Raw genomic sequence first — 144179 nt, 5'->3', positions numbered from 1 at the left:
TCGCGTTTTCCCTCCTGTAGAAAAACGTCATAGGAACAATGCTTAGTGGCTCAATGTATGACTACAGTGTTTTTAAGTCTAAACACTTTATTGATATAGTGTACAGCCAAGCACATGTGGTCAGAACACAAACGAGTCGCAGGTAAAGTATCAAGCGTTTCTCCCAAAGTAAAGTCTGTCTGCCAGGTCTAAGCAAAGTGCCAGCAGGTGTCTGTAGCTCCGCTCACTCTCCGCCTATTTGCCCTTGTTGGTATCCCGCCGTGGGCGAACAAAATGGCATCGGTTGGCCGCGCCTACTTGTAGCTTCTTTTTTTTTTTTTTTATTGCATAACCGTCAGGAACATCATACAACACAATACAAAAAAATGAAACAAAAAACTAATACAACAATGGTAAAAATAAGAAAGTACAAAAAAAAAAACCAAAATAAATAAAAAAAAAATTAAATTACACAAAGTATAGTGTACAGCACTTTTCAACAATTCCACAGTAGAGATAAAGTTAAACTCGATACAAAAAACTGTTAATGTGGGAGATGATTTAGCAAATTTCTGTTTGTGTATGTAAAACTTTTGCAAATAAAATAAAGAGATTAACAATATATTCAAGGCATATGTTGAATTTGTTTTCATAATAAAAATAATATCTTTTAATGTAAAATATAACTAAGTTTTGTCCTTTTAATGTAAATAATAACTAAGTTTTGTCCTTTTTAAAAATATATTTGGCTAGATTCTTCCAGAATTTCTTTACAATGTTGCATTCAAAAAACAAATGACAAAGGCTCTCTTTATCCACATTGCAGAAACCACAGATATCCTCTATTTCAATGTAGTTTAATAAAAATGATTTTTTTTGGGGTAAATTGTATGTAATATTTTAAAATGGATTTCCTTAATTTTATTATTAATAGTGTATTTGAAGGGAGTTAATCAGGCTCTTTTCCAATCAATATTTACTATAATAGAGTTCCAGAAAAAGTTGCCTCTAGGAGTAATTTTATTTTGCTTCTAAAAGTTATTATGAATATGTTTGCTAGTACATTTTTATCAGTCAACTCAACACCTTTTAAATGTAACTTTGGGTTTAAAACAGATAGAGAATTATAGTAAATAGATAGATAGATCCAAGATGGCGCAGATGACGATGGCAGCCTCCGTGTCGTACTCTACAGTAGTGTTTGTGTTTTTGTTAGTTTGTCCTGTCTCGAGTCATATTCCTACAATTAGATTTCACCAGAGACGAATTGTTGGACATTCGGGCACATACACCACCAAATATTTTTCCATACCTGGATTTATCTGATGTTCTGTTGGACATTGTAGTCTACTCAAACGCTTTCAAGCGCGTAGACGAGGGAAAGCGTGCAGGCGCGCTGGTGAAACTCAGACAGCGCGGATTTCGGACCGCGCTGCCTAGCATCCCATCTAGCAAATCTCCGCTCTCTCTACCCAACAAAATAGACGAACTCATTCTGCTCTCTCAGACAAACAGGGATTTTCTACATTCAGCTGCACTGTGTTTCACGGAAACCTGGCTGAAACGACACCATACTGGACCACGCACTTCACCTACCGGGCTTTCTAGCTGTTTCAGAGCGGATCGCGACGAAGAATCAACGCGGAAGAATCACGCGGTGGTGGGACGTGCTTTTACATCAATGAAAGTGGGTGTACAGATGTAACAGTTTTAAAGAAGATGTGCTGTCCAGATCTCGAAGCACTGTTATTAACTGTAAGCCTTTTTACTCCCCCGTGCGAGTTCTGCTCGTTCATCCTCGTCAGTGTTTACATTCCTCCGCTCGCGCACGCAAGCCTGGCGATACAGAAACTAGCTGATCAGATCACGGTGTTAGAGCAACAACACCCGGACTCTGTTTTAATCATTCTCGGGGATTTTAACAAAGCAAAACTGTCCCGTGAACTGCCAAAATATAGACAGCATGTTACATGTCCCACAAGAGACAGCAATATTCTGGATCACTGCTATACTACAATAAAGGATGCATACCGCTCCGTCCAACGAGCAGCTTTGGGACACTCTGACCATTGTTTGATTCATCTCATTTCAACCTACAGGCAGGAAAACTGAAACAGCCAAACCTGTATTAAGATCTGTGGAAAGATGGACTAACGAAACAGAGCGGATCTACAAGCCTGTTTCGACCTCACTGACTGGAGTGTTTTAGAAGCTGCTGCAAATGATCTGGATTAGCTTACGGAGACTGTAACATCTTATATCAGTTTCTGTGAAGACGTGTGCATTCCTACCAGGACTCAACTCACATACAACAATGACAAACCATGGTTCACTGTAAACTCAGACAGCTACGTCAGGCCAAGGAGGTGCTTACAGGAATGGGGATAGGGCCTTGTATAAGCAGGCCCAATACACAACTGGAAAAAGGAGATCAGAGTCGCAAAAAGGAACTATTCTGAGAAACTAAGGAGTCAGTTCTCTTCCAGCGACTCAGCATCTGTGTTGGAAAAGTCTGAAAAACATCACAAACTACAAGACACCATCCCCCAGCACTGTAGACAATGAACGACTTGCAAACGACCTGAATGAGTTTTACTGCCGGTTTGAGAAAACCCCCCACACCCACTCTGAACTGCTCTTCACGCCACCATTAACACCTCCCCCACCCCCCCACCTCCCTCATACCTGCCCTACAGTTTACCGAAGATGAGGTGCGCCAGGTCTTCCGGAAACAGAAGAGGAAAAAAACACCAGGCCCAGATTTTATAACACAGCCTGGTTTAAATCCTGTGCTGACCAACTGGCCCCCATCTTCACCCTGATCTTCAACAGATCACTGGAGCTGTGTGAAGTGCCCTCCTGCCTCAAACGCTCTACCATCATCCCCATCCCAAAGAAACCCAAACTTACAGGACTAAATGACTACAGACCCGGTGGCACTAACATCTGTGGTCATGAAGTCCTTTGAAAACTGATGCTGGCCCACCTGAAGGACATCACTGAACCCTCATGGACTCTCTTCAGTTTGCCTACAGAGCAAACAGGTCTGTGGATGATGCAGTAAATATGGGACTGCATTATGCTCTGCAACACCTAGACAGACCAGGGACCTATGTGAGGATCTTGTTTGTTGACTTCAGCTCGGCGTTTAACACTATCATCCCAAAACTTCTCCTGGCCAAATTAACTCAGCTCTCTGTGCCCACCTCTGTCTGTCAGTGGATCAACAGCTTTCCTAACGGACAGGCAGCAGCTGGTGAAACTGGGAAAATTCTCATCTAGCATCCGCACAATCAGCACTGGCGCCCCCCAGGGGTGTGTTCTCTCCCCACTGCTCTTCTCCCTGTACACGAATGACTGCACATCAAAAGACTCCTGTGAGAGCTCTTGAAGTTTGCAGACGACACCACACTTAGCGGCCTCATTCAGGGCGGGTGACGAGTCTGCTTACAGACAGGAGGTTAAGGAGTTGGCTGTCTGGTTGTAGCCACAACAACCTGGAGCTCAACACGCTCAAACACAGTGGAGATGATAGTGGACTTCAGGAGAAACCCCCCTGCTCTCCCCCCACTGAGCATCATGGACAGCATTGTGGCAGCAGTGGAGTCATTCAGGTTCCTGGGCACCACCATCTCTCAGGACCTGAAGTGGGACACTCACATTGACTCCATTGTCAAAAAAGCTCAACAGAGGCTGTACTTTTTCTTCGTCAGCTGAGGAAGTTTAACCTCCCAAAGAAGCTGCTGAAACAGTTCTACACCTCCATCATTGAATCAGTCATCTGCACATCAATAAACTGTCTGGTTTAGCTCAGCTACTAAATACGACCTCCAAAGACTACGTCGAATAGTTCGACTGCTGAGCGAATCACTGGTACAACCCATTCCTACTCCCCAAGAACTGTACTTATCCAGAGCGAGCAGAAGGGCTGCCAAAATCACTCTGGACCCCTCACACCCAGCACACTGCCTCTTTGAACTTTACCTTCTGGTCGACGCTACAGAGCACTGCGCACCAGAACAGCCCGACACAGAAAACAGTTTCTTCCCTCAAGGCAATCCATCTCATGAACACTTGATGATAATAATTGCGAAACCAACATCACTACTTGCTGCACACTTTTATACACACATACACTTGTTTAACAACACACTTTACATGCCAATTTGCACATAACAGCTGCACATATAACGTTGTATATAGTAATAATCATGTACATACACTTGCCAATCTGTATATTTGCACTCACTACTTACTTCTGTTTTTTAAAATATAATTTATTATCTGTTTTTTGTCCTGTCTCTGTGGTGCTGTTGCACTGTAGAAGCTCTGTCACGAAAAACAAAATTCCTAGTATGTGTAATATACCTGGCAATAAAGCTCTTTCTGATTCTGATTCTGATTCTAAATATGATTTTTAACAAGTTGAATTTTTACAGGGATAGAGTTAATAACTGAATTAAATTCTCTAAACAATATTGGGAAATTGTAAGTAGACATGAATTGTTCATAGGATAGAATATTCCCGGAACTGTCAAAAAGTTTTAAAAAATGATTAATGTCCCTATTAAACCAATTTACTAAGAATAAAGATTTATTTGAAGAGGTTATATTACCATTATTCCAAATAAAGGAGGTGTGAGGAGGAAAAAGTTGTGGCAGTAACAGATTTTCCAAGCTAGAAGAGCTTGTTGATGGAATATGGAGAGTTTAAAGGGGATTTTAGAAATATTAATCACATGTTAAAAAAAAATTTAAGCCACCTATTTGGTTTAAAAGATTATGAGGAATTTGGTTCCAAAAGGAATTGGGGGGTGGATAGACATCTCTTAATCCAATTGACTTAAAGAGTCTTATTGATATCTTCAAAATAAAGCATCCCTAGACCTCCTTCAGCTTTCTTATTAGTGAGAACTCTTTTGATACTTTGGGATTTGTTTTTCCAAATAAAGAAAAGTTATTGATATCTTGCAATTAGAATCTTTAACAAATAAAGACAAGGCGGGATAAACGAATCGAGATAAACCTTCAGCTTTACATAAGACACGTCACTAAATGGAAAGGTCACGCTGTAACCAGCATTTAAACACTACTTTAGTTTCTGTATTCTAGAAGAAAAATTTAAGTCTTGTCTATTAAGGATATTTGTTACAAAAAATTCCAAGGTATTTGACAAGAGGATTTTACTGGGATGTTCATTTATGTATTTATTCTTTAAACTGTGTAATGGGAGAATTTCACATTTAGAAAGATTTAAGTTAAACCGGAAGCCTTTGAAAAAGTATTGATAAAAGAAATAGCATTAGGCATAAAAGCGTTTTTTAAGAATAAGGTTGAGTCATCTGCTAATTGAGAAATCTTAAAAACTCTATCAAAGATTGAGACCTTGAATTTGCTCACTATTGACAATACAAATTGCCAATAATTCAACAACTAATAAAAACAAACATGGGGGAAATTGGGGCAACCTTGACGTACTCCATGATAAATCTTGTAGTTGTAGAAGTATTAATGATTACAGAACTATTAATATCGGTGTAAAACATTGATGACTTTTAAAAATTTATTCCCAAAACCAAAACACTCTATAGTTTTAAACAAATTGTGTTCAGAGTCAAATGCTATAAAGAAATCTAAAAAAAAAAAAAAAAAAAAAAAAAGGATAGCTTCATCATCTACATAATCAGCAAAATCTAAGTGTAACACGGGGAATGGCAGAGACAACTGAGGTTTAGGATCCACATGCAGGTTTATTCAAAGTCAGGCAAGCAAAAGTCAACAGGTGCAAACAGATGTATAAAGGCAATCCAGAATCGTGGTTAAATGTAACAGGCGAGAGGTCGGTAGACAGGTGGCAGACAAGGAGAAAGGGAAACCAGGCAAATATCAAAAACACGGAGGAACAAGACTAAGGGAAAAGCGTTGTAATGTCACTTTACAGATAACAAGACTCGGCAAGGGAAGTGAGTGTGTGTGCTGCTTAAGTAGTGTGTGTAATCAGTCTGACAATCCTCAGGTGGTGCAAGTGTAATCAGTAGAGACTTGGAGCAGGTGTGAGTGTGTGTGGCATGACTGAATATGTAGTCCATTTACAAGCAGATTTGTAGTCCTTATGTGCAAACCAGTGATCTAGGGAGTTATGATCGCTGGTGACCGTGACACTAAGAGATCAAGCACTAGTCTAATATTATTAGTTATGTGGCGACCTTTTAGAAACCTGTTTGACATTCACTAATAATGCTATTTAAAACTTTATGTAATCTATTAGCAAATACCAAAGTTATAAGTTTATAATCAATTGTTAGAAGTGAGATCGGTCTCCAGTTTTCTATAAATTGTGAATCTTGTCAGGTTTAGCAATTAACGAGATGACTCCCTGTTTCATGGAGGTAGACATTTCACCACTATTAATACATTCAATATACATGTTATATAGAGGATTTTCAATGTGTTCCCAAAAATGTAAATAAAATTCTAGTCAACCCATCTACAGTATATCAGGTGCTTTACATTTTTTCATTTTAAGTAGTGCATCTTTCAATTCAAGAGTGGTTATATTTGAATTACATAAATCATTAAAGTCTTTATCTATAATAGGAATATTTTGATTAATTATTTTAATAAAGTTATCACAATTATTATCATCAAAATTGGAGGTATATACATTTTTGTAAAAAGAAAAAACATAATCGGAAATTGCTTTAGGATCCATACAAAGGCTTCCATTAATATTCAATGCAGTTAACGAATTTCTTTTAAGGTTTCTTTTTTCTAGAGCAAAGAAATAACTTGTGTTTTTTTCTCCCTCTTCGAGCCATTTGGCTCTAGAACGAAGGAAAGCACCTTTAGCGAGATCCAGGTACATTAGATCAAGTTTAGATTGAATTTTAGTCAACTCTTCCTCATCTTCTTTAGTACGAATTTCCTTCTGTTCCAGAATATGTAAATTATCCAGTAATTCCATTTCCTTTTGTTTGTTGATTTTTTAAATTCTTTACTACGTTTTATGGCAATTTTCCTTACATTATATTTAAAAAGTTCCGTTACTTTTGAATTTATCTTTTAATCCTCCAAAAGTATCGGTTGCAATATTTTAACACAGGTATTAAAGTAATTATCATTAAGAAGATTATTATTAAATTTCCAATATCCTCTAAGACTAGAATTTTCTTTTGAACCTTTAAGAGATAAATAAATAAGTTTATGATCTGTTAATGGAGCATGTCTATGATCAATTTCTTTAACATAACGTAAAGCTGTGTTAGAGATCAGAAATAAGTCAATTCTAGATTGTGAAGATTTGTTTTTGTTAGACCATGTGTACTCTAATTTCACAGGGTTATAAAAACGCCAAGTATCTGTAAGTAATAAAGAGGCACAAAGAGATGCCAGATTGGATTGACCAGCATGTTGGAGGGTACGAGAGGGATATCTATCAATCAAACCATCTATACAGTCGTTAAAATTGGCCTGAGCATATAATATATGAAGCATGAAAATTGTTTTTTTTTTTGTGATTAGTTAAATCAGAAATTTTGGCAAAAAAAAGTCTTATTCAACGAATTAGAATTATAACCATAAACATTACAAATTACAATCATTGTGTTGTCCAGCCTAATAGTTAGAATCAACCATCTTCCATTTTCATCTGCAACAAAGTCAAGTACATCTCCTTTAAATTGATGCATCAAAACCATTACACCTGCTGATTGTGAAGTTCCATGACTAAAATAAGTAGAGTTTCCCCATTGTGATTTCCAAAATTTTACATCCAAGTCCGTGGAATGAGTCTCTTGACAAAAAGCAAAGTCGGCATCAGTTCGTTTCAAGTAAAGAAATAAAGCTTTCCTTTTCGTGTCATCTCGAATACCCCTTACATTCAAGGATGCTATACTTAAAGAACAGAACTCAAATACCATACACTAACAACTATAGTCCAAACGGACGAAAAATGATAATAAACTAAATAAATAAAGGAAAAAAAAAACAGGATTCACTTTACAACCTACCAAACTGCAAGACCTAGTCTATAGTCTTAAGGATGCCTCTTGTATATATTATACAGTCAAGTAACGTCAATTCTTTTCCCTTCAACAAATGCACACTGACCACGGAATACAGCCCTTTTACCTTCCTCTCTTGCCTTTTTTACAATCGGCCATAGTTTTTCTCTTGCTGCTTTATCTTCAGGTGACAGAAATTCAGAGATGCGAAAGTTGTTATCCAGTAGAAACTTAGAATTTCTGGCAGCCTTCCAGACTTCATCACGGAAAACGTGCATGGAAAAAAGATGACAATGCCCCTCTTAGGATTCGCGTTTGATGGCAATTTCAGAAATAAGTCAATTCTAGATTGAGACGATGAACCACATCCACCACACGATCCAGCTGGTCTTGAATTTTCGGGACAACATTTCCAAGAGCATTAACGGTCATTTGACTAACGTCTTCCCCATCTGCTTCTTTTAAGCCGTGTAATTTAAGTGCCCATCGCCGGCTGTAACGTTTGCGCATCAGATATTTTAGCCTTCAGCGATGCATTTTCATCTTTTAAAGCACGTAGTTCTGCATCCATGTGGGAAAGTCGGACATTGTGAGCTTTAACATCAGCGACGAGATGTTGCACAGAAGTTGCTAAACTATCCACCTTGGCCGATGTAAGTTCCGTTGTTTTCTCAATCGATGATACCTTTGTAAGAGTATGATCAAGCTTCACACTGAGCGCCTGGATAGCTTCAAGAACATCAGAGGAATATTCCAAACTTGTAGTGACTTTGTTTCTTTTTTTGAGGGGAGAGTCATTTTTATCTGGCAGATTTGGGAATTCAGCAAGATCGCAGAGATCCATCTCATCAGTTTCAAAGTTTACCAGAGGCGTTGTTTTCTATTTCTTCTCTTGCCCATTCACCGTCTGTATAATTATTCTGGTTAAGATATGAGAGGCATCTTATATTTAACTAGTACATGTTGGCTGCAAACTCCCGATTTATTTTAACAGCGTGACAGAAGTCTACCTACGTTGATGCCATCTTGGCCACCCTTACTACTAATAAGTCTCACTTGTAGCTTCTTTTGCAGGGTTCAGAAACCTATGGGTAACGTCACGGATGCTACATTCATATATTTTACAGTCTATGGTTGTGACAAAATGCAGCACATTTCTTCAGCTGTTTGTGTTGTGACAAACTGCAGCACATTTCTTCAGCTGTTTGTGTTGTGACAAAATGCAGCACGTTTCTTCAGTTGTTTGTGTTGTGACAAAATGTAGCACGTTTCTTTAGTTGTTTGTGTTGTTACAAAATGTGGCGCGTTTCTTCAGTTGATTGTGTTGTTACAAAATGCAGCGCAGTTCTTTAGTTGTTTGCGTTGTGACAAAATATAGCACATTTCTTCAGTTGTTTGCGTTGTTACAAAATACAGCGCGGTTCTTTAGTTGTTTGCATTGTGACAAAATGCGGCGCGGTTTTTCAGTTGTTTGCGTTGTGACAAAATGCAGCACGTTTCTTCAGTTGTTTGCGTTGTGACAAAATGCAGCGCGTTTCTTCACTTGTTTGTGTTGTTACAAAATGCAGTGCGGTTCTTTAGTTGTTTGCGTTGTGACAAAATGCAGCGCGTTTCTTCAGTTGTTTGTGTTGTGACAAAATGAAGCACATTTCTTCAGCTGTTTGTGTTGTGACAAAATGCAGCGCGTTTCTTCAGTTGTTTGCGTTGTGACAAAATGCAGCACATTTCTTCAGTTGTTTGCGTTGTGACAAAATGCAGCACGTTTCTTTAGTTGTTTGCGTTGTGACAAAATGCAGCGCGTTTCTTCAGTTGTTTGCGTTGTGACAAAATGCAGCGCGTTTCTTCAGTTGTTTGTGTTGTTACAAAATGCAGCGCGGTTCTTTAGTTGTTTGCGTTGACAAAATGCAGCGCGTTTCTTCAGTTGTTTGTGTTGTGACAAAATGCAGCGTGTTTCTTCAGTTGTTTGTGTTGTGACAAAATGAAGCACATTTCTTCAGCTGTTTGTGTTATGACAAAATGCAGCGCGTTTCTTCAGTTGTTTGCGTTGTGACAAAATGCAGCACATTTCTTCAGTTGTTTGCGTTGTGACAAAATGCAGCACGTTTCTTTAGTTGTTTGCGTTGTGACAAAATGCAGCGCGTTTCTTCAGTTGTTTGCGTTGTGACAAAATGCAGCGCGTTTCTTCAGTTGTTTGTGTTGTTACAAAATGCAGCGCGGTTCTTTAGTTGTTTGCGTTGACAAAATGCAGCGCGTTTCTTCAGTTGTTTGTGTTGTGACAAAATGCAGCGCATTTCTTCAGTTGCTTGCGTTGTGACAAAATGCAGCGCATTTCTTCAGTTGTTTGCGTTGTGACAAAATGCAGCACGTTTCTTCAGTTGTTTGCTTTGTGACAAAATGCAGCGCATTTCTTCAGTTGTTTGTGTTGTGACAAAATGCAGCGTGTTTCTTCAGTTGTTTGCGTTGTGACAAAATGTAGCATGTTTCTTCAGTTGTTTGTGTTGTTACAAAATGCAGCGCGTTTCTTCAGTTGTTTGCGTTGTGCCAAAATGTGGAGCATTTCTTCAGTTGTTTGTGTTGTTACAAAATGCAGCGGTTCTTTAGTTGCTTGCTTTGTGACAAAATGTAGCGCGTTTCTTCAGTTGTTGGTGTTATTACAAAATGCAGCGCAGTTCTTTAGTTGTTTGCGTTGTGACAAAATGCAGCATGTTTCTTCAGTTGTTTGTGTTGTGACAAAATGCAGCGCATTTCTTCAGTTGCTTGCATTGTGACAAAATGCAGCACATTTCTTCAGTTGTTTGCGTTGTGACAAAATGCAGCACGTTTCTTCAGTTGTTTGCGTTGTGACAAAATGCAGCGCGTTTCTTCAGTTGTTTGCGTTGTGACAAAATGTAGCGCGCTTCTTCAATTGTTTGTGTTGATACAAAATGCAGCTCGTTTCTCCAGTTGTTTGCGTTGTGACAAAATGCAGCGAATTTCTTCAGTTGTTTGCGTTGTGCCAAAATGCGGAGCATTTCTTCAGTTGTTTGTGTTGTGACAAAATGCAGCGCAGTTCTTTAGTTGTTTGCGTTGTGACAAAATGCAGCGCGGTTCTTCAGTTGTTTGCGTTGTGACAAAATGCAGCGCGTTTCTTCAGTTGTTTGTGTTGTGACAAAATGCAGCACATTTCTTCAGTTGCTTGCGTTGTGACAAAATGCAGCGCATTTCTTCAGTTGTTTGCGTTGTGACAAAATGCAGCACGTTTCTTCAGTTGTTTGCGTTGTGACAAAATGCAGCGCGTTTCTTCAGTTGTTTGCGTTGTGACAAAATGTAGCACGTTTCTTCAGTTGTTTGCGTTGTGACAAAATGCAGCGCATTTCTTCAGTTGTTTGTGTTGTGACAAATGCAGCACATTTCTTCAGTTGTTTGTGTTGTGACAAAATGGAGCGCATTTCTTCAGTTGCTTGCGTTGTGACAAAATGCAGCGCATTTCTTCAGTTGCTTGCGTTGTGACAAAATGCAGCGCATTTCTTCAGTTGTTTGCGTTGTGACAAAATGCAGCACGTTTCTTCAGTTGTTTGCGTTGTGACAAAATGCAGCGCGTTTCTTCAGTTGTTTGTGTTGTTACAAAATGCAGCGCGTTTCTTCAGTTGTTTGCGTTGTGCCAAAATGCGGAGCATTTCTTCAGTTGTTTGTGTTGTTACAAAATGCAGCGCGGTTCTTTAGTTGCTTGCGTTGTGACAAAATGTAGCGTGTTTCTTCAGTTGTTTGTGTTAATACAAAATGCAGCGCAGTTCTTTAGTTGTTTGCGTTGTGACAAAATGCAGCGCGGTTCTTCAGTTGTTTGCGTTGTGACAAAATGCAGCGCGGTTCTTTAGTTGTTTGCGTTGTGACAAAATATAGCGCATTTCTTCAGTTGTTTGCGTTGTTACAAAATACAGCGCGGTTCTTTAGTTGTTTGCATTGTGACAAAATGCAGCGCGGTTCTTCAGTTGTTTGCGTTGTGAGAAAATGCAGCGCGTTTCTTCAGTTGTTTGTGTTGTTACAAAATGCAGCGCATTTCTTCAGTTGTTTGCGTTGTGACAAAATGCAGCACGTTTCTTCAGTTGTTTGCTTTGTGACAAAATGCAGCGCATTTCTTCAGTTGTTTGCGTTGTGACAAAATGTAGCGTGTTTTCTTCAGTTGTTTGTGTTGTTACAAAATGCAGCGCGTTTCTTCAGTTGTTTGCGTTGTGCCAAAATGTGGAGCATTTCTTCAGTTGTTTGTGTTGTTACAAAATGCAGCGGTTCTTTAGTTGCTTGCGTTGTGACAAAATGTAGCGCGTTTCTTCAGTTGTTGGTGTTATTACAAAATGCAGCGCGGTTCTTTAGTTGTTTGCGTTGTGACAAAATGCAGCGCGTTTCTTCAGTTGTTTGCTTTGTGACAAAATGCAGCGCATTTCTTCAGTTGTTTGCGTTGTGACAAAATGCAGCGTGTTTCTTCAGTTGTTTGCGTTGTGACAAAATGTAGCGTGTTTCTTCAGTTGTTTGTGTTGTTACAAAATGCAGCGCGTTTCTTCAGTTGTTTGCGTTGTGCCAAAATGTGGAGCATTTCTTCAGTTGTTTGTGTTGTTACAAAATGCAGCGGTTCTTTAGTTGCTTGCGTTGTGACAAAATGTAGCGCGTTTCTTCAGTTGTTGGTGTTATTACAAAATGCAGCGCAGTTCTTTAGTTGTTTGCGTTGTGACAAAATGCAGCGTGTTTCTTCAGTTGTTTGTGTTGTGACAAAATGCAGCGCGGTTCTTTAGTTGTTTGCGTTGTGACAAAATATAGCGCATTTCTTCAGTTGTTTCCGTTGTTACAAAATACAGCGCGGTTCTTTAGTTGTTTGCATTGTGACAAAATGCAGCGCGGTTCTTCAGTTGTTTGCGTTGTGAGAAAATGCAGCACGTTTCTTCAGTTGTTTGCGTTGTGACAAAATGCAGCGCGTTTCTTCACTTGTTTGTGTTGTTACAAAATGCAGTGCGGTTCTTTAGTTGTTTGCGTTGTGACAAAATGCAGCGTGTTTCTTCAGTTGTTTGTGTTGTGACAAAATGAAGCACATTTCTTCAGCTGTTTGTGTTGTGACAAAATGCAGCGCGTTTCTTCAGTTGTTTGCGTTGTGACAAAATGCAGCACATTTCTTCAGTTGTTTGCGTTGTGACAAAATGCAGCACGTTTCTTTAGTTGTTTGCGTTGTGACAAAATGCAGCGCGTTTCTTCAGTTGTTTGCATTGTGACAAAATGCAGCGCGTTTCTTCAGTTGTTTGTGTTGTTACAAAATGCAGCGCGGTTCTTTAGTTGTTTGCGTTGACAAAATGCAGCGCGTTTCTTCAGTTGTTTGTGTTGTGACAAAATGCAGCGCGTTTCTTCAGTTGTTTGTGTTGTTACAAAATGCAGCGTGGTTCTTCAGTTGTTTGTGTTGTGACAAAATGCAGCGCATTTCTTCAGTTGCTTGCGTTGTGACAAAATGCAGCGCATTTCTTCAGTTGTTTGCATTGTGACAAAATGCAGCACGTTTCTTCAGTTGTTTGCTTTGTGACAAAATGCAGCGCATTTCTTCAGTTGTTTGCGTTGTGACAAAATGCAGCGTGTTTCTTCAGTTGTTTGCGTTGTGACAAAATGTAGCGTGTTTCTTCAGTTGTTTGTGTTGTGACAAAATGCAGCGCGTTTCTTCAGTTGTTTGCGTTGTGCCAAAATGTGGAGCATTTCTTCAGTTGTTTGTGTTGTTACAAAATGCAGCGGTTCTTTAGTTGCTTGCGTTGTGACAAAATGTAGCGCGTTTCTTCAGTTGTTGGTGTTATTACAAAATGCAGCGCAGTTCTTTAGTTGTTTGCGTTGTGACAAAATGCAGCGTGTTTCTTCAGTTGTTTGTGTTGTGACAAAATGCAGCACATTTCTTCAGTTGTTTGTGTTGTGACAAAATGCAGCGCATTTCTTCAGTTGCTTGCGTTGTGACAAAATGCAGCACATTTCTTCAGTTGTTTGCGTTGTGACAAAATGCAGCACGTTTCTTCAGTTGTTTGCGTTGTGACAAAATGCAGCGCGTTTCTTCAGTTGTTTGCGTTGTGACAAAATGTAGCGCGCTTCTTCAGTTGTTTGTGTTGTTACAAAATGCAGCGCGTTTCTTCAGTTGTTTGCGTTGTGCCAAAATGCAGCGCATTTCTTCAGTTGTTTGCGTTGTGACAAAATGCAGCACGTTTCTTCAGTTGTTTGCGTTGGGACAAAATGCAGCGCGTTTCTTCAGTTGTTTGCGTTGTGACAAAATGTAGCACGTTTCTTCAGTTGTTTGCGTTGTGACAAAATGCAGCGCATTTCTTCAGTTGTTTGTGTTGTGACAAAATGCAGCACGTTTCTTTAGTTGTTTGCGTTGTGACAAAATGCAGCGCATTTCTTCAGTTGCTTGCGTTGTGACAAAATGCAGTGCATTTCTTCAGTTGTTTGCGTTGTGACAAAATGCAGCACGTTTCTTCAGTTGTTTGCGTTGTGACAAAATGCAGCGCGTTTCTTCAGTTGTTTGTGTTGTTACAAAATGCAGCGCGTTTCTTCAGTTGTTTGCGTTGTGACAAAATGCAGCACATTTCTTCAGTTGTTTGCGTTGTGACAAAATGCAGCACGTTTCTTTAGTTGTTTGCGTTGTGACAAAATGCAGCGCGTTTCTTCAGTTGTTTGCGTTGTGACAAAATGCAGCGCGTTTCTTCAGTTGTTTGTGTTGTTACAAAATGCAGCGCGGTTCTTTAGTTGTTTGCGTTGACAAAATGCAGCGCGTTTCTTCAGTTGTTTGTGTTGTGACAAAATGCAGCGCGTTTCTTCAGTTGTTTGTGTTGTTACAAAATGCAGCGTGGTTCTTCAGTTGTTTGTGTTGTGACAAAATGCAGCGCATTTCTTCAGTTGCTTGCGTTGTGACAAAATGCAGCGCATTTCTTCAGTTGTTTGCATTGTGACAAAATGCAGCACGTTTCTTCAGTTGTTTGCTTTGTGACAAAATGCAGCGCATTTCTTCAGTTGTTTGCGTTGTGACAAAATGCAGCGTGTTTCTTCAGTTGTTTGCGTTGTGACAAAATGTAGCGTGTTTCTTCAGTTGTTTGTGTTGTTACAAAATGCAGCGCGTTTCTTCAGTTGTTTGCGTTGTGCCAAAATGCAGCGCGTTTCTTCAGTTGTTTGTGTTGTTACAAAATGCAGCGTGGTTCTTCAGTTGTTTGTGTTGTGACAAAATGCAGCGCTTTCTTCAGTTGCTTGCGTTGTGACAAAATGCAGCGCATTTCTTCAGTTGTTTGCATTGTGACAAAATGCAGCACGTTTCTTCAGTTGTTTGCTTTGTGACAAAATGCAGCGCATTTCTTCAGTTGTTTGCGTTTGTGACAAAATGCAGCGTGTTTCTTCAGTTGTTTGCGTTGTGACAAAATGTAGCGTGTTTCTTCAGTTGTTTGTGTTGTTACAAAATGCAGCGCGTTTCTTCAGTTGTTTGCGTTGTGCCAAAATGTGGAGCATTTCTTCAGTTGTTTGTGTTGTTACAAAATGCAGCGGTTCTTTAGTTGCTTGCGTTGTGACAAAATGTAGCGCGTTTCTTCAGTTGTTGGTGTTATTACAAAATGCAGCGCAGTTCTTTAGTTGTTTGCGTTGTGACAAAATGCAGCGTGTTTCTTCAGTTGTTTGTGTTGTGACAAAATGCAGCACATTTCTTCAGTTGTTTGTGTTGTGACAAAATGCAGCGCATTTCTTCAGTTGCTTGCGTTGTGACAAAATGCAGCACATTTCTTCAGTTGTTTGCGTTGTGACAAAATGCAGCACGTTTCTTCAGTTGTTTGCGTTGTGACAAAATGCAGCGCGTTTCTTCAGTTGTTTACGTTGTGACAAAATGTAGCGCGCTTCTTCAGTTGTTTGTGTTGTTACAAAATGCAGCGCGTTTCTTCAGTTGTTTGCGTTGTGCCACCATGCAGCGCATTTCTTCAGTTGTTTTGCGTTGTGACAAAATGCAGCACGTTTCTTCAGTTGTTTGCGTTGGGACAAAATGCAGCGCGTTTCTTCAGTTGTTTGCGTTGTGACAAAATGTAGCACGTTTCTTCAGTTGTTTGCGTTGTGACAAAATGCAGCGCATTTCTTCAGTTGCTTGCGTTGTGACAAAATGCAGCGCATTTCTTCAGTTGCTTGCGTTGTGACAAAATGCAGCGCATTTCTTCAGTTGTTTGCGTTGTGACAAAATGCAGCACGTTTCTTCAGTTGTTTGCGTTGTGACAAAATGCAGCGCGTTTCTTCAGTTGTTTGCGTTGTGACAAAATGTAGCGCGTTTCTTCAGTTGTTTGTGTTGTGACAAAATGTAGCGCGTTTCTTCAGTTGTTCGTGTTATTACAAAATGCAGCGCGGTTCTTTAGTTGTTTGCGTTGTGACAAAATGCAGCGCGGTTCTTCAGTTGTTTGTGTTATTACAAAATGCAGCGCAGTTCTTTAGTTGTTTGCGTTGTGACAAAATGCAGCGCAGTTCTTTACTTGTTTGCATTGTGACAAAATGCAGCGCGTTTCTTCAGTTGTTTGTGTTGTTACAAAACGCAGCGTGGTTCTTTAGTTGTTTGCGTTGTGACAAAATGTAGCGTGTTTCTTCAGTTGTTTGTGTTGTGACAAAATGCAGCGCGGTTCTTCAGTTGTTTGTGTTGTGACAAAATGCAGCGCGTTTCTTCAGTTGTTTGTGTTGTGACAAAATGCAGCGCGGTTCTTCAGTTGTTTGTGTTGTGACAAAATGCAGCGCATTTCTTCAGTTGTTTGTGTTTTCTTAAATTGCAGCACGTTAAGCTCTCTTGGCCACCGTATAACAGTATCTCCAGCAGAAAAGATATCCAAAAATGCTGTTTTAAATTGTAAAGATTTTGTTTTTGAAACTAATGAAGACAGCAGAAGTCAATGGTTGATTTATATTATTTAACCTGACATGTTTACTGCTACAAAATATTTTAAATGTTTCTCAAAATAAAATATATTGCGTTCATAGGGGAAAAATATTTTTGTTTTTTAACCAGACATTTAAAAAAAACGTATTTTAGAGCAGTAACCACAATACTGTGAAATCGTGATATTTTTATCCAAGGTTATCATACCGTCAGAACCGGCCCATGCCTAGACCCTGCATTATGTGGCCATGAATCTGTTCTCTTTACAGCTAACAGCAAAAACATTATTACCAACAATGTGGATTAAATATATTCACACACAGATACACAAATTACATGGGTTTAACTACAAATCAGGCATTGCTATCTCAAAAATAATTAAAGTCAAAAATATGACTTTATTAGCTGAAATGTAGTTTTCAGGTCTAATACCTGCTGTGTCAGTCACAGGACTCTTTTTTTTCATATGTGGTATAAGGACTAATATGAGCATGTGTAAAGTGAATCAACTGATTTGTAACTAGTTGTAGAGATTGGAAGTGTTACAACTATGCCCGGTCTCCCCCTTGAAATTTAAACACAACTTGTATTTTAAATATATGATTCACAACTACATATTCAAATTAGAGATTAGATCTGCTTACAGCGCGTCATTTACAGTATGTGTGTCAGAAAAGAGAGAGATTATAAATACACTGTTTGATCAATTCATATGTGATTTATCAATTCATACGCTTCCATGATTTAGTGGAATTGAGATCTTAAGTAAACCATAGAGTTTGCGTAAACTGTGCACCCGTCCAGCGTTTTCAGGCAGACTCGGGTAAGGTTTTTTACAAAACAAATGGCTTTAGGCTATATAACGAAAACATGTATTATTTTATACCACTACGGAAACGTTAACACATTTGGTACAATTATTTTAACAATGGTGCAGCATGGGGAAATTCCTGAGTTTGCAGTAACTGAAATGCCAACAGGACTGGTCTGCGAAAGCACTTTTATAGCGCATATCTGCTCGAGAGCTCCACAGTTTTTCAGATTCTTAGCATCTAATGACGTGAAGCACTAAACATACTAATTACAACAGTGTGATCATAACAGTACATAGAACAGCCAATGCTGATCACATCGGTGTGATCGAACGCGTCAAAGGGTAAAAGAGTGTTCATATATTTTTAATTATTATTCAGTGATTCCTCTGCGTACCACTAGAAGGAAGCCAGTGTACCACACTTTGAGAACCACTGTTATAGATAGATAGCTAGGGCTTGTTTGTGTCAGGTTTTTTCTTTTCAGTTAATAGAGAGCAGGCAGAAGAGAGAGACTCACAAGCAAATCGGTGGACATTTATCTAAAACTGTTGTAGAACAGCAGGGAGGGTTTTGTTGGGGCTGTCTTTGTTTTTTTTTTTTTTGTTTTTTTTTTTTGCAGATTGGAGTGGAGTAAAAGAAAGGGACTCACAAGGGGAACAGTGGAGATATACTTGAGGACCTGGAGCTCAGGAAGCAAGTAGAACTGCTTGAACAGACTGAACAACAGAGTTAGTTTCCAAAGAAATGTATTAAGATTAATTAAAGACTTGATATCTTACTCTTGGGCAGATTGGCATGGAACATGTGGAGAAACAGGAAAACACACCTCAGTAATGAAAACACCTCAGTAAATTAGGGACTGCCTTAAAATTTTAAGTTGAATCAAATGAACTTTATAAAACATTTAAAATTATATACTTTAATTTTTACAGAGTGTCACAGAAGGGATGGGATTTAGGTAAACAATATAAACAATGTTTATGTACAGGATAGCAGGTGAGTATATTGATGCAGATGATTATTGTCCATGAACATAAACTGGATATTTGACTGTGCAGGCTTGGAGACAGATGCCACAGACAGCAAACTGGATGAAGACTAGACAAGTAACCAGGAGACACCACTCTAGATGAGACATGGAAGGCACAGGAGACGCAAGTAAACTGATATCTAAGAATCAACACTGATGGTGTATAGGGACTTCAGTCCTTTCTTTACTAGCAAAGAGTCTGAACACAAAGTGAATGTGAGGGGAGTCTTTGTAGTGCTGTGATTATGATGGTGGTGATTTTCAGGTGTGTGTCTAATTAGACTCAGGTGAGGGTGCTCGGGGTGCTTCAGTGGGTGGAGAAGCTGGTGTTACTGTGACAGTAAGTGGTGGTCAGGTTTTTCCTTCAGACAGACAGAGATAGATACAGTATTTTTGTTTGTTTGTATGCTTCATTTGTATATTGCTGTCTAATTTAACATCTGCAGATTGTTATTTGTTATATCGTCAAATAAATTGATCTGTTATAATGTATTTGTATGCTGTCAGCTTTAACACATATTGAATATTGCTGCACGTCTATTGTCAGATAGATTGTCTGGATGTATTATTTATTTGTCATTTGTGCTGTCAGCTTGTTCAACATTTGCAGATTTTAATAGTTATTTGTTTTATTGACAGTTTTACTAATTATTGCAACACATTTATCTATTCTAAGTTTATAGATTGTCATCTAGTAGAATATTTACTTATAGCTGTGAAATAGTATTTGTTAGTGTTACAACAGAACCAGACTGGAGACAATGGTAGATGAAACTTACAAAGAATTGTATTAAGAGTAATTAATGACTTGATATCTTTGTATTGTGTTTTACACATCGAAATGGACCACATGGAGAAAAAAAGGAATTACACACCTCAGCAATGACTGGATGGTCAGGAATTTACTTTTTAAAAATAAGATGGACGGGTGAATCGGTGGACATCCTTCCAAGATGGAGTGGTGGTTGGTATAGATGGTTAATTAGGCCTTGTTTGTGTCAGGTTTTTCTTTTTTAGGTAATGGAGAGAGAGCAGGCAGAAGAGGGAGACTCACAAGAGCATCAGTGGACATTTATCTAAAAAATGCTGGAGAACAGCAGGTAGAGCTCTGTCAGTGCTGTCTATAGCTGCGTCCCAAATCACATACTTATACACTATTCTACGCCATTTTGTAGTATAAATAGTGTAAGTAGTGCTTTCACACTGGAATATTCTACTTATTGTAAAAAGATTAAGTGCACTTTAAATTCCGGGATGCTGCACTAATTTAACCATTAAAAGAAGTGTGGACTGTTGGACACTTCACACACTCAACAGCCGCAGTTTTGATCACGTAGCGGAAGGGGCGGAGCTATCAGGATCTTAAGTTTGATTACTTTATTTTGGATTATGAAAGCCAAATTCTCCTACAAGAGTGATTATGCTGCTTCCTGATGGTGAATGCGGTTATACTCATGGCAGGTTTTATTTGATAGTTTGGTCATTTGTTTCACTAATTTGGCAACCGTCGAACATCATCTGGGAAATGGTTTGAAGTTGCAGTTAGTAAATAACCCTTAATGTTCTATTTGGAATGACACTACATTCATATACTATGGTGTTGAGTGTGTAAGTGCATAGTGTGCCATTTGGGATGCAGCTTCTGTCTTTTGCAGGTTGAAGTGGAGCAGAAGGAGGAGACTCATAAAGGGAACGATGGAGATATACTTGAGGACCTGGAGCTCAGGAAGCAGGTAGAATGACTTGAACAGACTGAGCAATGGAGTTAATTTCTAAAGAAATGTATTGAGATTCATTTAAGATTTGATGTCTTTCTTTTTTCGCAGATTGGCATGGAGCATGTGGAGAAACAGAGAAACACACCTCAGTAATAACAAGTAGATTGTAATAAATTAGGTACTGCCTTAACATTTTTATGTTGAATCAAATGAACTTTATAAAACATTTAAAATGATATATTTTAATTTTTACAGAGTGTCACAGAAGAGATGGGATTTTGGTGAACAATATAAACAATGTTTATGTACAGGATGGCAGGTGAGTATAAGCAGGTGAGTATATTGATGCAGATGATAATGGTCCATGAACATAAACTGGATATTTGACTGTGCAGGCTTGGAGACGGATACCACAGAAGGCATAGGATAAAGACCAGACAAGGAACCAGGAGACACCACGCTAGGAGATACATGGAAGGCACAGGAGACGCAAGTAAACTGATATCTAAGAATCAACACTGATGGTGTATAGGGACTTTAGTCCTTTCTTTACTAGCAAAGAGTCTGAACACAGAGTGAATGTGAGGGGAGTCTTTGTAGTGCTGTGATGATGATGATGGTGGTGATTATCAGGTGTGTGTCTAATTAGACTCAGGTAAGGGTGCTCGGGGTGCTTCAGTGGGTGGAGAAGCTGGTGTTACTGTGACAGTAAGTGGTGGTCAGGTATTTCCTTCAGACAGACAGAGATAGATACAGTATTTTTGTTTGTTTGTATGCTTCATTTGTATATTGCTGTCTAATTTAACATCTGCAGATTGTTATTTGTTATATAGTCAGATAAATTGATCTGTTATAATATATTTGTATGCTGTCAGCTTTAACACATATTGAATATTGTTGCACGTCTATTGTCAGATAGATTGTCTGGCTGTTGTAGTATTTATTTGTCATTTGTGCTGTCGGCCTGTTCACCATTTGCAGATTTTTATAGTTATTTGTTTTATTGACAGTTTTACTAATTATTGTAACACATTTATCTATTCTAAGTTTATAGATTGTCATCTTGTAGAGTATTTACTTATAGCTGTGAAATATTATCTGTGAGTGTTACAACAGAACCAGACTGGAGACAATGGTAGATGAAACTTCCAAAGAATGGTATTAAGATTAATTAATGACTTCACATCTTTCAATTGTTTTTTGCAGATTGGAATGGACCACAAAAAAAGGGAATTACACACCTCAGGAGAGACATGGAAGACACAGGAGACGTAAGTAAACTGAAATCTAAGAATCAACACTGACAGTGTATAGGGACTTCAGTCCTTTCTTTATTAGCAAAGTCTGAACAATAAGTCTGAACAATAGTATACAGTCATATACTATGGTGTTGAGTGTGTAAGTTCATAAGTACATAGTGTAGAAGTTCATAGTGTGCCATTTGGGATGCAGCTTTTGTCTTTTGCAGGTTGGAGTGGAGCAGAAGAAGGAAACTCACAAGGGGAATGGTGGAGATATACTTTAACACCTGGAGCTCAGGAAGCAGGTAGAATGGCTTGAACAGACTAAACAATGGAGTTAGTTTCCAAAGAAATGTATTGAGATTAATTTAAGACTTGATATCTTTCTCTTTGGCAGATTGGCATGAAGCATGTGGAGGAACAGGGAAGCACACATCAGTAATGACAAGTTCATCGTGATAAATTTAATTTGCCTTAATTTTTTAAGTTGAATCAAATCAACTTCATTAAACATTTAAAATTGTATACTTTAATTTTTACAAACTAAGTAATGGTCAGGTATGTTCTTCAGATAGATTGATATTATTAAACAAGCTGGTAGAGTAATATTGATGTTGTCTTTGTCTTTTACAGAGTAGAGTGGACAAACTAGAGGATCACACCTCAGCATATGATAAGAAACTGATGGTCAGGTATCACTTATTGATGACAGATGTCCTTCCAAAAGGAAGGGGGTGGAGGTGGGCTTAGATAGATAGATGTCTTGTCTGCGGCAGGTGTTTCTCTTTCAGGTAATGGACACACAACAGTCAGAAGAAGGAAACTCACAAGAGCATCGGTGGAGATTTATGCGAAAAAAACTGGAGAACATTTTGTGCATTTCTGGAGCTCAGCAAGCATGTAGAGCTCTGTTAGTCGTGTCTTTGTCTTTTACAGACTGGAGTGCAGCATGTGGAGAAAAATAGGAATCACACACCTCAGCAATGACTGGAAACTGATGGTCAGGAATATCCTTCAAAAACAGATGGATGGGTGCATGGATTTGATGTCCTTCCAAGAAGAAGGGGGTGGTGATGGGCATAGATTCTTAGATAGATGTCTTGTCTGTGGCTGTTATTTACATTGTAGATAATGGAACCACATCAGGCAGAAGAGGGAGACTCACAATCGGAATGGTGAATATTTATCTGAAGAATACTGGACAACATTTGGTTTATTTGAGTCTTATTTTTGTCTTTTGCAGATTAGACTGGGGCATGTGGAGAAATGGGAATCACACCTCAACATGACTGGAAGCTGATGGTCTGGTTAGGTATTTTTTGGAGTGATGGATACATGGATAGATGGATGGATGACTGGTCGGATGGTGAATAGATGTCCTTCTAAAAAGAAAGGGGTGGAGGTGGGCACAGATTGTTAGACAGATGTCTTCTTTGTGGCAGTTATTTAAATTGTAGTTAATGAACACACAATAGGCAGAAAAAGGAGACTCACAAGAGGTGCAGGAGACTCACCAGTGGTGTCACTAGATATCACATACGGACCCCGAACATGCGTCAATAGCGCCGCCACATTTGTACAGTGCTTCCTGGACAAGCGTCATTTAACCACATTAGTCAAGACAGTGTGACAATGTGAAGATACTGGACTTTAGCGCTGTGTCTGGCTGTAGTAACGAGCAAACAAAGAAAACAAAGCACAAAGGCAGAACATTTCATGGGTAAGATTTAGTTTTTTACGTTTTTATATGTTATGAACTTTTGTGCAAAACAAGTAGCGTTATTGAGGATAATACAGTGACTTACTGCATTCACCATAAGGCAAAGTAGCTCCAACTTGCAGTAAATACTAAGCTTATGGTAGTTTTAATGAATAAAATAAGCAAACAATGTAAATGAAATATGACAATGAGATGCTGCAGTTCCAGAAACTTGTGTTATTGTCGGCTCGATGAACGAGTCGTTCATAACGAAGATTCATTCACAAACGAATTGATCCCTCTGTTAGATTGAGAAAAGACCTGAAGCTCAGCAAACAGGTAAAACTGCTTGAATTGACTGAACTATGGAGTTTCCAAAGAAAATGTATTGAGATTAATTAAAAACTTGATATCTTTCTTTTTGGCAGATTGGCATGGAGCATGTGGAGGAACAGGGAAACACATGTTAGTAATGACAAGTGCATCATAATAAATTAGGTACTGCCTTAAATTATATAATTGAATCAAATTAACTTTATAAAACATTTAAAATTATATACTTTAATTTTTACAGATTTAGTGATGGTAAGGTATCTCCTTCAGATAGACAGACACACAGATAGATAGATAGATAGATAGATAGATAGATAGATAGATAGATAGATAGATAGATAGATAGATAGATAGATAGATAGATAGATAGATAGATAGATAGATAGATAGATAGATAGATAGATAGATAGATAGATAGATAGATAGATAGATAGATATTACTAAACAAGCAGGAAGTGTAATATTGATGTTGTCTTTGTCTTTTACAGAGTAGAGTGGAGAAACTAGAGGATTACACCTCAGCGATGATAAGAAACTGATGGTCAGGTATCACCTATTGATGACAGATGTCCTTCCAAGAGGAAGAAGGTTATGGTGGGCTTGAGCTGAGGTTTGCTGAACGGATGAATAAATGATTGAATGAAATGTTCTTCCAAAAGGAAAGGGGTGGAGGTGGGCATAGATTGTTAGATGTCTTTTCTGTGGCAGTTATTTAAATTGTACACTGTTAACCCTTGTTGTAGATTATGCAGGAAATAACCCTAAAATAGCCAGTGTTTTGCTGTAATAAATGAGTAGGATATGTATGAAATTGTGTAGTGCAAATAATAAATTACAGTATCTTACTTTGGCTCCAGGGTGAGGCCTGGGGTTGGGGCCAGGTATGCGAGCGCCTGGTAGCCAAGTTTTTTCCCACGGAACCCGGCCGGGCTTAGCCCGAAGGAGCGACGTAGGACCATCCTCCCGCAGGTCCACCACTTGCAGGGGGAGCCATAAGGGGCCGGTGCACTGTGGAACGGGTGGTGGTCGAAGGTTAGGACCATGACAACCTGATCGTCAGGCACAGAAACTGGCTCTTGGGACATAGAATGTCACCTCACTGGGAGGGAAGGAGCCCGAGCTTGTGCGGGAGGTAGAACTGTACCAACTAGAGATCCACGCACACCTCCACGCACAGCTGGGGCTCTGGAACTCAACTTCTTGAGAAGGACTGGACTTTCTTCTACTCTGTAGTTGCTCACGGTGAGAGGCGGCGGGCTGGTGTGGGTTTGCTTATAGCTCCCTAACTTAGCCGCAATGTGTTGGAGTTTTCCCCGGTAAACGAGAGGGTCGCCTCCCTGCGCCTTCGGGTCGGGGATAGGTCTCTCACTGTGGTTTGTGCCTACGGGCCAAACACCAGTGCAGAGTACCTGGCCTTCTTGGAGTCCTTGGGAGGGGTGCTGGAAGGTGCCCAGACTGAGGACTCCATTGTTCTACTGGGGGACTTCAGTGCCCACGTGGGTAATGACAGTGATACCTGGGGAGGCGTGATTGGGAGGAACGGCCTCCCTGATCTGAACCCGAGTGGTGTTTTGTTATTGGACTTCTAGGCTAATCACAGTTTGTCCATAACTAACACCATGTTCAAGCATAAGGGTGTTCATCAGTGCACATGGCCCCAGGACACCCTAGGGCGGAGGTCAATGATCAACTTTGTGGTTGTGTCATCTGATCTCCTACCGAATGTCTTGGACACTAGGGTAAAGAGAGGGGCAGAGCTGTCAACTGATTACCACCTGGTAGTGAGTTGGATCCGCTGGCATGGGGGAAAGCTAGACAGACCTGGTAGGCCCAAACGTATTGTGAGGGTCCTCTGAGAACGTCTTGCTGAACCTCAAGTCAGAGGGATTTTCAACTCTCACCTCCGGAATAGCTTTGACCAGATCCCAAGGGAGGCTGAAGACATGGAGACTGAGTGGTCCATGTTTTCCGACTCCATTGTTATTGTGGCCGTGAGGAGCTGTGGCCGTAAGGTCTGTGGTGCCTGTCGGGGCGGCGATCCACGAACCCGGTGGTGGAAGTAAGGGATGCCTTCAAGCTGAAGAAGGAGTCCTACAGGGCTTGGTTGGTTGCAGCCCGGGCGGTTGCGGAAGCAAAAACTCGAGCCTGGGAAGCGTTCGGGGAGACCATAGAGGAAGACTATCAGTCGGCCCCAAAGAGATTCTGGCAAACTGTCCGGCGCCTCAGGAGGGGAAAGCAGCTCCACATCGACGCTGTTTACAGCGGAAGTTAGGGAGCTGTTGACCTCGACTGGGGATGTGGTCCGGCGGTGGAAGGAATACTTTGAGGATCTCCTTAACCCCACCGACATGTCTTTCATTAAGGAAGCAGAGACGGGGGAGGCAGAGGTGGACTCACCTATCACCTAAGTTGAGGTCACAGAGGTAGTTTGCAAGCTCCGCAGTGGCAAAGCAGCGGGGGTGGATTAGATTCACCCTGTGTATCTTAGGTCTCCGGATGTTGTGGGGCTGTTGTGGCTGACACGTCTTTGCAACATTGCATGGAGGTTGGGGACAGTACCTCTCGACTGGACAACTGGGGTGGTGGTTCCCATTTTTAAGAGTATAGGGGGATCACACTCCTCAGCCTTCTGGGGAAAGTCTATGCCAGGCTACTGGAGAGGAAGATCCGGCCAATGGTTAAACCTAGGATCCAGGAGGAACAATGTGGTTTACGTCCAGGCAGTGGTACACTGGACCATCTCTATACCCTCAACAGGGTGCTCGAGGGTTCATGGGAGTATGCCCAACCAGTGCACATGTGTATTGTGGACTTGGAGAAGGCATTCGATTGTGTTCCTCGTGGCATTCTGTGGAGGGTGCTCGGGGAGTATGGGGTCAGAGACGATCTGTTGAGTGCCGTCTCATCCCTGTATGAACAGAGTAGGAGTCTGGTTTGCATTGCCGGCAATAAGTCAGATTTGTTTCCAGTGCATGTTGGACTCTGGCAGGGCTGCCCCTTGTCACCAATTCTATTCATAATTTTTATGGACGGAATTTCAAGGCGTAACCTTGGGCTGGAGAGGGTCCAGTTCGGGAACCACAGGATTTCATCTGTTTTTCGCAGACGATGTTGTTCAGTTCATCGAACATAGACCTTCAGCATGCACTGGGGCGGTTTGTTGCCGAGTGTGACACGGCTGGGATGAGAATCAGCACCTCCAAGTCCGAGGCCATAATGCTCCACCGGAAACAGGTGGTTTGCCATCTCAAGGTTGGAGGAAAGTCCTTACCCCAGGTAGAGGAGTTTAAGTATCTCAGGGTTTTGTTCACGAGTGAGGGAAGGATGGAACGTGAGATTGACAGGCAGATTGGTGCAGCGGCAGCAGAAATGCGATCAATGTATCGATCCGCTATGGTGAAGGAGGAGCTGAGCCGAAAGGCAAAGCTCTCGATTTACTAGGCAATCCATGTTCCTACTCTCACCTATGGTCATGACTGAAAGGACAAGATCTCAGATGCAATCGGCTGAAATGAGTTTCCTTCAAAGAGTGGCAGGGCACACTCTTATGGATAGGGTGAGGAGCTCTGACACCCGGGAGGAGCTCGGAGTAGAGTCGCTGCTCCTCCACATCGAGAGAAGTCAGTTGAGGTGGCTTGGGCATCTGTTTCGAATGCCTCCTGGATGCCTACCTAGGGAGGTGTTCCAGGCATATCCCACCAGGAGGAGGCCTCGGGGAAGACCCAGGACACGCTGGAGGGACTATGTCTCTCGGCTGGCCTGGGAACACTTCGGGATCCCCCCGGAGGAGCTGGAGGAAGTGTCTGGGGAGAGGAAAGTTTGGGGTTCTCTCCTAAGACTGCTGCCCCCACCACCCGGCCCCGGAAAAGCGGCAGAAAATGAATGAATGAATGAATGAGTATCTTACTTTATGTAGCCATTATAGGTAGTAACTGTAATATTAAATGGTAAATTACTGTTCAAAAATTACTGTCCAGTCTACTCTGATGCTTTTTGTTGCTATTTATAGAGAAGTGCATTTACCTCAAGGCAGAAAACAGTGGTTTAGGCATTAACACACACAAACACAGGCTGTTATGTCTTATTCTAAACACAAATGTGTTGCCCCTTGAAGGGAGCCAGGTGTTTGATTTGTTTACTTCTGAGTGTGTCTATCAGTTCAGATGCAGAGTATCTGATATGTTTTAAGCCTTAAATAAAAATCTAAAATGAGTGTGTAAATGAGTAAACGTGTTCAAATATTTTTGAGAGTTTCTAAAATAATGTTTGTATATTAAATCAAATCGTTTTGATCTTGAACTGTGTACTTGAAAGCTACATTGTTAGCGACTCCTCACAACTTCTTACATTACTTTCATTTATGCTTTTTAATGCGCTCACCTAACCCCACCCCTAACCCTACCCGTCACAGTGATCTCACTCACTCCATTGAGTGCATTGTGTCTGACATAGCATCGCTGAGTGATGAAATCTGCATCCAGATACTATTGAGCCTCTTCACTCCTTACCCTTGTGTATTGCTTCGCCCACTTTCAGCCACAAGCAATGGACACTACAGGTTTGACAAATATTGCTGCTGTTGGGCTACATAATGTTCTTTTGAGGCTTTTTTCAGTCGAGAATGTAGTTGTTTAGATTGCAATGCAGTATATATTTGTAAGGATAGTGCCTATTTTAAAATATTTGTAATTTCTGAGAGACAGCACATTAGCAGCCAATAGCCTGTCATTGAGCAAAGTAAAGTTTAACAATGTTCATCCACAAGATGGCGACAGAGACAGCATAAGTCCTTAGAAGAGAAAAACAGCATAATTTCTAGCTACAGTTGATCAAATCGTTATTAAACTGGCAAGTGATATTCTAAGTCGATCTCTCTCTTGTATGTTGTAATGCTGTATTTATTACATTAGAGAATCATTCAAATACTAGCTCTAAAGTGTTGTATCGTACTCGTAGCAGTGCGATATGGCTGTATATAATTACTAGTGGGACAACGCATGCCTCCTACCAGTGCCGATATACAGCCAACTGCTACTAGTGTGATATTGCTCGTATATCAAGTCAACCAATGCCACACTAGAGCTTAATCAAAAGTTTTATATATGGACGATATACATTTGAAGGCAAAATTATTCATCCTCCTTAAAAATTTTTTTATTCTTTTTCAAAATATATCTCAAGTTATGTTTAACGGCAAGGAAATTGTCACAGTATTCCTTACAACGTTACTTTTCTTATAATTAACCTGACCTGCCTTTAACCTACTTAAGCCTTTAAATTGCACTTTAAGCTGAATATAAATACACAGGCGATCAAAATTAGAGAACAATTTATAAATAATTAAACAATTCTGAAATAATTTTATCTTCATTGCTCAACAGTTAAAGGAGTTTTTGTCCCATCTATACCATGCTACCAGAACACCTTTTCCACAAAATAACTAAGGCATTTCAACAAAAAACATTATTTTGCAGAAAACGCACTGATCAAAATTAGAGAACACTTTCAGATACCTCAGTTATTGGTGTTAATCTGGCACCTGGTGCTAATTTCCTTGATTATCTATCAACCCCTATTTACCTGGCAGCCTAACTTCCAGTTTCACTGACTCTGCAAGATGGTGGGCCGTTCTAAAGTGACTGAAAGCCTCCGGCAGCAGGTTGTCCAGATGAAAGCCAAAGGGATGACAATATCAGCCATAGCAACACAAGTTGGATGTTCCAAATCTGTGATTTCAAGAATATTGAATCTTTACAACATCACAAGCTCATTCAAGTCCCCCAAGAAGGCTGGTCGTTCACGGAAGACAAATACAAGAAAGGACGGGATACTGCGGAGGATCTCAATGGGCGATCGTTTCCACACTGCAGCTGGAATTGCTCACCAGTTCAGCGCTGAACAGGGTAAAGATCTGTCTCGTCATACAGTGTCTCGACGTTTAAGAGAATTTGGACTGAAAGCCCACTCTGCAGTGACCAAACCTCTCATTAGCAGGATAAATCAAAAGGCTAGGCCAAGCTTTGCTGAGGAGCATGTTGTGTGGACAGAGGAGAACTGGTCCAAAGTTCACTGCAGTGATGAAGGCAAGTTTAATTTATTTGGGTCCGATGGGAAACATTGTCCGATGGGGAAAAACTGGAGAAAGACTGAACCCAAAGTGTGTAAAGAAGTCGGTGAAAAGTGGAGGATGAAGTGTCATGGTTTGGGGTATGTTTTCTGCAGCAGGAGTTGGGCCTCTTATACAGCTACATGGCAGAGTGAATGCAAATGTTTATCAGAACCTTCTTCAACAACATATGGTTCCTTCCCTGCGTTCATCACCCAATCAGCCCGCAGTATTCATGCAGGACAATGCTCCATGTCACACAGCAAAATGGGTAAAGCAATTCCTTGAAACTAAAACATTGAAATAATGACATGGCCTGCCCAGAGTCCTGATCTCAACCAAATAGAGAACCTCTAGAAAATCCTTGGCGGTAATGTTATGGCCAAGAAACCCACTACAGTCACCGAAGTGGACCAAAATCACACCAGAGCAGTGTGAGAGACTAGTGCTGTCCTGTGGCCGCAGATGTGCTGAAGTCATTCAGAGCAGAGGCCTGTACACTTCCTACTAATTGCTGACTGTTGTCACCTTCATAAAATTTTGCTGTAATCTTTTTCCATGCTACAGTCATTGTTCTCTAATTTTGATCAGTGTGTTTTCTGCAAAATAATGTTTTTTGTTGAAATGCCTTAGTTATTTTGTGGAAAAGGTGTTCTGGTAGCATGGTATAGACGGGACAAAAACTCCTTTAACTGTTGAGCAGTGAAGACGACATTATTTCAGAATTGTTCAATTATTTATAAATTGTTCTCTAATTTTGATCGCCAGTGTATTTAGATATGTGCATATTCGTTGTAACAGTTACACTATATCTGCTACAATGTATGCCCATGGAACTTTTTTTTTAATCCGTATTTGAAATTTAGTGTCATAAAAGTTTCATTCATTCATTTATTTTCATTTGGCTCAGTCCCTTTATTCATCAGGGGTCACCACAGCAGAATGAACCGCCAACTTATCGAGCATATATGTTTTACACAGAGGAGGCCCTTCCAGCTGCAACCTAGTTTTGGTAAACATCCATACACACTTATCCACACATGCACTACAGCCAATTTAGTTTATTCAATTCACCTATACCGCATGTCTTTGGACTGTGGAGAAAACTGACGATCCAATGCCAACACAGGGAGAACATGCAAACTCCACACAGAAATGCCAACTTATCCAGCCAGGACTCGAACCAGCGACCATCGTGCTGTGAGACAACCATGCTAACCACTGAGCCACCATGTCATAAAATAATAATTTTCATGTATTTTGACATTTCTACTATTTTTGGATAAAATAGTCTGATCAAATGCTGCCATGTTTTCAGATTCATTCATTCATTTTCTTTTCGGCTTAGTCCCTTTATTAATCTGGGGTCGCCACAGCGGAGTGAACCGCCAACTTTCAGCATATGTTTTAAACAGTGGATGCCCATTCAGCTGCAACCCATCCCTGGGAAACATCCATACACACTGATTTGGACAATTTAGCTTACCCAATTCACCTGTACCACATGTCTTTGGACTAAGGGGGAATCCGGAGCACCCAGAGGAAACCCACGCGAACGCAGGGAGAACATGCAAACTCCACACAGAAACGCCAACTGACCCAGCCAAGGCTCGAACCAGCGACCTTTTTGCTGTGAGGCAACAGCACTACATACTGCGCCACTGCGCTGCCACGTTTTCAAATGTTTTTATTAATTTTTAGACAACACAATAACAAAGTTATAACTTCAGAAATGTTAATAAATCATTCTGAAGAAAAACCCTTATTTTTAGCCACAACAAATGAAAACATTTGTTATTCTGACAAACTAGCATTTTCAAAATGCTCCAAATTTTAAATTTAAATTTGGAAGAAACGTTATAAGATTTAATGATTATATAATTAAGCGTAATTTATTTTTCCATAGTTATAGGTGGTGTATTAATATAAGTAACTGTGATGTTTTATTTTCTTTCTTTTTACATTTACATAAACCGTTCTAATAAAAGTCTTCATAAAAGGGTCTGGGTTAAGGTGGAAAACCAACATATGTGTTGCTTAAAAAAAAAAAAAAAGACAAGGTTTATTCGTGGTTTTCAATACATCAGTGATTTCATACAACTGCTCTCTTTTCTACACATTAAAGGCAGACATCCTCATTTACAACAGCATTCAAAATATCAGATGGTACAAAATCCTTCACCTATAAAAATATGAGTTTTTCTTATTATTTTTGCATATTATTAAACATAACTGTTATTGCTTCTATATTGCATTGATCATTCAACTAAATTCTCCAAGTGCTGTAAACTTTAATGTTTTATTTCATAATAAAGATCAGACTCCAAAAAAATAAACAGCAAGATCATTACGAAACTATAGTAGCGAAGTGCTTGATCATCCCTGAAGAATTATAATGAGTTCCAGTAACAGAAAAACGGAAGATTGTCCATTGTGTGTCCAGTCAATCCTTCAGCCAGACACTTCAGTCTATAGGCAGCACTAGTTTCTTGGTCAGCGTGTAGCGTGGTTCTGGCATCTGCTTGTGGCCCTTTAAAATCCTTTTGCTCACTTCAAAGTTCACCTTTGTCAGGATGGACAACATGTCCTCTTTCCTATCAGAAAAAAGACAAAATGTTTACTCTATGACAGGGGTTCCCAAACTTTTCAGCCCACAACCCCCAGAATAACAATGACAGTGACTCGCAACACCCAATATCCTATAAGGTGGATCTATAGATACAAACCTTGCACACAACTGCGCGCACACACCAATAGGCTAAGTCTACTCTTCATTTAATTTTGGAGAACAGCACTCGGATGTTCAGTTGTGGCCTGTATTTATTTTTAATGCCCGTGAGTGCCATAAAATCAATCTGCTGCATCTGATGCTTTTGCTGTACCTTTAATATAACATAATCGCCCCATAATTTTAGAAATCATCAAGTGACCCACCCTCATTATGCTGCGATCCCCTGAGGGGTCCCGAGCACCACTTTGAGAACCACTGCTCTCTGGATCCACCAAAGTCAATTCATAATCAAAAGTATTCAACAGGAGCATTATTCTCAGAGGACACAGGATCTCTTTTCCCTCTTCATTTGCTTACATTAATGAAATCATGAAGTACACTCACCGGCCACTTTATTAGGTACACCTGTCCAACTGCTCGTTAACGCAAATTTCTAATCAGCCAATCAAATGGCATGTAGACATGGTCAAGATGATCTGCTGCAGTTCAAACCGAGCATCAGAATGTGGAAGAAAGGGGATTTAAGTGACTCTGAACGTGGCATGTTTGTTGGTGCTAGACGGGCTGGTCTGAGTATTTCAGAAACAGCTGATCTACTGGGATTTTCACGCAGAACCACCTCTAGAGTTTACAGAGAATGCTCGAAAAAGAGAAACAATCTAGTGAGCAGCAGCTCTGTGGGTACAAATGCCTTGTTGATGCCAGAGGTCAGAGGAGAATGGCCAGACTGGTTACAGCTAATAGAAAGGCAACAGTAACTCAAATAACCACTCGTTACAACAGAGGTATGCAGAAAAGTATTTCTGAACGCACAATACGTCCAACCTTGAGGCAGATGGGCTACAGCAGCAGAAGACCACACCAGGTGCCACTCCAGTCAGCTAAGAACAGGAAACTGAGGCTACAATTCACACAGGCTCACCAAAATTGCACAACAGAAGATTGGAAAAACGTTGTGTGGTCTGATGAGTCTTGATTTCTGCTGCGATATTCGGATGGTAGGGTCAGGATTTTGTGTCAACATGAAGCATGGTGGTGGTGTAATGGTGAGGGAGATATTTTCATGGCACACTTTGGGTCTATTATTACCAATTGAGCATTGTGTCAACGCCACAGCCTACCTGAGTATTGTTGCTGACCATGTCCATACCTTTATGACCACAATGTAGCCTTCTTCTGTTGGCTAGTTCCAGCAGAATAATGCACCATGTCATAAAGCCAAATGATCTCAGACTGGTTTCTTGAACATGACAATGAGTTCACTGTACTCAAATGGCCACCACACTTACCAGAGCTCAATCCAATAGACAACCTTAGGGATGTGGTGGAACGGGAGATTCGCATCATGGATGTGCAGCCGACAAACCTGCAGCAACTGCATGATGCTATCATGTGAATATTTCCAGTACCTTGTTAAATCTATGTCACGAAGGATTAAAGCAGTTCTGAGGGCAATGGGGGGTCCAACCCGGTACTAGTAAGGTGTACCTAATAAAATGGCCGGTGAGTTTATATTTAACTGATTTCCACTGCTTTAACATTTAAGATCCACACACAGAGTTTATTTTCGACTACAAAAAAATTATCTTTTTATCTTCTTTCATCAATAAATTTTCTGAAAAAGAATGGTCTATGGGCCGGTGTATACAAGCTTTTTCAAATTTTTCCACAGAATTGTTAAATTTACATTGCACAATTTACATAGCCCTTTACATTTAACTTTATAGATGCTTATTAGTCAGAGAGTTAAAGTATCAAATATAAAGAGCCAGTAAGACATCAGTTGTTCTAATCCATCAGAAGAAAGCATCACTAATTCACATTTTCTTTCTCTCTGAATAAATTATAAATTCTTACATCAGACTATCCCTTTAAGTATCAGTTTTTGAATCTGCACTTATGAGCTAAATAATTGAGAACTAAAGACTAACTGCAAGGTAATCTCTCTTATCTGTATCACATCACATTTGTTCACACATGTAATCAATGTGGAACAGGAATATTAAGTTATACAAATCATCAGGGGCAAATTTAGCATGACCAAGTTCTTGTTTAGCATGAACATTTGAACTTACTTGGGGCACAATTCCTCCATCTTTCGACAAAGCTCCTGGATAAAGATAGAGCCCTGTTTAGTGTGTCGGTAGGAGAGGTAGTGCTCTACTGTGGCCATTCCGATCAGGAAATCAGCTTCAATTGGAATTTTACGGAACACTATCACTCCTGCATCCTCTTCATATTTTTCGTCTTCTTCAGGAGCATCCTCGTGTCCATCCGACGTCCAAACACCAGCCTGGGCCTCATCTCCTTGGCAGGCTTGAATAAAGAAAAGCTTGGGCTTGGTTGCTAGTGTTCTGCATCCAGCAAAAGGCAGAGTGACTTCTCTGATTTCAACTGGTTTACCATCTGTGCCCAAAACTGTGCCCTTCTCTCCGTGTGAGAGAATACAGCAAACAAAAGCACCCATTGAAACATGATTCCTATTTGCAAACTGCTTTATCTCATCTTTTATAGCCGAGGCTTCCAGATCATTCCGTACCTCAACCTGGAAATGCATTCTGCTAAACAATTTGACAAGTCTATCTGCAGAGAGAGAGAGAAATTTACAAATTTTAATAAATACATACGCTGTAAAAAAATGCAGGGTTGCACACAATTCATTCATGTTGTCCCGATTCAAATTAATTAAATCAGTTTTTACAAATTTAGGTGGATTGTACATAAAACATTTAAGGTGTCCCCACCAAAAAAAAAAAATCTAGTTGTTTTAGCTTATTTTAAATATTATTTAAACAAACAGCAATAAGTAATTAAATAAATAAATAAACAGACAAATAAATATACACAGCGGGGAAAATAAGTATTGAACACGTCACCATTTTTCTCAGAAAACATATTCCTAAAGGTGCTGTTGACTTTTGAAAATTTGGATGTTGGTAACAACCAAAGAAATCCATATATGCAAAGAAAACCAATCTAATTAGTTTACTAAGTTATGTTTAATAAAATGAATGACACAGAGAAAAAGTATTGAACACACGAAAAAAGGGAGGTGTAGAAAGGCAGTGAAAGCCCAGACAGCAGCTGAAATCTCTCAGTAGTTACTCAGGAACCCTCTGCCCTTCATCATGGTAAATTAATATTTGCTGCTTCACTCCACTACAGTACCAGGATGAAGAAAATGAAACCAGAGAACATTGAACATTTCAGCAAGATAATGACCCAAAACACAGACAAGGAAACTTTCAAATGTTTTCAGAGAAAGAAAATGAAGCTTTTTTTTTACACTCCGTTAAAGAAAAAAAAACTCACACCTGAACAATTCATGTGACTTCATTCTCCATATGAGAGGCGTCTTTAAGCTGCCATCACCAAAAAGCCTTTTTATAAAGTATACGTTTCAGTAGTTCAGTACTTTCTCCTTGTGTCATTCCATTGTTATTACACAAATCACTTTTCAGATTGTGAAATGACATGTTCATTACTTATTTTACTTATATGATAACATAAAGAGAGAGAGAGAAAGAGTAGAAGACCCTGGACCACAAAACCAGTTACAAGCATCTTTTTTTATTGAGATTTAGACGTCACCTGAGAGCAACATAAATATGCTTTCAAAATCTGCAATCTTAGGGATCAGAAAATCAAAATATTGCCTTTTAAGTTGTATAAATGAAGTGCTTCACAATGTAAATTACTAATCAAAAATTGAGTTTTAAAATACTTACTGTACAGTAAGAAATGTACAAAACATCTTAATGAAACATAACATTTACTTAATACTTTATTTACTTTTTATTTTGTCATAAAATTATATTTTGATAATTTAGACTGGTCTTGTGGTCCAGGGTCATATCAATATATATATACATATATATATGAGCTCAACACTTTAGCCAGAAATACCTTTGTCCATATCAGTGCCTGTTCGTTTGAGCAGGTTAGTACTTTTCAAGAAGTTGCAGTTGTTGATGATTAGACAGTATCCAAGAGGCCGCTGGGTCAGTACGTAATATTCGTCTGGCTACATGAACCCAAATCAAATCACAATAAATTAGCAAATTTTCAATACCCTTTAGGAAACAATAAATACAGCTTTTAACTCATCTTACTTGTTTGTGTTTAACAATAACAAACGTTTATCAGCTGCAGGAGCTCAAAATTTGGCTCATACAAGTAATGTCATATTCTGAAATTGATATTCATCACAATATAGCACACAGTTCATATATACTGACAACATGGAACATTTTGGAAGAACTGACCCCTTTTTTACATCTACATGTATTCAGTCACATGAATTTTTTTCTCTCACTTTATTTAGAATGTCAGGGCAAATGTATGATTAAGAATGTAGAAATATTAAATAAATATTAATGAAATATAAGACATTTTTTTCAAAACTAATGATTACAGGCCCAAAATAAAATATTGCTAAAAAAACCAAAATGCATGTTCGGCGTTTGTTTGTTAGAAACGTTTGTAAATTATTTAATAATTTTTAAAAATTATAATTAAAATGTAATAAATAAAACAATTTTTACATTTAATGGAGGTTCTGCGTCTGTAGTAATTGTGCCAGCCGAAGAGTTTCTCCTCCCTAAGGAAAAGCACACTATGTAAATGGTAGAAATGGATACCAAAAACATTATGTTAGACAATGATTTGAGAGTAGGTATGAGAGTATAACTTACTTTCTCTCTCCATTGTCTGTGTTAAAACCAAAATGTGGAAGGAAGCAACAACATGAATTAACGCACAGTACACTCAAAAATAAAAGACCCACCCCTCACTGACAAAGGTCCAGAATTTGTCCCATACATGAGCTTATTTGTCCTATTTTGACTACTATGCCACCATTAATAGTGAAAAAGGCTTTAAGACCAAGCGGAATCCTGATGTGAATTCAGTTAATCAGTTTTAGCCAATGCAAGCACTTCTTTTTCAAGAGTCCAGCATCCAGTTGTGAAAGAATATATCTGACATAAGCGAAGTCATCTTTCGCTACTGTATTGTTTTTAAATAGAGAAAACATTTGACAAGTAACTTTTATTCTATAAATCTTATTCTTGAAAGAAAACATGACAAATAAACAGAGTGAAGCACTTTTACAAAAGAGGCAAAAAAAATAGTGAAGCTCAAAATTATTATTATGTTTCAACTTTTTATTATTCAAATGGCCAAATTCTGACTGAGGAAAACTGAATGTGCTGGCCAGTTTGTTATGTGCTCAATAAATTACAATAGGCTACTTTTTAATTTAAAACTTTTTTTTTCTAATGACATATTATTTGATATAATACATTTATATTTTAAAAAAACATTTATTTGTCATATTTCTTTATTCTAAATATTTTTGGTACATCAAAAAGTGTGGTTGTAAAGGCCATCCAAATCTCATCATTAAACAGAAAATGGGGCAAATGACTGCAAAAAGGTCCACTTTTTGAATAAAAAAAAAAAAAAGGAAAAAACAGCCCTTTCACCAGGCTGGCTATGGGCCAGTTTGTATGTGTGTATGAATGTATAAATAAATAAATAAATATATATATATATACATACATATATATACATATATATATATATATATATATATATATATATATATATATATATATATATATATATATATATATATATATATACATATATATACATACACATATACATATATATATACATATATATATACACTATATATATATATATATATATATATATATATATATATATATATATATATATATATATATATATATATATATATATACATACATATACACATATACATATACACATATACATATACACATATACATATATATAGAGAAAGAAAGAGAGAGAGAGAGAGAGAGAGAGAGAGAGAGAGAGAGAAAGAGAGAGAGAGAGAGAGAGAGAAGTAGAAGCACTACTATAGGAAAGAATTAGTAAACTTACTTCAGATACAGGGTTGTTGATAAACACTTCTTCTAGAGGAAGTCTTCCTCCTACTGGAAAACATAAAAAAAATAAGCTGTTGTACATATTTAAACTAATTAGAAAAGTAGATATAGATTAGGGCTATCAATAATATCGAAATTAATGAAATATTGAAAATGTGCATACCACTATATACATATTGTAATCGTTAGCAATAAATGAGTAATTTAATATAGAATTAACTTAACAGATGCTGCAAGCAACCAAGCTGAATTAAAGGGATAGTTCACCCAAAAACAAAAAAGTAAAAAAAAATCCTCACCATTACTGTCACTCAAAAGGTCTAAATTTTAAACAGAAAAGAAGCTATTCTGAGAAATGTTGGGAAAAAAGCAGCAATTGGCCAGTTGGAACAAAAAATACTATACAAGTAAACGATGGCAATAAGGGCATGTCCGAATCCACTTTTGCTATTTTAAGGATGGAAAAATCTGCTTTGCTCCACAGCGCATGGTCTAACAAGGTTGAGTTTTTTCTCTTAATGAGTTATAGCTGGTGTGTTTTGAGAATAAACCATTCAGAGTCTCATCTCCCATTCCCTTTAAGAGTCAGTTGCGTTGTCGCGCCATGGCACATTTGCTATTTACATGACAGACTTTGTAAGTGATAAAAACAGAGCGCTTCACTTGCGAGAAAATAGTTAAACAGAGCATTTGCAGAGCGAGAATAAGCCTTTATTCTTTACTTTCACTTTCACTCTCTTTCATGGATAAGGAAACGTGTTGTACGCACAGACATCCATTACCCTACGTAAATAATTTTGTTTGTTAAGTGCAAAGATTTGTTTCAAAACTATTTCTAAATTCAGTTCTAATTTCCAGAAAATGAATAAATGAACAATAATAACGAAGTGTGCTCAAAAAACTGAGTTATATCCAAATACACATGCTATGCCCCATATGGTCCAAAACCTGACAGGTGGACAAATCTAAGCTTGTTTTTAATGAAACAAATATAAATATGCATATAATAAATAATACTGCTTATAATAATATTATACTACCGCAAATTTTCATGAACTGAAAAAGCCTCCCGAGATGAAGGCATGAAGGCAGTGGTTTTAATATTTATGTAGAAAATAATAATTTATTTTAAAATAATTTTTTAAAGAGCCCATATTATGGGTTTTTGAAAACGCCCTTCCATGTAGTGTGTAACACAGCTCTAAGTGAAGTGAAATATCCAGCTAAGGCTTAAATCTGTAAGTGTACAGTGTTTAAAATTATTGATTCATCTATAAAAGAGTCGACTCATAGTGCTTCAAACGAGTCGTCTTGATAACGAGTCATTAGGTGTTTCGCGATGACACAGCCACGAAACACAAGCCTCGCCAGTAGTTATGCGCGCAAACCCGGGAGATTTGAAACCTGCGGCCCCGCCCACTTACACAGAAAAAACACTAGACACACACACACAGACGCCGGCGGTCGAATGAAGTCACGCTGTGCTCAGATGGATAATATTGACAGTCTCTACCCAAAGATGAAACTGTGAAGAGTCAGTGGTTGAGGTTTATTCACTAGTGTAAGTAAGTGCGATTAAAATTGTTGCCTCGTTTACTCTAGCTTGCAAATTAATGTATTTATTGTGTTTTGTTACTTGTTAACCTGGTACAGTACACGCGGTTGCTCTTTATATTCTCTTATCGCATGTAAGCCACGTTGAAAACGCGACGCGTGCCGCTTCGTTTACGGATTTAAAGTTAAATGCTTTTGTGAGCTCGTGTTCCACTTCCGTTTGTCGTTGCTATGGCGATCGTAAGCTAGGAGACAGGAGACTCGTGTCGATCTCCCTAGTTCTGAGGAGGAGCGTGATGTGTTTGTGTGTGTGTGTTTGTGTGTGTGTGTGAAAGAAAAAGAGCAGGTCGAGTGAGTGAGCGACGGCTAGGAGACCGGAGACTCGCGTCGCTCTCCCTAGTTCTTCTGAGGAGCGTGATGTGTTTGTGTGTGAGAGAGAAAAAGAGCAGGTCGAGTGAGTGAGCGACGGCTAGGAGACCGGAGACTCGCGTCGCTCTCCCTAGTTCTTCTAAGGAGCGTGATGTGTTTGTGTGTGAGAGAGAAAAAGAGCAGGTCGACTGTGTGACAGCTAGGAGACTTGCGTCGATCTCTCCAGTTCTTCTGAGGAGGGTTGTGTGTGTGTGTGAAAAAAGCCTTACACTATGAAGCGTGTATGCACTGTGACTACTTTTATATTGTTGATTATCTGCTGGGCATTTCACTCTGTCTCGCGCTGAAGCCTGTCACTGTCGACCAATCGCAGCAGGCTGTCATCGGTCCAATGAGCGCAAATTAGCTTCGCGCTGAGGAGGGGGTTGGGAACAAATGAATCGCTGAACGATTCATATGGGAGTCGCTGGGATAATTAGGTAAAAATAAATGCAGATTATAAGACCATGACAGTGTTTTTTGACCTTGCATGCATATTAGACTGTTGTTGGAGACCCTTACAACCTAAATATGACCCTATTTCATGTATAATATGGGCTCTTTAATAATTTTCCCTTAATTATTTTTCGTTTGTAAAGATATTTGTGTGTTGCTGTACATCCTGTGGGTATTAAGCAATGTGTAAGGCAGGCGCGCAACTAACGCACTCTGTGCTGCTCTCAGCTGGTCTATTGTGCAGTCTATTTTAGTTCCTCAAAATAGCAACGCACCAACAATGCGCCTTAACACGCCTCTTATCTACAGCAGAACACCAATGAGTCCACAAAGTGGCACAAATGGATTTGCTATTTAAACAACGTGGCAGAAAACGGGGAAATTAGTGTTGCACTGGTTTGAAAACAGCAACACGTCGAAGAAACATGTCTTGCACCTTATTGCGCCGGGTGTACGATAGGGCCCATGGGTTCCATTAAAATGCTTTTTCTTTTACATATCGAATATTACATTATATAGCATGCTTCCATTGCATTTGTCTTAAATATTAAACAGCCATAATATAGATAATTTATGTGATGTAATCCTTAACCTTGTTCCTGGTCTCTGTGACTCTGATTCCTGAACCTCTCGATCATGTTAGCCAGCTGTTTGTCACATTTTTCTAAAATTCTGTAAAGTTCATCCAGATTATCTGCCCCAAGCCTCTGTTGTTTTTCCATCTCAACCAAAGCATCTAGAAATGACTGTATAAGAAAAAAGAAAACATTAAATAAGTGTGACTGGGTAAATGCAAACCATTATTACTGTATCTAACTGATATATATATAATTCTTCATTAAATAAAATGCCAAAAAAGTAGCTCTTCATCAACATTTATAAATTTAACAATTTCTTAATGAAGTATTATGTATGTGCAATCTGATCATAATAAATATAGGGTTTTAACTCACAGTAGATCTTCCTAGCCTTGCCCTTGGAAGATCCAAAAGAAACTTTGCTGCACGAAAGTTTTCTTCTGTCATGTCCTCAGATATCTTCAATAGCATCTTTCTGTGATGAAAAGAAAGTAAAAAGAAGTCACTAACATTGTATGAGGAGCCATTTCCAGGAAAACCATACAACTACCACTTCGCTTATCTCTATCAGACTACCAGTTTAACAGCGGACTTTCCAGTGTCATAACCTACTGTTCAATAAAAAAATGTTTTCATACCTATAGGCTGAGACACCTTTACGAGAACCATCACATTGTAGCAGATTTCTTTCCACTTCCTCTTTGGATTTTTTCAGAATCTCAAGCAAGTCAATGCGGCCAATTGTAATCAGAAGTTCAGGGAAGAGCAGCTCATCCTCAAGCAATCCTTGCTCATCCATTCGCAGAATCAGGTCTTTAGCATCAGTCACTGACTCCAAACGCCTTTTGGGAATGAAATCTAGGCACAGAAACTTCAGCTGGTCCACATCACCGCTTGTCAGGTTCTCATCAATCTCGTGAAAGATCTGAGGATCCATATTCTACAGCATAATGTAGAAAAACACATTCACCAAACAAAGGAAAACCCTTACTTTGTGAACAGTCTGATAGTCATAAGCTCAACGGGACATGTTAAGGCTTGCCCTAACCTTCTACTTATATTGAACACATGCTGTAAGAAACTTCAAGGTTTAGTTAATATATGCTTATTTATAATATATAGCTCATATATTATAACATATATAGTTAAATAATACAACATATGAGGATATTTTAGTTCCAGATATCGGAATTTTAGTACCAAAACATAAAAGTACTGTCATTTAACAAGTTTTGAATCGTTTTAACGCAGCGTACACAATTTATTTTAAAAACAGTTATTATATAATTGGTTATATTTATATAGTATTTATGGTCACAGCTAGTCACTGTATATATTGGTTTTGTTAATTTAACTTCAGTTTAATCACTCTTGAAATGTTTACAACTAACGTTACACAGCGTATATTCAATAAAGTGTAACTTGTCAATACTTAAAATTTCGTGTCAAGCTAGTTAATTTTTACTCAGCAAGTGACGGGCTACAGTGTACCAAACTAACTTTGGCAAACAGTCATTAAGCCTAACGCCAAACATGTCCTAAAATACAAACACAGCTCTTCTTACCTTGATGTTTACAACACCAAAGCGAAATAAAAATCGAAGTGATCCCTCGTATAAGAATTAAAGTCAGGCTAGCCGGACTGACATGCTATTGCTACTGTTTTTCCGATAGACGAGTTGCTTTCAGTTTCTTACCAAATACATTTTCGACTTAACCAGGAAGTGACATATGGGTACTTTCAAAAAAAAAAAAAAAAAAAAAAAAAAACGGTGGGCGTTACCATTGAGTCACGTAATTCTGAAGAAATTAATTTACAGTAACTCTGAGACGGAAAAAAACGATTGTAAGCATATTTAATGTGTAGCATATCTGTATAATGCTGTTTAGATTTTTTTCCTAAACCAATTTTTTTTAAATATAACAACAATTATGGAAAAAATATGGCGTAAAGTTCAAATATTTACTTTATACACTAAACTGTTTGATGTCTTTTTTTTTTTTTTTGATGTATTTTTGATGTATTTTTAAATAAGCTAAATTTCAATACTGTATCTGACATAAGTTATTAGTGTGCTCACAAAAAGAGTCATACCAAGGCGCCATTAGTGGAAACCCTTTATTTTCTTTCTAGGCTAACATCAGACAAATCATGGTTAGCATTTAAAATCCCGACAGAAAGTTTCAAAACTCCTCGGATTTTGCAGGACTTTGAGAGCCAAAGGGTGCAAAAAAGTCACGTGCAAAAGAGAAGACATCTTGAGGTTTTCTCAACAGCAGAAACTGCAGGAAGTCCGCCAGTAAAGCCTTCAGCTCAGGATGTTGTCTGATGTATGACGAGTAATCTGCTTTGAGCTCTTCCTGTGTTGTGAAAGTGTAAAATGAGTCAGCTAAACAAACTTCAAATGTCTAAAACGTAAAAAAAAAAAAGTACACCAAACTTTTTTAAACACAACACAAAAGAAGATATTTTGAAGAATGTTGAAAACCTGTATAGCCTTTGACTTCCATAGAAGTTTTTTTTAATACAGTGGGTGTCAATAGCTGCCGGTTTTCACCATTCTTCAAAATATCTTCTTGTGTGTTAACCCAAAAATCACTAATTACATAAGTAAATGTTCATTTTTAGATGAACTATCCTTTTAATCTGTTTCAGGTTGAACATTTCAACAATAGATTTGATTTTGGTACCCCGCAATATTGTTTTAATAACTGTGTAGAGGTAACTTTATGAAGAGTTATCGCACAAAACTTTACAATCACATATATCTGTGATACCTTTCTGTCAAGAAACTTTGAATAAAGCTCCATATCTTCCTCCCATATGAGTGGCTTCTTCTCAAACACTGGAATCTTGTCCTTCTCCACTGGAAAAAAAATGTTTTAATCACTTTTTACTTTTTTTTTTCTGTAAAGATTAATTATGATCACAAAAAAAGCAGAATGTGAGGTGATTAAAGTCTTGTTACCTCCATCCTGCAAGAAAGGCAAGTGCAGTAACTTCATCACTGCGGGTGAGCCCAACTGCACTCTGCTTGCTAGATGCCTATGAAAATATTTTAGTTAAAGATCCTTTTCAAACATATATCTAAACTGAAACATCAAGAATATATGGAAGCAACTGAATTTGATTGAAAAATGCTTATCAACAGCTACCACCAGGGATCTTACGCCTCTTGCAAAGTCAAATTTAAGCACTTTTCAAGCATTTTCCAGGTGCATTTTAAAACTTTTCTAGCACTCTTTCAGCAAGTGTGGCATATTTACATACATATAAAAACTTCATAAAATTATATCAGATGCTATTTGTTATTTTTTCTATAGTAGTCTAAGCAACAGTTTTGATGACATATTTACCAAGTCCAACATTGAATTACTGTTATTTACTCTCTTAAATGTTATTTATTTGCAATTTAAACGTGTCATTCATTCATTCATTTTCTTTTCGGCTTAGTCCTTTTATTAATCAGGGGTCGCCACAGTGGAATGAACCACCAACTCATCCAGCATATGTTTTACGCAGCGGATGCCCTTTCAGCTGCAACCCACAACTGGGAAACCCTCATACACACTCATTCACACACATACAATTAGCTTACCTAATTCCCCTATACCACATGTCTTTGGACTTGTGGGGGAAACCGGAGCACCTGGAGGAAACCCATGTGAACACGGGGAGACCATGCAAACTCCACACAGAAATTCCAGCTGAGGCTTTAACCAGTGACCTTCCTGCTGTGAGGCGATTGTGCTACCCTCAGTGCCACCGCGTCGCCATCTTAAATTTATATTTATTTTCATTTCAAATGGCGCAGCTTTTAAAATTAAGATTTAATCTTATGTAGAAAAATGTTTTTTTATTTAGCTAGTTAATAATTATTACTTGTTGAGTAAGATACGTTTTTACAAAAGCAACACAATTACATTTTCAAATATATCCAAAATCTAAGCACTTTTCAAACCTTGAAAACAGTAGATTAAAACTAAAGAATTTCCAGCACCTGTACAAAACCTGTACCATCCATTCTTATGAGTAACACACTACATGCTTTTCTTTCTATTCAAATACAAAAAGAGTATTCTACCCATCAGGCATGAAGTAGCAATGCCAGGTTGCTGAGTAGTGATTTGCAGAGGAGATTGTCCTTTCAATCCCAAAGATATCGATTAAATCTTCTCCAAACATCTGCTTTTGCCACCCAAGTGCTTTCTGAAGCAAACAAGTGTATCAGTCTCATTTAAGAACGACACTGGTAACAAATACCAGCTATGTGTGAAATGTAACTAGTAATCTCCCTTGACTTACATAAACTGACTTAGAAAGCATGGAATCTGCATCTAATGACAGGAATGTCATGTTTTCTGGAACAATCTTCTGTCGAGCCATTATGCGCAGGAGGAGGAAGTTGGATGCCTCAGACACAAAGCCATTTAGAGAGCTCAATGGGAATTTGTGGGTTTGTGCTTTTACTTCCTGAAAATGAGATAAAGGGATGTTTTTATTATTGATTTTTTTAAAGTGTGATTAATCTACATTAAATATATTTTAAAAACATAACCTATAATAAATATTAAATATTTTGAAGAAGGATGGTTACTGGCACCCATAGATTTCCATAGTATGAATAAAAAAAGTACTATGGAAGTCAATGGGTGCTAGTTATCAGCATTTTTCAAAATATTTACTCAAAAACTCAAATAGTTTTTGTACAAATGAAGGGTGAGGAAAATATGGCAGAATATTCATTTTTAGGTAAACTATTACTATAATATTTCAATGACATTATTGAAATCAACACAAACGCTGGCAGGTTTAGGTTGTCAAACGTGCGTTTCTTTTTTAAAGTAAATGTATTCAAAATATCGTTCATTCGTTCATTTTTTTTTTCGGCTTAGTCCCTTTATTAATCTGGGGTCGCCACAGCGAAATGAACCACCAACTTATCCAGCACATGTTTTACGCAGCAGATTCCGTCCAGCTGCAACCCATCACTGGGAAACATCCATACACATTCACACACATACACTTCGGCCAATTTAGTTTATTCAATTCACCTAGAGCGAATGTCTTGCAGTAGGAGAAACCGGAGCACCCGGAAGAAACCCACGCGAACACGGGAAGAATATGCAAACTCAACACAGAAACGCCAACTGACCCAGCGACATTCTTGCTGTGAGGCGATCGTGCTACCCACTGCACCACCGTGACGCCCATATTCAAAATATGTTGAGCAGAATGTTTATTTACCTCTCTCTCTGAGATGACTCGGTCAACCACTAGTTGATCATCTTGTCTAACAATATGAATCTTCCGGTCCACCGTTTTCTTTTCCAGCTGGAATATTTACAGTAGCTCAGATTTGATTGATGTGTAGGATTACATTAGATATTTCTTTTCAATTAATTTAAACATGTTGGTTAGCACATACTGATGTAAATGCTTTTTGTAAACTTTGGTTTTATATCAATGAAAAAGATACCTTTACATATTCATGATGATTCTCTTCCAGTATCTCGAGCTTTCTGGATATGTAGGCTGTTAACAACAGAAACAAAACCAACATATTTTTTGTTTATTTTGGGTTTAAAGTCACCATAAAGTATATTTAAAAATGGAATACTGTATAATGGATGATTACATATTCATCAGTGGCCATATGTTTTATTAACAGGACATTGTAATCTTATCTCTAAATCTGTAAATCTTTTTTTTTTCCCATTTATCGCCATGAAGGACAACTTGACAATAAATCCTGAAATCCACCAGCAGCAAAAAAAAAAATGGGTCCAGTTTTCCTATGGACAAAATCAAGCATTGCCTTTCATATTTTCTTGTTTAAGAAGTCATATCACTTAGCAATATGTCACAAAAGGGAAAAGACAAAGCCACAAAGGCATCTTTTACAGTCTATGCACACAACTTTACAGTCAGCATGAAATGAATGTTAATTTGGTTTGTTTTGTAAAATGTATCACACACAAACACCTTCTGTAATGAAAAAACGTTAAGTTCTGCCAAAATATCTATTATGATTTAATTGTGACTAAGAACAGACTGAGAAAATAAATAAAATAAGTTTGTTCTCACTACCAAATAATAAACTTAAGTCATTATACAAAGCTTACCTACTATGGATGTGCCACAAGGGACGTCATCAATAGTTCCGTGACTGTTGGCATGGAGCAGATAGCAAAGCTCCTCATTGTAGCTCGCTTTAGTAACACTTACAGAGAAATCTCCCAGTTCTCTGCCTGAATCAGACACGGTCACAAGTGAATCTGCAAACAAACACTGCTCCAGATCCCTTTGTGCTGCAAATGACAGCATAAGTGAGTTACAAAAAGAAATCCAAATGCAAACACGTATTTCAAATCTTTCAATCATGTAAAATCAAAGTAGTTGTTGTTACTTGATGTTAAAGTACTGGCAAGTTAAAATGGAAATTAATCTTCTCGAATAACACATACATTTACTTAATAATAATTAAAATAAACAAAACATTAAACACTAAAAAAATAAACCTTAGTCTTTCTATTTAAACCACGATAACCTTGAAACACCCATGGTGTTAGTACACTAAACAACGTTTAATGCTGACCATGGTGTTTATAGTAAAACTGTGGTTACAAATGGTAATCAATAAACCAAAAACAATGTTTACATACTATACTTTTTCTATAATAAAGCCATGGAGGACACGGATGCCATCAGCAGATGGTCTCTGGCCCTAAAATAGCATTTCTGACAGGCATAACATTACTGAACAGAAAAACTTTTAAATTGACGTCACTTACTGAATTATAGTCCTGTTTAAATTACTTACCAATGTTGTGAATAAACTCCCTTGCATTGACCGAAGCTTTCAGCTCTTCCGTTTCATTCTGGGATGATTCATTTTCCTCCATGTGTCTTAAAAACTCCTGGACAATCAAGAAATCGTTATAACAAAATATAATGCTTTATATGATATCGCGCTATAGCATATTAAGTGTTATTTGAGCGTTAACTTACCTAGATCGTCTTGATTTTAACAGCTCAATCCTTCAACAGGCTTCAAAACGGTAATTTGCTTCGCTAATGCTAATAAAAACAAAATATTATGAAACTACAGCTTCAAAAATGCCTTACAGAAATTAGTACAAAAACGAACAGCGTCAAAATTAGTCCATATAAACGTCTTTATTTATCGTTTGAGTGTTTTTTCGTTCACGCCTCAAACTTATTAGCATCTTTGGTTTCCTTAGTAACGATTTTGTCAACATCTACCGTAAACCTTATTGTAATCGCGCCACTTTCTAACATTTCAAAACAGAAAAGGCAGACTCTTATTAACTACTAATTCATGGGTTTATTATCACAACACGTTGATAAATAAAAATCACTGCTTGTGGTACCATAGGTTTTCAAAACTCTGTTCATGGGTGGTTTACTAAAACATTAAACATTAATAACAAGATAAGAAAAAACAAGTGCTTCATTATTAGAGGAAAACATGCCTAATTCAGACAATGGCTTTCAGTCAATCAAAAACAGTTCAAAGAAATCTGTTTCTATGCAAAAAAATGCCCAAGTCAAGTTTACTCAAATCTGCAATTGGAGCACTGTTTCCCAAACTTGTTCCTGGAGGTACACCAGCACTGCTGTAAAGCAACAAATTACAAATAGGCCTACTTAACTTACTGTAATTGGGTAGTTTTTCCTCAGGAATTGTACTTTACAAGGTAGTTTAAAAAATAGGTACTATTACTTTTACTTGAGTACATTATAAGGGCTGTAATATGGTACCTTTACTACAACACTTTCACTTGCAGTCACTACTTTTGTATGTTTATTTTATCTTGTCTGTGGTTACTGTCTAATTGGAATAATCAGTCCTGTGATTCCTATCAAATCGCATCAGACACGATCAAAGACATGGATGCTTTAGAAATACAGCAAACATGTAGAGCATGGAAGAGTGAAAGTTCCAATGAAATTAAAATAACGTTTTTAAGATGTTAGAAGGATATATCTTAAAGGATATGTATAAGCTTGCGTGGTACAAAACAGTGACATAATTCGCATTTAGAAGATATAAAACTGATATAAACATGTGAAGCTTGTAGTTGATCACTTCTGCCTAAATGGATCAACTTTTTTTTCACATCACTTCATACTTCAGTCATCAAATCTTAACCAATCAAATGCTCTCTAGTATCTGACGTGCCCCATTCCCTTCTCAATTGCTTTTCATTCAATGTGCGTGAGCTCAACCACTGTCACTGGAAGAGCTGTGATAAAACAAAACACTATTGGCTGATTTTTTTTAAAGGGGAGGAGCTAGTCTATGTCCCACCCTTTCTTCGTTTTACAGTTGAGATTACTTCAAACATTGAATAAAAAAGGCACATTTCAAAGCACATCATATGACCTTTAAAAGTGTCCAAGACACAAATTTTATTATGAGTTTTTATGATTAAATTTTAAACTCTATGATGACTGAAATCGCCAAATGGCTCTAAAAAAACTAAATGCACTACAGAATGTTACGTTTTCAAAAATATGCACAAATTGTATGTCTTCTATCAGCGCTGAACAAGCTTGGTTTGTGGTGGCAATTGCTGGACACTTGTAGCTTGTTAGTCAGGGTTCAATGGGCAGATTCAGATTTTGTTGGCTTATTATATGTGCGTATACAAATGTAATGTGTTCTTACATTAAATTAATCTCACATTTGAAATGTATAGTCCACAAATGGCAAATAATCTAACTTACACTTAGAAAAATTCTTAAAAGAAAATGACCTTGGTGTAAGCCACATTTTTAATTTGCCATGTATGTAAAGTGGAATAAAATTCACAGCATAATTCTCACTGCCCTTGATGACTTTTTATAAGGGCTATGTTTTACTCATACTTTGAGTAGCATTAAGAACATATATTTTTACTCAACTTCCACTAAATTGTTTGGCAAGTAATGGTACTTTTACCAGAGTATGATTTTTTCAGTACTCTTTCCACCACTGCACACCAACAGCACATTTAGCACATTTATTTTCAGGTTTTGGAGCCTCTTCTAATGTTCTGATGAGTTGATTCAGATGTGTTTGATTGAGAAGAATTTAAAAACATGCAGTGCTGAAACATTTTTAAACTCTTCCCAATGACACTGTTGGTGTGCCTCCAGGAACAGAGCTGTGAATCACTGTTCCTGGAAATACTAGGAAACACCGTTCCTGGGTTGGGAAACACTGCTTTAGGTCACCATTTAAGATTCACATTAGTGTTTTAAATCCAGCACACTTAATATAGAGTGCCCTCCACTAATATTAGCACCCTTGTAAATATCAGAAAAGAGGGCTGTAAAAACTTTCTTTATTATTTAATCTTTTGATCAAAATATTAACCAAAAGAAAAAATAAAGATTTTTGTGATGAAAGTAGTGGCTTTTTAACCCTTTCGAGCTATTTTGTCTAGATAGTAGAGGTTAATTTGTTTACTCTTTGCTCGTATTTACCAAGGCTGCCAATATTATTAGATGGCACAGTGTATAGGGAGCAATACATTTGGGTTGGAATGGTTTCATTGGTTAAATCCTTCAAATTTTAGGGGATAAACATCTTATCGGTCCTTGTAAATGTCTTTCCGCCTTCGCAGCTCCTCTAAAACTCGGGCGCGATATGATGTCCAGTCCTCATCCTGCTTCTGCTGCAGGCCCAGAGCCTGATGGAGATCCTGGGAATGACTCCGCAGGAACGGATTGTACTGCTTCTCCTCTAGAAGAGTGGATGGACACTATGAAAGAGAGAGAACTTCATGTCAAGCCTGGTTTGTGGGAATATTTAAAAGATTTAAAATACCATGCCACATCACCTCAATCAACAGTTTTTGTCTAAAAAAACATATGTTTCTTTTTCTGGTTAGGGAAATACATTAATTCAGAAAAAACATACATATTAAAAAATAATGTAAATTTATCCACTGTTTTGTAGATGGGGTCACAATTTCACTCAAGATTTTGAGAAAAATAAATTAATTAAAAGATTTGCAGGTTTTCAGTAAAAATTACTGACAGCAATACAAGTTAGGGTTAATGGTGATATTTCAAAAATTGAATTTTTTTGTGTTTACCGCCATTGTTTACATGCTTGCAACTGAAGTAGTATTAATGATATCCTAAAATTGTTTAAGATTTTGGTTCTTAACAAACTTAATTTCAGTATTTGTAAGGTTCTATAATGTGGTTACATTTCATTTGGACAGCGCACATATTCAGTTCTCAGAAACAAAATATAGACCACAATGCATACAGCTAATACTTTCTTCCTTTAAAGAGGAATGTATGAACAAATAATGTTGAACGTATTTGGTTTGATTATTTTCCTCAAATAGAACAACTGGACAGACAGCATACTTTCCGAGAGCCAAATTTTGGTTGATCTGATTCTGAAGGACACTTGATATTATTCTCTTCTTCCTTACTGTACACAGTCTCTGGCTCCTCTGTTGCAGCACCCACTGCAGCTTCTGCTCCCGAACAACATTGCCAGGCTCCACGTCAGCAGCAAACAGCAGGTTATCCTCAGCATACTCATGTCCTTAAAAAAGCAAAGCAGAGTTACACTGAAAGCATCACTTACAATAATAAACCATTTCTAATAAATGCAGCTAATAAATTCTAATATCTGCAGCCAGGGACGCAACTGCACATTTACTGAGGGGTATGCTATGCGGGTTCAAGTTTTTCAAGTCTTTAAAAAAGACTGTAAAATGTTTATTGTAAAGAATAAACTGACTGAAATGTTCTATTTTACTAAAATGTTATGGGGCAAAGTTTTTGTAACTAAATTAAAAAAGTTTTGAGCAAAACAACTTACCAAAAGACCTGATGTATCAATATGATTTTGAAAAATGTATTATTAAATTATGAAAATTTACAAAAACATGTATATAGCATAAAAAAAACGGATCTTGATAGAAAGATTAATAAACATTTCAGGGTTAAGAATCATTATAATCACGTGTATATAGGTACATTTTTACATCCAAATATTATTTTCTATTTTATCTGAAATATATTCAGGTCTGTACTTACACAAATATACATTTGTGTGATCCATCTTATTTTGGCTAAATAATTAATTAATAATAAATAAAGAAAAATGTTTTCATATTATTTTTATAACTTTTTTAATCTCTTATTATCCAATTTGTCATGGCAGTTTTCATTTTAAGGCATTTTTTTGTACTTTGTTCGTTTTCTATTTTACACTCCACATCTCTTCATTCTTCTCTCCATTTTGAACATGTTACTGTAACCGAGCAATGGATCAATCAAATGGTTCCGGAGGGGGAGGGGTGGTATAATTTTTTATTTAATGAAATGCAATATTATACTCACATAAAATGCAAAATAAACATTTAACAAAACATATTTATTTATTTTTATTATTTAAAACTTTAAGGATAATTTCAAATATAGTTTTGGAACAAAAATGTGTGGCACCCCATGCGCCGCATTTACTGCATACCCTCTTTTTGCGCCCCCGTCTGCAGCATTCCATTACAAAGAAGAACTGTATATTTTAATTCCATGATTACTTAGAACAGACTTTCAACAAAGTGTTAAGCAATAAGCATCAAAATGAATGAAAAGTGTTTTATGCATTATGATTTACTCTTAACTTTTATCTCTTCATTTATATTTCACTCATTTATTCTTAAATGTGCCATATACTGCATTGATTCATAGGTTAAATTATTCTGTGACATATACATAGTAGGTATATGGCTTAGCTAAGTAAAAAAAAACTCCAGAAACGAAGTTTGAAATATCTCAAGTATCAGAAGCTCCATATTGACCTTATTTGGATAGGTCGTAAAAATGTATGGATATTTTTATAATTCTTTTTTCACATATTGTGCCTTTAAATGACAATTACATTCCAAGTATGTAATTATTTTCGTAAAAAACAATAAAAACATTTACTTGAGTGTAATCTCCTTTCTATTGACCTGTAGATCACATTTTTTAAATGGCAGAGCTCATCTTTCAACCTGACATGTTGTGTAGCTGCAAAAACATGAGAAGCACTTCTGAATAGTAGTTTGAGCAAATGCAAGCAGGTTGATTCTGTGGTTATTATCAACCCTTGACTACTCAGGATTTAAAGTGGAAGTCAAGCAGTCAGTCAAGTTTACAATATTTTGTACATTACTTTCCACTTTCATGAAAATATATTAAACAAGCATGATTAATGTAATAATTTTGAAAGAAATTAGCATATTTTAATCAAGCGGCAACCTCCCACTCTTCCTCGAGAAGCAAATACGGAAGTAACTTAAACTGCAATTCATCGAAATTCTGCCAGTCCTAGCTCCATAATACAGCACATTTCTATTGACCCCACTGTTAAAATGGCCAACTTTACATCAGGAAAAAAAAGGTGTTTACAGTCTGGTACAAAGAACGATTTTGGTTCATATAGCTAATATTATCCTTCATGACAACTGTGAGGGCGGTGAATTTTTTATAACTCATTCGTTTAATTTATATTAAGCTATATTCAGTCTGCATAATTAAGGGCGTGGCCACTTGAGTGACAGCTAGGTCTCGTTTGTCGCAGTCCCTTTACGTCAGCTGATTCCGGCTGATTAGCCGCTGAACTCGGCATATACATAGTATTTTTGTGCTGTTTTATGTGGCTTTAGACATTCAGTTGCCTTTTGGAATAATTTTCTTACAATCATCAGATAATATAGCATGCTGTGTGCACTTAATTGTGCTCACAAACCATTCACGTGGCCTCCATTTCCCAGGTGAGTAAAATTATATACTTATATACCATATCTATAAATGTATTTGTTTTATTTAAGATATTTTATCATTTATAATTTTCTTTGTAACTGTAATGCACTCCAGAATCTGACCGATTGATTAGCTGTAGACTATAGAAAAGTCATCTGAAACATTGTCATACAGTGTTATGCCTGGATTTTATAAATAGCCTTGCATTTACTAACACAGACTATATTTATAGTGTTTGGAAGTAATTTGCGTTTTCCTCCTGTAAAAAAACGCAGGGGAAATTAATTTACCAAATAATGTAAACTTGACTGCTTCACTTCCACTTTAATACTAATCTCCAGGACAAGTATAGAAAATAGTGCCAACCAATACACAAATAAAAGATGATTCTGACTGTTTAACAGCTTCAAATAATGAAAAAAAAAACTTTGCATTTCATTACCAGGCCAAAGTAAAGTATCATCGTTCAGTGATCCCACGGTATCCAGAGAGGACAGCATAGTCGAGGCATTACCCTCAAACATTCTCCCTACAAGGATTGGAAATGAGTCAGAGCTATAAACAGAGCTGGATTGAAGAATGCCGAATTCCTATTTGCAGTTCTAAAATGCTTCTGCTGTGGATCAATACTGGGTAAATAGTCATAGTAATTGCAAAGTATAAACACAATGTCAAACAAAGCAGTCAGGTAACAATAACACTACAAATATTGTAAACAAATTGATAAAATGATTTTTTAAAACACACACAGAGATAGCACAATGATTAATGTCTCGCTCACCGCATCCAGAGAGGAATACCAGATCCCCTGAAAACAGGCTGCTGGGACCCCCGATCGCACGGCCATCAAGCAAGTAGATCATGTGACCCACTGTGTGTCCTGGTGTATAGAAGGCCCTAAAGTGAAGTTGAGTTTCCAAAATCTATTGTGTCTTTGTCTAAAAGGGGGCTAAAAATAGAGAAAACATCAATGTAAGTGGTCTCATAAGTAATATCCAAAGTTTTCTGCAATTACTACATCATATATACAGTAAAATAGTTTAAGATGTATTAGAAAACACAGAGTGGGATGTAATTTTTCAAATAAACACATCTTTATTAACCAAATAAACTTATTCAGACACATTTTTTACATTTTGGATGCATTTAAAAGGATCGTTCACCCCAAAATTTTAATTAGGTCATAATAAAATAATCACTTGCCGAAAGCATTTTTGAGTTTCTCAAGATATACAAAAGATATTTTAAACAACAACTGGTAGCCATTAGCAAATTTTTCCTACTAAGGAAGTTAACAGCTACAACTTGCAAGCCTTCTTTATGACATCTTCTATTGTGATCCACACCAGAAAGGTTTGGAACAACTTGAGGTTGAGTAAATCTTTTTATTTTGTTTAAATATCCCTTTAAAGTGGTCATGCCTATTTTATATTTTGTTTTTGTATTGTTCATTGTGGTCCACTTAGAATGATATTGACATACATATATAAATAAGAGAAATTGAAAGTAATTGGCTATTTTTCATCCTGCTTTGACTCCTCCTATCATTGGAAAACACCCTTTAAAATCAGTCTGGTGGATTGTAAACTCAGAAATGAATGTCCACTTATATGATCGGCTAACAGTTTGCAATTTTACCTATTTTTGAAAGCTGAAAAGGCATTACAGTGGTGCAGTGGGTAGCACAATTGCCTCACAGCAAGAAGGTTGCTGGTTCGAGCCCCAGCTGGGTCAGTTGGCATTTCTGTGTGGAGTTTGCATGTGTTCGCATGGGTTTCTTCCGGGTGCTCTGGTTTTCCCCACAGGTCCAAAGACATGCGTTATAGGTGAATTGGGTAAGCTAAAAAAGTGTGTGTATAGGTGAATTGAGTAAGCTAAAAAAGTGTGTGTATGTTTCCCAGTGATGGGTTGGAGCTGGAAGGACATCGGCTGCATAAAAACAAATTCTGGATAAGTTGGTGGTTCATTCCACTGTGGAGGGACTGAGCCGAAAAGAAAATGAATGAATGAATGAATGAATAAAAGACAGATTTGTAAACTTCTGCATGTATGTTTGACAGCCTACATCCGTCATAGATTGATGCTGCATTGATTTATGGTTTAAAAAAAAGCATAAATACTCATGCTCATGTCAAATTATCTGTGAAAAGCAACAGTAAATGTAATAAAATAGTTTTGTGGTGCAACATTACTGATGGGCTCAATACAATCAGCATAGAATTGTCTTTCTGAAAATCAAGCAATGAATTGTGCCTTGTTTGTAAAATGTCTGTAATAAAATTAAGTAAACAAAGGACCAAGTTCTTACCGAGTAGGTCTAGAACAGTGGTGTCCAAACCCGGTCCTGGAAGGCCGGTGTCCTGGAGAGTTTAGCTCCTACCCTAATCAAACACAGCTGAACCAGCTAATCAAGCTTTTACTAGATATACTAGAAACATCTTGGCAGGTGTGTTGAAGCAAGTTGGAGCTAAACTCAGCAGGACACAGGCCCTCCAGGACAGAGTTTGGACACCCCTGGCCTAGAACTTTATTAAAATAAAGTATTTTATTAAAATAAAGTATTTTATATCTATTTTGTATCTTTATAGTCTGGCTCCTGCATTGACCTGTATTTGCCTCTCATTCCTTACCTAGTAAGTTCAGAAGTTGGTAGGTGTAGCTAAACAGGCAATGATGAAGATTTTCTACTGTGGAGGTGGAGTTTAAACACAGTATTGTATTACAATAGTGGCACATTAGGCAGATAAGCTTTAATATAAGCTGTTTTTTTTTTAACTTACAGGATGTTTTTTTATATAATAATGACCTTTTTTATGGTTAAAGATCAAGGGAATTTCGATTTCTCAGTTTGTGAGCCCTTTGAAAGAATATTTTTCAATTACTTACCTTCATGTCCTTCTAAACTTGTGCATTTATTCATTAATTTATTTTCTTTTCAGCTTAGTCCCTTTATTAATCTGGGGTCACCACAGCGGAATGAACCGCCAACTTATGCAGCATATGTTTTACGCAGTGGATGCCCTTCCAGCTGCAACCCAGTACTGAGAAACATCCATACACTCTCATTTACACACATAGACGATGGACAATTCAGCTTACTCAATTCACTTATAGGGCATGTCTTTGGACTGTGGGGGAAGCCGGAGCACCTGGAGGAAACCTACGCAAACACAGGGAGAACATGCCAACTCCACACAGAACTGACCCAGCCAAGCGACCTTCTTACTGTGAGGTGATCGTGCTACCCACTGCGCCACTATGACGCCCCCTGTGCATTTACTATTTAATAAAATATATTTTTTGAAGAATGTTTTTGTCCATAGAATTGCTTTGGGACATTAGATACATTCAAATTTTCTTTTAAATATTTATTTTGTGAGTGCAGAATATGGAATGGCATCTAAACAATGTAAAATATTTACTTAAACAGTTCAAATGATACATGATGGAACGTCAGAACAGCAGATACTGACTGTGTGAGGCCTGGAATGTTGTCCATTGCGTTCCCATACACTCGACAGGAACTGTAGCGTCTCTTTAAGCCCTGTTTCCTCCGCTGTGGTCCCTGGTTGGGAAAAAATTGAATTATAAAACATGCTTTGATTCAATCAATCACTCCAAGCATACAAGACGTTTGGTCATCTTTACAACGAGATCATGTCTCATTCTCTCTTTTAAAAGAATGCACATTTTGATTTTAACAAATTACGTGATCTTAAAGCTTCTTCATACTTGCAGTATATCACACCTATCCTAGAATTCTCAAACAACCCTATGAATGTACTCTCCACCAGCAGTAAACATAACTGCATATTTTTTAATCATAGTCATTCTGCCATAGTTGCTTGCTAAAATAATTTATTCAGCAAGTAGACATTTTTGGCATTTTTTAAATGTGGTCTTACCAGTGCTTATGTGTGCAGAGAACAGCTTGTAAAGCCACCCCCTCTGCCTCTAGGCATGCCTGTGTGGGAGTAAGGACAGACTATGAGAAATGAGATGAAATAGTTGCAGCTCTGGCTAATTTCACACTCAATATGACTTCAAGTAGATGAAGAGCCCTACATATTTTGATTGCAACAAAACGTTCCTTACCTTAAAGTGATACACAAATTTATGTTTACACAAACATTTTGATTCGTTGTTAATATCTTCAACGGGGTTTCTGCAGGTCTCACTAAGTTAAATTTGAGACTAAGACATTTTAAGACCATTATGAATGAAATTTTAGACTTGTACAGGGCTAAATGTTAAGGATTTTTTCGAATATCCCAGTTGGAAAAGATTTTCACTTGCCCTATCAAAAAAATCATTATAATATAATACATTTAATAATACAATAATAATAAATTATTAATAAAAAGTAATATAGGTCAGGTCAAAAAAATCTGTAAAAAAATTGAAAACTTTTAAACAAATATTTTTCTAAGGAAAGTAATTAAATGCTATTCATTCATTTATTCATTTTCTTTTCGGCTTAGTCCCTTTATTTATCTGGGGTCGCCACAGCGAAATGAACCGCTAACTTATCCAGCATATGTTTTATGTAGCGGATGCCCTTCCATCTGCAACCCATCACTGGGAAACACTCATACACACTCATTCACACAAATACACTACGGACAACTCAGCCTATACCCAATTCACCTATACCACATATTTTTGGATTGTGGGGGAAACCGGAGCACCCGGAGGAAACCCACGCAAACACAGGAGGAACATGCAAACTCCACACAAAAATGCCAACTGACCCAGCCGGGGCTTGAATCAGCGACCTTCTTGCTGTGAGGTGATTGTGGTACCCACTGTGCCACCATGCTGCCAATTAAATGCTAATTGTAATTAAAAGGTTAAGTTGTATTGAGATGAAATATTGGAGATTGAATGGGTGTTATTGGCCAGATTGGGTAGCTATATGTGAACAAAGGAAAAATAAGACCTAATAAAAAAGGATTTAAAACCTACAACACATTATTTCAGTAAATTTAAGACGTTTTAAGGCTTAAATGTTTGCTTTTGAAATTTACAAATTTTAAGACTTTTTAAGACCCTGCGTATACCCTGTTCAAGCATCCAAAATGATCAGCATTTTTCTTCTTCAGCAAAACATTTGAGATTTTCTGCCTAAAATCATTAATTAATTAATAGCAAGTCAATGGCCACTGCACAGTAAAAAATGCTGTAAAATTTACAGTTACTTAAAATGTACAAGTGCACTGTATATTAACAATTACAACTATGCTGTAGTTTTACGGCACAGTTGCAATTGTTAATTTTCAGATCGCTTATAAATTTTGCCAGTAATACTGTAAACGATGCCAGTAATACTGTAAAATTTACAAGTAGATTGTAAATTAATAATTACAAAACTACAGCACAATTGTAATTGTTCATTTACAGCGCGCTCGTAAATTTTACAGTATTACTGACAACCAAAATTGCCAGTAATACTGTACAGAAATTTTTACAAATCTGGTTCTTTCTTTCAGAGTCTACGTTTTTATTTATTTTTGGCTCCTTATGATACATTGAACAATCTGAGGCAGAACAATGGGTCTAAACATTATTTGCCAGCTTATGACCTTTAAACCAAAACTTCAGCAAATGATCCTCAGTGCTTTCATTAAATTATTGAGCATGAGCTTCCGGAAACTTGGTTTCAAAATAAGCTGGTGGTAGTAATAAATAACAGCTGTTCTATTTTAATGAACAATAGAACACACATGTCGTCTTTCCTTTCATAAACCATTCATGTCATCTTTCCTAATGAATGTCAGCTTACATGTGAGTTTGTGATTATGCAAACCATCACATCATATACAGTTGAAGTCAGAATTATTAGCCACCTTTTGAATTTTGTTTTCTTTTTAAAATATTTCCCAAATGTTGTATAACAGAGCAAGGAAATTGTCACAGTATCTCCCATAATATTTAGTTCTTCTGGAGAAGTCTTATTTGTTTTATTTCATTTAGAATAAAAGCAGTTTAAAAAATTTTAAAAAGCCATTTTAAGGTCAATATTATTAGCCCCCTTAAGCCATATTCTTTTTTTGATAGTGAACAGAACAAACCATCGTTGTACAATAGCTTGCCTAATTACCCTTACCTGCCTAGACAACCTAACTTAACTTAGTAAAGCCTTTAAATTGCCCTTAAGCTGAATAACAGTGTTATGAAAAATATCTAGTAAAATATTCTGTACTGTCATCAGGGCAAAGATAAAATAAATCAGTTATTAGAAATGAGTTATTAAAACTATTATGTTTAGAAATATGTTGGAAAAATCTTCTCTCCGTTAAACAGAAATTGGGGAATCAAAATAAACAGGGAGCTAATAATTCTCACTTCAACTGTATATCATGACTGGAAAACTTTTTTCAGCACTGTAACCTGAGATTAAAGTTGATAACATAGTAAATGTGCAAACTAATCGTTTCACTTCATAAGACCTGAATGCATCATCAGGAGTCATAAGTATTAATTCTGTTTTGCCTGTGTATACATCACACTTTAAATAAGGTTTCATTTGTTTATGTTAGTACACGCATTTATAAATGTCATGCTTGTTAACATTACTTACAAGACGTACTGCGAGTTAACATGAACTAAAAATGAACTACTTTATTTCCATTAACAAAGATGAATCAATACTGTAATAAATGTATTGTTCATTGTTTGGTCATGTTAGTAATAACATAAATTAACATTAACTAATACAACCTTATTGTAAAGTTTTACACATTAATTTAAATATACTCAGATACATAACATAACAAGTGTCAGTAGCCTTTGACTTGCATTTCTGAATCATCAAGAACCATATTTACAGCTAAAAAAGGTCAGTGTTTACAACAGAAAATAAGTTGGACAGACTGAGAGTGATTAAATTAATAGCAAATGTTCATTTTTGGGTGAACTATCCCTTTTCTTTTAAATTTAACTGGTGTCAATATCACTCATAGTCATTCATTAAAAGCATTTAATCTCTACATTTGAAGTTAAGAAAGAAAAAAAAACTGGAATCCTTCCATTACAATGACAGATTTCCAATAAAAATAACTTTTAAAAAATTATCCCATCTTAAACATTTCTGGTAAACCAGTGAGGAAAAGGAAATACTTTCCACCAACCACATGGGTTTGGCAATTTCTTACTACAGTAAGACACGCAATCCAACAAACTACTTGTAAAACCACTGCAAAGATGGTTTATGTCCAACCTGAACAGGCTGAGGGTCAGCGGGATCGACCACAACAGCCGTATTTGACGCAGTGTCGATAACCACATAGCTGTAGTTGTCTAATAAGATGGGAACCGGTATGATCTTGATCCCTGTTGAAAGTAATAGAGTGTGACATTAGAGATAATCAGCTGCTGAGTGCATGACGGAAAAGGTCTTTCTGCTCACCATTTATTATAGTCGGCTGAGCTCTGGAGTGGCCAGTGGGATACCGTTCCCGTGCTTTTTTCATCTGCCTCTTGTGAAATATGTACCCGAGTTTGGTCCGTGTATACAGAGAGTACCTGGTAGTAAAAAAGGACAACTATGTTGGTTCTCTATGTAACTGGACAGAAATGCTGTAGACGTTTTTATTATAGCTAGCTAATTGAGGTAAAGTTGGTTTTATGCTCACACATTTTGACTTTCTCCTTAATATTATATTTTCAGAAAAGTATTCATTGCAAATGCTTAATAAGGAAAATCATATTAGCAGCCAAAGACCATCAAAGTACAGCATTGTTCACAGTCAAATAAATAGTGCTAATGTTGTTTTGAAATATTACTTGTATGCTATTTCTGACTGAATATATTCAAAGTAGCAAGGTAAACAATATAGGGACTGTCTACAGAAAGCCAGTTTGACATTTAATCTATAACCTTTACTAGTATCTATTTTCATGTTACAAGTGCTATTTTTTTAGATACTACTATCTTTTCCATTAAGTACTGGTATTTATTTATTAGATATTATTGCTTATTCATTAGATGCTAGTTCCTATTCTTTAGATACTAGTGCTTATTAAAAATATACTAGTGCTTACTCATTAGACACTGGTTCTTTTTATTAGATACTAGTACTCATTTATTAGATGCTAGTACCTATTAAATAGATACTAATACTTATTCATTACGTACTAGTACTTATTAAATAGATGCTAGCTCTTATTTATTAGATACTAGCACTTATTTTAAAAATGACTAGCAACTATTCTGTTGTTATTAGTAACAAATTACATTTTTTTCCATTGATTTCTTTGGAATCTGTCATTGAAATATTAACTATTCAGTTTTGACTAGGATGTATTACAGCTGGGACTAGTACATAATTTTTTGTACTAGTAGATAATCATTAGGTACTAGTACTTGTTAATTAGATACTAGTACCTAATTAATAGATGCTAGTACTTATGTATTAGATACTAGTACTTATTCATTAGCTACTAGTACTTATTCAATAGAGATACTAGTGTCTATTTAACAAATATAGTGCTTATTAATCAGATATGAGTACTTATTAAACAGATATTACAACTTGTATACTAATATAAGTAATATACTAATAATATTACAACAAATATACTAGTACACATTTTTAAATTCTAGTACTTGTTTAAAATGTTACTAGTAATTTTTTTTTATTTTACTAGTAAATTTTGTAATCGAACTCCACTTTCATTTGGACAAGTCATAACATAAGACGAGTAAAAAAGCAAATCTGACTAGTAAAAGAAGAATTGTAACTGGTAATAGTTATAAAAGATACTAGTGCCTAATAAATACTAGCACTCATAAATAACTACTAGTATCTATTTAATAGTTACTCGTATCTAATGAATTGGAACCAGTATCTATTTAATAAGTACTAGTATCTAATACATAAGTACTGGTATCTATTAATTAGGTACTAGTATCTAATGATTAACTACTAGTACATAAAATTATGTACTAGTCCCAGCTAGAATAGATACTAGTCAAAACTGAATAGTTGATTTATCAATGACAGATCCCTTAGAAATCAATGGAAAAAAATGTCATTTGTTACTAGTAACAACAGAATAGTTACTAGTCCCTATTAAAATAAGTACTAGTATCTAATAAATAAGAGCTGGTATCTATTTAATAAGTACTAGTATCTAATGTATATGTACCAGTACCTATTAAATAGATATTTTCTAGTGAATACGTACTAATATCTAACACATCCGTACTAGTATCTATTTAATAGGTACTAGTATCTAATAAATGAGTACTAGTATCTAATAAAAATAACTAGTGTCTAATGAGTAAGCACTAGTATATTTTTAAAAAGCACTAGTATCTAAAGAATAGGCACTAGTATCTAATGAATAAGCAATAGGATCTATTGAATAAGTACTAGTACTTAATAGAAAAGATACTAGTGTCTAAAAAATTTGTACTAGTAACATGAAAATAGATACTAGTACGGGTTATAGATTAAATGTCAAAACGGCTTGTCAAAGACTGTCACAAGTTGTCAATGAATAAATGTGTGAATATAAAACCAACTTTACATCAATAACTAGCTATTGTATTTATTTTACCGTTTTTTTAACAAGTACGCTAGTTAATTTATTTAAACTACCAATTCGTAGATCTAAACATGGTACTATGTAGACTATGTGTTGAATTGTATACTGATATGTATGTAGGCTATAGTATGTAATATATTAATATGCATATATTACAAAAACAAACAAAGATAAAATGACAAATCAGTGTCATTCACTGAATTAACGATTTAATGCATTTATTTATGAATCTCAATTCTAATTCAATACCAAACGCAAAACGGTATGGATGAAAACAGCAGTAACGTTAGACTTATGTAAACAACAACAAAATCAACAACAAAAATTCGCAGTGTGACCAAAAAGCAACTTACGCAATCCAAAAAAGCGGTTTCTCTGAGCGAGCCATCAGCTTAGCGATCTGACTGTTTTTCCACGCACTTTTCCTGGCGCATTTAACAACTCGACAAATATAAAATCCGCCACATACTGAAGCAATACAAAGTAAATACACGGTCCACTCCGGAAACGCCATTACAGTAGGCGGGTCGACGATGACGCGAGTAAGGAAACAATTACGATTGGCCAGAAGTGACAATCACCGTAAAGACTCGTATTTTTTTCACGCATTTATTTTTCATTATGTTGGTATATTGTTGATTTTGGCACACATCATATTGCATCTATCCATTCTTGCAATTTTTTGCATCACACTTCATTAACTATTGCTCTTGTTTGGTATAAGCAGTGCTGGCTAGTGAGTGATTTTATATAATAATATTTTCGTAATCAGGTTACACATGTCATGTTTGTAGGGAAATTTGCGCGCGTGTGTGTGTGATGTAAATTCTGTAAATGATGTCAATTATTTGGCAATCCATCATTTTGATCAAACAACTTTTAAACAAAGAATTATTAAACAATATATTAAACTGATGACAAAAAAGTAGGCCTACCTATTTTTTAATCATATGTATACAGTTTCACAACACACACCATGGTTAAACTATGACGGTAAACTATGACGGTACATTTTGGGTCTCATAGAGATCAACATTCTATTATTTTTCAAAAACAAAAATTTGAATAAATCAATTTTAATAAATAAGAACACAAATGATATATTCACATCTAAAAATATATGTTTATTTAGGGATGGGGCAGCATGGTGGCTCAGTGGTTAGCGCTGTTACTTGACAGCAAGAAGGTCGCTGTCTCAGCTGGGCCAGTTGGCGTTTCTGTGTGGAGTTTGCATGTTCTTCCTGTGTTCGCATGGGTTTCCCCATATAGAACACAGGAAATATATAGAATATATATTTTCTGTATTATTTGTAACTTCAATAATAAAAATATATAAATTGTGTCTGTCCTACAATCTGGTCAACTCTGTTACATAAAAAGGCAAAACCATCTGTAAAGCAGAGACATGTCATCATTCTTCTCCCATTAATTATTTTACAGATTCTTTAAATGTATTGTTCATTTAATGGGCAATCCTTTGGTATTTAGCTCATTTGAATAACAAAAACCCAAACAATTTTCACATAATTTTTGTTTATAATCTGACATTCTAACAATACAATTTGACCTTTTTTTTACAATAAAACTCTCGTATTAAACTTGTCTCAAATATAGGGAAAAAGTAGGATCTGCAATTTGGCACCACCTGGTGCAGGAAAAAAAAGCGACCAATCGAGCACACACACACGCACACAGACACGTGCCAGTTTGTTCTCAGAATACAAATATTCAGCTTGGGTGTGTCTGCCAGTTCACCACACCTCGAGACCTGGCTGAGCTCTCTCAAAGTGTTTTCAGTGAAGTGCTACATAATAATAAGCAGATAAGCGTGATTTATTCTAGTTTTCCATTGAATAGTAACGAAAAACATCATTTATTGGTAAACTAATCTAGTCGATTTAGCAAAACGCCATGTTCAGCTGCTGTTGTATTGACTCCACCTGCTGGTTTGTAAGCATCTTGAGTCACCGAACGTCATCCATCGCCTGACTGCTGCATTCACATTAGTGCAGTTGACTGAAGAAGGTGGACTAGGGTGTCAACTGTTTTATTTAATCAGACTCTCAAGGGATCTAACTATTGATATTTCTTTTTTCGAGTTTCGACATCGATCGTATAACGTTACTTTTTTTGTTTTTGGATTACAAGACAGCGCGTGGTAAGTATTGTCACATTTTTGTTGTAAACAACGAGGTATCCTTCTGTTTGAAAAGTTTTTACATAGATTTTTTTAATCGTTTTGTATTTAAAAATGATAAAATAGCCGTACCAGCTGTTAGTTTGGGGCAAAATGTGGTTACCATGGTAAATATTTGTAAGGGGAAGTGAAGCCAACATGTTCACATGTTCAGGATGGCGTCCAAGAGCTGTAGAGTAGTAACTTTTAGCATGTTTTCATAACTATATAATTGACATGTAGTCTGTTTTTAAGATTGGATTAGACCAAAATATCCCCCTGACCCCTATGAATTTAATATCTTTACAATATGAGGCTTGTTTTTAAAACTCTGAACTCCTAAGCTAACCAATAGCTCTTTTAGGCAACATCCACATTTAACACAGCCGTGATCCCACAAAACTAGGTAGTATGCACTAAGTAGGCTCACTAGGTAAAGACGTTGCCTATTAAGATTTATTTTTGTTTCAACTGCATTAACAATACTTTCTGTTCAATACTTATTATTTATAACCAACGTTCTACTGTGTTTTGGTCAATTTTGTTTGACAAAAAAAGCTAATGTTTTAACTGTGTATAGTTATACACGGTGTTTAGTTGAACATGGATGATTGCATAACATTTTGGCTAATCTTATTCATCAGGGAGGTGGACCAGCAAGGAAAGTAAAAAAAGTGTCATTTATTTTCCACTTTAAATGTGAAAGAGTGCTTAGCAGAGCCCACAATGATGTAACAGAGTGTGTGTGGTAGGTTTGCGTGAGTCACCCTGGCTGTGTTGAACTGATACAAGAAGAATGGAGACATTCTTTTCCGGTCTGGCTTAAATTACAGATCATGTTATTGTAAACATTTAGAAAAAACCTACATGCCTTTTAAAATGACTCCTTAAAACACTTTAATATGCTTGGTTTTAAAAGTAAAAATCACTTTACGCTTTGTTTTATGTTGTTCCTCAAGTTATGTCACGTGTCCTGAAACATTTATTTTCATTTAGCAACTACCTGTGACCTAGTTCCAGTCTTGTCTAAGGTGGATCTGACAGTCACTTCTTGCAGAACATGAAATGTAGAAACACCTTCTCCCAGGATACTTTCAGTAACTGATCCCTGGTTAAACGTTGAATAAGATTTTCCTCAGCAGATGTGAGTCACATGTTTATACTGACCTCACTGTGTGTGCTTCTGAGACCTGCTTTACATTTGTTTGATAAAAGGAAGCACTGATCCTGGCACATGCAGTAAATGCTGTTAACATGTACTCTCTCCCTATAAACAGAGCATAGTAAAACAGCATTTGAGGGCAAACTAGCCATATTCATGCTTCTCACTGTAAAGCTTTTCATGGGCTGAGCCTTGACGGTTATTTCCAGGAAGACTGTTTAGAGTGTGGTCAGTGATGCTTTTTTTGCTGTCACGACTGTGAGAGTGAAAATGGCTACACTGCATTTGTAGCTTTTGTATTTCATCAGAGCGCACCAATGTTACATGACTATAATGCTTCTGTGAGCTAATCAAATCACAAGGAGGAAACTGTATTCCTAGATCATTTATTTTCATATCTTCCTGCACAAGATTTTAGATAGGTTGTGGTGACTGGTTCCAGGTTAGCATCTTGAGATAAAGCACAAAATGGTGGAAAAATGTCAACTCTGTTATTGTCAGTACTCTTAGTGGTTTAAAAATGTGTTTAAGCTGTTTCACAGATTCAAATGTTCCCTATCTCATTTAAGCATTTTGCTTTGTTACGTGTTTGTGATGTTTAAAAGGGATGCTGTAACATTTAGATGACAGATGTAATGTGTGTGACAGATCAAGTATGAGGCAGGAATCAATTCTGAATTTACTCAATGGTTTAAACAAAAGATGTAACGATAATAAAAGAAATAAAAAACATTTACAATATTCTTTTCAAAGAGTTGGAGCGTCATTAGAGCTACAAATGCCTGCTAGCATTTTGCTTAGACAGGCTTTTCTTTGGGAGAAACGCTTAATACTTCATTACCTGCGACTCGTTTGTGTTCTGACCACATGTGCTTGGTTGTACACTATATCAATAAAGTGTTTAGTCTTTTAAAACACTGTGTAATGCATTGAGCCACTAAACATTGTTCTTATGATGTTTATCTAGAGGAGGAAAATGCTAATTACTTCCAAACACTTCAAATATAGTCTGCGTTAGTAAATGCAAGGCTAATCATGAAATCCAGGAAAAAAACTGTATGACAACATTTCAAATGGCTGTTCCATAGTCTACAGCTAATCAATCGGTCAGATTCTGGAGTGTATTACAGGTCTAAACAAAATTATAAATGAGACATATTCTAAAGTAAAACAAATACATTTATAAAGATGGTTTAAGTATATCATTTCACTCACCTGGGAAATGGAGGCAACTTTAATGTTTTGTGAGCACAGTTAAGTGCACACAGCATGACATATCATGATAATTGTAGCAAATACTTCCAAAAGGCAACTGACTGTGTAAAGCCACATAAAACAAAACAAAAATACGATGTATATGGTCAGTTCAGCGGCTAATCAGCCGGAATCAGCTGAGGTGACGAGACAGCGAGCAGCAAGACTTAGCTGTCACTCAAGTGGCCACGCCTTTAATTATGCAAACTTAATAAAAACAAAATGGATGAGTTATAAAAAAAATTCACCCCCTCACAGTTGTCATGAAGGGTAATATTAGAACCATTGTAATAATTATAAAACCATTGTTTGTACCAGGCTGTAAACATGTTTTTATCAGCTGACATAAGCTCAGATCTTTGCACTTTTACAATGTCCCCTGCTTATGACAAAACTTTCACTGGGGACTTAGATGGCTGGTGTGGAGAGGAAAGCCTTTCCTAAACCAGAGAGCAGTGTGTGCAGAGGTGGTCAATAGCTCCAGGGGGCTGGCCACTGGCATAAAATACTGATTATAATATATGATATAATAAGCAAATTAAAAGATGCAGAAACTAAATTGAAAACGAGAGTAAAAAAGAAACAATCTAATACCTGGTTCTGTAGCAGTACAGCTTCCCTTTTCAGTCTGAAAAACATCTTTACACTTTCGCTATGAAAACACTGGTGCACCATCTTCATAGCACTCAACATCTCCATTCATTCAACATTTGAATCGTCACATATTTGAATCGATTTTAAACTGGCTCACGGTGAGTTGTTATTTTCCTACTGATGACACATTGAGGTCTTGTGAATCAAGCGATGGCTCCATGTAAGAACGTGAACATTATTTTTAATATTAGCTTTAATCCACAGCCTGATCAAATCAACAGGCCCGAGTGTGACTAGTCTGATTGCTTTTGATGAAAATGGCAAAAATGACGAAAGCAGGTGACGCAATCAACGATATCTTTCAACAATTAGGGTAACCTGAGTTCCCATCCAAGTGCCCTTTTGTCATCGAAAGCGATCAGACTACAATCGGACTACAGTCACTAGGCCTGTCACAATAATCAATATATAGACTAAAGCTGCGGTCACACTGGACTTTTCTCCCTATAGATTTCCATTCATACGCACGATAATGCATCAGACCAGAAACGCAAGCTTGTGTGAAAAGTTTCGCAGTTCACTGCGTTGCAAAGTTCAAGCTTGATGAATTCTGACCTGCGAAATAGCATCACTTGACTGCGTGAGACCAGTCGAGGATCAAAACATGACCTCTAGAAATTTAAAATGTGGACCAATCGATCGCTTTTTTAAAATATCTAATCATTTAGTTTAATCCTGCCCCTTTTCGCAACGCCAAACTACAGAATTTCACAAGCTCAAACTCTAGTGTGACCGCAGCTTTATTGTGCAATATTTGTACAAGACCTCAATCATTTTTGGTGTTGCAGTATTTATTTACAAAATACACAAATAATGTTAAATCCATTTTACAGGGACATTTACCTCACGATGTCAGAGTTAATAATTGGGCATTTACTTGATAGTACATTTATTGGATTTATAATAGGACATTGACATCATTTTGACATAAAAATACAGAATTTAAATTACCTTAAGAATGAAAAAGCTTAATCCCTTGAAAGTGGCTAAAAAAATCTCAAAATTACAATAAAATTGCTTGTTAGGCCTGCATGATATTGGAAAAATCTGACATTGTGATATTTTAGTTTTTCTGTATAATTTTATATATAATTTTAACAGATAAAGTTTATATACACAATTTCATAAGATGGCTTGAAAACTGCTATTTTGAAATTATTTATTCCTTTTTTATTGATGCCTTGTTTATTGATTGGAATGATTCTGTATGGAATTGAGTCATTCATTAAAATGCTGAAAACTAATTGAAACCAAAGATTAGTGAAATAAACAATTCAATTCACCTTTATTTGTATAGCGCTTTTACAATGTAGATTGTGTCAAAGCAGCTTCACATAAAAGGTCATAGTAAATTGGAACAGTGTAGTTCAGTTTTCAGTGTTTAAGTTCAGTTTAGCTCAGTTCAGTGATTTTTAAAAATAGCTACTGAGAGGCCAAACACTGAAGAGCAAATCCAACGATGCGCAGCTCTACAGATCCCAAACTATGCAAGCTAGAGGCAACAGCAGAGAGGGAAAAAACTTAACTAATTGGCAAAAGTGAAGAAAAAAAAACTTGAGAGAAACCAGACTCAGTTGGGCACGACCATTTTAATTTTTCCGCTGGCCAAACATCTTGTGCAGAGCTGCAGTCTCAGCGGCGGAGGCTGGAAGCTGGCCTCAGCGAAGACTCTGGTTGTCCCTGGAGCGTCACAGGAATCAGTCTCATGTTCTCCACTCCTCCATGACCACCACAGTAGCTGCTCAGGATACGGCCTTGAGATTATCTCGTCGTTGGTCTTGGATCGAATCAGTGACTCTGCATAGTCTGAGGGCCTCGGGAAGAGTATCACCAGGTGGAAATGGAGAATAAAGAGAATAATTAGCATAGCTGCTGTTCATAGTGTATATAAACAAGATGCAGAAACCTGTGTGGAAATCCGCTAAGTGGTGCACTGAGTGTATGCTTTACTTAAAAGATAGGTCTTTAATCTTATTTTGAATTGGGAGAGTGTGTCTGAGCCTCGGACGTTATCAGGAAAGCTATTCCAGAGTTTAGGAGCTATAAATGAGAAGGCTCGACCTCCTTAACTCGACTTTGCTATTCTAGGTACTACCAGAAGCCCTGAGTTTTTAGATCTTAAAGAGCGAGTTGGATTGTAGCGAGACAGAAGGTTGGTTAGATAAACAGGAGCTAGATTATTTAAAGCTTTATAGGTAATAAGCAATATTTTCAATTCAATACGAAACTTAACAGGCAGCCAGTGTAAGGAGGATAAAATTGGGGTGATGTGATCAAATTTTCTAGACCTGGTAAGAACTCTGGCAGCTGCATTTTGTACTAATTGAAGTTTGTTAGTGTTTTATAGTTTTCGGGCAGTCAAATTTGAAATGCAGAATTTAAATTATTAAATGTAAAATACCACTGCAAAAGTATTGTATAAATAAAAAAAAAAAACTTTATTAAAGCTACAAATGGCAACATTTCTTGTGCCTGATTACTTTGAACGCTGTCAGACCTTAAAACACGTGCAAATGAAAAGCTGTTACTCCATTTTGGTTAAACTCTGCAATAACTACACAATTGATGTGTCCTAAACTGTTTCTCCTGGTCAACTGTAATTATAACTTAACATAATCTGCTTTTCTAGCAAAAAAGCTCGCGTATTGCCTTGCCGTCTACTAACATCTTCCCAATTCTGCTTGTCACTGCTGCTTTTTTTGCAGTCACGGTTGTAAAAGTGAAAATGGCTACACCACGTTTATAGCTTTTGTATTTGATCAGAGTGCACCCACATAACATGTCTATAATAATACTAATGCTTCTGTGAGCTAATCAAATCACAAGAAGGCGTCTGTACTCTTAGATCATTTATTTTTGTGTCTTTTCTGCATGTCATATTAAAATGGAATTCTTCAAAAACGACTTTCAGCATAGCAGAGTGGATTTATGTCCACTTTATCTGTTGTTTACATCTCAGTCTCTCGAACACTATACACAGCCACATCACTGCTGTTTAGCAGAGACGTTTTTCTTGGTGGGAGAAGGTCTTGAACTTGAGGCAGGAAGGATATTCAAATCTAACTTTAGAGCTCTGTCAGAAACATTGTGCTAAAGGACTGGTATCTTTCAACATTTCCATCTGAATAGTTTTCAAAAAATTAAATAAACCCACTTGTATGGCATGCTATATAAATGATTTTATCTTCACTGTTAACAATTTTTGTAAATTACACAGTGTTTAACTGTAAAATGAGCTGTGTTTTACAGCAGGAGATTTATGCAGTATGTTACTATATTTTAAAGTTGCACTGTGAGAATTACTGTATATTTTACAGTACAGATATACATGCAGTTTTCTAAATGCATATACAGCAATATAAATGGTGCTGTAAATGTAAATACAGTGTTTCTCCTGTAATTGATTTACAGTAAGTTACTGGTGAACTATTGCCAGTAAGTTACTGTAAATTCTACAGGAAATTGTTAATAGTGTGCATTCTTACTTCATTAAAGGGATAGTTCACCCAATAAAACAAAATTAATTATGTATGAATAATGTGTATATATATATATATATATATATATATATATATATGTGTATATATATATATATATATATATATATATATATATATATATATATATATATATATATATATATATATATATATATATATATATATATATATATAATGAGGACCATAATGAACAGATTTTTTTTTGTTTAAAACAAGCAAATAATATAAATTACATTATAATCAACAGTAAAATGGTTAAAATATGTAAATAAAAAAAGTTAAATAAATACATACAATAGTATAATCAGTTGAACAGTATATAATGTGTATATAATTTTATAATGTGTTATGCTACAAATTAAACATTTTCCAAATAATATTTTAGACCAATTTGTAATATTCATTTTTAAACAGTATTACTTCTTAATATATTTTTCTTTCCTTTTGAGCAGTAAAATGTTTCTCATCCATAATTTAGTGCACTGTAAAAAGTAATACCTAGATCTAACTATATATATATATATATATATATATATATATATATATATATATATATATATATATATATATATATATATATATATATATATATATATATATATATATATATATATATATATATATATATATAGTGAGGCAAGCGGCTGCATTGGATGTTTTAGGTTGGGTCAACTTCCAGCTTTTTTTATTTATTTATTTTTTTTAAGTATACAGTGTTGCCAACTATTTCCATTGAAAAGTAGCTAAAGCCTGTCCGAAAAGTAGCTAAATGTTGCCAGATGACTTGACACACTAATATCAGTGACATCATCAAGGACAGTATCTGACGAGCTTAACACCATCATGTTTCTAGTCTCTGAGGTGGCATGAATTATATTATATTTAAACATTACATCCAGATGCACAATAAATAAGTTCTTATTAACATATTACTTTGCGTGATGACGTCATTGCGTAATTGCAACTCAAAACTACTTTATGTAGTATACTAAATAATTAATGTTTTCTCAAATTGACTGTCCATCTCAGCAAAAACATTATTTAAAATATGTTTATTTAGATTTGTATGAAAATATAGTTATAGCACTATTGGAATTTATTGCTACCTAAATTACCAACAATTATACATGTTAACAAATATCAGTAAATGAACAGTTATGAAAAACAATCTGAGCTAGCGAATTAATCTACTGAGTGCAGCCTGTACTTTTGAGTCACTTTTTAAAAATTGCTAAAAGTAGCCAAATGACTGTTAAAAATTGCTAAATTTGTTGCAAGGTGCTGTTTGAAAAAAAAGTTATGGTAGTATGAAAAGTTACTAAATCTAGCAACAAAATTGCTAAGTTGGCAACACTGTAAGTATAATAAACTCTGTAACCTTGTTTAAAACAAGTGCAGCAAAATTAAGTTGAGCTAATAGTTCTAAAATTACTCAAGTCAGATAAACCTACTTTTCTTGTTACAGGTACCTTATTTACATATTTCTATATGTAACCGGTATTTATTTTGTTTAGGTTTTAAGAACTTTTATGTTTCTCAGTACTGGGTTGCAGCTGAAAGGGCATCCGCTGTGTAAAACATATGCTGGATAAGTTGGCGGTTTATTCCGCTGTGGCGACCTGATGAATAAAGAGACTAAGCCGAAGGAAAATGAATGAATGAATGAATTAATTAATGAATTAATTAATTAACTTTTATGTTCATAACCTAATAATATGTCAATAAAATTAAATAAATTGACTTCTGGCTGTAACACTTTTCCACATTACACCTAAAATAGTTTTCAAATGCAAATGATTCTTTACAGGAATTGTTTACAATGGTGTTCAAATGTTTGCCTGAAATGAGAAACGGCGTCTCTGCAGTTGTACAGTGACTCATTAGTGAACTTATAGTGACTCATTAATGGCCACAGAGTGAACTCTTTCTGCTTTTGTCTGTACTGAAAAGTGATGAGAGTATTTATCACCCCGAGACATAGGAAAACCATTCTTGCCTATATGCATCTTTATTGGACTTGGATAACGAATATGGTTTTCCTGCTTTGAAATTATTATAATAGTAAAGGGAAAGATCATGTCAAGCTCAGTTATACTCAGAGTTTCAATAATTTACAGATCATGAGGTGAATTGATCAAAGTATAAACCTCTGATTGTTTAGATTTAGAAGTGGTCTCTGTTAGCATTTCCTCATTTAGGCTATATGCATTCTTAAAGAAAAACAAAAAGTTAAATTAATATATTTTAGATATTTAATATGCAGCTGGATTTTGACCCCATTACATTGATTTTGGATATATCTAATGGACACATTTTTTCATCAGCTAATAAGAAATTGTATAACATCTTGAACTTTGCCGCCAGAAATGTTTTTTTTACTTAATTGGATTAGTATTAAATCTCCATCACTTAAAGGTTGGCTCAAGATATTTTGAGTTAATTGCCCTGGAACGTCCTACCCATGTATTCCACAAAAAAACAGTGTTTTTCACATCGATCTCCATATGTAACTTATGTTTTTACTGTAATATGTTCATTTTTAAATGTTGCAAATGATACTGCATTAGTAATGCACAGAAAAATATAATAATAATATAATAGTCAAAGAGAATTCCTTGGATTTACTACATTTTTTTTATGCTAGTTAAATGATAGTAATCTATTTATTTGGGCTAAATTTAAAAAAACAAATTAAGTTGAACATTACCAAATCTAATGTGTTTGTTTAAATCCAACCCATATAAATAGTTTGCAACAATTCTGCAGAAGTCATTTTTTTCAGTGTATGAGTTAAAGCAACCTTTTCTAGTAATTTTTAAATATTACTGAATTAATTAGGAAATAACCCATGGTAAATTTAATATATACAAGTTTGGTATATATATTTGGCCCACAGCCCTCAATCATAATTGCTTTTTGGCCCTTTATAGGAAAAAAGTTTGGGCACCCCTGATCTGGAAAATAAGCAATGTTTTCTCCTTTTTAAAATCTGTTTTATTTGTGGTAGTCCTGGTTTTTATGTAATCAGAGCTTCTTTATTCCCCCTTTTCTCTTTTTCCCCTTTTTTTCTCCCTTGTTTTGTTTTTAGGTTTTTCTTTATGTGCATTTTGAAGATGTATTGCTATGTCTTTAATTAAAATTTAAGTTAGGACACACAGTTTTTGCTGTAAATCTGATTTAATTTTGTTGCAGAATTGAGGCCTGTACCACAATAGTAGTTTACCAAACTCAGGATTACAGGATTTCGAGTTGACAAACTCAAACCAGTTTTAATCAGGCTTTGTTGGTACCATGATGCTGAGTTTGTGAGTGTGTGCACATGAAGGCAGGACATCCGTTGGCTAGCAAACAACCAATCACATGCCTCACACATAAAGACACTTTGATTGACATCTCACAAGAGTCATTGCAATTCACAAAGATATAATGTTTAAAAAAATACAAATCATTTCAAAAGCTTTATACAGCAGGATGAAAAGTGCTGTCCATAAAAGGGGATAACTAAAATAATAATTTGCTTTATTAGCAAGAAAGTGAAGTTAGTTCATATGTTATCTTTTTGTAAATTCTTCTCATTTAAAAAAAATATATATATAAATTGAAATTGTTAATGTGTATATATAATTATACTTGTTGGTTAATATTAAACTACAATGGCTTATGCCTAACAGATTAGGTTAAATTTAAAATAAGTGTAATAATAAATTCAGATGTTTTTATCTTTAAATGTGTTTTACTAAATAGTTGCCTTTAATTTGGAGCAAGAGAAATGGGAAAATGGCTTTATTGCATCAGAGATGTCACTTTGCTCACAGTTGATTGGTTGATTCTCGTTTTGTGAATTCTAATATAGAACATAAGCTGTCCTGTAGGCTAGCCTTGCATTAACGTTGAGTTAACTTCATGGTCCATAAAACCGCTGTGTTGCAAGATCAGGGTTTTAAAACTGTTAAAATTTTCTGTAATACTGTGGTATATACTATGGTATATGTAAGTATTTTTTATATAGCTATTTAGAACAGTATCTCCAGCAGAAAAGGACCCTCCACATCAAAAGCTACTTGTCAGCGCACAATTCAGGAAACATTTGAAAAACAAATTGCTTATGCACCAACATCCAAGCATGCTATAGACCTGAACAGTGCAGTGGCTTACTTTAAAGCATGGGTCTCAAACTCGATTCCTGGAGGGCCGCAGCTCTGCACAGTTTTGCTCCAACCCTAATCAAACGCAGCTGATCCAACTCATCAAGGTGTTCAAGACTACTAGACTTTTAAGCAGGTGTGAGTTGGAGGTAGTTGAAGCTAAACTGTGCAGAGCTGTGGCCCTTCAGGAATTGAGTTTGAGACCACTGCTTTAAAGCAAAGATATCCAAAGGTGGCTTTTTCAAGTTGTAAAGGAATCTGTGTTTTTTAAACAAATGAGAATAGCTGAAGTCAATGATTTATTTTAATTATTTAGCCTGACATGTTTACTGCTCCAAAATATTTTAGAAGTTTCTTCAAATAAAATATATTCTGTTAATTGGGGAAAAAGTAGTTGTTTTTTGCCCAGACTTTTAAAAAGAACATATTTTAGAGCAGTTATCACAAAACCGGGATATTTCTATCCAAGGTCATCATACCATCAAGATCTTATATTGGCCTGTGCCTACCTAAAACCCAGAATTGGTGCAAACTGAAACTTAACTGGCTTAATCATGCACCGGCCCCTGTGTTTTTTACACGTTGGTTACATAAATACATGATGCTATTTCATCTATCCAACAGGCGTTGAAGCAGGATGTCTAGATCAGATTTCCCTCCTTCTTATGATGATTCCCGACTGCTGTCAAACCCTCAGCCGGGGCCAGGTTACCCTCCCTCTGCTCCCCCATATGGATTTAACCCACACGAGGGACAACCGGGATACCCACAGCCTAATGACCCATACAGAGGACAGCCCAATGATCCATACCGAGGACACCCCAATGATCCATACCGAGGACAGCCGGCCGGATACCCCCCTCCAGCTATGCCAGTCATCCCCGTCATGCCTCCTCCTGGGATAGGTAAGACCATTATTTCCAGCATAGAAAAAAAAACACTTTTATAGGCTCCTGAAATTTTTGAGAACAGTTATTTTGTAGCTTTTAGGTCAGTTTAATTATGTAGCAAAGATAGTTCATGTCTACAAACATGTTTAGGAAGATTACTTATTATAAGCCTTTTCAGGAAATGTAATTATAGCAGATCATATGCAGGCCGTTGAATTGGATTTTAACTGAGGTAATCATTATTTATAGTGTAGTCTCTGTGTCTTAATAGATTTAACTAGATTATTGTTGTTGGGAAGAGATTTGTTCATGGGCTTTCTGGAATAATTGATTCTGGTTGGTCCATCACTGCTGTTTTTCTGTGGTAAAATATTTTTGGCTAATATAGTGTATATTTTGTCAGATATTTTTTAATACTTGTTTGTCAGTTTTGTTTTTTAGTTTTATCTTTCCTAGTCAACCTGCCCTGTGTTTTTAGTTTAGTAGTTGATTAAATGAACGCACTTAAAGAATAAGTCTGTAAAGCTTTGCCAGAAAACCTTTTAGAACTTTTAATATGATATAAATAACTTGTGTTTGTTTGATTGTATTTATTATATTTGTTTTATTCTGAATAGTTTATGTAATGAAGATACCTTTAAACAAGATATGATACGCTAGATGACTAAATATCTGGGGTTTTTTGTTTTAGTCGATGATCAATTTTTAGTCATAGTTGGGTAATGCCACCTAATGTTTTAACTGATATCATCCCTATTATTTTGCTTTAAATTATATTTACAGATGCTCATCATTGATTGTTGTGATTTGAGAAATTCAGTCAGATTTAATGTTTTCACTTAAGCACAAATCATTAGAATGTCAATTAATAGAATATAAATCAATAAACAAACATGCTGCATTCAAAGGCCAATTGCTTCATTGCTGGGTTTCGAAAATACTTACAGTTGAAGTCAGAACTATTAGCCCCTTTTTGAATTCTTTTTTCCTTTTTAAATATTTCCCAAATTATGTTTAACAGAGCAAGGATATTTTCACAGTATGTCTGATAATATTTTTTCTTCTGGAAAAAGTCTTAATTGTTTTATTTCGGCTAGAATAAAAGCAGTTTTTAATTAAAAAAAACATTTTAAGGTCAAAATTATTAGCCCCTTTAAGCTAAATTTATTTGATAGTCTACAGAGCAAACCATCATTATACAATGACTTGCCTAATTACCCTAATCTGCTTAATTAACCTAGTTAAGCCTTTAAATGTCACTTTAAAATATTATTTACTGTTATCATGGCAAAGATAAAACATTAGTTATTAAAACTATTATGTTTAGGAAGGTGTTGAAAAAAATCTTTTCTCCGTTAAACAGAAATTGGGTGAAATATAAACTGGGAGGCTAATAATTCTGACTTCAACTGTATATTTCAAAATTTCTTTAAAATGATAATTAAAAAGAGAACTATCATCATTTACTCACCCTTGACTTCCTCCAAACCTGTTTGAGGTTTTTGTTCTGTTGAACACAGAAGAAGATATTTTATAGAATGTTGAAAACCAGTAACCGTTGACTTCCATTGTAGGAAAAACATGGAAGCCAATGGTTCATTTTTGGGTGAACTATATCTTTCAACTGCATCCATCTTGTTTTCTTGAAGTACTGTTTTTGCTTGCCATCTAATGATATAAAACAATACAATTCAGTTAAAATAAAATGTAAATATCTGCGCAGGTTAGTTTCTCATCTTTCTCCCGCTACTGCAAACTGAAAACCTTTTTTTACAGATTAGTTTAAAATATCCAAACAAGAAGAGGAGGCCACAGACTGACTGTGGTTTCAGTATGGAACATTTCTTCAAACATCTCTGGCCACAAAGGCTGTATGCTCTCTCTCTCAAAAGATGCACATATGCACGAATTGCTAAGAATTTTTTTCCCCCCAAAACTCTAGTTTATACGTGACCACTGCAGAAAGTGTTGTCCACTTCAAGTGCAGATCAAGCTTGTTCACTTTAAATTCAAGTCCAGATACAATGTTGTCAATGTGATCCTCCAAGAACCCCTGTTAAAAGCTAGAATCAGTGAAATTTTAATAGTTAATTCCAGTAATTTCAAAGCATGTACTTTCTCTTGTAGCACAGAGTTTGCATAAGGGCATTGATTTTGCAATTATAATCACAAACAATACAGTCCAGATCAACATTGAGATTTATCAGAGTTCACCACTGGGAAAGTGATTGCAGATTAATGCGTCCATCACGTGTTCTTGAAAATCTCCTGCTTCCCACTTAAGAAGCTGTGATTATGAGCTTGTTGATATCAAGTGCTGTCATGTTGTCAAAAGCAATAATTGCAGCATTTTTAATCAGAAAATGGAACAAATTGATTTTTTGTTTGTTAAAATATGATATAATGGATCACTCATCCATAACATTCAATTCACCTTTATTTCTATAGCGCTTTTACTGTGTAGATTGTGTCAAAGCAGCTTCACATAGAAGATCAAAGTGAATTGAAACAGTGTCAGTCCAGTTTTCAGTGTTGCAGTTCAGTGTGGTTAATAATCACTACTGAAAGTCCAAAGACTGAAGAGCAAATCCATCAATGCGCAGCTCTACAGATCCCGATCTTTGCAAGTCAGTGGCAACAGCGGCGAGGAAAAAACTTCACTAATTGGCGAAAGTGAAGAATTAAAAAACCTCGAGAGAAACCAGGCTCAGTTGAGCACGATCATTTCTCATATGGCCAAACGTCTTGTGCAGAGCTGCAGTCTAGGCGCCAGAGGCTGGAAAATGCTGGACCTCAGCGAAGACTTGTCTGTCACTGGAGCGTCACAGGAATCAATGTCATGCTCTCCACTCCTCCATGACCACCACAGCAGCTGCTCAGGATACGGCCTTGTCCAGGATTATGGAAACCTTGTACATAAAACACATGTACATAGTTTTGTTTTTGAGTTAATTTTTTTAAAAATTATTTTTGTTGCTGATTTTCTTTTTTCTTTTACACAAGACACAAGTTTCCCCAAAGTGTTAATATTGCAACAGAAACCAAAGTGTTAAACGTGCTTTTGGAATGCACTAATTTTAATGTTATCAGACAACAATTTGTATCTAGAGAGACTTTAAAGGAAATATTTTAAAATGTGAATCCTTCAAAAATGTTAATTTTTATAAAAAGTAAACCTTAAAAACATTTTTAGATTTTTATCTTATGTATTATTATATTGTTGTTGATGTCTTTTTATTGATATAACTTTACTATTATAGAAAATTATATTTACAAAATGTTTTTAAATTAGATCTGGTTTTGCCATGAAATAGCCAGAGAAACTGACATGACAATAAATTCAAACCTCTCTTTCTTTTCTTATGCATTCAACACACACTCACTGGCCACTTTATTAGGTACACCTTACTAGTACCGGGTTGGACCCCCTTTTGCCTTCACATTCATGATGCGAATCTCCCGTTCAACCACATCCCAAAGGTGCTTTATTGGATTGAGATCTGGTGACTGTGAAACCCATTTGAGAACAGTGAACTCATTGTTATATTCAAGAAACCAGTCTGAGATGATTTGCGCTTTATGACATGGCGGATTATCCTGCTGGAAGTAGCCATCAGAAGATGGGTACACTGTGGTCATAAAGGGATGTACATGGTTGGCAACAATACTCAGGTAGGCTGTGGCGTTGACATGATGCTCAATTGGTACTAATGGGCCCAAAGTGTGCCAAGGAAATATCTCTCACACCATTACACCACCACCACCAGCCTGAACCGTTGATACAAGGCAGGATGGATCCATGATTTAATGTTGTTGACAGCAAATTCTGACCCTACCATCCGAATATCGCAGCAGAAATCGAGACTCATCAGACCAGGCACTGTTTTTCCAATCATTTATTGTGCAATTTTGGTGAGCCTGTGCAAATTGTAGCCTCAGTTTCCGGTTCTTAGCTGACTGGAGTGGCACGTGGTGTGGTCTTCTGCTGCTGTAGCCCATCCGCCTCAAGGTTGGACGTGTGGTGCATTCAGAGATGCTCTTCTGCATATCTCAGTTGTAACAAGTGGCTATTTGAGTTACTGTTGCCGTACTATCAGCCCTGTGTCTCACTGGATATTTTCTCTTTTTCTGACCATTCTCTGTAAACCCTAGAGATGGTTGTGTGTGAAATTCCCAGTAGATCAGCAGTTTCTGAAATACTCAGACCAGCTCGTCTGACACCAACAACAATGCCACGTTCACATTCTGATGCTCAGTTTGAACTGCAGCAGATCATCTTGACCATGTCTACATGCCTAAATGCACTGAGTAGCTGCCATGTGATTGGCTGATTATAAATTTGCATTAACGAGCAGTTGGACAGGTGTACCTAATAAAGTGACAGGTGAGTGTATGTCTGCATGCACACAGATAGGAATGTATATGTTACTAAAAAAAGAATGTGGATAAGTTTGTGCTTATACATTAGAGTGTGTATGGTCTCTGACATGTATCTGATGAAATTTCTATACTGTTTGAGAAATAAAGATATTTAGAAAAATCTCATTGAGACTTGTTTAAAAAATTCTGAATAATTATCTTTTTCCATGACGGATTTTGTCTAGAGATTAATATTGTCAAGGTGTTGTGTTATGAGATAACATTATTGTTACAGGTGACAATGAGGGATTTACCACAGCTGGAGGTTTCGAAAGCACTGATGTCCGGCACAGTTTTATACGCAAAGTAAGGGAACCATTCATCTATCATTAAATAATACACAGTACTCTGCACATAATGAATACTAATTTATTTCTGAATGGATATCTTACAGGTTTATCTGATCCTTGCTGCTCAGCTTCTTGTCACTGCTGCCGTCGTGGCTATTTTCACGTTTGTGTGAGTCTCTTCGGGGTTGTGGTTCGGTCATGTACTTTGTGTTCACCCAAAATAAAGGATAAATCTTATCACTGCTTGATCAAGGCAGACTTTGCTGTTAAACTCAGATTGATGTGTTTATCCATACAGGGAGCCAGTAGGATTGTTTGTGAGGAAGAACCCTGCCATCTACTGGGTTTCCTAGTAAGACTGAAATCTTTAATTGTTCATTATGAATATATTGCCTGGCATGTGCAACATTAAAGGGGTTATGTGTTAAATGTTTTTGCATCAGTTGCAGGATCAGCTAGTTCCTCTGAGAAATAACATACTAAAACATATCTATAACGCACACCATAAATTGCTGTTAACCGGTATAAAGAGCTTTCCTTTTTATTAAAGGGTTAGTTCACTCAGAAATTATTAATCACTATTATTAATTACCCTAATATCGTTCCAATCACACAACTTAAGAGATTTTAGATGAAATCTAAGAGCTTCCTCATCCTCCATAGGCAGCAATGATCCTGAGATGTTTGAAATGTCTAGAAAAGGAACCAAAGATACTTTTATGCCGCAAATAAAATCTGTAAATATGACACTGTCAGGTGGTATCTTCTCTCTGGGGTGCAAGTTTAGGACCCTAATCATGGATGGACAAAGTTTTATGGGTGTTTTGAGCTTAGTTAAACCACTGGGAATGTTTTGATGATATTTTTGGTTTCTTTACTGGACTTTGATCCAGTTAAGTTGTTTTAACAGTTTTTTTTTTTGGCTCACAAAAGTGTTTTTGGAGCTTACAGTTGAACCACCGGGAATGTTTTGGTGATATTTTTGGTTCTTTTACTGGACTTTGAATGTCTCTGGACCTTTGCTGTCTGGAGGATGAGAGCGCTCTCAGATTTCATCCCAAAATACCTTAATTTGTGATTGAAATGACAAGAGGCCAAGTAATTATTAACACAATTTTCATATTTTAGGGTGAACTAATGTTTTAATGCTTTTGATTATAATAATGGCTAGCCCAGTGTCTGCAGTATATATAAACCTACCAATCATTAAATGCTTTGAATGACTTAACATATAATAACATCAGTTAATGGAAACACTGACATTTTACAAAATTTGGCGCAGATCTGTATTTTAAACCCGACTTTTATATGTAAGGAATCACAAGGATGTAACGTTTTGTCCATTTTGTGACACAAAATTAAGTGCTTATAATACATATTCTGAAAAAGGAAAGTTTCTCACTGCCGTTCATTTAACAGCAAATGGTGTTGCTGATAACAAGGTGTTTTGAATTCTACATGTACCTCCTTTAAATACAAATATTATAGTAAGGTTGAACGACGTGAATGATAACTGAATTAATTTTATATATATTTTTTTCAGTGCAGTCTATTTTGTCACACATATGGTACTGGTTTGCTGTCAGGGACCCAGGTGAGGTGATCGCTTACTTTTCTGAATGAACCTATAATAAAAGGAATAGTGTTGGTAAAGTTATCTACAAGTAAAATGTCACTTTGAAGCTATTTACACCTTGTCACTTCATGAGTTTGATCGGATTGTGAATATGGCAGTAAATATCCTCCAAATCACACTGGAGACAAACATAAATCTGATCGCCAGTCTAAACTGAACTGTTCTAAATCCATCTGGTTGTTGAAACCACATATGTACATTTCTCCTCCTAAATGTGTGAAAATAAAAATAAACGTGAGGGTGTGTTATAAGCCAGTGTTTCCCAACCCTGTTCCTGAAGGCACAACAACAGAACACATTTTCAACCTCTCCCTAATCAAACACACCTGAATTAACTCAGCAGAACATTAGAAAAGACCCCAAAACCTGACACGAATGGGTCAGGTAAGGGAGACATACAAAATATGTTCTGTTAGTGTGCCTCCAGGAACAGGGTTGGGAAACACTGTTATAAGCTATATGATAAGTATATATGAAAGTTTTTAAGGTTTCATTTTGTAGTGTTTTTTTTTACCAGTAATTAACCATCAAATGTTAAATTACAATGTTAAATTCACATCAAATGGCAGCTTTAATAACAGAGATGCATCACACATCTGTAGTAGCCCATCATTGTTCATTTGAAAATGGGGTTTAACCCAAATTAATGTAAATATTTTACAGTTTTAAATGATATCTTGTACATATCTGTACAACAAAAATAGATTTTATATATCCTTTCCTATTATAACAGTGCACGTGTGATGTTTTACAGGTACACATTTAGTCATTTATCATATAAGAGGTTTTACTGGAACACGAGTGAAGTACAGTACAAAGCCTGTAGGAAACATGTAAAATCATTTGTATGTAGAAGAAGAAATACGGCTTGCGTTTATGTAAAAAAAAAAAATACATATATAAAATATGGTGTATTTGATGCTTAAGTCGAAATTTGCATAATGCTTGCAATTTGGAGATCAGAATTATATGTTATATATATTATAAATGGAACCGTTCACAAATTCACAAATCACAAATTCAAAAGCTATTTGATGAAGTGAACAAGTATAAAAGTGTAAACAAAACATAATTTACTCATATATACATAATTTAAGACTAAAGCCTTCATTAAAGCCACTACAAACATAGGTTGGACCAATTGATTTAACATTTGGCTTTCATGTTTTTAGGAGGCGCTTTCCATGGAACCTGATCCTGTTGGCCATTTTTGTGAGTTTTAATAATTAATAGTCTGAGTCACTGTAATACCTGTAATGAACAATGTTGTTTACGTGTAATGCTGAAGACACAGAATGTATTTGAATAGCCTTGCCTTTTTTTTTCTTTTAGACACTGGCCTTATCTTTCATGACTGGAAATATAGCAAGGTGAGACATGTCTCATTAAATATACATCGCATTGTTGTGATACATTGGGAGGGGAATGAGAAAATAACATGGCTCTAGCTTGAGGACTGTTGACATTGGGTTTCAATGGATGCACTGTAAATCTTCTGTTAAAACATCTTTGTCCGTTTAGTTTGCAGTGATACAATGGTTTTATTTTCATCCCCTTAGATTATTTGGTGTCTCTGATGTATTTTGAGTTGACTCTAAATAACACATGCCTGTATTTGATATGGGTCAAAGCTGGGATGTCAGATTTTACACTCAAAAAAATGACTTTTGCTGCTTGATTTTAAATATGTTCTATCCACTTAAATTTTACAAAAACAATTAAGTTAACAATCGATTTGTGTTGGGAAATGATAGAATTGTGTAGAACCCAGCATTTTTTGTGTAGTGCCTACATCAATTTTATTTGTTCATTAAAAAATATATACTTTATTTCATTTGTGAAAATCAAATGTCCAAATAGGGGTGTAATGACCATGAAATATATAAAATATACACATATGTTTGTGTATGGTCGGAGGGCTCCAGTTTCGCTGCATGTAACAGTGTTGTGACAAATAAGGGCTCATCATCATCAAATCTTTAAAGCCTAGTAGTTTGATGGATAGCTGCAATATATAAAGATGTAAATGTCAAATAATTTGCATTTTGGTGCTGAACTGTAAGCTGTTTAATATTTTGTCAAATGATTTTCAGTATCCTCGATCTATTTATTTATTCTTATATAAACTATTTCACAGATTAAACAATTGAATTAATTTGAGAGTTATACCATTATTATATACCAGTTTGCTCTTAAAAAAGACAATCTAATGTATGGAAAAAAACAACACATTTTTAAGTTGTATTATATTTTAATATTTTGATGCTTGAAAGCCCCTTTTCATCACTGACCCATAAATACATTGATGTTTGCAACAGAAAAAAATAAGCAAAGTTTCTTGAGAACAGCTCAGGACAAATAGTACTATCAGGATCTTGTGTTCCAAGTCTGATATGTATTATTTATCATTTTAAAGATGTAGTGTGTTTTTTATGGTTTGTGTATATGTGAGCCTTACTGAAGACCAATTTCTGTCACTGGTTGATAGAATTATTTGAATTCTGAAGGATCAAGTTACACCAAAAGTTGAAATAATGGTTACTGACAATTCATCTTTACCATCAAAGTATTGATTATATCTTATACAGGGTTTCCACTGGGTCTTAAATAGCCTTAATGTCTTAAATTTTTAAAACTAAATTTTAGGCCTTTAAAAAGTCTTCAATTCATTGGAACATTATCTTGTAGGTCTTAAAGCATTTTAACGCATTTTAATTTTCCTATGTCCATGTAAAGCTACCCAGTCGAACAGACAGACACCAATCCAATCACCAGCAATCCATCTCAATAAATCTTATATCGAAACTCTGTTTATAACTCTATTTATCAATATGGTTCGATTATCTGCCTTTCAATAACATTAGTTTAGAAGTTCTTCCTGTATTTACCATACGTGGTGAGGACACTGACCTGGACAGACTGTTGTGCATACATTTAGATTATTATAGTTTTAAAAAGTTTTTTTTTTTGTTGTTTTTTGAAGAAAGTTATGTTAAAAAAATTTACATGTATGCAACTAGGGTGTGCTTGTTCTGACACCGTGTTTAGAAATTTGAAATCCTTAGTGTTTAGCCCTGTATAAGTCTGAAATTTCATTCATAATGGCCTTAAAAATGTCTTAAAGTCTTAAATTGGACTTTGTGAAACCTGCAGAAACCATGTTATAATGCATTAAATGCAAATCAGCAACTTTTAAATTATAATAATATTTGACAAGATTGCAGTTTTCACTGTATTTGTAATCAAATAAATGTAGTCTTGGTGAGCATGTTGAAACTTCTTTTAAATTTTTTTTAATGCTATAACAACAACACGTACTGGTCAATATAATAATGTAATTTGTGTTTGTAGTTATTACAGCACTAGAGCGGTGTTCCTGGCACTGGCCATCACTGTTGTCGTGTGTGTTGCAGTGACCGTGTTCTGCTTTCAGACAAAGGTGGGCTACACTTTTTATATATATATATTTTATATATATATAATATTTACATTTGAATTATATATTTCCCATCATGCAATTATTTTTCCCATCCATCATGTGATAAGTGTGTAAACGTGTTTTCTATTCCGTAATAGGTGGACTTTACCAAATGTTCTGGCTTTTTCTGTGTACTCGGAATTGTAGTGTTTGTGACCGGCATCATCACTGCTATTGTCCTGTCATTCAAATATGTAAGCATGATATTCAGTTCAACTTTAATTGTATAGTGCTTTTCACAATAATTATTGTTTCAAAGAAGCTTTACAAAAGGTGCACAATATTGCATTACAATTAAATTCAGAAAAGTTATTGGTTATTCATTCATTCATTTTTCTTCGGCTTAGTCTCTTATTATTCAGAGGTCTCCACAGCGGAATGAATCGCCAACTTATCCAGCCTATATTTTACGCAGCAGATGCCCTTCCAGCCGCAACCCAGTTCTGGGAAGCACCCATACACTCTGACATTCACACACTACAGCCAATTTTGTTTTACCCAATTAACCTATAGCGCATATCTTTGGACTGTGGAGCACCCAGAGGAAACCCACGCGAACACTGGGAGAACATGCAAACTTGACTAAGAAATGCCAACTGACCTGGCCAGGACTCAAACCAGGTCTTGGTGTGAGGCAGCAGTGCTAACCACTGAGCCACTGTGCCGCCCGGTTATTAGTTGCCATAGCTTTATTAATTACTAATAACTTTAACTAGTAGCTTTTAACAGTTAAAGTTATTATATATAAACGCAGTTATGCTGCAGTTATATAGCTTATAACTTATGTAGCATAAAATTGTTAAGGGATAGTTCACCCAAAAATTTACCCCAAGAGTCGAAACAGTTTGAGTTTCTTTTTTTCCTCTTCTAAACACAAAAGCAGATATTTTGAAGAATGTTGGAAACCGGTAGTCATCGACCACAATAGTAGAGGGAAAAAAAACACCATGAAAGTCAATGGCTACCGGTTTTCTACATTCTTAAAAACAGGAGGGTGAGTAACTAATATCAGAATCTTCTTTTTTATGTCAACTAGCGCATTAATCGATAATTTGTTTGTCATTTTCTCCATTTGTTTTTTTAGGTCCCATGGCTGCACATGCTTTATGCAGCTATAGGAGCCATTGCATTCACTTTGGTAAGTCTGTTAACTATCAAATTCAGCATTAGTTCTATATTTAAAACATTGCTCACTAATTTCATCCAAAAATCCCTTTTATTTATTTTTTCCATTTGTGTTTTAATTGTTTAGTTTCTGGCCTATCACACTCAGCTGCTCATCGGGAACCGGAAGCTCTCCATCAGTCCAGAAGAGTATGTGTTCGCTGCTCTCTCCCTTTATGTTGACATTGTGCAGATCTTCATCTTCCTCCTGCAAATCATCGGTTACGCCGAGAGATAGATAGATTGATGGATCAGAAGGTGATTGATGTACCTTTACAGTACTGTCATAACGGCTTTATTGTTTATGCACCATGCAGTGCCTGCTCAGTCTGATCTTAACTATAACATATACTCAAATATTACTGAACTTGTAAAATATAGCTGACGTTATACTGATCAAGCAGCCGGAGTATAATTTCCACAGTTAATTATTGAAGGTTTCCATGATGAAACAAACATATGCATACAATCTGGTGAAAAATGATGGATGTGTTTTAAGTCTGTGTTTCCCAGCACTGTTCCCAAAGGCACACTAACAGTACACATTTTCAACCTTTTCTTAATCAAATAGACCAGAATCAACCAATCAGAACATTAGAAGAGACTCCAAAACCTGAAGTTAATAGGTCAGATTAGGGAGACATCCAAAATATGTACTGTTGGTAAAGCCAGTGATTCCCAACACTGTTCCCGCAGGCACACCAACAGTACACATTTTTAACCTCTTCTTAATCAAATAGACCAGAATCAACCCATCAGAACATTAAAAAAGACTCCAAAACCTGAAGTTAATAGGTCAGATAAGGGAGACATCCAAAATATATACTGTTGGTGAAGCCATTGATTCCCAACACTGTTCCTGAAGGCACACCAACAGTACACATTTCCAGCCTTTTTCTAATCAAACACACCTGAATCACCTCATCAGAACATTAGAACATTAGAAGAGACTCTAAAACCTGAAGTTAATGGGACAGATAAGGGAGACATCCAAATACGTACTGTTGGTGAAGCCAGTGTTTCCCAACACTGTACCTGAAGGCACACCAACAGTACACATTTTCAACCTATTCGTAATCAAACACACCTGAATCACCTCATCAGAAGAGACTCTAAAACCTAAAGTTAATGTGACAGATAAGGGAGACATTAAAATATGTACCGTTGGTGTAGCCAGTGTTTCCCAAATCTCCAAACAGGCACACCAACAGTACTCATTTTCAACATCATCTTAATCAAACACACCTGAATCACATTATAAGAAGAGACTTCAAAACCTGAAATGAATTGGTCAGATAAGGGAGACATCCAAATATGTACTGTTGGTGAAGCCAGTGTTTCCCAACACTGTTCCTAAAGTCACATCAACAGTACACATTTTTAACCTCTTCCTAATCAAACACACCTGAATCACCTCATCAGAAGAGACTCCAAAACCTAAAGTTAATGTGACAGATAAGGGAGACATTAAAATATATACTGTTGGTGAAGCCAGTGTTTCCCAACCCTGTTCCTATAGGCACACCAACAGTAGACATTTTCAACTTCATCCTAAACAAACACACCTGAACTCATGGGAACATTAGAAGAGACTCCAAAACCTGAAAAGGCTTAATGGAGATAAACCTATTATGATACCAGATAATGGAGACATCCAAAATATGTACTGTTGGTGTGCCTGCAGGAACACACTTGGGAAACACTGTTTTAAGCCTTATGTTATATTAATCATAGTTTCTATTGTATAGAAGCCTGCTACCATGGAATAAAAAAAGGTTATTGTGCCAATTCTGACTTGGATCTCACAGTTTGGACATTTCTTCTAGAATTGCGAGTGTATGTGTTGGAAATGTACTAACTCTAAATTGTGTGTTTGTAGCTTAAAATCCTGAGTAAAAGGAGTTTGGGAGAAAACCTGTGAAATCTGAATAAATAATTCTGAGGAAAAAGTCCAAAATTCTGAGAAACAAAGTCTGAATTGTGAAAAATAAAGACAAAATTACATGAAAGCCGATAAACTTTACGAAGAGAAAACAACTGAATAAAAAACAGACTTTCTTTTAATTAATTGAGTTTATTTTGCATCATAAAATCATAATCACCTTTTTTTTATTTATTCTGTGGTGGAAACAGTGGAAGGGGTCTGTATTATTCCGATTTCTACTGTATAGACTTGGATGTGCTGTATTTACTGTTGATATTACATGTTTGTGTGTGTATGGTCAAGGGTTTAGCTTTTCTGCTGTGTATATATAGTCGCATTGTATTTTATTTTACGAGATTCAAATACAGACATCTTTATATACAATATAAAGTCTGTTATATATATATATTTTTTCGCTTCAGATTTGGGAAAAGTTTTTAGTTGAAGAATTTTATACTTCATTCACAGGTTATGTGATGTACAGCAGTGCCTTTCTACTTTCGTTTAGCTCCAAAGATACACTATTACATGTTGTAAAAACTACATCGAAAAGTTCATGTTCTCATGCTCCAGTTTGATATGCTGTCATTATTTTAGGATGGTCAATAAAAGGAACACTTCAGTATTGTTCACTTATTTAATAGATTTTAATTCAGTTTTTCTGTATTTCTCCTATTGCAGTTGCTTCAAAATGTTTACACAATGTCTAACAGGGCAACACTGAAATTCCTAATTCATTTTGATGCTTAATTTACACTTCCTTTATTTGTCACAGCCACCAAAACCAAAGTCTTCAGCTCCACATTCATTAGATCAACAGGTCCACTGCTATAAATGCTTGCTTTCTAGAATGTCTTTATATACGCAGTTCACTGTTTCCATGGCAACCCAATCGTAAGTGCCCAATGAAGCCATTTGTCTTTCACAGAAATTAAGCTTTACTCCATCCCAGTGGCTGCTTTATATCGGTTTGTTTCATAATCTCCCTCGTTGGCTCTCTTCATCCTCTGTCGGATTTTCAGCTGTTTCAGTCGGTTCTTGTCCACTTGTCTCTTTGCCAGAATAAAGCCGATGATCCCAGAAGGCAGGCCAATCATCCTAAGAGAAAAACATCTGTCAGTTGCTACCAAAGTCAGATACCATCCCTTTATCGGGTACCCCTTCGGACAAACCCTGGAGCTTTACTGGAGGTTATTACAAGACTTTTGTGACTTAAAATATAAATAAACTATTATAATCAATGTCAGTGAAGTGACCATGTATGGTTCTGTGCCCGTTAAAAGGACAGTTCACCATCTACTGAATCCAAATATTTTGAAGAACATAGGGAACCAGTTTGTTGTTGGTCCTCCCTGACTGAGTGTTTTTATTTATTTGCTACTATGGAAGGGAACACTAAACTTTAATGTTCAATATTTAATGTAACTTGTGTTCAGCATTAATTTAAACAACTTAAGGGTAAGTAAACATTGACTAGGAGTTTTTTTTTGTTTTCGTTCTGTTGAACACAAAAGAAGATATTTTGAAGAATGTTGGAAATTGGTAAGCAGTAACATCCATAGTAGGAAAAAATACTATCAAAGTTAATTGTTACAGGTTTCCATTTATTCATTTTCCTTTGGCTTCCTTCTCTTTATTCATCAGGGGTCACCACCAACTTATCCAGCATATGTTTTACACAGCGGATGCCCTTCCAGCTGCAACCCAGTTCTGGGAAACATCCATACACACTCATTCACACATACACTACGGCCAATTTAGTTTATTCAATTCACCTATAGTGCATGTCCTTGGACTGTGGGGTAAACCAGAGCACCCGGAGGAAACCCACGTGAACACGAGGAGAACATGCAAACTCCACACAGAAACGCAACTGACCCAGTGACCTTCTTGCTGTGAGGTGACAGTGCTAACCACTGAGCCACAATGTCACTTTTTACAGGGTTCCAACATTTTTCAAAATATCTTTTGTGTTCAACGGAACAGAAAAGAGCACTGTGCTGTGATTTTTATGTTGCTAGGTAACCACTGTGCCAATGGACCTGGTGCTGGAGCGCATGTCCTTGGGCGATTTTTCCACACAGAGTTGACTTGTTTTAACTGCTGGCACAGAGCGCTCCATTAAAAACACGAGGCGCAACAGGTGGTTAGAATGCGAGGGACACGGGGGTCCTTGACAGCACGCAAAACATTCACTGCCAATAGAAAACTATTTTAAAAAGGTGCCTCACTGCAGAAAAAAAATAGTTCAGTGTGATTAGGGCCTAAATTATGACCAAATTGAAATTTTTGGATGAACTATGCCTTTAAGGCAGGGGTAGGGAACCTATGGCTCGGGAGCCACATGTGGCTCTTTGAGCAAAAATAAGTGGCTCTCCAGCTGTTTTTCTTCAATAATATTTCAGATTTTTTAAAAATAGAACTGTTACCAGAAATCAGTTTCCTATTGAAAATATAATTACAATTCCCTTTATATTGTATTTTTCACAGCAAAATAAAGAAATTTGTTTACAATAAAAGGTTTCAACCAATGCGCATATGTGGTGCGGTGGTTTAACTTGAATCGTGACAACAATAAAGGGCAAGTTTTTTTTTTAAGGTAATTTACATTTTTATAGTAACCTCACACACGTAAATTCAAACATTTTAAGCAATGGCAAAAAAAACTAAATTGTCCTTTCTTTATACATTTTGATGAGTCATATTTGTTTATTTTTGAGTTGTGCATGGACATAAATAATGGTTTCATTTATAAATAAATAAAGGTTCTGTTAAATACACACACCCCATATGGCTCTTTAAGAAACGTATTTAATAAATAAAAAAAATAGGAAATAGCTCTTTGCTGAAAAAAAGGTTCCTGACCCCTGCTTTAAGGGCTTGTGGAAAACATGAAACAATTCTCGATTAATGTGGAGTAAAAATGCATGAACTTCTGCAGTAGCCAATCAGAGGCATTTAGCTGAAAATGCTGGAGATTTGTTGAGTGTGAGTGCTCACAAGTCTGGTTTCTATTACAGATTTATGCTCAAATTTTTCACACTTATTTTTAAATGTGAATTAAAAAAAAATACTGCAGAATGACTTTAATCAATGTAATGCAACTACATTGGAATGTTTTCCTCCTATAACCTCTCCCAAGTTATATAATATGCAAATAATGAGAAACAGTAAATTCAAAATTTCCGAAGAAACAACTGAATCTTTCTTGAGTTGTGCAATTTAACAGGGCCTTGTGTTGCTCCTGATGCATCATGCTCTAAACTAATTACCACACACACAAATAAATATCTTCCACATATAAAAATATTTTACATGTATCATTATTATCAACATTAACAATCATCATTAATTTCATCAGGAATAATAATGTTTTGTCCTAATAATGCAGCCCTACACTATAATGACTTTCTTTTAAAAATGTTTGTTATTAAGTTTACATTATTGTAATTTTAGTAATTATGTTGTTTTTTAGTTAATGCTAGTATTTAACAATAGATAACACACGCATTTAATCATAATATCTAATTTCAGGAGCAAATACTGACCCCTAATAGAAAAGTTAATCTGTAAATCTGACTGCTTTTCTAGATTTTCAGTAGTTGTTTCCCTTCTTTTGTGGTCTGAAGCAGAACGCAGATATGAGCTGTACTAACCATGCATATCCAATCTTCATCATGGGATTTTTGGCCTTTCCTTTGGGCATGTACTCGGGACTGTTATCTTCTTCTTCCTCCTCTTCTTCTTCTCTCTTTTGTTGGTTGATTTTATTTTCAGGTTCAGCTGCTTTCTGTGTGTTCATAACTCTTGGAGGCTCCGTCTTTGTGATTGTTTGTAAAGTATGATGTCCACAGTGTAAAGCTCTGCTGTGTAAAACATTTTCCTGCAGTCTGAGGGAAACTCTCTGCTCCGAGTGAGATCCTCGCCACAACGTCCTGTTTGATAGCCCATACAACCCTGGAAAACAAAACAAATTTCTATTCAGAGTTCTATTCCATTTGTGTTTTTTCAAAATTGCTCTTCCGGTATTATAAATGCAAATAACGCTTTCCTTCAGCTTAGTCCCTGATTCCAATAAACTTTCCAATAAATTTTAATCAAATGGCATAGAAGGAAGCTTCCCAAAAGCACCCTTCAATCAAAAGTTCCAAAATTACATAATTTAATAAGCGTGTTTGTAAAAAATCTTAAGATTGCTTTTCAGACTTTATATAATCACTTTTGGTGGAATAGAAAGTTAAAGGTTCTTCACTGAAACATCAATTCAAATAAAGAACCTTTAGTTTTAAAGAAACACTCCACTTTATTGGCAGTTGACTCATTTTACAAGTATCCTTGAGTTAAACCGTAGAGTTTTACCTTTTTGTAATTCAAATATTTTTAGCTTAGCATAAATCATTGAATTGGATTAGACCATTAGCATCTCGCTCAAATTTTAAGAGTTTTAAAGGGTCACAAAACACCAAAACACATTTTTTGAGATTTTGACAGTCATATACGTGCCCTACACAGCTAAAAACACTATTAGGACACATTTTTTTCACAAAAAAAGTGAAAATTTTTTGTTTTTGCGTTATTTCGAGCACATTCGTTCTTCCTGTTTGCAAAGAAATTTGACGCTGCGTCACGCCAATTAGATCCTTGTGTAAATTCCAGCGTGTAGACTGGATGTCTGTACCAGAGAGTACACCGTGATGTGTTTGAGCGTTTTAAGCATTAATTCATGAGAAAGACTTGGTTCGAACCAATCAGTGTGCTCTATTGTGAACTTCATTAGTATGCGTGATAGCTTCGAAGACTGTTTTTACCTGTTGGTATGTTCAGACAAAAAGAGATGCCACCTTGTGTTGCCAACCATAATTAAAACATGTCGAAGAAGAAGAAGAACTGTTTGGAGACATGGTGTTGTGTTTATAAATGTGCTGCAACAAAGGTTTTGTTTCCATTTCCCCACTATGAGAGCGCAACTGGACTCACGTGTGGATTACAGTGGTCTGCTAACACGCGACAGAAATACTAGTTAGTAAGGAACATTTTTAACCGAGAGCTTTTCGCATCTGGAAATGGTGAAATCCGCATTTGCCACTCGTCTCCTTTTAAACGCGATTCCAGTTCCTGTTGATTGTCCTGTATCTACGGATTTGGCAAGTGTGTGATCAGTGTTCTTTATTTATGTTTATTCATATGGCAAAGTTAGTTAGTATTGTCAGCAGTACTCCTTCGGTTTTTAAAGACATACCTCAGTCAAAATGATTTAGTTACTAAGTTTACAGCACGTTAATATCACTACAATATTATGGAATGAAAAAACCTGCTGTAAATGCTGCTCTCCGAATGTAAACACCTTAATCAACCTATTACCGTCGTGTAGGATTTTTGCCGCATTTTGTGACAGGATAGTCCATACACACAGCTGTGTTTCTACCATGAAATGCAGAGGTTTTTTTTCTTCCGTACAGTGAGCGGTATCTAATTCCATTAAAACTACACACTTCAAGCAGTTCCTCGTATCCAATGTTTCGTTTGTCACGGGGGACATGCATGAAATGTTCCTGAATGAAAGTGAAAGTGCCAAACTGCAGTTAAAGTCAACAAATTAAGAATGAAACACCAAAATAACATGAAACTCCAGAGGAAATGTGGATAGTGCGAGGTCGAATTATTTGCTGTAACAAGTAAAATGGGATCATGAAAGGAACATTCAAAAAACAACTCATGTAAACACCTTAATCATATTATCGTTTTATTCAGATTAAGGCAAATAATTCCATTACTGACGTCCATGATGCAAATGTAGTCACTGTCTATCTCCCCTGCTTCTGTGTTGCCTCTGTGAAAATCAGTTGTAGTTCACTTAATGAAAGTCCCCTTTTCATGCAAACCCTTCACCATCTGACACTCCCACCTAAACAGAGCTGGACTCGCCCACTTTCCTGACTTTTTTCAAACTAGAGGTGTAAAAGCACCCTGCTGAGACAGAGGGTTTTCGTGGCCCTTTAAGTATTTTCTTATCTAAAGCTTGACTCTCCTGTAGTTGCACCATGAACTAAGACCGATGAAAAATGTTGCTATTTTCTAGGTCAATATGGCTAGGAACTTTACTCTCAACTGTATAACTCCATGGGACTTGCAAAATGAGCCTATTTCAGGACAAAAAAAGTGAAGTGTTCCTTTAAGACTGCACAAAATAACAAAGGAACAAAGTACCACTATATGTAAAAGGAAGTATACGCTTAGGTTGGTATTGACATTTAGGGTTAGGTAATCATGTGTGTAGACAAGTTCATCATCAGTGTTGTAATCTACAATAATTATTAAACTCAGTACTGTAGTTATAAACTAGTTATAGAGTTATAGAATAATATGTATGTTCATATTAAGGCTAAAGAAAAAATGTCCCATTTGGTGATTAAATAGTGGTTTTAAAAACATAGAAAGCTTTACGTTGGAGTGTCTATTGTTTAATAACGTAATGAAGACAAAATATACGTGAAATTACGTCCCCTTATAATTTAGTGTAATAGATTTTTTAGAATTAAACAACAAACTTAATCTAACCAGTACTTATTAAAACACAACAGAATTATCATACTAAATTGTATTATACTTTACATTTTTAAAAACCTGCTGATTATTTGGTTAAAGTGGTTTTAAAAGATAGTGACAGTAGAAAGATTTTGATGACAATTAATTGGTTTTTATTTAATGCAATTAATTGCATTGCACTGTGATTTTTAAATTAAGTCTTTTAATACGTCTTAACCCGGCTGGGTCAGTTGGCATTTCTGTGTGGAGTTTGCATGGGTTTCCTCTGGGTGCTCCCCCACAAGTCCGAAAACATGTGGTATAGATGAATTAGGTTAGCTGGATTGTTCTTAGTGTATGTGTGTGAATGAGTTTGTGTGGGTGTTTTACAGTGATGGGTTGCAGCTGGAAGGGCTCCGCTGTGTAAAACATATGCTGGATAAGTTGGTGGTTCATTCCGCTGTGGCGACCCCAAATTAATAAAGGAACTAAGCCGAAAAGAAAATGAATGAATACGTCTTAAATATGGCTGACAAGACTTTATAGCATATAAACTACAGTAGATATTAGACAATCATTACTTATTCAGTGAAATTAAAATAGGATACATACAAGCATGATTCGTGTAGAATATTCTAGTTAGTTTCTAGTCAGTCTAAAGACTCTGATAAGCTGTTCGGGTGTGTTTTAATTAGGCTTGGAGCTAAACTCTGTTTAATGAACCAGACCTGTCACTGGTCATATGGGTCAACACGAGTGTTTTATGTTTCTGTAGTTAACATTAAAAAAAATAACATAAACAGTCCCTTGTGTTCCATTAGTTGACATTTTATCGTTTTAATATGAGGCAAATTGTAAGTTGCAATTCAAAATAAATAGAAGTGGTTTTAGGTTTATCTAATCAGCAATGTCGACTTAATTCATTCTTACGTACGCAGTATGAATTACGATGCGAATTATTTGAATAAGTGATCGTTTACCTTGCAATGTCGACCTCATCAGGCTCCTACAGCGCGCCGCCATTTTTGTTGTGTAAGGAAGAGAACACGCGTCACGTGGCTTTGCGACGTATTTTTGAACGCTAGGCCAAAAATGAATGTTAATATAAATTTCCAAATAAAACACCATTCGCTTTAAGAAAGATGTGGATTTGGATGTTTTCTAATAACCGCTGCTAAATCAGTTTCTTGTCAAAATTATTATTTTTTGGCCAACGCTTTTTAGCTAATATTAATTTTGGCTAACGTAATTTAACTTAACTTCAACATGTACTTACATAGCTACAGAACAGAAAGTTGTACCTTTTTTAAAATGAGTTAAATCACTGAGAAGTACACTAACATTTGATAACCATTACGGAAATAATAATGTAAACACGGTTCATATTTTTTAGCTGATACAAAATTAATGTTATCAAATGAGAGCGCTTATCAAATACTCAGTGCTCTCCTGTTTTTGGGTTAATATGGGTCTACATATTGGATTTTGTTTTGTATTTACACAGGTTTAGTAGTTTATTATTAAATTTCTATATGAAAATGTTACATTTAATTGTAAAGGTTTTTGAACATAGTTTGTATTGATCTCCACACAGACATCTGATATGGCAATATATGCATATTACAAATATGACATACAAATGTGACAATATTTCATATATATTGCAAAAGTGGCCATATACATATATGTTGAAATAAATTAGCTATGGATAGATGGATTGTAGCTATAATTTTACAGTTCTCAGAACGAGTACTTCCCTGATGAATCACTTTTAAATTAATATTTTCTATAGGATGCTTTACGATATTTATAAAAGTATTTATTAGTACCAAAGTCAAAACTGGAACTAATCTAACATTAAAAAAAACCTTATGATTACTGTCCAAAAATTCATTCATTTATTCTTTTTGGTATAGTTCCTTTATTAATCTGTGATCGCCACAGTGGAATGAACCGGCAACTAATCCAGCACGTTTTAGGCAGCGGATGCCCATCCAGCCGCAACCCATCACAGGGATACACCCATATACACCCATACACTACGGACAATTTAGTTTACCCAGTTCACCTAGATCACGTCTTTGGACTGTGGGGGAAACCGGAGCATCTCGAGGAAACCCATGTGAACACGGGAAGAACATGCAAACTCCACACAGAAACGGCAACTGACCTAGCAGAGGCTCGAACCAGCAACCTTCTTACTGTGAGACGAACGTGCTACCCACTGCGCCACCGCTACCAAGAATTAGGACACACAAATTAATTTGTTGGGGAGAAATATAAAATAAAACTGTAATAAACAGAAAAATCCAAAGAAACATTAAAAACAGCACAATTTTAGTTGACATTTTGTCGTTTATTTTTCCAATAACCATTTACATTAAAAAAAACAACAAATGTAAATTTGTAATTCCAATGGTGAGAAAATATTATGTTGTAATTTTTGCAACATTTCTAAATCTATGTAGCATATAGGACATTTTATGTTGTGTGATATCTAAATAGGAACCTGTTTGTCATGTATGTAATTTGCATATTTTTCCAAGTAGCATATTTCTGTTATTAGCATTTGCTAAAAAAAAAAAAAAAATCAGCTTTTGACCAGACAACATCTGTATTAAAATGTATTGCATAATAAACACTGAACTTTTGACATAAATGACAGAACTTTTAACACACGATAACCTGTATATATGCAAAATATTTTATGGAGGTCCATTTCTAACATTCTAAAACTCTAGCGTATTAAAAACAACAAACATATTTACAAAATTACTTTTTTTTTCTTTTTTGCGCAGTCACAAATCTTAAAAACAATGGATAGATAGACCCATCCTAATAATCTGATACAAAAACAGAATGCAGCTAAAATCAGTGAAACAATTTACAAAGAAAGAAGAGGCTGGACAGGGCCTTCCTGAACAACATCATCAGCAGTCCCTTATTTTGAGTTAAAACAGCCGAGAATGTGGCAGCAAAATGTCTAGTCTTCGAAAGTGTAGTTGGGATTGACCACCAGCGTAACGTCTTCCTCCTGCGATTCTGTTTCACTGGACTCAGCAGACCCTTTGAGCCCAGACTGTTTCAACTCAATCAGAATGTAATCCTGGTGGAGAGAATAAAATGAACATTTTTAACTCGTCATCTCCACATGACATTTGGGTTGTTGACATAACATTGCATTTTCACATGAATTTGATTAGTATTGTCATTAAAATGCAGTAAGAGATTAAGCTTGTCTTTATCTTTCATGGACTTCCATAAAAACTGCTGTTATTACATTTTTAGCCAAATCTCAAACCTGTTCTATTGTGACTGTCTCAAGAGTAGTTAAAAATAAATTACAACTCTTATAAATTAAGAAAATAGTCAAATATATATGTATATATTTTCATTTATACAAAAAAAAAAAAAACAACAACAAAAAAAAAAAAAAGTGAGAACTTTACATTTTTTCACTGAAAACCATGTCCTGCAGTGTATCACTATATTAGGGCTGCAGAGTATATCGTTTAAGCATCGATATTGCAATGTGCACATCCGCAATAGTCACATCGCAAAGATATGCAATGTTAAGTCTGGATTACAGTTGACCAGTAGCTACAAAATTGTATTTAAATCACTGTTTTTATACGGAATTTATACAATAACAACAAAAAATTATTATTTTGAATTTTTGTCTTTGTTTCTAGTCCAAATATCTACATTTAAATATAACTTCCCTCACTGTTTTGCTTGTTTTAAGGAAAAAACTCCTAATTTTGCCTTTCATCTGAAGTTTAAAACAAGTAATATTTTTACCTGATTAAGAATTTTATTTTTAGATATTTGGACTAGCTTTTTTTTTGCACTGCGTTCATTCATTTTCTGTACCTGCATACTGTTAAGACTCCCCAAAAAAAACATCAAATAGTGCTATTCAAGCTGTCTTGTATAACTGTATTTATAAATCGCAGAAAAATAAAATATCGCTAAACCACTGCCGCTGACCAAACCTGTTAAGTTTTTGTCTTTCACATATTTAAATGGGAACCGCATAAAATTGAAACTGCTACAAAATGGTTTGGTATGACACCCCTATTTATTAAAAATGTGCAATGAGAATATTGTTTAAATAATTTCATATAAAATAAATTATACACATTATAAAGATAAGTGTCCAACAATGAAGATAAATCACTCTCATGCTAGTTATATATTATTAAGAGTTGTTTTTCTTAATTTTTGCTGTCACACCATTTTTAAGCTACACTTCAGTAATAATAATGCAAAAAATGTATTATCTTAGTTATTAGTCATATTTTTTTTTCAAACATTAGTCTTGAAACTACATAAATATATCTATTTATTCTTTAAAAATTGTGTTTAAGAAAAAAAATATTTTTACTACATATATGTACCTATTTTACTACCTTTTATTCATATTTAACCTACACTTGAAAATACTTATAGTATAGTAGGTTAGGCACAAAAACAGTAACATTTTACAATAAGGTTGTATTAGATAATGTTAGTTAATATATTTACTAACATAACGAACAATTATTACTGTCTTTATTCATCTTTGTTAATGTTAGTTAATGAAAATACAGTTATTCATTGCTAGTTCGTTAACTCACATTACATGAACTCATGTTAACAAGCATGAATTTGGATTTTAATACTGAATTATTAAATGTTGAACTATGAATAATAAATGCATGTATTGTTCATCGTTTGATGATGTTAGTAAATACATTCACTAATGAATTCTTTTATCTTTGCCATGACAGTAAATAATATTTGACTAGATATTTTTCAAGACACTTCTATACAGCTTAAAGTGACATTTAAAGGCTTCACTAGGTTAATTGGGTTAACTAAGCAGGTTAGGGTAATTAGGCAAGTTATTGTATAACGATGGTTTGTTCTGTAGACTATCAGAAAAATATATAGCTTAAAGGGGCGAATCATTTTGACCTAAAAATGGTTTTTAAAAAATAAAAAAAAATTATTTATTCTAGCCGAAATAAAACAAATAAGACTTTCTCCAGAAGAAAAAATATTATCAGACATACAGTGAAAATTTCGTACTGTTAAACATAATTTGGGAAATATTTAAAAAAAAGAAAAATAAATTCGAAGGGGGGCTAATAATTCTGACTTCAACTGTGTGTATATTTTGTATATATATATATATATATATATATATATATATATATATATATATATATATATATATATATATATATATATATATATATATATATATATATATATATATATATATATATATCGATTTGACCACCAGTATCATAAACAAACCCAAACAATGCAACTCTGCTTGTATCACATGCAAATGTTTCCTTACATAGTGAACCAGTCTGTAGATCACTTTCTCTATCATGGTCTTCTTACTGATGAGTTCCATTTCTGAATCAATCTCTGATTCGATCTCCTTCAGGTACCAGTTCACTACTTCACTCTTCTTCAGCGCCGCCTCATCCTCATCTACAAGAAATGGCACAATGCAAATTAGATTCCTGTGGGATGTCATGTGATGTAATGTGTGTGTGTGTGTGATCGTTTGTAAACTGCAGTTTAAGTCTTGTAGCCATTGCTTACCTTCCTCAGCACGACGTAGATGCAGCACCAGCAGGTTTGAAATGCGTTTATACTCAGCAAACGACAGTCTCAGTGAGGGTTTTGCAGTTTCTCCATTGACCCCGTGACCGTTGATCCCATTTGTATGCTCGTGGCCATTCACTTCTCCATTAACAGCTCCATTTACACCGTTAGGTACATCGTGCCCTGTAAAAATAAGTGTACGTATTTTAGAAGGCCCTCATACACTGTAAAAATGCTGGGTTCCACACAATCGATTTTTGTTGGAACAACATGAATTTAACTTATTAGTTTTTACAAATATAAGTAGATTGAACAAAAACAATTAAAACTCAATATTTGTGTTGTTCAAGCTCTGTTTAAATAGGTAGTTTGAACCAACAGCAAACAATTTTTGAGTCTATCTAGGCTGATGTGGATTCACAAATACAAATGGTAATTGTGACTTTTAATGTACATCTTGCAATTAATATTTGTCTAAATTCTGAGTTTACATCTTGCAATTCAGATTTTACTTGTAATTCTGAATTTAAAAAAACAAAAAAAAAATCCTGTATTTCTTGTGTTAAGAGTCTTTCAATTCTGACTTTTACTCTCAATTTTCCCTTTTATTCCTGGAATTCTGATTCATTTTGCAATTGTGAGCTCTTAATATTGACAATTTCTTCCAAATCCATATTCAAATCACTTAATTGTGACTTCATTCATATTCTTTTTGGCTTAGTCCCTTTATTAATCCGGGGTCGCCCCAGCAGAATGAACCACCAACTTATCCAGCATATGTTTTACGCAGCGGATGCCCTTCCAGCTGCAACCCAACCCTGGGAAACATTTTAATTCTTTTGTTTCTTTTTGTTGTTCTTTTAGAAAATAACAAAATTAAAGAAAATTTAAGTAAAAGTGCAAAAATAAAAAAAATTTGCTTTCTATTCAAGTAAAATCTCACGATTCTGTAGATGTAAAATAAAGGTGAATATGAGTAGGCTGTTATTATTGTTATTTCTCAGACATATGGTAAAACAACAATATTGTGTGTAGGTACTGTTGGTTAAAATGCAAAATTTTGAATAGACTTTGAATAATGGACTTGAACAGACTTTAAATTTGTCCTGGTCATTAATGCACAGTAAAGTGATGACATCATAATACAACTATTCATAATTCTGAAGTATTATTCTGTTTGAGGCATGCTTGCAATCTGTCATTAACAATATTATTAGACCATTAATTCACTAGTAAAATCAGACATTTGTCGTAATCATAACTCTAAAATGCGATATGATCATTAAATGGCGTGCACGCTTTCGGTTTCAATTTCACTGCTAAGTGCTGTTCATACTTCGCGTGCGGCTCCCTAACGATCACTCTGTGCCACAAACTGAATGTTATTTACAACTTTATTACCTGTTATTCACAGCCCATGGAGGTTCTGTTCACTAAAGCAGACGCGCGTGCGTCTATCATTAAGTAGGGCGCGCGCGCCCTCTCTGTAGTAACAGCTTACGGTCAGCAGCGCAGTGAGCGCATGTTATGTGTGATTTTGCGGCCGTGAATACATAATTACATGAAGACAGAAATGACATTTTTGGGTGAATTGTACCTTGTAAACACAGTATGTGACTCTTTTAACACCATTAGGAGGTATGCTTGTCGCTGAGCAAAGTATGTAAAACAATGTGAAGACTTCGGTTGTGTTTGACCCAGTATGCGTGTCAAAAAGCAGACGAGTCTAAAGCAATGTCTGTAAAGCCGAAATGTTGCCAGACATCTGACTTTGAGAGGATGGGCCATCCTGTATTTCAACTCCACTCATCTTGACCTGGCAACGTTACTGCTGCTAGTTCAAGCAATCTGAACTCACATGTGACAGCAGCTCACTAATAAGAGAAAACGGACGTCATATCGCAATAAAAGGGAGACATACAAAATATGTACTGTTGGTGTGCCTCCAGGATCAGGGTTGGGAAACACTGCCCTATATAGCCTACCCAATTCACCTGTCCCGCATGTCTTTGGACTGTAGGGGCAAACCGGAGCACCTGGAGGTAACCCACGCGAACGCAGGGAGAACATGTAAACTCCACACAGCAACGCCAACTGACCCAGCCGAGGCTCAAACCAGCACCCTTCTTGCTGTGAGGTGACAGCACTACCTACTGCGCCACTGTGTCACCCTAATTTTGACTTTTCTCAATTGGAATAGAGTTTAATAATTACCTATTTTGACTTTTGACCTTTCAATTCTAAAATCTTTCAATTTTTAGACAATTTTTAATGTAATATTTAAACAATATTCTATCAGTATAAATAAATGTAAATGCAGCTCCCTCTTCTGGTTAAAATCCATTGATTTAGAAACAAGATTGATCAGTTTACGGTCTGAATGAACTGCTGTCACATCTAGAAACAGATGACAACTGTACCATTCATCTGATTGTCCTCTTCCTCCTCCATGGCCTCCTCTTCCTCTTGATCCAGATTAACATCAGGGGTCTCAACCCGAATAATGGACTTGTTCAGCAGCCTGAAAGCCTCCTTGACATGCTTTGGTTGAACCTACAAGACAATGAAAGATCTCTTTAACTTCTGCTGATATTCATTTTAGATTTTATTTGACCAAAATCAAGTTCTCGTCTTTGTCTCAGTTCCTCACACACCTCATCACAGCAGTGCATCCTGGCCATGCTCTCAGAGAGCCGGATCAAGCTCTCCAGCTGGCGGACTGTGATCCTCCAGGCTGATTTTGTGACTCCGGACCCGTCCCGCTGTCTTAGACGCTTGTACTGCTCCACGATAAACTCTTCAGACTCTTTTGAGATCTGATGCCAAAGCAGATTGAGACACGGTTAATAAATAGATAACGTAAGCCCTGTTATTAACATAAATTCTCATTATTTGTATTTGTCCTATAGTGATGATATGATAAATGATATTCTGATCCACTTTCTACAAAAGAATTTATCCCAGAGCTAGTGGCAAACAATCTTTAGGTTAAACATTACATATATTTTAGGTTTTAGTTTTTTTAAAGAAGATGGCACATCATTTATTCTTCAGCTGGGATCATGTAAAACCCTTGGAAAATGTATTAAATACACTGAACACCTTTTAAGTCCACTAAATTATCAGAAATGTCTTACTCTGGAGCTGAATTAATCTTCTAAAGTCAGCTTAAAATCAAACTTGATATGTTTATTTTGCTAGTGCACATTGTTTTTCTTTATGTGAAGAATACGTCTGTGCAAATTAATCTACTGGAAAAAAAAAGTTTGTTTTGGTGATCTTCTCTGTTGACCTCAGTTTGACAGCATCAACCACAATATTCTTAACCACACCCCTCTTAACGATAGTTTGCTATTAACGAATGATGCTAAAAAAGAAAGCCCGCCCCCTACTCAATCTAAAGTTTCAAGTACACCCACATTAGGGTATATACAGAACTTCTTAAGTTGAATTTAATACCTTGTACTACCTTTTCTAATACCTTAGAGTATTTTTTTTATACCAGCATGACTTAGAGCTGCAACTGTAGTGGCGTAAATAACTTTCCAAATGGAATAACATATTGCAGATAACATAAATTTAAGTAAAGCAAAGGGATTAATGAAGGTGTCACAATGGGCTTTGGTCCATAGTTTAAATCAATGTCATATATGTCATCAATGTCTATAGCCGCTCTTCTAAGAACAGTTCAGTACAGTTACAGTTGTTTCTCCACTGAGCCTGGAATGGCGCGGCACAATTACAAACCATTCTCGGCCCGGTTAGACAATCGTGCTAAACTGTGCTGATTGATTCGGTGTGTCAGGGCTTGATATTAACTTTTTTACTTGGTAGCACCGGTGCTCCCAAATATTTGGGAGCACCAGAAAAAAAAAATGTAGGAGCACCACTGCAAATAGTATATTATGGGATTTATTGTATTTGAAAACAACATCGATCAGGAGGTCTAACAAACACCAGAAACAACTGTCTATCTAATGCTGTGATGACTTATTGATAAGTGCAATAATTCCAAAATGAATGTCTAATAATTATAAAATACTAATGATGACCATGATAACAATCATATTAACAATTAATTACATTTCTCATTATTATGCTACATTGAACGTGCTGGAATGTGTGTTATGTGCTATAAAAAGTCCTACTGTTTGCACTATTGTTTTTATATGCATGTCAATTTATTAAATAATATTTCTGCTACAAAACATAAACGTAAGGTTATAAATCATTTAATTCAATGCTGAAAGCTGCAAAGCAGTCATTATCAGTAACTAAATAGAAAAATAATATACATCTCAAGAAAAAAATGGAGAAAAGAAAGAAAAGTCTCACTTCTGTCACTGTTTAAAAGTTTTGGTTTCGGTTTGTGTCATTTTAAATACTCAGTCTGGTTATGCCTGGTTACACCTTCTCCAAAAACACTCGATTGATCTCGGCTGGAGGAACAACATCCACTACATGATCGCTGTCACCGGCGCTATTATTTGTAACTTTAGGTGGGGTTTACAAACCGGTGTACTTTTCACTCCTCAGCCGTTTGCATTTCCTGCAGTCACAAAAGCTCCCTGTCATCTGACAGCGGAAAGCCTTCAGTGATTGACAGCTGATATAAACCAATATTATCGTCTTCTTGCAGATGTGGCAATAAGCCTCGCGGCTGTTGCCAACTGCAGGCCTAAGCTAGTCTTTAAATCCTCCAGCCAGAGGTCCGAAAACTTGCATTTCTTCATGTTTTAATTGAATTAATGAACGAAAGCGAGCTCACTTGGCAGCAAGCCAGCCGGGTAACCAGTTTGTTGTAGTGCGCACGCGCGAACACCACGAACACGCGCGAATAATATCATTCAGGTCCTACTCTCAACATAAATAAATCCATGCAAATTTTAGAATAAAGGCCTCCACTTAACACAAATTGAAAATTTATCTTTAAAAAAATGGGCTCAAAAATGTAATACCTCGTCAGACGACGTTTATTACTTTAATACTTTTTAATGCTCTTCATTTTGGCTAATTTCATTTACTACCTTTTACAACCCCGCGGACACCCTGCACATACTGAAATAAGTCTCAGTCATTTCTGGTTTACACAGACTTTATTAATTGATTAATTAAATAAAAAAATGATTAAAAAGAAACTAAATTACATTTTTAAATGTTTTTGGTCAAAATGTCTGAAAAACCATAAATACACAGGATTTATTTAAAGACTCGATTTTGAGCAGGAGCGGAAGCATCAGGAAGAACGGAGATGATCTTCCGATCACTCACCTTTGGCTTGAACTGGCGAGCAAACAGCAGGTATCTGCGAATCTCATCGAGACTGTAGACGCGGTCAACAGAATTCTCAATCCTGGAGTGGAGATCCACTATACGTCTGGCTATGGCGTAATCAGTGACCTGAGAAGGTAATAAGGATTTATTAAGACACTCTGCTGTATTCATAAACATCTTCAACTGCCTTTCAGGTCACACAAGCTCATCATACCTCATTGCAGTCATCCACCAGGATGAAGAATAGGTCAAATCGAGACATGATGGGTGCCGTCAGGTTGACGTTCTGTTTGAGAGATTTGGATCGGTCGTAACGGCCGCTCACTGGATTCGCTGCAGCCAAGATGGATGTGCGGGCATTCAGAGTGGCCTAAAATTACAATAAAACTTTTCTTATGGAAAAAGTATAAAATATCATAATTTACCAAGACTGGACGTGTGAAATATATTGATAGACATAATAAACCGGTTCATATCTGGTGACCTATATAACCTTTAATTATAAAGGTTATATATGAATTATAACTAGGCAGTAACACCCGACAACAGGTTAAACGCGGCTAGATTTCAGCTGATGCATTTTTGTAGTTTCTTGCAACACCAAAATTGTGGCTAGTAAAAATGGTGAGTGGCTAGTAATGTTGAAAAACTGCTGGTGATCAAAAAAAGTTAATGTCAAGCCCTGATAATAATGATGATTACGATCACGTGACTTGTATAGTTTTGTGACGTCACAAAAGTTTATATTTTTTATGCTCTTTAACATAACTATGTTTTTAATTTTTACTTTGCTGCATTGCTTAAATACTAAATTTGTTATTTTTTTAGAAGACAATGATGCACAAAAAAAACCCCAGCCCCTACTCATTAGTCAGTCTCAGTTAGAAGTACATCAACATACTGAATGAAAATATGAAATTTAACATTACCATTTGGGCAAAAAAAAAATAGAAGTGTGTCAGTTTATTAGATTTGTGTATTAAGTCTTAAGCTGGATTTATACTTTTCCCTGGTACCGCATCGCGTACCTCCACTGACTACGTGCGAGAAACTGACTGTAAAAGTCAGACGGATAAACAGGGAAGTAGAAAGTTTCCGGAATTACGTCTTATCATTAATATCATTTAATATTTTTCAACAAATTGCTTGTATCATTTTTATAAATTATTTTAATGATTATAAAGATTTTTATTACCATTCAAGATTTTTTTAATCAAACTTTGATGCATTACTTGCTTTTGTTTATATCTCGGGACAGTTTTACCAATTAAAGTTTATTAAAATATTAATGACAAGAGAACATGGGTTGTTCTACAAATATATTTTTATTATGGCAAGAATAAAAGCAAAAAAAGTACCCTTACTTAAAAAAAATATATACAGATTTTTTTTAGATTTAGCCCGCTCCACAATTCACACATTACTGTCTGGCTAGTTTGTGCCCCATACTTATGCTAAAAAGGCAATAATGGTCCGACATTCCTGACCATTATCACCAATAAAGCCTAGAAAAACAGGGGCATCAGTATAAACCGATGGGTTCAAATATTCCTTTCCAGTTTTCAAAGAAATAATTTTTTTCTTAATTATAGTTTTGTAGCTATTAAATTGTTTTAAATTGTAAAAAGAATGTGAAGAATGTTGGAAAGCAGAACCCATTGACTTCAATAGTATATCATGTTTCTACTATGTCATCGGCTGCTGGTTTCCAATATTCTTCAGAATTTCTTTGACTATGTTAAAAAAGAAATCAGAACCACTTTAGTGTGAGTAACCGATGAGGAAATTTTATTTTGTTAATGAAATATGCCTTTAAGTTGACACCAGCCTGATTTACCCTTCTGCTGTCTATGACCTTATTGTTAATCAAATAACTTTTCAAACAACTGTTCCCTATTGTAATTATGAAAGAAAAGTAGCCACTTTGTAATTTTTATTATAAGATTTACCATTACATATTTTTATCATAGGATTTATTATCACATGAACACATTTATGCCCTTTTAAGCGAATATGTGACCTGCTTTTTGACCTTTGACCCTCACCTTGACCCCTGCTTTGGTGATGGAGATGGTCTGCTGCTCCATGGCTTCATGGATGGCCACCTGGTCTCTCGTTTCCATCTTATCAAACTCGTCAATGCAGCAAACACCCTATGGGAGACAACATTTTATTGTATCAAATCAATACAAATTTTAGCGACCAAGCTATACTAAGCTTTTAAATCATTTGTAAAACAAACTCACATTGTCAGCCAGCATGAGAGCTCCGGCTTCAATGACGAACTCGTGCGACTCCTCGTCTCTCACCACAGCAGCGGTGAGACCAGCAGCGCTGGAAGCTTTACCGCTGGTGTAGACGGCCCGTGGACAGAACTCCTCCACATGTCTGAAAAACAGAAAAAAACTATCAGAACTCACAGATATCTCAGTTTATTACACGTCCGACTTGATTCTGATTGGTCAGTCACTACAATCCAAGGCATGTTATTCCCAGGCAAAACTAATAAAACAGGCTCATCCGGGTACTTCAAATCATCTTGACCATCAGTGAATATATACACTCACCGGCCACTTTATTAGGTACACCTGTCCTACTGCTCGTTAACGCAAATTTCTAATCAGCCAATCACACGGCAGCAACTTAATGCAATGCCACAACCTACCTGAGTATTGTTGCTGACCATGTCCATCCCTTTAAGTCCACAGTGTACCTGTCTTCTGATGGCTACTTTTAGCAGAATAACACGCCATGTTGTAAAACGCGAATCATCTCAGACCGGTTTCTTGAACATGACAATGAGTTGACTATACTCAAATGGCCTCCACAGACACCAGAACTCCTCAAACAAAGGATGTGGTGTAATGGGAGATTCACATCATGGATGTGTTCTAAAGACAAAGGGGGTCCAACGCAGTACTAGTAAGGTGTGCCTAATAAAGTGGCCGGTGAGTGTATATATAGGCTTGTCTGTCATGTTGCTATTTTTTACTGTTTGGTGCCATATTGTGACTGAATAATACTCAGGTTAGTGTAAGCTCCATTCATCCATTCTCTTTTCTGTCAGCTTTGCATTTAATAAAGAATTATTGAGCCATTATAAAACAATGTTTGTCAAATTGTCAGTCAAGTACGTTTTTTTGGCTAACAGCAACAAAAAGCAGGATAAAGTACATCCAGTCGGTTGTTTTCATAGAATAAATCCCTTCAGTCTTATACAACAGCCCTCCTCTTTGCATCTGGTTTCCGATAATCCTGTTGGGCTTCATTCTGTGATAGCACGTTGAAAGAAAGTGCATAAAATGTTAGTCTACTGCCAGGTTACACCCTATATTCTCCTTCTAATTAAAAACACCAATTTTCAATGCTAACTTGAAGCAAATCTTTTCAAAATTCTCAAAAAAACAAAACAACCAAATGTGAGCTAGATTCATTTCCATTAAGTTCCTAGAGTGGCTGACTGTAGGATTGGTAACCTAGTAACCAACTGTAAACAGGACAAGCTTAATGGATGGAAAAGCATCCTAAAACAATTCATGTAAATATTAGTAATGACATGATGCTGATGTACTTGAGAAAACTGAACTCACTTGAGGAACTGGCTCTTGGCTGTGCTTGGATCTCCTACAACACAAACATTAATGTCTCCTCTCAAAGACGTTCCCTCCATGGTGGTTTTAGGAACACCTCCAAACAGCATCAGCAGAATTCCTCGCTTTACCTCATCATTACCTGAGATCAACACATTTCACATTGAATATAAAAGAATATATTTTGAATGTTGAAAACCAGTATCCATTGACTTCCACAGTATTTGTTTTTCCTGGTATGGATGCCAATGGTTACCAGTTTCCAATGTTCGTCAATATAAAATATTGTCTTTAATGTTCAATTACAAAAAACTGGTTTAGACCAAGTCAAGACTAAGTAAATGATAACAGAATTTTGTGGTAAACTATCTCTTTAAGACATTTCATTGTAATACCAACTGACCGTGAATAGTAGGGAACAGACTGGTGCAGAGGTTATGGTAGAGGTTTTTATCTTGACTCATCTCAAACACCTTTTCCCACTCCTGCACTGACATCTGTTTCTTGATACTCTCTGCCGTTTGCTCCTCATCTCGAATCTCCTTGCCTCCAAACTACAAATACAGATGTGCATTTAACTGAAAATAATAAAAATCGAGACTTCCCAATCTAAAAATTGAGCTTGACTCTTACTCTGGGATTGGTGGGGGCGACGTGGCATGCCAAGAAAGCCAATTTGTAGGACAGTTCCCTGACGCCCAGCGCTTTAAGCCCACGCAAACCTTCATTCTCATAGCCCTGGACTCCTGCCGTACGAGAGCTGGTCTCAGCGCGCACACCTGAAACAAACACAATCACATGTCACTCAGACTAACAAACACTGTATAATCATCGCTATCTATTTTTCATCAGTATAAGTCACAATGTAAAGTACTGCACAAGAAACAAGTAGTTGAAACCCTAAGTTTAAAAAAACAAAACATTTTTGCAATCAAATGTTTTATCCTTGCTTGAGTTGGTTTTGGACTTGTTTGATAAAGAGTAATAATTGCGAATAATTGGAGATGGAAATGCAGTTGACAAATAAACTTGAACATACTGTAAAATGGGGGAACATTAAACCTATGTGATTAATCAGCTGCCTCCATTATCCAAGTCTTGTTTACTGTTGGTTACAAGGTTACCAGTACTATATTCAGCCACTCTTAGGGCTCATTCACACCGCTTCTAATGCGTTAATGGGTATAAAAAAGCACATTGTGAGGTCTACATGACGCAAAATTATGAATGTGGTGTACTAACGACAATAATGGACCCATTACAAATAGGAAAACAATATGTTATGATAAGCACTTGAAGATATGTTACATAACTCAGAATATCTGTACCAAGGTACGATGACCACCTCCTTTGCCATGATTTAACGGTAAATAAAACAGTATTCATGCCAGCTTTCCACTACAAACTGAAGCTCGCAATGGTTTCCCCGCCTCCAAGCTCGTCTGATTGGTCCACTGCTTTTGGATGTAATAGTGATGAGCTGCGCTGCGTGTGAAAGTTGAAGATCTTTCAACCTGACACGGCATCTAAAAAGTGTGAGTGTAGCGGTCTAACACGTCCGTCTGTTGCATGTTTACAATGGAAAACAATAGAAAAGAACACATTGTGTGTGAACAGCCCCTAATAACGTGATGGAAATGCACTTAACTCACATTTGTTTTGTTTTTTTGCAAATTCTGAAAAGATTTGCTTCATGTTAGAATGGAAAACTGGCTAGTTGTACTGGACTGGATGAGAGGTGTGTACCTGGTGTGGCCAGCTGGGATATATCAGGCACAACAATGAGGGAGCCAATGAAGTCACATTTATCACCGGCCTGTGCTGACTCCACAGCCTCGGCCCGCAGGATCACCTCCATACTGCGAGGAATGGAGCCCCGGGGCAGCTCAGCCTGCGTCTCCTGGATGCGTACCTGGATTAAAAGTAGGAAAAACATCAAAACTGAGTAACAACACTTTAAAGGTGCACTTTAAGCAATTTTTGCCAAATAATGTTATTATTTGAAAGTACCAAAACAAACACCTCCATAACACAGCAAGTTTTTACCCCTTTTTAATTTAGCATTACTAGACATGCCCCTTCCTCTCATTTTGCGCGTTCACGTGAAGGGGTAGGGGTGTCCCAATTCTCTTTAGCTTGAAGGCGTAGGGATAAGGGGAAGGGCTAGATACCCCTTGAAACTGAGATTTTTCAGGACCACTCTCAAAACCAAGGGGTAAGAAAATTTTCCAGAATACACCATCTACAACATGATGACAGCATGGTAGCACACGGAAGTCAGGAGATGCACAAATTAGTATTTTTGTCTTTAATACAACTTTTTACAACAAACAAGTAAATGTTTTAATACATTCATAACCGTGTTTGTGTTTTACCATCATGCTTTAAAAAAATGATCAAATAAAAAAAGCTAAATTAAATTTTTTAATCCTTAATAATAACTCCTCTACAGCAGTCCCACAACATTCTTTCACTCGATGACACTGGAATACCCTGTCAGAAAAGTCTGGCGGCTGGGAATGGGCTTTTTACAGTGTCTGCTATTATGTTAATGTTGTTTTCGTGTGTTTACATAGATGAATATGGCCACGGTGTAAATGCACAGCACAGTTGCAATCTTGTTGCCACATTAAATTGTTATGATAACATGATATATGATTCAACTGGAATAACTACAGCAGTCGCCGCCGTCGTCGATCTCATATGAAGCAAGAGATTGAGATGACATAATGACATGTGTATATGTGTGTGTTGTAGTGCTGTCCCAATGTGGGGTACATTTTGAAGCCCTTCCCCTTCACACTCTGTTTCAAAGGCCAAGGGGAAGGGGGGTAAAAAAATAGAACTGGGATTTGGCCTAAGTCTGTTTCGGCCTGACACTGGGGTCAAAAAACTAGTACACCTTTGAAATGTAGTAGGTCTGATAGAACTGCACCCAAATGCTTTAAAAAGTAAGAAAGAAAAATGTACAAAAAATTAAATAAATTCTTTTTTTTCTGAAAAAGGCACAAAATCTTTGCTTAAATTTATTCCAGAAAAGGGTAAAAAATCTTTTGTCAAATTGTGTAGACAAAAAACATTAACGAAACCTAGACTTTCTGTTTTGTTTATTAAAAAGCATTTTAAATAGTAATCTAATTTTAGTTATCAGAAAAACAGCAGATAACCTATTCCTTTGTAAACATGTAAGTTTAGCTTTTTTGTTATAATTTTATTTGTATTATTTTAATTATGCTAATATTATTTTCATTTAAAGCCTAGATTTACAATTGAAATCAGTTATTGAAAATTACTTTGGAAATGTCTTTTTCTGACATTTCCCTTAAAGAACATTTAACCATAAATATCAGTTTCTGCTTTAAGGCAGAGCCATCAGAAAAACAAAAAACTTACTGATGAGTTTTTTAACATAATCAGCTTCACATAAACCTTTAACTGTGTAAAAATGTTTTGTATTGTAATATCTTCATAATTTCATATTGCCAGAAAATTAAGTTCGCCAAAGAACAAAACATTTATGTATCTTATTATGGTTATGGTATACTAATTAAGTAACCCCATGACCCAAAGGATAAAGTGATGTGTAAATTGGATTGACAGACAGTTTAAAAAGCACCTATCATACCTTCTGAAAGTCAATGAATTTGGACTTGTTGGTATCCAGGAGAAAGCGTCTGCGGTTGTTGCACACAGGATTGCGGCAAATGCTGGGCTGAGTGTATTTAAACTGCTGCTCCACGTCTTTTATCACTCCCTGACAGTCCAAACACAGAAAGGTCCCGCTCACCAGCTCGGGGTGAACCGGGTGAGTACGGACCACCTGCCCGCTGATGCGCACCAGCGAACCAACCTTCACTGTGGTCAACTCACGGATCCTGCAGGAAAAACAACACAACACCATGTTAATTTAAGATGGTGACTGCTGAAAACTGTAAGATAATTTGATCAAAAATTATTATTACAAAAAAATCACTATCAAAATCATCCTTATTTAAAATGTTCAATGATGACTCTGAAAATCCATGAATTTACAATCCTGCATAAATTATATTCCATATAGCAGTTTATGGCTCCTAATTTCTTGTTATTATTTAACTATTTATAAACTGATGCTCCTTGATGTTCTTCCACTCGTTTGTATAACTAATTTAAACCAAAAATTGAGACATGAATTCTTTGAGATCTTGCAAAATAGAACTGAAGTCTATTATAGATTTGATTAATAAGTCATTGTCTTATCTATCTGTTTACTTGTGTCTGGTTGGTAGATCCTGGAAGGCCACATAGAATTCCTTGGAGGTGGGAACTTCTCCATGATCCCGAGCAAAATTACGAACAGCACGGCACAAGTAGGGGTACAGCCTAAAACGAAGACAATACTTTGTTAATGCAGGTACAAACATTGCATTGAAACTCTTGATTAGTTAGGTACAGGGCAAAAAAGATAACGATAGAATTACAAATAGAACGAAAAGAGCGATTACACCAATTAGTTTTAATCAAACCAAAACTTCCAAGAGTACACACCAAAACTATGCCTCAGGGTAGGGTTGCACCAGCTATTCGTAAGTTCTGTCCTAAACTAGCATGTAAAGTCTTCACTAGGGGCTTAGTAACTACTAGCTAGTTTGTAACTAAATTTGTTAACAGGTTCTTAATGCAAACCGTAGTTAGTAGGTCGTAAGGTCTTCGTAAATTGATCCACCGTCGCATTGAATGACGTAATATCCATTAAAACGCATTTAAATCATTAAATTGCTTTAAAATTCTGCAACTAATGCATCTATATATAACTGTCATATGAGAATTAAATAATAAATTACATTTTTATAGTACATTAAACTAGCCAGTCACTAATAACAGACGATGCACAACCTGCATCGCGAGCCATAAATACACAAAGTTATCAAAACATACTTGATTTTTTTAAGATCCTACATATGAAAGAGAAAAGAACAAGAAAAACTCAGTCATGAAGAAATTCTTGTTTTAATTGATGATGCAATTAACACAAAACACTCCTTGATAGAAAATTAAACTCTTCTTTCATTCAATTATTTTCGGCTTAGTCCCTTTCTTAATCTGGGGTCGCCACAGCGGAATGAACCGCCAATTTATCCAGCATATGTTTTATACAGCAGATGCCGTTCCAGCTGCAACCCATCTCTGGGAAACATCCATACACTCTCATACACTACAGACAATTTTAGCCAACCCAATTCACCCACACCACATGTCTTTGGACTTTGGGGGAAACCAGAGCACCCAGAGAAAACCCACGCAAACGTGGGGAGAACATGCAAACTCCACACAGAAACGCCAACTGACCCAGCCGAGGCTCGAACCAGCGACCGTCTTGCTGTGAGGTGACAGCACTACCTACTGTGCCACCGCATCGCCTAAACTCTTCTTTCATAAACCAAAATAAATGCGAAATTTGGGAGGAAAATATGGCTGTGAGTGGAGGGAGAGCATTCTTCAATATGATCGCGAGCTCCTTTATGTAAACTAATCTCGCTGTTGTCTCTTTTCTACCGTGAGGGCTCTTTTATACATGGGGGGGGTTGTCGTAGATATTAAGTTGGAACATAGCGTTACGTTTAAACTAAGTTCAGTGGTGCAACACAAAATAACTTGCTGTCCCCTTAAGTCACAACTAGGCTGAGTTTTAACTTACGCGCTGCTGGTGCAACCGGCCCCAGGTTTTTCCATATTGATTCACCTTTCCACACGACACTTGCGTTTCAAAAAATAAATGCAAGCATGCAACAACAGCGTCTATGTTATAAATATTGACGTTTAAAATACTGTGGTAATAACAACCAACAATTTACACTTCATTTTACAGTGCCCATGCATTTAAAGGGATAGTTCACCCAAAAAATGAAATTCTGTTATTATTGATTCACCCTTGACTTATTTCATACCAGTTTGAGTTTTTTGTTCGGTTGAGCACAAAAGATATTTTGAAGAATGTTGGAAACCAGTAACCACTGACATCCATAGCATTTATTAGTCCTTCTATGGAAGTCAATGGTTGTCAATATACTTCAGATTATCTTCTTTTCTGTTCAACCGATAAAAATGAATAAATAAATAAAACTCAAACTAGTTTAGAAGAAGTCAAGGGTGAGTAAATAATGACAGATTTTCATTTTTGGGTGAATTATCCCTTTGAATGCCACATGGACACTGTAAAATGAAGTGTAAATTCATATACTGTTGATGCTTGTTATTACCAAAGTGATTTTTAGGTAATTGCTAATCTTACTGTAAGATTAGACTGCCTGAATAAGTGTTTGTTTTAGTATTATTGCATGTAAATACACATTCTGTACTGTTGTTGTTAATATATCAAGCAAACGTGTAATAAGAACGCTAAAATAAAGTGCTACCACATATAATTTAAAGCATTGGTTAGCATTTACTAAGAGTACGTACGTGAACAGTAAAACTGACATCAAATTAGAAATTATTATAATGTATACAATTGGAAAATGTATAAACACATTTTCTATTTTTTTTCACACCTGTAGAATTCCTCCTGGATGGCGGTTGCCAGTTCTTGGTTAAATCCTTCAAGGTCGGTAAAACTGACCGCGAGTGTGTTCCTCTCAGGTCGAATCAGCTCCTCCGCGTCCCGCAAGTACTTCACCTCACCATCACTATTCTGAAACCTTCACATAGAAGAATTGGCGGACATTTGAATTACGACTACAAATTAAGGCATATCACTCGCAAAATAGAACGATTTAACATTATACCAAGAAACAAATCATTAAAACAAAGATGGCATGCGCTCACGTGTATAAACCTAGTTGAATTGTTCAAGCTAGTATGTTCACTTTATAAACACATAAAATGTAGATTAACGTGTGCTTTAAGATGATACCATACAGAGATTGTTACTGTAAAAACGTTTATAAAAGTTTTTAAAAGTGTTAATAAATTGTAAGTAAAATGGCAACCGAGTAACTTTCATGAAGAACAATGAGATAAACCGCATTTACTCACTCTTCCAAAAAGGCCTGGAATAATTTCTGACATTTTTCTGCCAGTTCGTCCTTGATCACCTGCCCAGCGTTCTGGTTCACTCCAGTCTCCGTAAGATCCATTTTTCTATTTAATTGATATTACAGGGTTATTACAATGCTGCACTATCCTTCCCGTCTTGCACATGAAGCACACGAGCTTCTTCAGGAGTTTTCGCGCGAAATGGTGTACCATGTGATTATTTTCGCGCCACCGTGAACCAATTAGATCGTTGCTTTTGGCTGCTGCGACTACAATTGGACCGCACTGACCAATCGTTTTCAAGCATTCTGTTTAAGGGCGTGGCATCATGCTGAGGTTACAGGGTTTCCGTAATTTTAGTTTTACACAAAGAAAAAGTGTTAATTATATCAGAAAATAATTTATTAATATGACAAGTTAAAAATGTGCTCAAAACAGCTGGAGTTTATCGTTTTTGACTGTTCAGGTATAGTATTTTAGACAAAAATACAGAGAATAAAATAATTTACATTATTAGTATTGGTAATATATATATACTTACACACAAACACACACACACACACACATATATATATATATATAAATGTGTGTGTGTAAGCATATTATATGTATATTCATATTATTTATAAACTTTGTGCATTTTAATAAAGTAGCGAACGTAAAATATCTTAACTGTGTAAAAAAACTTAGAGCTATGCATACTCACGTGACACATATTACTCTTCTCTGCGCTGTTGAGTTTAAACCAATCACAGTCGTTAATGTTGTAACATTTTATAAAAATTGTTAGGTTGGAATTTTGTATACACTGTATATATATATATATATATATATATATATATATATATATATATATATATATATATATATATATATATATATATATATATATATATAATCATCCTGTCTTTTAGTTGTATTTGAAACGCGTCATGTTTTTAGTTCAGTCGAACTACACTGAAGACGATACTTAAACGATACTTAGACGATAAATAACTTGCTCAGGTCAGTCGCCTCAGTAACTTTAAACGTGAATAACTTCAAAAAAAACTATCATGTCTGTTGCTTTTTAACGTGATATAGGTTTATTTTTTCCTGTTTGTCATACCCTTTTTAAAAATAATTGTCTTTTGTGAACAGTAGATGGCGCTATTGTTTTATTATTTTGTAAACTTCAAGCTTTTTAATTGAGACAGCAGATGGCGCCAAAGAGGTTTATGATTTACTTTTATGAAAACAGATTTTTTTTCTCAGACAACAACTAAAATCTCATATAAAACAAAAAAGCACACAATAACAGCTTTCATTTCTAAGAGAAAACCAAATACATGATATGTGTAGTGTAACAAATCAGTGTGTACATTCAGTTATTGTGATAGTCTATTTATCTCAACGTAGCTACTTTAGCTAATTGTATGTTGCTAGAGTTGTACAAATTATACTTCTATAATCTGACTGGATGAGTGAAACAGGATATTTAAAAAAGAAAGTAAGAAAAAGGAAAGTCTAATCTAATTAGGATTTACTGGAAGAAATCGAGTGGGTATTGCATTCTAAAACATTGCCACTCTTATTGACTGTTTGCTAACATCTAATTAGGTTATTATTGGTATAATTTAACATTATCTGAATGTCACATCATCAAACATGACAAATTTAGATACACATCTTCTAACTTGTTCATTAGAAATCAAGTTAACACTTTAGATAAGGGAACACACGTTCAGTATAGTTCATCAATAGTTATCTGTTAATTAATCAGTGTAAATAACTTAAAAGTTTTCTGCCTATAAACTCTTAATTGTTGATAATGTATAGCAATGTTATCAACAATTAAGAGTTTATAGGCAGAAAACTTTTAAGTTATTTACACTGATTAATTAACAGATAACTATTGATGAACTATACTGAACGTGTGTTCCCTTATCTAAAGTGTTAACTTGATTTCTAATGAACAAGTTAGAAGATGTGTATCTAAATTTGTCATGTTTGATGATGTGACATTCAGATAATGATATTAATATAAAATTTTATATATTTTATATTAAAACATATTTGTATGTATTATTTTTAAAATACAAATGTTTCACATCATATATCATCATATATCATTATCAGGCCATAATGGCTGTTTTCCGCCCAGCAACACAAAGTTTTTTGGGGACAACTTAATTTTTTTTGCGCAATTCACTTATATTTGTATAAATGATTCATTGAACTTAATCAATTTGTGTTGGGACAATATGTTGTTTGTTTTTATTTTGTTTTTGTTTTGATCATCAGAAAAAATCTATTCTTAAAAGTTTAGAACCACTTAAGTGTGAGTAAATGATGATACATTTTAATTAAACTATCTCTTTTAAGTAAATATAGTTAATTTTGATAATGTTGACATGTTACAAATGAAGGTATTTGTGCAGTAGACTAAAACCCTTTGAATGTACTGCAATCACTGTCAATAAATCAAATCATTCTGACACTCTTTTGTTCATCTTTTGACAGCCTAATAGCTGTAGTCCATGTTGACGACACATTCTGTCATCCAATATGTTTGACTCAATTGTACCTGGTTAATTGAAAAGTTTCAGTTTGGCTGGAAAGAAAACCACATGCTGGTCCAATCTGGTGAGTAAGAACACATTTTTGTGGTGTACATGTATGTATATGCATGTCTGAGAGTTTTCAGTGTTTGTTGGGTGTAACCCTGAGTTGTGGTCTCTAGAAATAGGTGTCTTTTGTTCTTGTGGTTTCCTTCATGGGGGTTGATTTCATCCTGTGGCGGCATTTTTGAATTTTAAACACAAACTTCATTGGCTGACAGAAATACGGACGTCAAAGTAAAGCTTAACTACATCTCGATCAGTTCTGTTATGTTTTTTTTATGCTTTAGTTCATTTGAATACTCTTTCTTTCTGTGTAGGCGCCTGTAATTTATGAGATTTGACAGTGTTTGAAACCCAAACATGTTTTCTGTTGCAATTCCCAAAATGGCTTTGCTGTCATAACTCAGTAAACATCATCAAAATTCGGATTGGCTGAATCACCAGACACACAGCTGAGCCAGGTTATATCGTTACGCCGAACTATGTCTAGACGGTTTTGTCTGCGGGGCGTCTTCAGCGCCTCAGATGTTTTGTAACATTTGGCACAGCCATATATATGAAGGCTTATTTGCATGCTTATAGCTGCCAAGGTGAGCATAAGATATTGCATTAGTCAGGAGATTTTTGTCTTTCACAATACTTCACACAACATCACAACTGACAAAACCGACACTTCCAAAACAGACACTATCTTACTGGAGTCAAAAACAAATATTTGGCAGGCTTGCATAAAACAAGATATGACAGATATACTTTTGAAAGCCATAACGCTTCTGTTGTTTTTCTGGGTGATGGTGCAGCCCTGATCACGGGTAGGCGCCCACTCAATAAAATGACGTTAGTTAAACAAAAGTACCTTGTTTTCTGAGATCTGTGCTGAAGTCAGTGTTCCACATGGAAAGAACCTATATAAAAATATAGGTTTTTAATATATTTGACATGCATAAAATTGGCCTTTTTCTATATTATATGCACATATATGTGTACAGATACAATTGAAGTCGGAATTATGAGTCCCCCTTTGATTTTTTTTCTTTTTTAAATATTTCCCAAATGATGTTTAACAGAGCAAGGAAATTTTCACAGTATGTCTGATAATATTTTTTCTTATTATTAGTCTTTTTTTATTCTTATTTTTTAAGTCTTATTTGTTTGTTTTTTCGGCTAGAATAAAAGCAGTTTTGAATTTTTTAAAAACCATTTTAAGGTCAAAATTATTAACCCCTTTAAGCTATTTATTTTTTTCGAAAGTCTACAGAACAAACCATGGTCATACAATAACTTGCCTAATTACCCTAACCTGCCTAGTTAACCTAATTAACCTAGTTAAGCCTTTAAATGTCACTTTAAGCTGTATAGAAGTGTACATACAGTTAAAGTCAGAATTATTAGCCCCCCTGAATTATTAGTTTCCTGTTTATTTTTTTCCCCAATTTCTGTTTAACAGAGGGGAGATTTTTTCAGCACATTTCTAAACATAATAGTTTTCATAACTCATTTCTAATAACTGATTTATTTTACCTTTGGCATGATGACAGTAAATAATATTTGACTAGATATTTTTCAAGACACTTCTATTCAGCTTAAAGAGACATTTAAAGGCTTAACTAGGTTAATTAGGTTAACTAGGCAGGTTGGGGTAATTAGGCAAGTTATTGTATAATGATAACGATGGTTTGTTCTGTAGACTGTCGGAATAATATATCGCTTGAAGGGGCTAATAATTTTGACCTTAAAATAGTGTTTAAAAAAATTGTAACCGCTTTTGTTCTAAAACGAACAAGACTTTCTCCTGAAGAAAAAATATTATCAGACATACTGTGAAAATTTCCTTGCTCTGTTAAACATAATTTGGCAAATATTTAAAAAAGAAAAAAAATTCAAAGGGGGGCTAATAATTCTGACTTCAACTGTATATGTGTACATAAATAGGTGCATACATGTACCTATATAGGTGTGCGTGCGTGTGTGTGTGTGTGTGTGTGTGTGTGTGTGTGTGAATCCATAGCTGCTAGACTAGCTACTAGACTTCTACAATAAAATGTAGAAATTGCCATTTTTTATTTAAGAACTTTACTTAAGAACAATCAAATAGTACAAGAAATAATATAGTACAAGAACAAAACTAAGACAAAAAACTAAACATTTTGTTATACAATTCCTTTTCTTCCACTATCTTCATACTAGAAAGAATTGACCTTGTAAATGTTTCAGAAAAACATGTAGACATCATAGCTTTCCATCTCCTCTCACTTAATTGCCATAGTTAAATTCCACAACATACCAATTACATGTGACACCAATTTCAAGTGTTCGCACATACAAATGTTTTTTGCATTTTCTTTAGTCAGTTCTTAGTTATTGCCTTGATAATAGAAAATATAAACTAGGCATCTTGTATGACAGTTGCCAGAGTGAGATATGAGCTATATAGGAGATCTTGTATGTACATATAGGGCTTATATGTGGATATAAAGCAATACATGAGACCTATATGGCCTGTATATGCACATATATGCACCTCAATTTTGTCTATATGTGGCAAGTATACACATATATGCAGCATATATGTTATCATATATGTGCATATATACTGCATATAGGTTTCATATATCCTCATATAGGTTCTTTCCATGTGGGATGTCTTCAGTCACAAGAATCAGCGTTAATTCTCTAATAATTATGATGGAAATGATGACCGAATTTTTACTTTTAGGTGAACTTTCCCTTTAAAGTAAAATCAAACAATATTCAGACATCAAATATCATTTTAAGGACACTATATAGTAGTCAACATTTTAAGTGGATCAAAAACTTTTTTCAAAAAATTTTTAAGACAAGAATTTGCATTGTTTAATAGTTTTAGGACAACTTTGATAAAAACTGTAGTTTCATTTATATAAGTGAGGATAGGAAAATAAAGTAAACTAAAAATATTATGACACAGAATTCTTCATACAGTGGATGAAAAAAACAACAGCAGGAGGTGAAGAAGTTGCTTGGGTGAGTTTGGGAAAATCTTGATGTTCAGTTTTGCATGAATTGTGTTGACAGCAGAGACAACATTCTATCCGAACAAAGTATTGATAATTAAAAATTGTAAAATGACTATACTAATAGTTATCTGAATTACTTTTGGTTGATTGTAATCCATTACATGCTACACTTTTCTATCAAAGTTATCTGACATTTTCAAGATGAATTTGTTAGGACAGTTTAACCTTTCCCTATACTTCTATGGTTGTATATAAGCTTGTACACTTAGAGTTATGTTAAGAACTCACATAAATTGGACAATAAAATCAAATGGCTGTGACATTTACGCATTTTGCTGAAATAATGCTGAAAGAGCTATTTTGTAAGTAATGCAAGAAAAGTAATATGCTCCCTATATCCTCCTTATCCGGAATGACCTACAGGGGAAAAATAAAAATAATTAACTGAATAAAAATAAACATATTTTTTAAATTTTATGTATTTTACTTTAAAATTGAGTTGGACCAACTCCGTTGTATTTCATTGCGTAAATTGCATTTTTTTTTTTTTTGAGTTTGTGCTAAGCAAATGTATTGGATGGAAATCCTGCTCTTAATTAAATTCAATATTTATTTGCTTTTAAATCTGGGAGACAACAATATGGATATTTAGGCCAATACCGATAAATATTTTTGAAAGTGATAACCAATATAGACTAATAAACATATATTTTGAAGTTAATATTTCCAAGTCTTAGTGCAAAAACAATTACTTTTATTTTAAGGTGCAGAAACTGCTTATTTAAAATGAGCTGAAACAACAAAATTCTTGAGATTTTATGGGACAACTAATTGTTTTTTGTTCAAAATTTGTTGAGTTCACTTGATCGATTTGTGTCGGGATAACATAAATTAATTGGGTGGAACGCTGCATTTTTTTACAGTGTATGTCATTTTTCACAGTGATAAACTTCCACATTGCTGATATCTGGTCTGTTTTCTAGCAAATAAATTTCTCTAAAGTGTGCATCTGCTCAGAGCAATGTTTCACATAATACACATATTAATAACCAATAGCTCCATGAGAAACAAATCACAGGGAAAGAGTTATGATCCTTTTCATTCATGTTGCCAGATCTTCGTGGAAAAACAGCAAGTCCATAATGAGCTGAAATAAATCCAAATCAGTTATTTTGAATATATATATTCAATATAACTGATTTGGATTTATTTCAATACACTCATCTGATCACTCCATAGACTTGGGGTCTGAACAAGTCTAAACAACAAGCCTGTAGATGCTTAGAAAACAGATATATGGCAACACTGCAAGAGAGCACATACATCTGTCTGTGGTTTAGTTCAAATTGCACAACATAATGTGGGTTTGGTGCTGATTTTAAATTACTCAAAAATAGCTGACACTAAACATGCAAGATGCCTGACGGTTACTATGTTACCATGGTGTCAATCAACAAATTTGCGGGGTTTGCAATTTTCCTCTCTCCTCAATTTTTATAGTGATCACATTTAATTTGTTGCTTATTTGTAATATTAATTTTACTAGAAAGAAATCTATAGCATAGGCAAACCTAAAAAAGTCAGCTGCTATTATAGAGCTGATGTAAAAATGTGGTTTCATCCATACTGTAACAGCTTGTTTTCATATTATTATCAAAGTTCCTCAAGAACTTTCTATTCCATAAATTGTTATTTATAGTGACACACTGCAAAAGCCTTTTTCAAAACTCTTTAGAAAGCATTTTTAAGAATGATTCAGAGTTTCTTTTCATTAGCTTGCTTGTAAATTACAAAGTGAATAAAATAATCCTGAAAATATAGGATAGGAGAAGTGTTATAGTGTGGGCCCTGCCTGGCTCAACCAGTTATTCTAGAACTTCCACTGCAGTGCCCTATTAAGGGTATTATTATGCCCTATTAATATTCTTAAGGGTAGAGGGGGTGGTTTCAGACACAGCCAGACATTTGCTTGCATAAGCATCTGCAAGTGACACAGTGACCTGCACTTTAAGACTTTTATTTCACAAAAAATTGTAAATGCTCTTCCTTTGAACTAAATAAATAAAAAAATCATGAAAAAAACTGATTTATTTATTACTTTAAAGATTTTTTTAGGTGTTTTTTTCTTGTAATATAATTGTAATAGAACAGTAGTTAGACAGGCAGTAAAGCCAAAGCACAATTTCACTACATATCTGTGCACTGCCTACAAGAATATTAGTGACACTAAAAGGCTTTTTGAACACTTAATCAACCGAATGAAACTAAACATGCACATAATGACTCAAATTCAGCCCTATCATCACATTATTATTAAAAATCATACACATATTAAAGTATGTATATTTATTTTTGTCATATCCATTAAAATTCTATCAATACAATTTGTTTTCTTACATAGACGCATTGTCGCACGCGCACACACACACACACACACACACACACACACACACACACACACACACACACACACACACACACACACACACGCACACACACACACACACACACACACCATAACGAACTAAATATTTCTAAATGTTGACAATTCAATAAATGAATATTGGCAGTCAGTTTATATGTTTAGTTGTATGTATAGTTTATGTAAATATTATCATATTGCCTATAAGGTTAATAAAATAATAATATTAGATAAAAATGTCTTACTGACCGACCAAGTTTTGCTGCAACAGTGTGTTATTAAAAAATATAATGTTCTTTACAATTTACTAATAATTGAAATTTACTTTACCAAAGGCAGATTTAGTAAAATCTTTTTCTTCTTTCTTTTTTGTCCCATATTGACAGATATACCCAGAATAACAGCACAGCTTTCAGATCCCTCCGCCAGAAGCGAGTGAAAAAGAGCAGGAGTACAGATGTCAGATGTCAAAGGTCAGAAAAAAAAGGGTCACAGGAGCACTTAGAGCTCCAAGAGCTGTTTGAGGTCAAACAAAGTCTTTCAGTTTGTGTTTCCTAAGAGTGAAAATCCACTGAGGATTTAATTGTGTTGGTTGCTAAAGCCAAAGAAAAAAAAAACTACCCATAATCCTGAATTTCAGGTGTGTTTTTAACAACCTTCTATAATTACACTGGCTACAAATACCTGTAGGGGCATGTGTGCTGTATGTATAGCTGTGTGTATTTGTGCACAATATTTGCACAGTGGTAATGCATTTTTAAGCATGGGAATAAAATGGCACATCTGTCTGTGTCACACCTGGATATCTAACCCCCCCTACTGCTGTTTTGTATGCTTATATGCTCCCTGTTGTTTGTTTAGGGTAGTTTGGTGGGAATCTTTGGCTGAGCTGCTCTCTCATTAGCACACAGTGAGAAAACAGAGTATTCGTAGGAAGATCATTGTGTCTAACAGCAGGTGTGTGTTTGTGCGTTTCACACACACAGTCTGAAGATTCATGCACTGTCGTTGCTGGCAGGGAGCGTATATTTACCATCCGATCATGCTGTTTGCTCTCTTTGTACCACAGACGGCATTGTATATGTTCAAGCAAATGACCGTTTTCATTATTTTCAGATTAAGGACTAAATTGTGGTTTAAATGTTATGCGGGAAAAATGCTCATTAAAATGTACTTGTATAGTCACTGTTTTGGGGTTTGTAATCTTTATGCTTTTTAAAAAGGCTGTTAAATAGTACCAGTAAAACAATTAATATGAGTAGAAATACAGTAAATAAACAAGTTTAAAATTACTTTTCAGCCTTACATCATCTTTTAGAAATCAATCTAATATTGTGATTTGCTGGACAAGAAACATTTCTTAGCACAGTTTAAAAATATAATATAATATAATATAATATAATATAATATAATATAATATAATATAATATAATATAATATAATATAATAATGTTATATTATATTATATTATATTATATTATATTATATTATATTATATTATATTATATTATATTATATTATATTATATTATATTATATTATATTATATCCTCCTGAGACCCCGCCCATTGAATTGTGTTCTCTGTAGTGGACATTGCTTTTTCATAAATTTTCTTTGAATTTTTTGAGCTACTCTGTCAAGTCCTGTTGTACTGTTCAGAGGACATCCTGGGCTTTCTAGTGATATGTCATTTAATTGGCTGGCATGCTAGGAACCACTTCTTATACTGCATCCAAAATGGCTGAAAAGCACATTTTATGGGAAGGAGAGAGGCATGTAAAATTTTGCTTTTTAAATGTTTTTTACTATTATTATTACATATATATTTGTTTATTAAAGTGTCAGGAACAACAAATTTAGCTTTTAAAGCTGTTAACTTGTTTGTGTTTCAAAATATCATCCTTTTTTTAAATATCCACTATGTGGACACCAGGACCATCTTAATGTAATTAGTGACTGCATTTTGTAGGGGGCAGAACTGAAGCAGAGATGATTCTTTATAAAATAGTTGAGGGAGACTTTGGCTTAGAGTCTGACAATCAGACAATTAGAGAATTAGAGACAGTTAGAGAATGACAATCAGTTTTAAAACACTTTTATGTTAAATTGGTTTTGGAATAACATCACTTTTTTGTTTTTGTTTTGTTTTTTTTTTGAGTTCGGTTCTCTTTCAGACTAAACTGTTTCAGGAATTTCAATACAAAAGGAAAAAATGGCTTTTGTTTTGTTTTTGTTACATAAATATTGGATTATTATCCCTTTACAGCCATATCCTGTACAGTTTTGTTGTCTGAGTTTGGCTGTCGTTTTGAACTAAAATTTTCCTGTGGTCCACAATGGACATGCTGTAAAATTAAAAATAAAAACAAAATGTAAAAACTCTAAATTGTAGAATTTTTTTAACCCAAAGGATGTAGGAAATCACAAAAAAGAAAAAGGAGGTCTCAGGAGGATATTATATTATATTATATTATATTATATTATATTATATTATATTATATTATATTATATTATATTATATTATATTTTATTATATTATATTATATTATATTTTATTATATTATTCATTTTCCTTTGGCTTAGTACTTTTAATCATCAGGGGTCACCACAGCGGAATGAACCATCATCTTATGTTTTACACAGCGGATGCCCTTCCAGCTACAACCCAGTACTGGGAAACATCCATACACTCTCATTCACACACATACACTATGGCCAATTTAGTTTATTCAATTCACCTGTACTGCATGTCTTTGGACTGTGGGGGAAACCGGAGCACCCGGAAGAAACCCACGTGAACACATGGAGAACATGCAAACTCCACATAGAAATGCCAACTGGCCCAGCCGAGACACAAACCAGCAACCTTCTTGCTCTGAGGCAAACGTGCTAGCCACTGTACCACCGCGTCGCCATTATATTATATTATATTATATTATATTATATTATATTATATTATATTATATTATATTATATTATATTATATTATATTATATTATATTATATTATATTATATTATATTTTTGGAAATTGTGATGCATTTGATTTGTTTAATTTAGCATATATAAAACAGTATTTATTGGAAATTGGAATATTTTATAACATCATAAATGTTTAGAGACACTTTTGATCAATTTGATATTACCTTGTTGAATAAAAGACACAAATGATTGCTAAACAAATTAGAAATTGACCTAAAACTACCAGTTGCTTATTTACATGCTTATTTTTTCTTCTTAATAGCTAATTAATTTTAACTAATAAAAACGTAAAAGATTGTATATGCTTTTGAAACTGACTATTCACACTAATTTGTTTTTTAAATGTGTTAATGTAGAATTCATGCAGAGGAGAATTTTTGTTACATTTTTATATACAGTTGAAGTCAGAATTATTAGCCCTCCTGTTAATTTTTTCCCCATTTTCTGTTTAACAAAAACAATTTCTAATCATAATAGTTTTGATAACTCATTTCTTCGCAACTTATTTTATCTTTGCCAAGATGACAGTAATTAATATTTGACTAGATATTTTTCAAGACACTTCTATACAGCTTAAAGTGACATTAAAAGGCATAATTAGGTTAATTAGGTTAACCAGGCAGGTTAGGGTAATTAGGCAAGTTATTGAATAACGATGGTTTTTCTGTAGGCTATCGAGAAAAAATAACTTAAAGGGGCTAATGATTTTGACCTTAAAATGGTTTTTAAAAAAATATAAACTGCTTTTATTCTACCCAAAACAAAACAATTAAGACTTTTTACAGAAGAAAAAATATTATCAGACATACTGTGAAAATTTCCTTTCACTGTTAAACATAATTTGGAAATTTTAATTTAAATTGGGAAAAAAAATTTCTGACTTCAACTGAATATACATTATTGCTTCGTTGTTGATTTTTCCATTGCTGGTTGGAAAGATCTGAACAGCCAGGACTTGTACTGCATTTACGATTCCTGCGTGAAAAATGAATAGGAAAAAAACTAAATCAGCTCTGCTAAAAACAGTTGGCAGTCAATAAAAGTCAAAGTCAACTTTATTATGAATTCCATACAGAGTCATACAGAGAATTGAAATTATGTTACGTTCAGACCGTGGGTGCATACAAATAACAAAAAGACTACAAAAGGTATATAAATACACACTAAATACAAATAATTTTAGTTAAACTTTAGAGAAATTATGTTTCTCTCTGACACATGGGTGCATTCAAATAACAAAAACACTACAAAAGGAATGTAAATATACAAATAATCTCAGTATGAATTAAGAGCGAAAAAAAGATCTGAAAATACAAATTATACAAAAATACTACATACAAGTAAAAGGGCACAAATAATAGACTGAAATTTAAAGGAATAGGTTTTTTATTTAAATTTACTCACCATTTACTCAGCCTATAAATAAAAATAATTGAAAGAATGTTGAAAACTGGCATCCACAGATTAAAAATGTACATATTATCTGTTGTGTGCTGTTGGGGATGTTTTCATTCACTCTGGGGGTCTTCACTTGGCCTCAACTTTCTCTGTGTTTCAGCAAATTAAATTGCTGACAAATCTTATTTTGACCCATATTTTCTGAAAATGCTTTACAAATGTTCAAAAACTCAACAATACACTCTGGGCAAATTTACTACCCTTTTGTTATGTTATATATTTTGTTTTGTTGGTGGCTTTTTTTCCCCATTGACTTTCATTATAATGACATTTTTTTATTTTTGAAGCTATGACATCATATAATCATGCATTCTTAATTTGTTTGTGGTTTTCCATGTTGGGAAGAGGTAAAACTTGTCATTTTTACTGTGGATCATCAGTTGCTGTGCAAAAAATGTGTAGTTTCTTAAAATTATATGGTTAAATGGAGTATAGTGTGTGCTTGTGTGTGTGTGTGAGAGTGTTAGAGAGACCTTTGCGCACTTACCTTGATATGTTTGAGAAAATAAAAAATAAGCAGCCCTTAGAACATAGTTAACATAGTAAGTGTATTTATGCACACACACTATAATTTTTGGTTTTCCTCTATGACTCTCCATATAAAAGTCTTTTTTTTTTGCACAGGTTAAGGTCCCAACTGATGATTAACAGTGAAAATGAAAAGTTTTTCCTCTTCCCTACAGGGAAAACCAGCAACAATCAAGAATGCATCATGCTGGCATGGCTTCCCAGCTAGCAAAATTCATGTGGCTCAAATCCGGCCCACACCAGACACTTACATCCGGCGCACATATACCGCATGGAATGATGACACTTGGGCGGTCCATTCCTTTTACCAGATCTGGGCCACAATTAAGCCATAGCAATATCACATACCAGCCAGAATTCAACCAAATGAACCAGAACTGACCCTATTCTGGGCCACAGTTTTTTTTTTTTTTACTGGCCCAGATCCGGCCCACACCAGACACTTACATCTGGACCACATACTTAATGGAATGATGGCTCTAGGGCGGTCCGCTCCTGTTTGCCGGATCTAGGCCACAAATAAGCCAAAGCAATACCACATATTAGCCAGAATTCAACCAATTGCAGTATGAATACATTTTATAGCTTATTGATGCTACAGTTTTCATTGTTTGCTTTTGATTCTGCTTTTATGTTGACGTTGTTGATTTTGTCACTTTTAGTATCCTGTTTGTGATGTTTGTGAGTTTTGTTTATTTTGTTAATTGTCACCGTTGTTGAGGTTCATACACTGATTATTGATGTCTCTGTGAGCAGAAGTTGAACCATATAATTTTTTTAGCTTATAAACTTTCATAATTCTGTGGCATGTGCAAGCATATTATCACGTTACTTCTAATAATGGATTAAACATTGGTTAACATCAGCGAATTACATTATTTCATCACAGGTTGTGCCTCACTTCATTTTATTTATTTATTTTTTTTTACTTGGCTTGTTTGCTGTAATGAATAAACTTTTCAAGCAAAGTCCTTAAAAGTTACAGCAGCCCAAAAGAAAATTTATATTAAGAGGTTCAGGGCTATGAGCCCAACTAAAGCAAACACTTTTCTCCATGATGATGACTTTAGTCTGTGTGGTCCACATATGTTTTAAGATAACTGGGCCACATTTGCATATCTTCTCTGGGCCGCTTTCGGCTCACAGCCACATTAGCCAGAACTAACTGTGCCAAATATTTGCCAAAAGTGGCCCACATTTGTTTTAGGATAACTGGGCCACGTTTGCCATATCTTCTCTGGGCCACTATAGGCTCAAATCCACATTAGCCATAGCTTACTGTGCCGAATATTTGTCAAAAATGGCCCACATATGTTTTAAGATAACTGGGCCACATTTTCCATATCTTCTCTGGGCCACTATAGGCTAACGGCTGCATTAGCCAGAGTTTACAGTGCCGAATATTTGCCAAAAGTGGCCCACGTATGTTTAAAAAAAAAACTGGGCCACATTTGCCATATTTTCTCTGGGCCACATTAGGCTCATAGCCGCAATAGCCAGAGCTTACTGTGCCAAATATTTGCCAAAAGTGGCATACATGTCTTAAGATAACTAGGACACATTTGCACTTACACATGTGAGCCACTTTAGGTTTAGACTCAGATTACTCTTAAATGACTATGCAACATTTTTGCCAACTGTGGCCCACATTTGTCTTCCTCATTTGGGCCAAATTTATCATTTTCCACATGGGCCACATTAGGCTCACATTCAGATTACATTTTGCCATAAGTGCCAAATCTTTGCCATGAATGGCCCATATATGAATTTGAATCTTTGGCCCCCTTTTGCCATTGTACAGGTGAGCCACTTCAGGCTCACATTCATTTTTTCTGGGCCGAAGGAATACCCCCAGTGCCACATAACTGCCTAAAGTGGCCCACTTTCGTATGCTTTCTGGGTTTGCCATTTAAAGATGTCATTAAAATGGAAGTCAATGTGGCAAAAACAGCCACTAACATAACAAAAGGGTGGTCAAGTTTGGACAGTACTCAAAGGTTAAAGGAGTCAATGGCTACCGGTTTCCAACATTCTTCAAAACATTTTCATTTGTTTTCAACAGAAAGAAACTCAAACAGGTTTGGAAAAGGTCTGCAACATAGGCTCATTCTAAAAAAACGCAGCCCCATATACATTTCTGGAGATTGTGAATTATGTAGCCAGTCAATCTGAGCTTTTAAAAACACTATTGGTTGGGTTTAGGGAAGGAGGAAGGTGGGTCAGTTAGTCAGTCAGTCAGCCAGTCAGTCGACAGTGGCCTCTAGTTGATTTATGCGAGAATAGAAGGCATGAATGGCACTTGCGAAAGAAATTTAAGGTCTGAAAAAGCATACACAGTGGCCTTCGGGGATTCACGAAAACAAAAACTGCAAAAAAATTTAGCTTCTGGGACGTATTTTGTGCTCTCCAGAAATGTATATAGTGGTACGTTTTCAGAATGAGCCTGAATTGGAAAAAGTGGAGGGTGAGAAAATAATTGTGAGTTTTAGATCTCACCGTCCTCCATTGTTCAGGCCTCAGAATGGCACTACTTGAGCTGTATCAGGATGGTCTAGATGCTCAAACAATCACTGTTTTGAAAGCACAACAGAGCTGTATTATTACGAAAAATCAACCTTCTAATGACTTCCTTACAGTTGGAAACTATTTTGACATCAGAAATAAATTACACACTTCACCTTTCAATTAGGAAAATCCTGTAACCCCCTTTTCACTTTTTTCCCATGGACTCCCTTAACGTTGTGTTTATGTTGCCATGATGGTCTTTTTTGTGTGAAGTGTCTTTGTTGAACTTGGTGGTCTGTGTGAAGGGCGTTGAGTGCATGCTGTCGTTGGTTTCACGTGGACGTGTGAAAATCAGTCCCGTCAATGAAGGATCTTTTTTCCCACCATTGTTAGCTCAGACTCACAGGAAGGCCAGTCACTGTTAGGAAGCGCAAAACTGTTGCTCTCTTACCATAGAGCTTGACCATGGATCTGAATTATGATTACAGCTCATACATAACAGTGGCTTAGTCATAAATAATACAACACACCTGACACTACACCTGTCCACAAACAACAGACTTTATGAATAATAAGACTTATAAAGCTTTTGCACTAACCTGAATGCAAAAAGAAAGAATAAGGGAGGTTTGTTTTTATAGAGTTACATAATGACAGAAATATAATGACAATTTGTGATAAACAATGGATGTTAATAGAAAAAGCGGCTGTGGTTTCCAGAACTTCAGTGTTAGGATACAGTAGTTACATTTAAGGTTATTTAGTATGCATTTAAATTTACACAACCTGCTTTCACAGGAAAAAGCAAATATTTACACAAGGTTGAGATTTTATTTCATATGCATTATTATTGTTATAATTATAAAAAAAAACATTTTAGAAATAAAGTGAGCAATAGGGTTTAATCCAGCCCTTAAACATAAACATCTGTCAAAATAGCTATGAACTGCCATGAGATGTTTGTTTGTTGCACAACCACAATTAACCACAATATGCTAATGTGCAGTTGAAGTCAGAATTATTAGTCCCCCTTTGAATTTTTTTTCTTTTTTAAATATTTCCCAAATGATTTTTAACAGAGCAAGGAAATTTTCACAGTATGTCTGATTATATTTTTTCTATACAATGACTTGCCTAATTACCTTACTTGCCTAGTTAACCTAATTAACCTAGTTAAGCGTTTAAATGTCACTTTAAGCTGGATACTCGTATCTTGAAAAATATCTATTAAAACATTATTTACTGTCATCCTGACAAAGATAAAATAAATCAGTTATTAGAAATGAGTCATTAAAACTATTATGTGAAATCTTCTTTCCGTTAAACAGAAATCTGGGGGGAAATATAAAGGGAGGCTAATAATTCTGACTTCAACTGTATATAAACCAAATAAAAATGTAATCTAGATTTCTATAACAAAACTTTGGTAACATCTTTATAGACGTTCCTATGCTGCTTCATCACAACATGTTTGAAACAGACGCACACCTGAATAAATGTGTCAGAAAGCACATACACATGCAGACACACACAAACACTTGACTCTCAGCTGTCTATTAGGATGTTGTTGGACTTTTGAGGACATCCTCCACACAGCTGAAATCGTGAGAAAACGAGTGAATGAATCGTCTGTGTAGAGAGAGAGAGAGAGATGAGAGGAGCTGACCTGGAAGGAAGCTATTATAGGGCATAATCATATTGTGCCGGACCCATTGTTATATTTATAGCCTCCTGCGAACAGTAGCCTGTGCGTGAGTTATTGTGTGTTTGGGTTTCAGACACAACCTGCTTCACACAGATGGCCGAGGTTGCTTGTGCACTTGTTTGTTTGTGTGCGTCAGTGTGTGTTTTGAAGCGTGCTCTCTGTCGCTGCATCACAACAACATGTGTGTTGTCTCTTAGACCTTTTCAACTTTCCTGAAACGAAGAGGAAAAAGGTTGTTCCTGTTGTGATGCGGAAACAAGTACAGTAAATATTCTATTATTAGAAACCGTTGTTTGGATGGATTTGAAATCACGAATATACGTTCATGATTGCGTTTTTGTAGGGTTGCTTTAATTGTTTCTTAGAATAGGTTAATGGTGTGTTACAACTTTTGTCTAATTCTATGACAAAGGCAAATAATAAAATAGATTGTCTCACAATTTTTACCATGGCCTTTGTCACAATCACTGCATGGGCTAGATCACTGGAGAACTACAAATCTGCCACCCAATGAACTACAAATCCCATCGTACCTGTACTCTCACACCTGTTTTGGGTTCACGTTTGATTGCAGACACACACAGCTGAAGCTGTTTAGGGCTACTCAAACGGACTATAAAGACAGCACACACATTGTTTTTGAGTCTTGTTATACTGTTTTTATACTGAAACGATTTGTTTCCCTTGCGTTGTTTTACTGTTTATCTAGTGGTGGGCAAAGCGAGGCTTCATTAAAACACTGAAACAGTCGAAGCAAATGTGTCGAAGCTTCGAAACGTTTTGAAACTGTTCTCTACAGTGACACCTAGTGGTCATTTTTATGTATTGCTCTGGAACATTGCTCTAGCATGCCGAGATAATGGGTTCGAATCCAGTCGATGAAGCTATAGATGATAGTTTTAGATGTCCTGTTCTTGTAACGTGTTTTGTTTTAACATTGGTTTTTATAATTATTTCTTGTTTTTTTGTCATAAAAAAGTAACAATATTAATATACATTGTCATAATTTAAGAGTGTTTGTGAGAGTTAGGATGGGTTGCAGCTAAAAGGACATTCTCTGCGTAAAACATGTGCTGGATAAGTTGGCGGTTCATTCTGCTGTGGTGACCCCAGATTAAAAAAGGGACTAAGCCGAAAAGAAAATGAATGAATGAATGTATATCTTGGGATTTGAACTCGGGACATTTGCAGCACAGTTACTCTGTGCACACACATAGTCCACTAGGCTACATGAGATTTTTTTTCCGATCCTGTCAGCCAAAGGCAGATTCGCCAGGTCTCGAATGCTTCTGCAATGACCGATGCTTTAAATCGCTTTAGTTACGTGACCTGGGTGTTTCGGATCATGCTTCGGTGCAGTTTTTCGAAACACTTGCGCTTTGTGTTCTTGACACTGTGTCGAAAGGTCAGTTTCACGTCAGCCAACCCTACATTCATCTTGATTCTTTGCCGCCTGTACTGACCATTCGCCTATTATTGACTACAATCTTAGATGACCTTTATGCTCCTGTTTGCTACCCGTTGCCTGCCTGACTAATGTTCTTAATAAACTGCATGTGGATCCTCACCTCTGTTGTTCCAGACCCTTATATGACAGCCTTAGTATTAAAATGAGCAACATTTACCCTTTTAAAACAATAATAATGACAATAATAAAAGAAGTAATAATGTTTGTAGTAACAAAGATTGTGTTGAATTATTTTTTACAATGAAGGCTATAGTGTTATTTTACATTTGGTTTTTACATTTTTGTTCCATGAATACTGTTTGACTACCTAGAAAACCATAAAGCAATGTTTATTTCATTTGTATTTCTGCACTGATCTATGATTTTTATTCATTCATTTATTCATTCATTGAATTCATTCAATCATTAGTCCCTTTATTAATCCGGGGTTGCCACAGCGGATTGAACCGCCAACTTATCCAGCACATGTTTTATGCAGCAGATGCCCTTCCAGCCGCAATCCATCTCTGGGAAACATCCATACACACTCACTCAAACTCATACACTATGGACAATTTAGCCTCCCCAATTCACCTGTACCACGTGTCTTAGAGGGAAATTGGAGCACTCGGAGGAAACCCACACGAATGCAGGGTGAGCATGCAAACTCCACACAGAAACGCCAACTGACCTAGCCGAGGCTCGAACTAGCAACCTTCTTGCTGTAAGGCGACAGCACTATCTACTGCGCCACTGCGTCGCCCGTGATTTTTATTACTTTATTATATTTTATGCAGATATGCTCCTCTACAAAAGCATCTCAATCAATCTAAAACCATGAATTATAACCAAAAAAAGCTTTTGAAGCCATTTGGTGAAATAGTTTCGCAACACTATGTATCGCAGATAACTGAAATATTTAAATGTACATTTTTTTCTAAAATATTAGTTTATAATATACGTTTATACATACATTTCTTTTCCTTTATATATTTCTTAATTTGTACTATGTACTATACACTCTCAGAAATAAAGGTTTAAGAGTTAGTCACTGGGGTGTTACCTGGGGTGTTACCTTTTCAAAAGGTTTACATTTGTAAATTAAAGGGTCCTTATTAATTCCTCAAAGGTATGTATTAGTACCGAAAAAGTCTAAAAGTATACTTCTTGGAATTTTTAGGTATTAATACCTTTGAGGTACCAATATGAACCATTTAAGTACAAATATGTACCTCTTGAACAGTGTACATCTTGAAGTGACAGCTCTCGTACATTTATTTCTGAGTGTAGGATATATTTAAGGTGCAGTTCAGTAAAAATAGAAGAAAAAACAGTGAACGAATTGATAAAGTTATTGACCCATTATATTAATATTAATATTTATATTAACTTCAAACATAGATATATAAATTTTTCCTAAAAAATTGTGCGCTTTACAAAAATATATACACATATATACAGGATGAGTCAAAAAGAATACCACAACTATCGGGGTGATGTCACTTGAGTGTCTGGAGGGGGTCCTATTGAACATCTACGAACTTGTTTTCTACTGAAAAAACTTTGTATTCTTTACATTGATTTAGTCATTGATTCATTAATTTTCCTTTGGCTTAGTCCCTTTATTATTTAGGGGTTGCCACAGCGGAATGAACTGCCAATTTATCCAACATATCCACATGTTTTACACAGCGGATGCCTAGCTGTAACCCAGTACTGGGAAACTCCATTCACACACATAAACTATGGCCAATTAAGTTTATTAAATTCACCTACACCGCATGAACACGGGGAGAACATGCAAACTCCACACAGTAATAAAAAAGACCCAGCCAGGACTTGAACCAGTGTCCGTCTTGCTGTGAGGTGACAGTGCTAACCACTGAGCCACCGCACCACCCCAATATAAAAGTGAAAGTGCCTTTAAAGTCTTGGGGTGTTGTAAGGCAAATCTTCATTACTGGCTTTTCTAGCCTGGTCTGTGAAATGTAACTATTTAATAATTGATCACAACTCCACGACTCCTGTCTAACTTGGATGGAGTTATGGTTGATGAGCCTGCAGCTGAACGGGGAAGTTGTGATGACATGTTGGGTTGGTTGAAAAAACAGAATTATGTCTTGGGTTGAATTTAAAATGATGGTTCTTCACCTGCCAAGAAATATCTGTCAGACATGCTGAGATGTTGGCAGCTGTGCTCAAATAATCTTCAGGCTGCAATGAGAGGAAGAGTGTCATCAGCATAGCAGTGATATGAAAACTTATTTTTTAAATCAGCAACTTGTAGATGGTAAACAGAAGAATTCCAAACACTGAGCCTTGAGGCACGCCAGTAGGTACACTGTAAAAAACGTAATATTTTTTATTATAAACATTTTTATGTTTATTCATTTTCTTTTCGGCTTAGTCCCTTTACTAATCTAGGGGTTGCCACAGGGAAATGATCTGCCAACTTATCAAGCATATGTTTTACGAAGCAGATGCCCTTCCAGCTGCAACCCATCACTGGGAAACATCCATACACACTCATTCACACACATACACTACTGACAATTTAGCTTACCCAATTCACCTAAAGTGCATGTTTTTCGACTGTGGGGGAAACTGAAGCACCCGGAGGAAACCCACTATTTTTTTTATTGCTTTAACTTAAATTTAATCAGGTTTCAACTACATTTTTAAGCTATAAGAAGTTTAACTTAATGTTTAGTCAGTTTGATTAATGAAAGTTTTTATTACTAAAAAAGTTATGAAGGCAGCAAGAATTTTTTACAGTGTTGATATTGTGATGCCTTACCCTAAGGTATTTCTAATTTCCCAAAATATTTATTGTTGAATGATGCTCTTTTAAACAATGTATTCATGGAAGAATGCTGAAAAAAGTTTTTAACACCGATTAAAATAAAAAAAAAACATATTTTAATGATTTCTGAAAGATCATGTGTAACTGAAGAGGCTGAAAATTAAATGTTCCAAGCACATGATTAAATTATATCTTAAAAATACACTGAATAATTATACTACAATTTAATCAAATAAATGCAGCCCTTCTGAGTGCAAAAAAAAAAAAAAAAAAAAAAAAAAAAAAAAAAAAAAAAATATATATATATATATATATATATATATATATATATATATATATATATATATATATATATATAATTTTATTTATTTATTTTCTTTTTTAAATATTTTCCAAATTATGTTTAACAGAGCAAGGAAATTTTCAGATATGTCTGATAATATTTTTTCTTCTGGAGAAAGTCTTATTTGTTTTATTTCGGCTAGAATAAAAGCTTTTATATAAGTTAAAAAAAATTAAAACCACTTTAAGGTCAAAACTATTAGCCCCATTAAGCTGTACTTGTTTTTTGATAGTCAGCAGAACAAACCATCATTATACAATAATTAACCCTGTTAAGCCTTTAACTGTCACTGTAAGCTGTATAGAAGTGTCTTGAAAAAATATCTAGTCAAATATTATTTACTGTCATCATGGCAAAGATAAAATAAATCAGTTATTAGAAATGAGTTATTAAAACTGTTATGTTTAGAAATGTGTTGAAAAAAATCTTCTCTTTGTTAAACAGTAATTGGGGAAAAATAAACAGGGGGGCTAATAATTCAGGGGGGTTAATAATTCTGACTTAAACTGTATATAAAGTGCTCAGCATAATTGAGTACACCCCATTTTGAAAATTAATATTTTTATCCATTTCTCAGTGAATAGAGGCAATGTATTTTGGTACATTTAAACAAAACAAATTTATTAAACTGATATATTTATTAAAATAATATTAATAAATAATAAAAATAAATAATAATAAAATAAAATTTCAACTAAAATTTTCTCTTTTTTTTTGCTTCTTTTGATTTTTCCTTTTTTTTTAATTTGTATTTAATATTTTTCTATAAGATTTAAATTTGGTTGTACTAGTTTTTGGACCGTTATTGTAAGTTATTTTGTTAGATAAGCTCCAGATTTGGCTTCAGTACTGACTAATATAATGTAAATGCACAAATAAAATATTGTATAGCTTCCTATTAAAAATATAAATTTAAAAGATAGATTTGTGAGGAGTGTACTCATATATGCTGAGCACTGCATATAGTGTTGAAATGTTAAGTTGGACATATATTAAATATCAACATTAAATGTACATATTTTAAAAAATTTAATAAATGTACATAAATGTACATATTTTTCTGTCAAGAAACATGAGTATTCTCCAGATATTTAGAAATTCCGAAGATAAAACCCCTAATATTGGTCAACGTTGTAGCTATATTTGTAAACAAATGTAAAATTGTACAGCTTTATTTTATATTACACCTGCTTTCTTTTAAGAAATTTATCATTAGTTTCTTAATTAAGCTTTGTAAACTAAAGAAACATTTTTACAGATAATTTTCTGCATCTTAACAGTTTCTACCAACACCAGTGAAACAAAATATCTAAACATGTATTTTGTTTGCAAAATATGGTTATTTTGTCAACACATTAGCTACCCCGAGAACCGTTTGATGGTGATGACAGTTGATTTGAAACCCACATTCATCACCCACGTGTTATTTATGTACTCAAGTTAATGATGAACTAATAATATATCAATTGCTTTCTTTACATGACCATGCATTATATTTATTCTTTATCTGACTGTGTTAGTACATTACTTTATTGCAAAAAAGCTTCAACACAAAGTAGTACGCTCACCTTTGAACAAGCTAAACAGGTATAAACTTTTATTTGTAATTAGTAATCGGTGCATGATACATGGTTTTATTTTGTTAGGTATATCAGTGCGTCTGGCGTCAGCGTGAGCTTTTTAACGCCTTCAGTCCTCATCTATCAGTTTTTTCAAGCATGAAGTGACGGCAGACAAGAGAGATTAATGCCAAACATTTGGAACTTGATGACTTTATGACCCCTTACTTGTTTCCTCAGGTGAGAAAAGGAAAAAGAAACGCATCAAAGACCAGTAATACATGCGCTTTTAACAAGCAGGAATCCAGCAGTAAACAGTGTCCCGACAGGTCTGCCCCAGTCAATACAGGTTTGCTGGAATGTACTAAAGAATTTAACTGTTATGATGAATTATGTTGTGTGTGTGTGGCTGTGTGTTTGCATCATCGGACTACAAGTAGTCTTTTAACTGTCAATGGAGCTGAGAGAAGGAGCAATCAGACTGACGGACGACCACAGACGGAAACGAGTGGGGAAAAACATACATACCAACACGTAGCTAATCTACAATCTCTGTACAGTCATGCTCCATAAAACATAAACACATCATCATACACTCATCATACACAGCCTGATGTCTGCACTTTAATCACTCAATGCTTTTTATTGATTTTTATTTTATAGGTGACACAACTTTATATTACTGGATGATTGTATATGATTCATTTCAGAATGATTTTCACTTCCATTCAGCTCCATTGACAGCAAATAGACGCCTTGTATTACGATGATGCAAACACACACAGCCACCTGTGTGCATTTTTATTTGATATATGACACAACTTTATATTGCTGGATAATTATATAAGATTTATACACGATGATATAGAACAATTATTTTACTTACTGTCGAAAAAGTGGCTAATTTGTACAAAATCACGTGATTTCGTTCAATTTAAACGTATGATTTTTAAAAGGAGGCATGCCCCCAAACCCCACTTCTACACTGAAAATATTGTCTGTAAAATTGTTGCAAATGTGTTGAATTTAAACAAACAAATTAAATGCAGTAATGTTCAGCAATGTTCAGCTTAATTTGTATATTTAAATTCAGCCCAAATCAGTTGTTTACAACCACAGAACTTAAAGATTTTTTAGTAAATCCAAGGAATAATCTTTGAATCATTTTTTTCAGTAAAAAATCTATGAGGAAAACACATGCTTGTGTTTTTTTTTGTAATCTATGGTAGTCAACATTTGAAGTGAATCCAAAAAGATTTTTTTAAATTGTCCTTAGTCAAGATCGGGTCTTATGACAGTTTCAGTTTTGATGAAAGGTTTTGATCCACTTCAGTTGTTGATTATATATGAATTCAAGAAATGTATACTTAGTTGTTGCTGATATTGTTAAATATTACACTGTATATTAGGGATTTGAAGTAAAGTTAATTAGCAATTATCTATTCTTTGTTCTTTGTATTGTATTAAATGATATGTACTCTTGGTTATCAACGATTGAATAACTGCACTGTAAACAGTAATATGACAGAAAGTAGGGCTGGCTGATAAAATTGAAATCAGTATTTATTGACCGAACACCATACTCAATAACAATAAAAAAGGGTTTGGTATGAAGTTTTAGTATAAAGGCTATAGTATTATTAAAATGTGGCTTCTCTCCTCCTTAATCTCTGGGTCTGAATGCAGACACAGTGGATAGCAGTGCAACAGGTCTCTTGCCCTGTCTATTCCAACCATTAACCCTGCTGGCAATCTGGAGGATTTTAAACATGCACGAACACAGCAGCACGAATATAGGCAATGTGTCTGAATGGTAACGAACTCATCTGATAAAAGACAAAGTCCGCCATTCTCGAATTTTGATACAGCCGAAGTCCATTTATTCTATTGTATTCTATAGTCTTTGATACAGCTCTCTCAACAGAAATGCTTGCTGCAAACCTATCGCCCCTGATAGAATTACAGGGGAAAACATGCAACAAACCCTGTGGATCATGAAAACAAACACATACAACCTTTGCTGTGCGCACAGCTTGGCAGGTCTGCCTTGCCTTCAAAAAGCACATGCTTTCATGAATAATTAAAAAGCAGGGTCTTCTCACAGGATAAGAAAACTTCACTATGAATAATAATGAGAAATTGACATGTCATCACTCCACTAGCAGAGTCGTGGAATGTCACCGATTTTGATCCCGCCCCAAAAGTTATTTTAAACCGGGAAGATGAAATTAGCTGACAAAAGCTCAAAATGATCCAGTTTTCCCCACAATTAAAGCTGACAGGTGCTAAAGTTGTCTTAACTGATGCTCAACAACACACA

General features: G+C 35.7%; 6 protein-coding genes and 1 long non-coding RNA gene across 8 annotated transcripts; 2 read left to right on the top strand and 5 right to left on the bottom strand.

Moving 5' to 3' along the window:
- The first annotated feature begins 20837 nt into the window (after nt 1-20837).
- Nucleotides 20838-22135, top strand: LOC130230275 (uncharacterized). The gene is made up of 4 exons (XR_008837940.1): nt 20838-20913; nt 21627-21691; nt 21889-21966; nt 22059-22135. It is a non-coding gene; the product is annotated as an uncharacterized LOC130230275 (long non-coding RNA).
- Nucleotides 22136-31840: 9705 nt separating this feature from the next.
- On the bottom strand, nt 31841-43175 carry casp8 (caspase 8, apoptosis-related cysteine peptidase). 2 transcript variants are annotated; one of them, XM_056459655.1, is made up of 10 exons: nt 43034-43175; nt 42107-42408; nt 41844-41943; nt 41483-41636; nt 38468-38520; nt 37225-37240; nt 37075-37130; nt 36437-36554; nt 34606-35113; nt 31841-32393 (listed from the first exon to the last, which is right to left on the bottom strand). In XM_056459655.1, the coding sequence occupies exons 2-10, from the start codon at nt 42403-42405 to the stop codon at nt 32264-32266; spliced, it is 1434 nt and encodes a 477-aa protein (XP_056315630.1). In that variant the 5' UTR covers nt 42406-42408; nt 43034-43175; the 3' UTR covers nt 31841-32263. The 2 variants fall into 2 exon arrangements, with proteins under 2 accessions (XP_056315630.1, XP_056315631.1); XM_056459656.1 differs by having other exon boundaries at nt 38468-38517.
- Nucleotides 43176-43582: 407 nt separating this feature from the next.
- On the bottom strand, nt 43583-48703 carry catip (ciliogenesis associated TTC17 interacting protein). The gene is made up of 10 exons (XM_056459654.1): nt 48481-48703; nt 48293-48389; nt 47595-47780; nt 46949-47004; nt 46717-46803; nt 45775-45942; nt 45554-45678; nt 44438-44514; nt 44247-44335; nt 43583-43829 (listed from the first exon to the last, which is right to left on the bottom strand). Exons 2-10 carry the CDS (start codon nt 48372-48374, stop codon nt 43653-43655), a joined length of 1047 nt encoding a protein of 348 aa, XP_056315629.1. The 5' UTR covers nt 48375-48389; nt 48481-48703; the 3' UTR covers nt 43583-43652.
- Nucleotides 48704-48794: 91 nt separating this feature from the next.
- Nucleotides 48795-64334, bottom strand: pnkd (PNKD metallo-beta-lactamase domain containing). Its single transcript, XM_056459653.1, is given in 11 exon segments — nt 48795-51242; nt 51930-52045; nt 54698-54784; nt 55037-55169; nt 55171-55204; nt 57729-57798; nt 57801-57820; nt 58161-58219; nt 61475-61587; nt 61664-61779; nt 64161-64334. Coding segments are annotated over 11 exon segments (1083 nt in total). The 5' UTR covers nt 64322-64334; the 3' UTR covers nt 48795-51068.
- A 1224-nt stretch (nt 64335-65558) lies between these two features.
- Nucleotides 65559-91142, top strand: tmbim1a (transmembrane BAX inhibitor motif containing 1a). The gene is made up of 12 exons (XM_056459651.1): nt 65559-65965; nt 77323-77603; nt 82243-82313; nt 82402-82466; nt 82596-82649; nt 83841-83891; nt 85106-85145; nt 85266-85303; nt 87285-87372; nt 87510-87605; nt 88496-88549; nt 88664-91142. The coding sequence occupies exons 2-12, from the start codon at nt 77336-77338 to the stop codon at nt 88811-88813; spliced, it is 975 nt and encodes a 324-aa protein (XP_056315626.1). The 5' UTR covers nt 65559-65965; nt 77323-77335; the 3' UTR covers nt 88814-91142.
- si:ch73-71c20.5 (DUF4748 domain-containing protein) lies at nt 91125-98059 on the bottom strand. The gene is made up of 3 exons (XM_056459652.1): nt 98005-98059; nt 94156-94456; nt 91125-91597 (listed from the first exon to the last, which is right to left on the bottom strand). The coding sequence occupies exons 1-3, from the start codon at nt 98045-98047 to the stop codon at nt 91438-91440; spliced, it is 504 nt and encodes a 167-aa protein (XP_056315627.1). The 5' UTR covers nt 98048-98059; the 3' UTR covers nt 91125-91437.
- Nucleotides 98060-99422: 1363 nt separating this feature from the next.
- mcm6 (minichromosome maintenance complex component 6) lies at nt 99423-118696 on the bottom strand. Its single transcript, XM_056459650.1, has 17 exons — nt 118510-118696; nt 118026-118172; nt 115747-115857; nt 115121-115370; nt 113242-113407; nt 112129-112274; nt 111899-112049; nt 111496-111637; nt 110152-110293; nt 109951-110058; nt 108120-108275; nt 107903-108031; nt 105286-105447; nt 105052-105184; nt 102629-102814; nt 102375-102514; nt 99423-100130 (listed from the first exon to the last, which is right to left on the bottom strand). The coding sequence occupies exons 1-17, from the start codon at nt 118608-118610 to the stop codon at nt 100008-100010; spliced, it is 2493 nt and encodes an 830-aa protein (XP_056315625.1). The 5' UTR covers nt 118611-118696; the 3' UTR covers nt 99423-100007.
- Between the last annotated feature and the right edge of the window lie 25483 nt (nt 118697-144179).

Source organism: Danio aesculapii, chromosome 6 (assembly GCF_903798145.1).
Source record: "Danio aesculapii chromosome 6, fDanAes4.1, whole genome shotgun sequence".
In the NCBI taxonomy this organism is placed as follows: domain Eukaryota; kingdom Metazoa; phylum Chordata; class Actinopteri; order Cypriniformes; family Danionidae; genus Danio; species Danio aesculapii.
This window is presented reverse-complemented; position numbering and strand designations above follow the sequence as displayed.

Coding starts and splice junctions, on each gene's coding strand:
- casp8 (XM_056459655.1), bottom strand. CDS start 42,405: ATGGATCCTCAGATCTTTCACGAGATTGATGAGAACCTGACAAGCGGT. Junction 41,944..42,106: donor AAAGGTGTCTCAGCCTATAG/GTATGAAAACAT, acceptor TTTTCATCACAG/AAAGATGCTATTGAAGATAT. Junction 36,555..37,074: donor ACGCAGAACCTCCATTAAAT/GTAAAAATTGTT, acceptor GGGTTCATGTAG/CCAGACGAATATTACGTACT.
- catip (XM_056459654.1), bottom strand. CDS start 48,374: ATGGAGGAAAATGAATCATCCCAGAATGAAACGGAAGAGCTGAAAGCT. Junction 45,679..45,774: donor TGCTTTCTAAGTCAGTTTAT/GTAAGTCAAGGG, acceptor TGTTTGCTTCAG/AAAGCACTTGGGTGGCAAAA. Junction 44,336..44,437: donor GCCTTTCTTGCAGGATGGAG/GTAACAAGACTT, acceptor TTTTTTTTCCAG/TGGAGAAGGACAAGATTCCA.
- tmbim1a (XM_056459651.1), top strand. CDS start 77,336: ATGTCTAGATCAGATTTCCCTCCTTCTTATGATGATTCCCGACTGCTG. Junction 82,650..83,840: donor GCCATCTACTGGGTTTCCTA/GTAAGACTGAAA, acceptor TATTTTTTTCAG/TGCAGTCTATTTTGTCACAC. Junction 87,606..88,495: donor TTGTCCTGTCATTCAAATAT/GTAAGCATGATA, acceptor TTGTTTTTTTAG/GTCCCATGGCTGCACATGCT.
- si:ch73-71c20.5 (XM_056459652.1), bottom strand. CDS start 98,047: ATGGCGGCGCGCTGTAGGAGCCTGATGAGGTCGACATTGCAAG. Junction 94,457..98,004: donor GATGAGGTCGACATTGCAAG/GTAAACGATCAC, acceptor TTTGTTTTCCAG/GGTTGTATGGGCTATCAAAC. Junction 91,598..94,155: donor ATGAAGATTGGATATGCATG/GTTAGTACAGCT, acceptor TTTTTCTCTTAG/GATGATTGGCCTGCCTTCTG.
- mcm6 (XM_056459650.1), bottom strand. CDS start 118,610: ATGGATCTTACGGAGACTGGAGTGAACCAGAACGCTGGGCAGGTGATC. Junction 115,858..118,025: donor ATCCAGGAGGAATTCTACAG/GTGTGAAAAAAA, acceptor TCTTCGTTTTAG/GCTGTACCCCTACTTGTGCC. Junction 105,448..107,902: donor CTCGCCAGTTCAAGCCAAAG/GTGAGTGATCGG, acceptor CTTTGGCATCAG/ATCTCAAAAGAGTCTGAAGA.